Source organism: Oncorhynchus gorbuscha, linkage group LG05, assembly GCF_021184085.1.
Source record: "Oncorhynchus gorbuscha isolate QuinsamMale2020 ecotype Even-year linkage group LG05, OgorEven_v1.0, whole genome shotgun sequence".
NCBI lineage: Eukaryota > Metazoa > Chordata > Actinopteri > Salmoniformes > Salmonidae > Oncorhynchus > Oncorhynchus gorbuscha.
The window spans coordinates 50947515-51091693 of NC_060177.1; the positions used below are offsets into that span (position 1 = coordinate 50947515).

The following is a 144179-nucleotide window of genomic DNA, read 5'->3' on the forward strand; positions in this document are numbered from 1 at the left end:
TCCCTAGTGGATGGTAGGAAATTGCCACAGAAAATAAGTTACTCCTCAGGTCATAATTTCACCATTTCAAATATGCCTGAATACGCCGTGATGTACTAAAGTTTGACCTGTCATTTCTACAAACTTCCACACACACGCCATGTTCTGCAGTATGTCTTTTGACTTGTGCTCAGATCAGCTCCAAAATGGAATCCCATTCATTAGTACAGACACAGTCATTACTCTACACAGACAGTGACAACATACAGAGATTACCCTCATCTGGTATTGTATATCATAAGCCCACAATCTGCCTATATAAGGAGATTTCGTAATGTCTATACATCACAGGTTAACCTTCACTCTACATATTATTGGCTAACCTGTCTATGCATTACCGCATTGAAATCATTATGTGGTCTGTACAGTATATCATGTGAGTAGAGCTAGTAAGGCCATAAACTTCTCTGTGGCCCTGCAAATTGACAAAGGAGGATTCTAACAGTGAGGGAGGAGGACAATGACAGGGACCCTCTCCTTAGAGAGCTATTCACCCAGCCCAGTCTAGATTAGTCCCCAACACAGATATCTTGATGCATAACACGTCCATCAAGACCTGTGGGACTAGTTCACAATGTACACTGTAAAAACGTCGTCATCCTCAGCCCAATGTTTGTCTCCTGGGCCATACTGTTGGGATGGGGAGCAGAGGGAGGGTCAAACACACACGCGCACAAATACACACACGCCGTGGCCCCGGTCTGATTTCTCCCTGGGTTAGTTTAGAGGGAAGAACACATTGATCTATGAATCTCATTAGGTGTCTTACTGTTGGATCCTACAGGCAATCATTGATGGACTGCTCCTTCACAGCACCTCTGCCAAACATAATGTCAATAGAATGCTTGGAGGTGATCAATGTTAAAGATCCTAGTGATGGCTGGATGTGACACTACTTTCATTATATCAGTTGCAATCCAGTACAGGATCAATGGTCATAATAAGCGATAGGGGAGAATACAACAATATTCATGTGTTACTGTAGTATAGTTGCCCATGAGACAATGGCACCATATAGCCAAGCTGTTTGTTAGTTTATGACATGGCATTAATGTGGCTAATGTATGCGAGAGTATTTTTGTATATGTTTTTTTTTTCATTTCAGCTGCTTTGCATTTTCCAATGTTTGTGTTTATGTGTGTTATTTTATGTGTTATACACATGACAGAGATAAAGAATGTGACACCCATGACAGTCTGTGTCTGTGTGTGGTGAGTGAATGAGTGCATTCATGACTGTGTGCTCACAACACATCCTGTTAAGAAAAACATGTTTTCACCTCACATGTGAAAATCGAAATTCCACATGTACAAAACTTACATTCACAAAAGGAATTGCATTCTCACATGTAAAAAACGAATTACATGTAAAAATCACATTTTCAGTTTCATATGAAAGAAAACATATGGAATTGCAAGTTCCCAAGTGAAAAACAATCATGTGAAAATCAAATTTGCAGCTTCAAATGTGAGAAAAATTAACATGTGAAAATCTAACTTTCACATATACAGTATATACTGTAATTGCAAGTTCACATGTTGTGGTGAAATAGTGTTATTCCCCTCACATGTGAAAAGGTGGTGTTAACATGTTGCAATAACATTGTTTCAACATATGTAACTGCAAATTATGTAATGCCATTATGTAAAAAGGAAACTTAGCCTACCTGAGTAAACTAATTCAGGTGTTAAAAATAACTACATTATTTCTTATTTCTGAGCCATCCATTCGAGTGTTATTGTATCAGGCGCATGCCTCTTCTTCCTACGTTGGTCAGTGACCTTTGGAACTAGCCCAGAGAAAATACCAGTTAGCGCTCTGCATCTCCTTATTTATCCCTTTTAACATGTAAAAATTTGTACTGTCAGATGTAATCAGTACATTTAAAAAAATGTTTGTGCTTATTTTTTTTCAGTTCAGCATTCAAATTACACTGAAAACATCCAAAATACATAATCTATACAGCAACAAAAATGCGATGTTTATTATGAGGTAGTCACCTGGAATGCATTTCAATTAACAGGTGTGCCTTGTTAATAGTTCGTTCGTGGAATTTAATTCCTTCTTAATACTTTTGAGCCAATCAGTTGTGTTGTGGCTAGGTAGGGGTGGTATACAGAATATAGCCTTATTTGGTAAAAAACCAAGTACATGTTATGGTAACAGCTCAAATAAAGCTTTAAGACAACATTTCAAGGACTTTGACAGTTTCTTCAAGTGCCAATCGCAAAAACCATCAAGCGCTATGATGAAACTGTCTCTCATGAGGACTGCCACAGGAAAGGAAGACCCAGAGTTACCTCTGCTGCAGAGGATTAGTTCATTAGAGTTACCAGCCTCAGAAATTGCAGTCCAAATAAATGCTTCACAGAGTTCAAGTAACAGACACATCTCAACATCAACTGTTCAGAGGAGACTGTGTGAATCAGGTCTTCATGGTCAAATTGCTCCAAAGAAACCACTACTAAAGGACAACTATAATAAGAGATTTGCTTGGGCCAAGAAACACGAGCAATGGACATTACACCAGTGGAAGTCTGTTCTTTGGTCTGATGAGCCCAAATGTGAGATTTCTGGTTCAAACTGTCGTGTCTTTGTGAGATGCAGAGTAGGTGAACAGATGATCTCCGCGTGTGTGGTTCCTGTGTGAATCATGGAGGAGGAGGTGTGATGGTGTGGGGGTGCTATGAAATAAGACACTGTCTGTGATGTATTTAGAATTCAAGGCACACTTAACCAGCATGGCTACCACAGCATTCTTCAGCGATGCGCCATCCTATCATTTGTTTTTTAACAGGACAATGACCCAACACACCTCCATGCTGTGTAAGGACTATTTGACAAAGAAGGAGAGTGATTTAGTGTTGCATCAGATGACATGGCCTTCAATCACCCGATCTCAACCCAATTGAGATGGATTGGGATGAGTTGGACCGCAGAGTGATTGGAACTCCTTCAAGACAGTTGGAAAATAATTCCACATGAAGCTGGTTGAGAGAATACCAAGAGTATGCAAAGCTGTCATCAAAGCAAAGGGTGGCTACTTTGAAGAATATAAAATATATTTTGTTAATCACTTTTTTGGTTACAACATGATTCCATGTGTTATTTCATAGTTGATGTATTCACTATTATTCTTGAATATAGTAAAAATAAAGAAAAACTCTTGAATGAGTAGGTGTGTTCAAAATCTTGACTGGTACTGTATATATATATATATACATTGCTCAAAAAAATAAAGGGAACACTAAAATAACACCTCCTAGATCTGAATGAATGAAATATTCTTAGTAAATACATTTCTTTACATAGTTGAATGTGCTGACAACAAAATCACACAAAAACTATCAATGGAAATCAAATTTATCAACCCATGGAGGTCTGGATATGGAGTCACACAAAATTAAAGTGGAAAACCACACTACAGGCTGATCCAACTTTGATGTAATGTCCTTAAAACAAGTCAAAATGAGGCTCAGAAGTGTGTGTGACCTCCACGTGTCATGTTTTGTCATAGATTGTCATGTCTTGTCCCTGTGCTTTCTCTTCTATTCGTTTCCCCCTGCTGGTCTTATTAGGTTCTTTCCCTCTCTCTATCTCTCTCTCTCTCTCTCGATCGTTCCGTTCCTGCTCCCAGCTGTTCCTCATTCTCCTAACTACCTCGTTTACTCTTTCACACCTGTCCCCTATTTTGCCCTCTGATTAGAGTCCCTATTTCTCCCTCTGTTTCCGCTTCTGTCCTTGTCGGATCCTTGTTTGCTGTACTGTGTTCTTGTTCAGTCCTGTCGTGTTTTTGCCTTCATCAGATGCTGCGTGTGAGCAGGTGTCTCTATCAGCTACGGCCTGCGCCAACCCGAAGCGACCTGCAGTCTGTGGCCGCTTCTCCTGTCGTTCCCCTCTACAGACTAGAGGATTTCTGTTATTCCTGTTTGGACATTACCTGTGAAAGAATTCAGGATTAGTCGTTTTCTGTTAGGACTGGAATAAACTCTGTTTCTGTTAAGTCGCTTTTGGGTCCTCATTCACCTGCATAACAGAAGGATCCGACCAAGAATGGACCCAGCGACTACGGATCCTCGCAACTCAGCCGTCGAGATCCAGGGAGCGATGCTCGGCAGACATGAGCAGGAATTGTCTGCTGCTCGTCATGCCGTTGAGACCCTGGCCGCTCAGGTCTCCGACCTCTCAAGACAGTTTCACAATCTCCGTCTCGAGCCACCAGCTACTTCCTGGTCTTCCGAGTCTCCGGAACCAAGAGTTAATAACCCACCGTGTTACTCTGGGCAGCCCACTGAGTGCCGCTCCTTTCTCACCCAGTGTGATATTGTGTTCTCTCTCCAGCCCAACACATTCTCAAGAGATAGAGCTCGTATCGCCTACGTCATATCACTCCTTACTGGACGGGCTCGGGAGTGGGGCACAGCTATCTGGGAGGCAAGGGCTGAGTGTACTAACGAGTATCAGAACTTTAAAGAGGAGATGATACGGGTTTTTGATCGTTCAGTTTTTGGGAAGGAGGCTTCCAGGGCCCTGGCTTCCCTATGTCAAGGTGATCGATCCATAACAGATTACTCTATAGAGTTTCGCACTCTTGCTGCCTCCAGTGACTGGAACGAGCCGGCGTTGCTCGCTCGTTTTCTGGAGGGACTCCACGCTGAGGTTTAGGATGAGATTCTCTCCCGGGAGGTTCCTGGCTACTGGTGAGCGCTACTACTCAGATCTCTCCATCAAGATCCTGTACTACCTTGTCGGTCCATCTACGCTGGACTGGTTCGGCAGCTTCCTGCAGTGCCTTGATAGACTCTGGGGCTGAGGGCTGTTTTATGGACGAAGCATGGGCTCAGAAACATGACATTCCTCTCAGACAGTTAGGGGAGCCCACGCCCATGTTCGCCTTGGATGGTAGTCTCCTCCCCAGTATCATATGTGAGACACTACCTTTAACCCTCACAGTATCTGGTAACCACAGTGAGACCATTTCCTTTTTGATTTTTCGTTCACCTTTTACACCTGTTGTTTTGGGTCATCCCTGGCTAGTATGTCATAATCCTTCTATTAATTGGTCTAGTAATTCTATCCTATCCTAGAACGTTTCTTGTCATGTGAAATGTTTAATGTCTGCTATCCCTCCTGTTTCTTCTGTCCCCTCTTCTCAGGAGGAACCTGGTGATTTGACAGGGGTGCCGGAGGAATATCATGATCTGCGTCTTCAGTCGGTCCAGAGCCACCTCCCTTCCTCCTCACCGGTCGTATGATTGTTGTATTGATCTCCTTCCGGGGACCACTCCCCCCCGGGGTAGACTATACTCTCTGTCGGCTCCCGAACGTAAGGCTCTCGAAGATTATCTGTCTGTTTCTCTCGACGCCGGTACCGTTGTGCCTTCTTCCTCTCCCGCCGGAGCGGGGTTTTTTTGTTAAGAAGAAGGACGGTACCCTGCACCCCTGCGTGGATTATCGAGGGCTGAATGACATAACGGTTAAGAATCGTTATCCGCTTCCCCTTATGTCGTCAGCCTTCGAGATTCTGCAGGGAGCCAGGTTCTTTACTAAGTTGGACCTTCGTAACGCTTACCATCTCGTGGGCATCAGGGAGGGGGACGAGTGGAAAACGGCATTTAACACTCCGTTAGGGCATTTTGAATACCGGGTTCTGCCGTTCGGTCTCGCTAATGCTCCAGCTGTCTTTCAGGCATTAGTGAATGATGTACTGAGAGACATGCTGAACATCTTTGTTTTCGTTTACCTTGACGATATCCTGATTTTTTCACCGTCACTCCAGATTCATGTTCAGCACGTTCGACGTGTCCTCCAGTGCCTTTTAGAGAATTGTCTCTATGTGAAGGCTGAGAAGTACGCCTTTCATGTCTCCTCCGTCACATTTCTCGGTTCTGTTATTTCCGCTGAAGGCATTCAGATGGATCCCGCTAAGGTCCATGCTGTCAGCGATTGGCCCGTCCCTAAGTCACGTGTCGAGTTGCAGCGCTTTCTCGGTTTCGCGAATTTCTATCGGCGTTTCATTCGTAATTTCGGTCAAGTGGCAGCTCCTCTCACAGCCCTTACTTCTGTCAAGACGTGCTTTAAGTGGTCCGGTTCCGCCCAGGGAGCTTTTGATCTCCTCAAGAAGCGTTTTACATCCGCTCCTATCCTTGTTACTCCTGACGTCACTAAACAATTCATTGTCGAGGTTGACGCATCAGACGTGGGCGTGGGAGCCATTCTGTCCCAGCGCTCCCATTCTGACGATAAGGTCCATCCTTGCGCGTATTTTTCTCATCGCCTGTCGCCGTCGGAACGCAACTATGATGTGGGTAACCGCGAACTGCTCGCCATCCGCTTAGCCCTAGGCGAATGGCGACAGTGGTTGGAGGGGGCGACCGTTCCTTTTGTCGTTTGGACTGACCATAAGAACCTTGAGTACATCCGTTCTGCCAAACGACTCAATGCGCGTCAAGCTCGTTGGGCGTTGTTTTTCGCTCGTTTCGAGTTCGTGATTTCTTATCGCCCGGGTACTAAGAACACCAAGCCTGATGCTTTATCCCGTCTCTTCAGTTCTTCTGTAGCTTCTACCGACCCCGAGGGGATTCTCCCTGAAGGGCGTGTTGTCGGGTTGACTGTCTGGGGAATTGAGAGACAGGTAAAGCAAGCACTCACTCACACTCCGTCGCCGCGCGCTTGTCCTAGTAACCTTCTTTTCGTTCCTGTTTCTACTCGTCTGGCTGTTCTGCAGTGGGCTCACTCTGCCAAGTTAGCTGGCCACCCCGGCGTTCGGGGTACGCTTGCTTCTATTCGCCAGCGGTTTTGGTGGCCTACTCAGGAGCGTGACACGCGTCGTTTCGTGGCTGCTTGTTCGGACTGCGCGCAGACTAAGTCAGGTAACTTTCCTCCTGCCGGTCGTCTCAGACCGCTTCCCATTCCTTCTCGACCATGGTCTCACATCGCCTTAGACTTTATTACCGGTCTGCCTTCGTCAGCGGGGAAGACTGTGATTCTAACGGTTGTCGATAGGTTCTCTAAAGCGGCTCATTTTATTCCCCTCGCTAAGCTTCCTTCCGCTAAGGAGACGGCACAAATCATCATTGAGAATGTGTTCAGAATTCATGGCCTCCCGTTAGACGCCATTTCAGACAGAGGTCCGCAATTCACGTCTCAGTTTTGGAGGGAGTTCTGTCGTTTGATTGGTGTTTCCGTCAGTCTCTCTTCCGGTTTTCATCCCCAGTCTAACGGTCAAGCAGAACAGGCCAATCAGACGATTGGTCGCATATTACGCAGTCTTTCTTTTCGAAACCCTGCGTCTTGGGCAGAACAGCTCCCCTGGGCAGAATACGCTCACAACTCGCTTCCTTCGTCTGCTACCGGGCTATCTCCTTTTCAGAGTAGTCTTGGGTACCAGCCTCCTCTGTTCTCGTCCCAGCTCGCCGAGTCCAGCGTTCCCTCCGCTCAGGTTTTTGTCCAACGTTGTGAGCGCACCTGGAGGAGGCACTTTGCCGTTATAGGGCGCAGACTGTGAGAGCCGCCAATAAAAGTAGGATTAAGAGTCCTAGGTATTGTCGTGGTCAGAGAGTGTGGCTTTCCACTCGTAACCTTCCCCTTACGACAGCTTCTCGCAAGTTGACTCCGCGGTTCATTGGTCCGTTCCGTATTTCTCAGGTCGTTAATCCTGTCGCAGTGCGACTTCTTCTTCCGCGACATCTTCATCGCGTCCACCCAGTCTTCCATGTCTCCTGTGTCAAGCCTTTTCTTCGCGCCCCCGTTCGTCTCCCCCCCCGTCCTTGTCGAGGGCGCACCTATTTACAGGGTACGGAAGATCATGGACATGCGTTCTCGGGGACGTGGTCACCAGTACTTAGTGGATTGGGAGGGGTACGGTCCTGAGGAGAGGAGTTGGGTTCCATCTCGGGACGTGCTGGACCGTTCGTTGATCGATGATTTCCTCCGTTGCCGCCAGGGTTCCTCCTCGAGTGCGCCAGGAGGCGCTCGGTGAGTGGGGGGGTACTGTCATGTTTTGTCATAGATTGTCATGTCTTGTCCCTGTGCTTTCTCTTCTATTTGTTTCCCCCTGCTGGTCTTATTAGGTTCTTTCCCTCTCTCTATCTCTCTCTCTCTCTCTCTCTCTAGCGTTCCGTTCCTGCTCCCAGCTGTTCCTCATTCTCCTAACTACCTCGTTTACTCTTTCACACCTGTCCCCTATTTTGCCCTCTGATTAGAGTCCCTATTTCTCCCTCTGTTTCCGCTTCTGTCCTTGTCGGATCCTTGTTTGCTGTACTGTGTTCTTGTTCCGTCCTGTCGTGTTTTTGCCTTCATCAGATGCTGCGTGTGAGCAAGTGTCTCTATCAGCTACGGCCTTCTTGCCAAAGCTCGCATTGATGTGCCATCCTGGATGAGCTGCACTACCTGAGCCACTTGTGTGGGTTGTAGACTCCGTCTCATGCTACCACTAGAGCGAAAGCACCGCCAGCATTCAAAAGTGACCAAAACATCAGCCAGGAAGCATAGGAACTGAGAAGTGGTCTGTGGTCACCACCTGCAGAACCACTCCTTTATTGGGGGTGTCTTGCTAATTGCCTATAATTTCCACCTGTTGTCTATTCCATTTCCACAACAGCATGTGACATTTATTGTCAATCAGTGTTGCTTCCTAATTGGACAGTTTGATTTCACAGAAGTGTGATTGACTTGGAGTTACATTGTGTTGTTTAAGTGTTCCCTTTATTTTTTCTATTGAGATTTTCAGTGTTTTATTTAAAAACATCTGAAATATTAAACTATTTAAAAAAAATATTGTTTGACAAGATTTTAAAAAAAATATTTTAATTTAAAAACATCTGAGTTCTGAATCCATCAATAAACTAGATTTAAAAAAAATATTGTCTGTCCAAAAACCACATCTGACTCATGAACATTTTATGTGGTTTAGAAAAAAAATATATATATTTTTACATGAGAAATGTAATGTGTTTTTTTTGTAAGGGAGAGTGAGATTCACTCCTGTCCCCCTCCACAGGAGTGTGGCGCGGAGCTGGGATGGCCAGCATTGAACTTGTCTTTGGGGAATCTCAATTATTTACACTCTACCATCCTGTGGACATGATATGAGTTGACAGGAGCAATAGGAAGTTCATGAATAAAACACAGGGGCCTAAAAGCAGAAGGGGGTGCAGGAGGTAGCGGTGCACTGTAAAACATTTCCTGTAAAATTGACTAACTACTGTCAGGTCTTTTAAGAGTAGGCGGTTTGTAGTCAGGCGCAGAGGGTTAGGACAATCATATTTATTCCGGTACAAAACGGTTAAGCCAAAAACACTAGCTGCATAAAACTGACCGACCCAAACAGTCCAGTGAAACTAAAATGCACAAAAGCAGGCTGGCATAACCGGCTTAAATAGCCCTAACCAAAACCCAAACACGGAACAGGTGTAACCAATAAGACAAAACTAACAGAAAAGGAAAAGGGGATCAGTGGCAGCTAGTAGACAGGGGACGACGACCACCGAGCGCCTCCCGAACAGGTGGAGGAGGCACCTTTGGTGGGAGTCGTGACACTTACTGTCAGCAATAGGCCAGTAATTTACTGTAATTTATTTTACAGTACAGCTACTTTAATCCATTTTACAATAATCCATTTTACGGTTCTTAAATGCCCAAACCAACAATGCAGCAGGAAATAGAGTTAAGAAAATGTTTACTGAATAAAGTAAGGTAAAAAAATATATAAAAATTAACATAATATAATAAAATAAGAGGCTATTTACAGGGGGCACTGGTACAGAGTCAAGGGGTACAGGTTAGTTGAGGTCATTTGTACATGTAGGTAGGGGTAAAGTGACTTTGCACAGATAATAAACAGCGAGTAACAGCATTGTAAAAACAAAGGTGTGGGTGGGGGGTGGGTAAAGGTAAATAGTCTGGGTGGCCATTTGATTAACTGGTCAGCAGTCCTATGGCTTTGGGGTAGAAGCTGGTACCGCTTGCCGTGCGGTAGCAGAGAGAGCAGTCTATGACTTGGGTGACTGGAATCTTTGAAAAATGTTTGGGCCTTCCTCTGCAACCACCTAGTATATAGGCCCTGGATGGCAGAAAGCTTGCCCCAGTGATGTACTGGGCTGTACGCACTACCCTCTGTGGCGCCTTACGCTCAGATGCCGAGCAGTTGCCATACCAGGCGATGATGCAAGTGGTAAGGATTCTCTCAATTGTGCACCTGTATAACTTTTTGAGGATCAGGGTACCCATACAAGGTCTTTTGTGCCCTCTTCACAGCTGTCTTTGTGTTTTTTGGACCATGAAAGCTTGTTGGTGATGCGGACACCAAGGAACTTGAAACTCTTGACCCGCTCCACTATAGCCCCTTTGATGTTAATGGCAGCCCTTCTTTTCCTGTAGTCCACGATCAGCTCCTGTGTCTTGCTCACATTGAGGGAGAGGTTGTTGTCCTGGCGCCACAGAGGTCTCTGACCACCTCCCTACAGGCTGTTGTTGGGGATCAGGCCTACCACTGTTGTGTCTTCAGCAAACTTAATGATGGTGTTGGAGTCGTGCTTGGGTGAATAGGGAATACAGGAGGGGACTAAGCAAGCACCTCTGAGGGGCCCCAGTGTTGAGGATCAGCATGGCAGATGTGTTGTTGCTTAACCTTAAAACCTGGGGGCGCCCATCAGGAAGTCCAAGATCCAGTTATGGGTTAGTCCCAGGGTCCTTAGCTTAGTGATGTGTGGGTGGTGTTGAACGCTGAGCTGTAGTCAATGAACAGCATTCTCACATAGGTGTTCCTTTCATCCAGGTGAAAAGGGCAGTGTGGAGTGCAATTGAGATTGCGTCATCTGTGGATCTGTTGGGTCATTATGCGAATTGGAGTGGGTCTAGGGTTTCCGGGATGATGGTGTTGATGTGAGGCATTACTATCCTTTCAAAGCATTCATGGCTACCGGCATGAGTGATACGGGCCGGTATTCAGTTTGGCAGGTTGCCTTTGCCTTCTTGGACAAGGGGCTATGGTGGTCTGCTTGAAACATAGGTATTACAGACTCAGTCAGGGAGAGGTTGAAAATGTCAGTGAAGACACTTGCCAACTGGTCCGCACATGCTCTAGGTACACATCCTGGTAATCCGTCTGGCCCTGCGGCCTTGTGAATGTTGACTTGTTTAAAGGTTTTGTTCACATCGGCTACGGAGAGCTTGATCACACAGTCGTCCGGAACAGCTGATGCTCTCATGCATGCTTCATTGTTGCTTGCCTCGAAGCGAGCATAAAAGGCATTTAGCTCATCTGGTAAGCTTGTGTCACTGATCAGCTCGCGGCTGGTTTCCCTTTGATGTCCGTAATAGTTTGCAAGCCCTGCCACATCCGTTAAGCATCAGCGCCGGTGTACTAGGATTCAATCTTAGTCCCGTATTAACTCTTTGAATGTTTGATGGTTCGTCTGAGGGCATAGCAGGATTTCTTACAAGCGTCCTGATTAGTGTCCCTCTCTTTGAAAGTGGCAGCTCTAGCCTTTAGCTTGGTGCAGGTGTTGCCTGTAATACATGGCTTCTGGTTGGGATATGTATGCACAATCACTGTAGGGACGACATCATCAATGTTCTTTTTGATGAAGCTGGTGACTGAAGTAGAATACTCCGCAATGCCATTGGATGAATCCCAGAACAAATCCAGCTGTCTGGTGCCCACCGAAGCCTTCCTCCCAGACAAGCTTAACACATTCTATGCTCGCTTCGAGGCAGACAATACCTAGGCATCCAGGAAATCTCTCGCTGCTCCGGACAACCAGGTTTTTCTTCTCCCGAGGCTGACGTAAGGAAAACTATCAAAACGGAATAATTACAAAGCCGCTGGCCCAGATGTAGTTTCTGGCCGCGTCCTCTGGTTGTGTGCTGACCATTTAGCATGCATCTTCTCTGACATCATCAACCAGTCCCCGTCCCAGGCTGTAGTCATCGTCCCAGTGCCCAAGAAAACAAGATGACATGCCCAAATGACTATTACCCCGTCACACTCACCTTTGTCATCATGAAGTGCTTTGTGAGTCTAGTCATGGCTCAAATCAAGGCCAGCATGTCAGGCACTCTGGACCCACTCAATTTTCCTACCACTCCAACAGATCCACGGAAGATGCCATTTCCATCGCTATTCACATGTCCGTAACACATCTGGACAAGAGGAACACCTGTAAGGGTGTTTAACTGATGGCAGGGAAGTCAGATGCAGGAGAGAAATAACTGTTTCCAACGGCGCAGTTTATTTACAAAAACCCACCGGAAAACATAATAATAAAAATAAATGGGTAACATAACCCAACGCGCACCAGTACAGACGTACACATACACTTAACAATAAACTGTCATGTATTGTATTGTCATGTCTTGTCCCTGTGCTTTATCTTCTCTTCGTTTCCCCCTGCTGGTCTTATTAGGTTTCTTTCTCTCTCTCTATCCCTCTCTCTCTCTATCGTTCCGTTCCTGCTCCCAGCTGTTCCTCATTCTCCTAACGACCTTGTTTACTCTCTCACACCTGTCCCCTATTTTGCCCTCTGATTAGGTCTCTATTTCTCTCTCGGTTTCTGCCTCTGTCCTTGTCGGATTCTTGTTTGCTGTGCCCTTGTTCCGTCCTGTCGTGTTTTGCCTTTTCTTCAGATGCTGCGTGTGAGCAGGTGTCTCTGTCCGCTACGGCCCGCGCCTACCCGCGCCTGTTGCCGCTTGTCCTGCAATTCTCCTCAACAACTAGAGGATTTATGTTTTCCCTGTTTGGACATCTCCTGTAAAGATTGAGGATTATGTTTCCCTGTTTGGACTTTAATAAACTCAGTTTCTGTTAAGTCGCTTTTGGGTCCTCACTCACCTGCATAACATAAACAATCACTGACAATGACATGAGGGGAAACAGAGGGTTAACCGCTCTGCCATATGTGGGACGGTAGTGTCTCACCTCACCAACAGCCAGTAAAAGTGCAGGGCGCCAAATTCAAAACAACAAAATTCTCATAATCAAAATTCCTCGAGCATACAAGTATTTTACAAAATTTTAAAGATAAAATTATTTTTAATCCAGCCAGTGTCTGATTTCAAAAATGCTTTACAGCGAAAGCACCACAAACGATTATGTTAGGTCACCACTAACTCACAGAAAAACACAGCCATTTTTGTAGCCAAAGGGAGGAGTCACAAAAGGCACAAATAGAGATTAAATTAATCAATAACCCTTGATGATCTTCATCAGATGACACTCATAGGACTTCATGTTATACAATACACGTATGTTTTTTTCGATAAAGTGCATATTTATATCAAATAATCAAATTTTACATTGGCGCGTTACGTTCAGTAGTTCTAAAATATGGGGTGATTGTGCAGAGAGCCACATCAATTCACAGAAATACTCATCATGAATGTTGATGAAAATACAAGTGTTATACATGGAATTAGAGATATACTTCTCCTTAACTCAACCGCTGTGTCAGATTTTTTTTTTATGTACGGAAAAAGCAAACCATGCAATAATCTGAGTACGGCGTTCAGACAACAAAGCAGCCAAAAAGATATCCACCATATGTGTAGTCAACATTAGTCAGAAACAGCAGTATAAAAATTCACTTACCTTTCATGATCTTTATCAGAATGCACTCCCAGGAATCCCAGTCCCACAATAAATGTTTGATTTGTTCGATAAAGTTGATCATTTATATCCAAATAGCTTATTTTGTTTGCGTGTTTGGTAAACAAATCCAAACGTGCGTTCAGGTCCAGCCAAACGTCGGACAAAAGTTCAAAAAGTTATATTACAGCCCGAAGAAACTTATCAAACTAAGCATAAAATCAATAATGTTCCAACCGGAGAATTCCTATGTCTGTAGAGAAGCAATGGAACAAGAGCTAATATCCCTCATGATCGCGCCTCAGAGCCTGTGCACTCTGCCAGGCACCGGTGTCATGCAGGTGAGAGAGGACCCAAACGCGACTTAACAGAAACAGAGTTTATTAAAGTCCAAAACGGAATAACAGAAATCCTCTAGACTTATAGAGGGGAAACAACTGGAGAAGCGGCCACAGACTGCAGGTCGCTTCGGGTAGGCGCAGGCCGTAGTCGACTGAGACACCTGCTCACACGCAGCATCTGATGAAGGCACAGAACACGACAGGACAGGGTGATACACAATCACGGCAAAAACACGACAGGACAGGGCGAAACGCAATCACAGCATGGTGAATACAATACAAGGAACCGACGGGACAGGAACGGATCACAAAGGAATAAATAGGGACTCTAATCAGGGGAAAGGATCGGGAACAGGTGTGGGAAGACTAAATGATGATTAGGGGAATAGGAACAGCTGGGAGCAGGAACGGAACGACAGAGAGAAGAGAGAGCGAGAGAGTGAGAGAGGGAGGGGGAGAGAGAGGGATAGAAGGAGGGAAAGAACCAAACAAGACCAGCAGAGGGAAACGAATAGCATGGGGAGCACAGGGACAAGACATGACAATAAATGACAAACATGACAACCGGACTCATTCCCCTCTCATTCGCCCCCACTTCACAGTAGAAGCCTGAAACAACATTCTAAAGACTGTTGACGTCTAGTGGAAGCCTTGGGAATACGACCCCATTTACACTGTATATTGGAATGGCAAATAGTTGAAAAACTACAAACCTCAGATGTGTCCCACTTCCTGGTTGGATATTTCTCAGGTTTTCGCCTGCCATATGAGTTATGTTATACTCACAGACATCATTCAAACAGTTGTAGAAACCTCAGAGGGTTTTCTATCCAATACTAATAATAATATGCATATATTAGCATCTGGGACAGAGTAGTAGGCAGTTCACTCTGGGCACGCTATTCTTCCAAAGGTGAAAATGCTGCCCCCTTTCCCAAAAAGGTTCATCCTAGACACATGAAATGTAGGATGTATACAGAGGGTACGGGGGCAACAGAAGACAAACAGCAGAGAGGCTTGGAGATGGGGAAAGGGCCAAAAATGGGGGAAAGTTTGCTGGACTCCATCCAGAGGGGCATGCCTCAAGTGGACAGCCATACCCTCTGCCCGAGATGATACCGGGAGCCGGGGTTTGGTGACGGTCCGCTTGTCGTCGATACCTGCAGGTGGCCTTGAGAAGAGCTGACCGGGCTCTCTACCAGGTACAGCAACAGCGGGGTCGAGGGTATACCGACTTCATACTCTTTCTCCGGGAAGATCAGTGGCTGATAACCCAGGGAACACTCAAAAGGCGAGAGCCCAGCTGCAGAGCAGGGGAGGTTGTTGCGGGCGTATTCATCCCACACAAGTTGCTGGCTCCAGGTGGTGTGGTTGGCGGAGACAAAGCAGCGAAGAGTCATCTCCAGGATCTTGATTGGCTCGCTCTGACTGGCTGTTGGATTGAGGGTGGAACACAGAGGAAAGGCTGACCGATGACCCAATGAGCGTGCAGAATGCCTTCCAGAACCGGGACGAGACCGTGTCCACGGAGAGTCCGTGGATCCGGAAGACATGCTGCACCATGAGCTGGGCCATCTCTTTGGCAGAGGGTAGCTTGGGGAGGGGAATGAAGTGGGCAGCTTTGGAAAACCAGTCCACTACCGTATGGCGATGTTGACTTCAGATGGGGGAAGACCCGTGATGAAGTCCAGTGATATGTGAGACCAGGAACGGTGAGGGACAGGCAGTGGTTGAAGGAGACCATCTGGAGCATGCCGAGGAGTCTTGTTCTGCACACAGACCGTTCAGGCGGCAAGGAACGCGGAGACGTCCAGAACCATGGTTGGCCACCAAAGAATTGCCGCACAAAGGTCAGGGTTCGAAAGGAACCTGTGTGGCAGGCAAGCCTGGAGGACTGGGCCCACTCCGGGTTCCACTCCGGGGTTCGGCTGTGTACACTGCACCTCATGGACTTGCTTCCCTATTCCCCAACTGAGTGTGGTCGCCAGGCACAAGGTGGGAAGGATGGTCTCGGGGTCCTAGGGTTTTGCCACATGGCTATAGCTGCATGATAGCGCATCCGGCTTGATATACTTGGATCATGGCCGGTAGGAGAGGGAGAAGTTAAACCGGGTGAAAAGCAGGGCCCGCCTAGCATGCTCAGAATTGAGTTCTTGTGATCCGTCCACACACTGAACTGATGTTCCGCCCCCTCCAACCAGTGTCTCCACTCCTCCAATGCCATCTTCACAGCGAGAAGATCACACTTTCCCACATTGTAAATCCTCCCTGTGGCATTGAGGCGATGGGAGAAAAAGGTGCAGGGATGTAACTTGAGGTCCAGGGCAGAACGCTGGGACAGGACAGCCCCCACTCCAACATCTGAAGCATCGTCCTCCACCTCACCTGACGGGACGGGTCAGGATGAACCAATATGGGGGCTGTGGTGAAGCAGTGCTTGATGTCCCTGAACGTCTGGTCAGCAGCTGGGGACCATGTGAACGGAACCTTGGGAGAGGTGAGTGCAGACATGGTGGAAGCCAGATTGCTGTAGCCCCGGATAAGGCGGCGATAAAAGTTGACAAATCACAGGAAACGTTGCACTTGCACTCTGGACGTAGGCTGGGGATAATCCAACGCTGCTCTCACCTTCCTGGGATTGATCTGTACATTCACTGCAACAATGATGTAAGCAAGGAAGGGGATGGTGGAGCAATGGAATTCGTATTTCTCCGCTTTCACAAAACGCTGGAGGACCTGTCGGATGTGGAGCACCTAATCTTGGGCTGAGTGGGAGAAAATTAGGATGGATGTCATCAAGGTAGCCAAAGATGAACCAGTTCAACATGTCGCGGAGAACGTCATTGCCCAGGGCCTGGAACACTGCTGGGGCGTTGGTGAGGCCAAATGGTATGACCAGATATTCAGAGTGACCACTGACCGCACCAGGTGGTAGGGGTTCCGCAGGTCCAACTTGGAGAAAATGGTGGCCTGTTGGAGCGGCTCAAAGGGTAGCGGTTCTTCACCGTGATGTCATTGAGGCCCAGGTAGTCAATGCACGCCCGTGGGGGAGGCAGAAGGACAGATATACCCTGCAGCTAGGGAGTCATCGATGTAGGTCTCCATAGCCTTTGTCTCCTGACCCAAAAGATAATACAGTCATCCCTGGAGCGGTGTGGTGCCTGGGAGAAAGTCGATCCTACAGTCATATGGTCGGTGCGGATGAAGTGAAGTGACCCTTGCCTTACTGAAAACCTTCCAGAGGTCCTGCTACTCCGTGGGAGTAGCGGGGCAACTTCCGAGCCCACCGGAAGACTTCCCGGGGCAGGCTGCACTGACTTCAGGCAAGTGGTAGAACGGGCTACAGTCCATGATGGCACCAGCAGTCCAGTCAATAAAGGGATTGTGTCGCTGGAGCCAAGAGAATCCCAATACCACGGGAACCTGAGGAGACTTAGCCTCGTTGTGGTTCCCTGACACTCGTAGGGTGATGGGAGTGGTATTTGTGGGTGACCCGACCTATAGAGCGCCCATCCAATGCTCTAACGTCCATGGGAATGGAGAGGGGCTGAGTGGGGATGCCCAGCTCGGATGCCAGTGTAGTGTCCATAAAACTCTCATCAGCCCCAGAGTGTACCCAGAGTACCCGGAGAGATTTCAACTGGTTCCCCCACAGCAGGATGGCATGGAAATGGGTGCGAGTAAGGGGAGAGGAAAAGTTATCCATATGACGCACCAGAGTACTCTCCCCTACTGGTCTTTTAGTGTACAGGAGGACACGAAATGACCAGTAGTCTCACAATACAGGCAACTCTTCGTGTGAAGCCGGTGTAGACATTTGGCTGGGCACAGCCTAGCTCTGCCTAGTTGCATCGGTTGAGGAAGAGGTGATTTGGCAGACTTCGGAGACTCTTGAGGGAACTCAAGTAGCCTTGGGTCCTCTCGGCAATGGCGACGTCGGGGACTTCCAGGATACCTCAGAGGCAAGGTGGAACCGATGTAATAAAACTTCAAACTTACAATTGAAACTTGAAATTGACATAACGTATGTCTGAAAGACAAATGCTTTTTCTCTTTGTCTGTATGAATGAATCAAAACGTGTTTCTGATATTTGTGCATAGTAACTTATTTTTGCAGGAAGTGCTTTTCATAATGACCCCTCTCATTAGACCCCAGAATGTTGCTGTCCATCTCCCATAGTAACTCCAGACGGGAATAGGGACTGCCCTGACTGCCTATGACAGGGCGATATTGTCTGATAATGCCATCAACCTCAAATACGTGAACTGAGCCACATGAAGCATTTTCATAGAGAAATCTTTCCTGTTCTCACTCTGTGCGTTTGTGCATGCGTGTTTTTAGGATATTTTGATCCAGTGTGAGGAATCAAATTGGGTCATAATATAATACATAGATGGGAAGCCATGCACACTACTTAACTTGGGAGGTTTGCGGATCAAAATTATACTTGTCTACCTTGAAATAGTAAAATCAATGGCCAACTATCAATAGAACTTGTATCTCACTAGTTCAGTGGCTTATTGCTGTACTGCATTAGATGGCTATGGGTTGGTATCAGATGTCACTCTATTTGTGCTTGAGTGCTCTGACTTCCCACAAGTGTCCATCTGGACAAGAGTGTTTTCAAAAAGGTTTGGTTATAAGACATGCAGCTATGCTCAAGATCAGATTAAATACACACAGGCAGGCAGGCAGGCAGGCAGGCAGGCAGGCAGGCAGGCAGGCAGGCAGGCAGGCAGGCAGGCAGGCAGGCAGGCAGGCACAGAGGCAGGCACAGGCAGGCAGGCGGACGGACAGGCAGGCAGGCAGGCGGCAGGCAGGCAGGCAGGCAGGCAGGCAGGCAGGCAGGCAGGCGGACGGACAGGCAGGCAGGCAGGCAGGCAGGCAGGCAGGCAGGCAGGCAGGCAGGCAGGCAGGCAGGCAGGCAGGCAGGCAGGCAGGCAGACAGACAGACAGACAGACAGACAGACAGACAGACAGACAGACAGACAGACAGACAGACAGACAGACTGTCATTCACTTATAAACTCCCTCAAATCTATATACTTAGCACACCCTTCTCCACTTGTGCCATCATAACACTAACACAACCAATCCTATTACAGCATGAAAACAAAAGCAGGAAACATGAAAGCCTTAAATGTTAATTCATGCAAACAGATAACTGACTTTCCCCAAACCTTCCAAACCAGTGGCAAACCAGTCTGATTTAACGATCCTTCCCAATTAAAAGTTATTAACCACACTCACACATGTAATTTGCTGTGACAATGCTCTGTTTAGCATTACGACTCTCATAACGGAATGCAAATGAGTTGGTGTGATGCGTGCGTGCGTGGCTGGCTTGCAACACATTTTTTTTGTCCTTCCACTATGCAGCCCTCAAAAGGCATTCACATACTGTCTTAGCCTGTGTGAAACAGAAAGGGAAAAAGATGCTCTGAAAATAAGGATAAACAAGCATGAGATTCAGAAAACTGTATGTGTAAACTGTCTGTGTCACGCCCTGACCTTAGCAATCCTTTTAATCTCTATTTGGTTTTTCATTTCTAGGTTGTCCTAGTATGGTTCCCAATCAGAGGCAGCTGTTATTCGTTGTCTCTTATTGGGGATCATATTTAGGCAGCCTTTTTCCAGCTGTTGGGTGTGGAATCTTGTTTTTGTATTGTAGCCTTTTTGCACTACAAAGCTACACGTTCGTTGTGTTACTCTGTATTGTTTTAGTTGCTTGTTCACATTAATAAACATGATGAACACTTTCCACGCTGCACCTTGGTCCAATCCTTCCAGCAACGATCGTTACAGTCTGTCTCTTCTCATTGATGGTCTGAGGTGTTAATTGCAGTGTTTCTATTTGTATTGTATATAGTCTATGGTGCTTTGACAAAGAAAAAAAAGACTGTTGCCATAAACAGCCAGGCAGTCCAACAGTAGCAATTTTTACACTGATTATGACCTTAAGGATGCATAATAAATGCAGTGCTTTTTTTAAGGGAAACCAAATTCCTCAACACTATAATTGATTCTGCATCTACATGAAAATATTGTAGTATAACATTTTGTGTGATTGCAGCTATACAACAGGCCTTAATCTGCATAGTTTGGCTTTGTCTGACTGTAAAACAGCGGCAGCTCAAAATTCAGATACACCCACACACACCATATCCATCTGTTTCTATTGGTCTCTTCCTCTCTTCCTCTTTCTGTTTCTCTCAGTATTTGGAAAGTTTCCTTTGTCGACCCACACACTGAAGCAGATGCGTGATGTGGACCTCGGCCCAGTTCCTCCAATCATCCCTCTCATAGAGGTGACTGAGGGAGCCATGTGCCTCCCCCTCTACCCGGTCCCACCACCCTGCTGCCTATACGTGCCATCGAGTGGCAGCTGTAATCCTCCCCCCAACCCCCTTCCCAAAAAAAGACAAACAGCCACCCAGTCTGCCCAGTGAAAGTGGGTCTACTTTACAGGGAGATTCCTTCTGCTCAAACTCACTGTAACTTACAATGTCAATGTCAGTAGGAGACTAAATGGCTGAACAGGGGTTTGCTGTGGTCATCAGATAGATAGCTAAACCTCCTTACATCTGAAACTAGAAAGCACAGTTTGTTGAGAGGCACAGTATTAGTGTATATGCAGTGTTGTGTATTAATCAATCTTATTTATTTATAAAGCCTTTATTACATCAGCAGTTGTCACAAAGTGCTTAATACAGAAACCCAGCCTTAAACACCAAAGAGCAAGCAATGCAGATGTAGAAGCACAGAGGCTAGGAAAAACTACCTACAATGGAAGGAAGCTAGGAAGAAAGCAAAGAAGAGGCAGTGGTTATAGAGGGTGCAACAGGTCAGCACCTCAGGGGTAAACGTCAGTTGGCTTGTCATAGCCGAGCATTCAGATGTCGAGACAGCAGGTGCGGTAGAGAGGGGGAGCGAGACAGAGACAGGAGAATTATACCAGACCTGACAGTGACTCTAGCCCCCCGGCACATATTGCAGAATAGTAGATACTGGTGACTGAGTCAGGGGGGGTTGGGGGACACAAAGTTACCCCCGGACAGGGCCAACCAGGCAGAATATAAACCCAACCACTTTGCTAAAGCATAGCCCCCACACCAGCAAATGGATATCAACTGACCTCGAACTTACTACCCTGAGACCAGGATGAGTATAGCCCACGAAGATCTACCCCACCGCATGAGACGAAGGGGTGCAAAACCGGACAGGCATGACATAATGCACCCCTCCTAGTGACGGCATGGAGAGTGCAAGCAAGCCAGTGACTCAGGCCCCGTAAAGGCAGAGTGGTTCCTCACTCCAGTGCATTGCCATTCACCTTCACACCCCTGGGCCAGACTACATTCAGTCATAGGACCTACTGAAGAGATGAGTTGAGAACGAGCCTGTGTCTCCCACATGGATCGGAAGACCATTCCATAAAAATGTAGCTCAATAGGAGAAAGCCCTGCCTCCTGCTGTTTGCTTAGAAGTTCTAGGAACAATAAGGAGGCCTGTGTCTTATGACCGTAGTGTACGTATAGGTACACTATATCTGCAAAAGTATGTGGACACCTCTTCAGATTACTGGATTCAACTATTTCAGCCACACCTGTTGCTGACAGGTTTATAACATCGAGCACACAGGCATGCAATCTCCATAAACAAACATTGGCAGTAGAACGTCCTTAAGAGCTCAGTGACTGTCAATGTGGTACGGTCATAGGATGCCACCTTTCCAACAAATCAGTTCGTCAAATTTATGCCTGCTATAGCTGCCCCGACCAACGAATCTAGGTTTGGCGGATGCCAGGAGAATGCTGCCTCCCCAATGCATAGTGCCAACTGTAAAGTTTGGTGGAGGAATAATAATGGTCTGGGGCTGTTTTTCATGTTTCGGGCTAGACCCCTTAGTTCCAGTGAAGGGAAATCTTAATGCTACAGCATACAATGACATTCTAGACGATCTAACTTTGTGTCAACAGTTTGGGGAAGGACCTTTCCTGTTTCAGCATGACAATGTCCCAGTGCACAAAGCGAGGGCCATACAGAAATGGTTTGTTGATATAGGTGTGGAAGAACTTGACTGGCCTGCACAGAGCCTTAACCCCATTGGGATGAATTGGGATGACCTCTGGGATGAATTGGAACGCAGACTGCAAGCCAGGCTTAATTGCCCAACATTATTGTCCAACCTCACTAATGCTCTTATGACTGAATTGAGGCAAGTCCCTGCAGAAATGTTCCAACATCTAGTGGAAGCCTTCCCAGAAGAGTGGAGGCTATTATATCACCCATGATTTTGGAATGAGATGTTCGACAAGCAGGTGTCCACATAATTTTGGTAATGTAGTGTATGTACGGTAGTACCAAATCGGAGAGATAAGTAGGAGCAAGTCCATGTAATGCTTTGTGGGATAACAGTAAAACCTTGAAATCAGCCCTAGCCTTAACAGGAAGCCAGTAAGGCTGAGTCTAGCAGTGGAGTAATATGATAAATTGTGTTGGTTCTGGTCAATATTCTAGCAGCTGCATTTAGCACTATCTGAAGTATATTTAGTGACTTATCCGTGTAGCTGGAGAGTAGAGCATTGCAGTAATCTAATCTTGAAGTGAAAGTATAGATGAGCTTTCAGCATTATTTTTGGACAAAAAGTTTCAGATTTTTGCAATGTTACGACAGTGGAAAAAAGCTGTTCTTGAAATATTTTTTAGATCTTCATCAAAAGAGAGATCAGAGTCTAGAGTAATGACGAGGTCCTTCACAGTTTTATTTGAGACGATTGTACAACCATCGAGATTCATCCAACAGCAGACCTCTTTGTTTCTTGGGACCTAGAACAATCTTTTTTTTTGTCCGAGTTTAAAAGTATAATACTTGCAGCCATCGACTTCCTTATGTCTGAAACACAGGCTACGGGGGTTGGCAAATTGGGGGCTTCACCGTGTTTCATCGAAATGTACAGCTGTGTGTCGTCTGCATAGCAGTGAATGTTGACATTGTGTTTTTCCATATGACATCACCAAGAGGTAGCATATATAATGAGAATAATAGTGGTCCTAGAACAGAACATTGAAGAACACCAAAACGTAACATTGATTTGTCAGAGGACAAACCATCCACAAAGACAAACTAATCTTTCTGACAGATAAGATCTAAACCAGGCAAGAACTTGTTCGCAAAGACGAATTAAGGTTTCCAATCTCTCCAAAATAATGTGTTGATCAATGGTGTTGAAAACGGCACTATGGTCTAGGAGCATGAGAACAGATGTCAAGCCTTGGTCTAACTGTAACGCTCGTCTGTGGTGGAAGAAAAGGAGGACCAATGCGCAACGTGGTAAGTGTTCATAGATTTTAATGAAGTACTAGAACACTGAACAAAACAATAATAACAAACGAACAGTCCCGTAAGGTTAATGACAAAAACACTAAACAGGAAATAATCACCCACAACTCAAAGGTGAAACCAGGCTACCTAAATGTTGTTCTCAATCAGGAGAAACGGTTGACAGCTGCCTCTGAGAACCATACCGGGTCAAACACCGAAATCCCAAATCATAGAAAAGGGAACATAGACAACCCACCCAACTTACGCCCTGACCATACTAAAACAAAGACAAAAAAAAGGAACTACGGTCAGAACGTGACAGTACCCCCTCCCCCCCAAAGGTGCGGACTCCAGCCACAAAACCTGAACCTATAGGGTTCCACCATAGTTTTTGTCCGCTTCTTCACCTGCCTCCGTGGCCTCTTTAGAGCGGCGACCCTCGCCGCCGACCTCGGACTGGAGACCCTAGCCCCGGGTCCCGAATGGAAGGGAGATTCCGGCAGCACCGGACGAACGGGAGACTCCGGCACGGGAGACTCCGACAGGATTTAAAAAAAACTTGAGTATCTCCATTGAGCTGAGGTCCTGGCTTTTCTGTGCAGTCTCAGGACAACTGCGCAAATGCACGCACACACACAGCCTCCGGTGATCCACTTATAATGCACCACGGAAGAATCCCCATCTGCTTCCCCGTCCTCTCAGGGGATTGTGGGAGGTGTGGATCAGCAGCCTGTGCCATACGTTCTCCGGCCCATTTGTATCTGTACGATACAACTGGAGAGCAGGGCCTCTGTGAGAGAGCAGCAGGAGGCTTCCACAGACCCAATTAGGACAGTGGGAAACAGGCAAGGAAAGTTGGCACACTCACACACCAATACACACTCATAAATTCCTAAACTTATATTCAACCGTATACATTTACAGGCACATACAGAAAGTTTTCCTACCCCTTGACCTCATTCACATTCTGTTGTGTTGTAGCCTGAATTAAAAATGTATTCAATATATTTGTTTTCTCACCCATCGAGACACAACAAAAAGTTAAAACATGTTTTTAGACATTTTTGCAAATTCATTGAAAAGGAAATACAGAAATATCTCATTTACATAAGTATTCATACATGTCAGAATCACCTTTGGTGTCGATTAAAGCTGTTAGTCTTTCTGGATATATTTCTAAGAGCCTTGCACAGCTGGATTGTACAAATCAAATCAAATGTATTTATATCGCCCTTCTTACATCAGCTGATATCTCAAAGTGCTGTACAGAAACCCAGCATAAAACCCCAAACAGCAAGCAATGCAGGTGTAGAAGCACAGTGGCGTGGAAAAACTCCCTCTGCCAGAGGCAGAGAATTCCAGTGGAGAAAGGAGAGCCGACCAGGCAGAGACAGCAAGGGTGGTTTGTCACTCCAGTGCGTTGCCATTCACCTTCACACCCCTGGGCCAGACTACATTCAGTCATAGGATCTACTGAAGAGATGAGTTGAGAACGGGACTGTGTCTCCCACATGGATCGGAAGACCATTCCATAAAAATGTAGCTCTATAGAAAGCCCTGCCTCCTGCTGTTTGCTTAGAAATTCTAGGGACAATTAGGAGGCCTGCGTCTTGTGACCGTAACGTACGTGTAGATATGTACGGCAGGCCCAAATCAGAAAGAGAGGTAGGAGCAAGCCCATGTAATGCTTTGTAGGTTAGCAATAAAACCTTGAAATCAGCCCTTGCCTTAACAGGAAGCCAGTGTAGGGAGGTTAGCACTGGAGTAATATGATCAAAATGTTTGGTTCTACTCAGGATTCTAGCAGCCGTATTTAGCACTAACTGAGGTTTATTTAGTGCTTTATCCGGGTAGCCGGAAAGTAAGGCTTTGCAGTAGTCTAACCTCGAAGTAACAAAAGCATGGATTAATTTTTCTGCAACATTTTTGGACAGAAAGTTTCTGATTTTTTGCAATGTTACGTAGATGGAAAAAAAAGCTGTCCTTGAAACAGTCTTGATATGTTCTTCAAAAGAGAGATCAGGGTCCAGAGTAATGCCGAGGTCCTTCACAGAGACGACTGTACAACCATCAAGATTAATTGTCAGATTCAACAGATCTCTTTGTTTATTGTGACCTAAAACAAGCATCTCTGTTTTGTCTGAGCTTAAAAGTACAAAGATTGCAGCCATACACTTCCTTATGTCTGAAACACAGGCTTCTAGCGAGGGCAATTTTGGGCCTTCACCTTGTTTCATTAAAATGTACAGCAGTGAAAATTAACATTATGTTGTGGTCCTAAAACGGAACCTCGAGGAACACCGGAATTTACAGTTGATTTGTCAGAGGACAAACCATTCACAGAGACAAACTGATATCTTTCCGACAGATAAGATCTAAACCAGGCTAGAACTTGTCCATGTAGACCAATTTGGGTTTCCAATCTCTCTAAAAGAATGTGGTGATTGATGGTATCAAAAGCAGCACTAAGGTCTAGGAGCACGAGGACAGATGCAGATCCCCGGTCTGACGCCATTAAAAAGTAATTTACCACCTTCACAAGTGCAGTCTCAGTGCTATGATGGGGTCTAAAACCAGACTGAAGCATTTTGTATACATTGTTTGTCTTCAGGAAGGAGAGAGGAATGGAAGATTCGATATAGGCCGATAGTTTTTAAAATATTTTCTGGGTCAAGGTTTGGCTTTTTCAAGAGAGGCTTTATTACTGCCACTTTTAGTGAGTTTGGTACACATCCGATGGATAGAGAGCCATTTATTATGTTCAACATAGGAGGGCCAAGCACAGGAAGCAGCTCTTTCAGTAGTTTAGTTGGAATAGGGTCCAGTATGCAGCTTGAAGGTTTAGAGGCCATGATTATTTTCATCATTGTGTCAAGATATATAGTACTAAAACACTTGAGTGTCTCTCTTGATCCTAGGTCCTGGCAGAGTTGTCCAGACTCAGGACAACTGAGCTTTGAAATAATACGCAGATTTAAAGAGGAGTCCGTAATTTGCTTTCTAGTGATCATGATCTTTTCCTCAAAGAAGTTCATGAATTTATTACTGCTGAAGTGAAAGCCATCCTCACTTGGGGAATGTTGCTTTTTAGTTAGCTTTGCGACAGTATCAAAAATACATTTCGGATTGTTCTTATTTTCCTCAATTAAGTTGGAAAAATAAGATGATCGAGCAGCAGTAAGGGCTCTTCGATAAGCTAGTCGGAAAGACTTCCAGTTTGGTGTTGCGCCATTTCCGTTCCAATTTTCTGGAAGCTTGCTTCAGAGCTCGGGTATTTTCGGTATACAGGGAGCTAGTTTCTTATGACAAATGTTTTTAGTTATTAGGGGAGCAACTGCATCTAGGGTATTGTGCAAGGTTAAATTGAGTTCCTCAGTTAGGTGGTTAACTGATTTTTGTCCTCTGATATCCTTGGGTAGGCAGACAGAGTCTGGAAGGGCATCAAGGACTCTTTGTGTTGTCTGAGAATTTTTAGCACGACTTTTGGTGCTCCTTGGTTTGGGTCTGAGCAGATTATTTGTTGCGATTGCAAACGTAATAAAATGGTGGTCCGATAGTCCAGGATTATGAGGAAAAACATTAAGATCCACAACATTTATTCCATGGGACAAAACTAGGTTCAGAGTATGACTGTGACAGTGAGTAGGTCCAGAGACTCCGAAAGCCTTTTGGAGTGGGTCTGTGGACTTTTCCATGTGATTATTAAAATCACCAAAAATTATAATATTATCTGCTATGACTACAAGGTCCGATAGGAATTCAGGGAACTCAGTGAGGAACGTTGTATATGGCCCAGTAGGCCTGTAAACAGTAGCTATAAAAAGGGATTGAGTAGGCTGCATAGATTTCATGACTCGAAGCTCAAAACACAAAAACGTCTTTTTTTTTTGTAAATTTAAATTTCCTATCGTAAATGTTAGCAACACCTCCGCCTTTGCGGGATGCACGGGGGATATGGTCACTAGTGTAACACAGTAAATTCATCAGGTTTAAGCCATGTTTCAGTCAGGCCAATCACATCAAGATTATGATTATGATCAATAATTAGTTCATTGACTATAACTGCTTTGAAGTGAGGGATCTAACATTAAGTAGCCCTATTTTGATCATTATGATCATTTATCACGATCTCTTTCAATAATGGCAGGAATGGAGGAGGTCTTAATCCTAGTGAGATTACTAAAGCGAACACCGCCATGTTTAGTTATGCCCAACCTAGGCCGAGGCACAGACACGGTCTCAATGGGGATAGCTAAGCTGACTACACTGACTGTGCTAGTGGCAGACTCCACTAAGCTGGTAGGCTGGCTAACAGTACAATATTTGCACATTTTTCTTGGAAAGTTCTTAAAGTTCTGTCAAATTGGTTGTTGATCATTGCTGGACAGCAATTTTAAGTCTTGCAATAGATCTTCAAGCCAATTTACTGTCAGTCAAAACTGTAACTAGGCCACTCATGAGCATGACATTTTCTTCTTGATAACCAACTCCAGTGCATATATGGCCTTGTCTTTTAGGTTGTTGTCCTGCTGAAAAGTGAATTTGTCTCCCAGTGCCTGTTGTCAAACAGACTGAACCATGTTTCCATCTAGGATTTTTCCTGTGCTTAGCTCTGTTCCATTTATTTTTATCTTTAAAAAATCTCCCTAGGCCTTGCCGATTACAAGCATACACATTGCCTGATGCAGCAACCACCATTATTGAAAATATGTAGAGTGGTACTCAGTGATGTGTTGTGTTGGATTTGCCCCAAACAACACTTTGTATTTAGGAAATAGTTATTTCTTTTCCACATTCTTTGCAGTTTTACTTTAGTATCTTATTGCAAACAGGATGCATTTTTTTGGTACGCGGGGCAGCAGGTAGCCTAGTGGTTAGAGTGTTGGCCTAGTAAATGGAAGGTTGCAAGATCGAATCCCCGAGCTGACAAGGTAAAAATCTGTTGTTCTGCCCCTGAACAAGGCTGTTTAAACCACTATTCCTAGGCCATCATTGAAAAAAAGCATTTGTTCTTAACTACCTTGCCTAGTAAAATAAAGAACACAGATGAGGTAGTCATTCAAACATCATGTTAAACACTATTATTCCACACAGAGTGAGTATATGCAACTCATTATGTGACTTGTTAAGCACGTCTACTCCTTGCCTTTTTTAGGCCTGCCATTACAAGGGGTTGAATACGTATTAGACATTTCAGCTTTTCATAAAAAAAATAAAACAATTAGTAAAGAAAATTCTAAAAACATAGTTCCACATTATGGGGTATTGTGTGTAGGCCATTGACACAACATCTAAATGTAATCCATTTTAAATTCAGGCTGTAACACAACAAAAATCAAGGGGTGTGAATACTTTCTGAAGGCACTTGTCACATAGACTTTACTTTTCTTCATCACACACACACAGGCACGCACACACACACACACACACACACACACACACACACACACACACACACACACACACACACACACACACACACACACACACACACACACACACACACACACACACACACACACACACACACACACACACACACACACACACACACACACACACACACACATGCCCCAGGCAGGCACTCGGTGACTCGTCACCCTGTACACACACACACACACACTCACAGGTTTTTCTGCTGACATGTGTGAGGGACAGAAGGAACTGTTTACACTCCTGGGGAGCAAAGCAAGGCCCATCTCAGGTGAAGGTGTTCATGCTTCTACACCTGCATTGCTTGCTGTTTGGGGTTTTAGGCTGGGTTTCTGTACAGCACTTTGAGATATCAGCTGATGTACGAAGGGCTATATAAATACATTTGATTTGATTTGATGGACAGAGTACAGCAGCGGGAGTGTATGCTGAGATGGCATTTCTCTATGACCCAAAAGAAGATGTTTTCTTCTTGACGTAGATGTAGACCAGGGTCGACCTTTGGAAACATAAGCCGTTAGGGTGTGTGTGTACTTGTGTACTTTACCAATTAAAATGTTGGAATCACTTGTGTGTACTTGTGCGTATGCAAGTGTGTGTGCATTTGTGTGTAGTTGTGCGTCGGTGTGTACTTTTGGATGTGAGAGTGAGTTTGGGAACACACCTTTCTGTCCTTGCACAATCTTCTTCAGCACACTCTAAGAAACTAATTTATCGGAGTTTGTTACTGGAGGACTAGCCTACCTAATGTTTCATAGCACTACTTCATTCTAAAATTGAAAGTGCAGATAGCATACATTTTTAATAAGCAGGTGGTTAACATTGGACATGGCAAAAAAAAAATTGGTCCCAGGATAGTAATGTTGAAGAACCAAGATGTTACCTCCCAAACGACCCTCAGTCATGCCAACCCTCATGTGTCACTCAGTCTCAGTCTCTCTTCCCCCATTAATTTGGGGAAGTAAAAGCAATTTGGACAATTGCACTGAACCAGAGTCTTGGAGACAAAGTGTCAATGTGTGTACAGAAGATTCCCCTTCAGATGTTCCCCACTTACCGAGGGACTTAAAACAGACATGAGGGGGTCAGAGACATATCACATTGTGCCTGGTGAATAAGGAAGCTGAGGGGAGGAAGTTAGAATGTTGCTATTCTAGACTGAGTTCTGCCATGCACAATCTGGATGAACCAAGGGATGTTATGTCTGATAGTAGCTCCCATTAAGACCATTCATGGAAAACAACAAACAATGATGCTTCAAAGTGTGACTTTGACTGAGAGGTCTGCTGAATGAAGCCTTATGATAATTCAGTGTTGAATATGAATGAGAACATCTCTGCACTCAGTCAGGCTCCCGCTATTCTCAAATCAGTGCCTGGTATTCTCATCCGACAAACCGGTTACTATGAAACATAGCAGAATGGTGACTTTGCCCTCTTGCTCTCCTTCATACACCCTTTCTCCCTCTGGCTGTCTGTCAGAATAACCCCTGCTCTCCCAGTGGCTCCTCCTAACTCCTTCCAGGTTTTAACTACTGCTTTCCTCCACCAATAGGTGAGGCCGAGGGTGGAGTTCTCCACTTCTCAGCAGGAATTGGCAGTGCTTAATTTTAGCCGCATCCTGCCGGAACAGGATCCGGGCTTATGGTTTGCACAATATATTGGAATCTATGTATGAGACCAACGCGTGGCTGTCGCTGTGTGAGAAGCGCGCCAGTTTCTCTCACAGAACTAGAATAAGATTGACGTTCTATGATCTCTCTCTTCTCTGATAGACATGGGCCTGCAACTCTCATCTCTCCAGCGTTGCACTTCATCATTTATTTCCTTATAGAATCATAGCTGCGCAAAGGGTTTCAGAGGAGCTTCAGCACCACTGATAAAAAAAAAGATTGTTCCTAAGTTATAGAATGAAAAAAATAGTCTTCAGAAAAATACATCAAATGGCCTGTAATTTAGCCACAGAGGATCAATATCTTGTCAGTGTCAAAGTAGTCTGCCATTATGATCATTTGTGCGGTTTTAAAAAAGATTCTGCCGAAGTCTCCAGTTGTGTAAATTCACCTAGAATTGCATGAAATGCGTTTCTAAAAGGCCACATTTTTCCCAGACCCTAGGCTACTAAAAATGATCCCCATCTGTGCCTCTACTCTACTGCTCTATGCCACTATGCAAATGCAATGATATGCACGCAATGATGTTTTTACTCATGCGTTCAGGTACCCTCCACTCACTTTTTGTTCCGGCACCTCCCGATTTACAAATTAAGCACTGGGTATTGGTCCTCTTCCACCCAGTCTGCCTTCCAGGTAAAAGCGACTAGCCACATCCTGCCGGAAATCTAATTACTTTCAGTCTGGGAGGCCCCGGCGGGATACAGCTACATAGGCAGAGGGACAGGTGATGACCCTGCTCCCCCAGATTACACCACCAAACCAGGCCAAACTACACTGGTCACATCATGCTTGCTGGAGTGTTAGCCAAAGTGCTAGCCAAAGTGCTAGCCACAAGGGGCTCTGTCTTCCAATCAAGCAACATTCTTGATGTGTATGTGGATGTCTGTGCATTTATGTAACAGGATTGACTGTAACAGGGTTGACTATTTATTCTTAATTAAATCATACATAAATCCCCTTGAGACAGGGGGGAATGGAAGCTTGTTATGTGCAACAGGGAGTGGCAATTGAATGCAAGCTTCACAAAAAAACAAATGAAATTGTTTAAACATTTCTAGCTTATCTATGGGTAACAGGGTTGATGTGCTATGCTCGACCAGCTCAGTTTTCCACCACAAAATAACAGAAAATTGACACACAAAAAAAGAAGAACCAACTGAACTGCTTTTACGCAACGATTTGACTATTAGATGTTCAATGTTTGTTTTGAATTTTTTGTTCTCAAAATGAATAGTTTCACCATATTAAAAGGAGAGTAACAAGTTGACCTTTAAAAGGAGGGACAGATGTAAATACATCACTAATCACATTAAATACATACTAATCTTCAGAAATTACATTGTCAAAGCAACAAAATGACAAGGGTGAAACTGAGAAGTGTTGTGATTAAAGTAGCTTCAAATCTTCCTAGAAGTCAAAATGCTGAATTTTGACACTTTAGCAAGCCTTTATTCATGTAGTCCATATTAAAGGGCCCTTCATTTAATATAACAGGGTTTTAAATTTCTACTTAAAATATCCAAATGCGCTCTTTTCGTGGAACGGCCCAGCGGTCTTTCGGAGGAGTGGGGGTAGAAGAAAGGGGGGGTGAAGTGGATGGTAGTCACATTAGATCAACAAACGAGTGTGAGTCAGCAGGGAGCTAGCCCAGGCCACCACGTGGAAACATAGATAGGGAGAGACAGGAGATGTCACCCAGTACTTACTTACTTTCTCTCTCTCTCTCTATCTCTCCCTCTCTCCCTCTCTCCCTCTCTCCCTCGCTCTATGGCTCTCCTTAAATCCCAGTCTTGTGCCCTGAAAATATGTAAAATCACTCCAGTTGTGGAATGTACAGTGGTGCTGTCATCAAGAATGAGATGTTGATATCCCTCCATGCCCTGGGAAAGAGAGAATTGAGAGAGAGGGTAGAAGGACTGAAATATATAGAGAAAGGAAAGTCTAAAGGATGCAGAGAATAAGAGATAAGAGAGAGAGGGATACAGAGGGAGGGAGGAGAGAGAGAGAGTGAGAACCCATACTTTAATGATGACAGCTTCTCCATCCTAGAGGGGAAGATCAACCATTTCCAGGACCAGAGACATTTACTAGTCTGTGGCGACCTAAACGCCAGAACTGGACAAGAACCTGACACTCTCAGCATACAAGGGGACAAACACCGACCTGGAGGTGACAGCATCCCCTCCCAAATATGCCCCCCTAGACACAAATATGACAAAACAGCTCTGTCGCACGCTAGGTCTGTACAAAGTCAATGGTACGCTTCAAGGAGACTCCCATAGTAGGTACACCTATAGCTCATCTCTTGGCAGTAGTACTGTAGAATACTTTGTCACTAACCTCAACCCAGAGTCTCTCAGAACATTCACAGACAGCCCACTGACATCCCTATCAGATCACAGCAAAATCACAGTCTACTTGAACAATCAATCATGAGGTATCAAAGACAAAGGAACTGCATCATATTTAGAAACACTATAGATGGAAGCAAAGTAGAGTAGAAACCTACCCAAAAAACAATGAGGCAACAAAAAATTCAAACCCTTTTAGACAGCTTCCTGGACAAAATGTTTCTCTGTAGTAATGAAGGTGTAAACTTGGCAGTAGAAAACCTAATCAGTAACCTAACTTAAGCAGACAACATAAGAAAATGAACAACAATGACAAATGGTTTGAGGAAGAATGCAAAAACCTAAGAAAGAAATTGAGAAACCTATACAACCAAAAACATAGAGACCCAGAAAACCCGAGCCTACGCCTTCACTATGGTGAATCACTAAAACAATAAAGAAATACACCACAGAAAACAAAGGAACAGCACGTTAGAAATCAGATCAAAGTAATTGAAGAATCCATAGAATCTGACCATTTCTGGGAAAATTGGAACACACTAAACAAATAACAACATGAAGAGTTATCTATCTAAAATAGAGATGTATGAATAAACCACTTCTCCAATCCTTTTGGCTCAACAACAAAGAACAAATAGCAAAAACATACACGTTATCAAATACAAATCAGAGGTCGACCGATTATTTGGAATGGATGATTAATTAGGGCTGATTTCAAGTTTTCATAACAATCGGAAATCGGTCATTTTGGACGCCGATTTTGCCCCCCCAATTTTCTTTACAACTTTATTTAACGAGGCAAATCAGTTAAGAACACATTTTTATTTTCAATGAAGGCCTAGGAACGGTGGGTTAGCTGCCTTGTTCAGGGGCAGAACGACAGATATTTACCTTGTCAGCTCAGGGATTCAATCGTGCAACCTAACGGTTAACTAATCCAACGCTCTAACCACCTGCCTCAAGAGCAGCCTGCCTGTTACGTGGATGCAGTAAGAAGCCAAGGTAAGTTGCTAACTAGCATTAAACTTATCTTGTAGAAAACAATCAATCAATCATAATCACTAGTTATAACTACACATGTTTGATGATATTACTAGTTCATCTAGCGTGTCCTGCGTTGCATATAATCGATGCGTTGAGGACTGTCATTGCTCCAACATGTACCTAACCATAAACATCAATGCCATTCTTAAAATCAATACACAGAAGTATATATTTTTAAACCTGCATATTTAGCTAAAAGAATGGTTAGCAGGCAATATTAACCAGGTGAAATTGTGTCACTTCTCTTGCATTCATTGCACGCAGAGTCAGGGTACATGCAACAGTTTGGGCCGCCTGGCTCATTGCGAACTAATTTGCCAGAATATTACGTAATTATGACATAACATTGAAGGTTGTGCAATGTAACAGCAATATTTAGACTTAGGGATGCCATCCCTTAGATAAAATACGGAACGGTTCTGTATTTCACTGAAATAATAAACGTTTTGTTTTCAAAATGATAGTTTCCGGATTGGACCATATTAATGACCTAAGGCTTGTATTTCTGTGTGTTATTATGTTATAATTAAGTCTATGATTTGATAGAGCAGTCTGACTGAGTGATGGTAGGCACCTGCAGACTTGTAAGCATTCATTCAAACAGGGCTATGGTGGGTTTCGCCAGCAGCAGATTAGGCTGGTGTAACCAATGTGAAATGCCTACATTTACATTTACATTTAAGCTAGTTAGCGGGGTGCGCGCTAATAGCGTTTCAAACGTCACTCGCTCTGAGACTTGGAGTGGTTGTTCCCCTTGCTCTGCATGGGTAATGCTGCTTCGATGGTGGCTGTTGTCAATGTGTTCCTGGTTCGAGCCCAGGTAGCGGTGAGGAGAGAGATGGAAGCTATACTGTTACACTGGCAATACTGAAGTGCCTATAAGAACATCCAATAGTCAAAGGCTAATGAAATACAAATTGTATAGAGAGAAATAGTCCTATAATTCCTATAATAACTACAACCTAAAACTTCTTACCTGGGAATATTGTAGACTCATGTTAAAAGGAACCAGATTTCAGATGTTCTCATGTTCTGAGCAAAGAACTTAAACGTTAGCTTTCTAACATGGCACATATTGCACTTTTACTTTCTTCTCCAACAATTTGTTTTTGCATTATGTAAACCAAATTGAACATGTTTCATTATTTAATTGAGACTAAATTGATTTTATTGATGTATTATATTAAGTTAAAATAAGTGTTCATTCAGTTTTGTTGTAATTGTCATTATTTCTAATAAATTTAAAAAGTTGTCAGATTAATCGGTATCGGCTATTTTTGGTCCTCCAATAATCGGTATCGGTATCGGCGATCTTGATTATTGTCCAGTCGTGTGGTCCAGTGCTGCAAGGAAATACCTAGTTAAGCTGCAAACGTTTTGCTATTCATTGTAATCAGAGGGCTGATATAAATACTATGCATGCAAGTCTCTCTTTGCTAAGAGTTGAGGAGAGACTGACTGTGTCTCTTATTCTTTTGATAAGAAACATGTGTTGGAAATCCCAAATTGTTTTCAGAGTCAACTTACACACAGCTCTGACACACACACTTACCCCACCAGACATGCCACTAGGGGTCTTTTCACAGTCCCCAAATCCAGAACAAATTCAAGAAAGCATACAACATTATATAGAGCTCTTATTGCATGGAACATTCTTCCATCTCATGTTGCTCAAATAAACCGAAAACCTGATTTTAAAAAACAGATAAAGCAACACCTCACGGCACAACGTCTCTCCCCTATTTGACCAAGATAGTTTGTGTGTATGCATTGATATTTAGGCTACATATGCCTTTAAAAAATGTATATCTAGTTCTGTCCTTGAGCTGTTCTTGTCTATTGATGTTCTGTATTATGTCATGTTTCATGTTTTGTGTTGTCTCCAGGAAGAATAGCTGCTGATTTTCCAACAGCTAATGGGAACCTAATAAAATACCAAATACCTATGTCTCCCTGTCGTGGCTTTTGCGCCATCAGTACAGACACCAACACATCTTGACCACCAAAGTCCATTTGATGTCACAAAACCTGTCCAGTACTTTAAAAATATCCTCTCCTGTTGTCCTGGTTTCCAGAAGAGGATGTCTTCCTATACCACATCTAGCCCCTTCTTATTAATAGTATCTGTTGCTTTTATACATGTCTTACCACTCGAAAGTTCTCATAATTCTCGCTCTAAAAAGCTCTAAAAAACATTATTACTTAACATATTGTAAAGAATAAACAGAGAGTAATACTGACCCAAAATGAAGGAAAGCTTGGACTATATACAGACTCAGTGAGCATAGCCTTGCTGTTGAGAGAAGCCGCCGTAGAAGGACCTGGCTCTCGAGAGAAGACAAGTTAAGTGCACACTACCCACAAATGAGGTGGAAACTGAACTGAGAGAGAGAGAATTGTAAATACAACCTACATTTATGTATATTTATTTTCCCTTTATTACTTTAAGTATTTGCACATCATTACAACACTGTATATAGACATAGCATGACACTTGAAATGTCTATTCTTCTGGAACTTTTATGTATGTGTGTCATGTTTACTGTTAATTTGTTACTGTTAATTTCACTTTTGTTTATTATCTATTTCACTTGCTTTGGCAATGTAAACACGTTTCCTATGCCAATAAAGCCCTTAAATTGAAATGAGAGAGAGAGGATGAGAGAGAGCGAGAGCGCGAGAGAGCAAGCGAGAGAGCAAGCAAGAGAGCGAGAGAGAGCGAGAGAGAGCGAGAGAGAGAGAAAGTGAGAGATATATATATGCTTAATGCTGTATGTGTCCGAAGCTCTCAGACAAAGCAGCAGCATTGTGGTGGGGAGGTAATGGCAGACATACACCCGAGGGCACAGCAGGAGGAGGTGGGAGAAGCACCACAGGAGGCTGCCTCCCACCTCTGAAGCCTGTTGCTCCGGGGTAGAAGTTGCAGATCAAGGAACGGCTTACCTGCCCAAATCCTATTCTTAACCATTCAAGAGAAAAACTAAAAAATAGCCATAGATCAGTGTCTAGGTGCAACTTCACTCGACTCAGCAGCTGGCTGCCGCACAGTGTATGCCACTAGGCCAATCATATCCCACTGAGCGGCTGAGAAAGGTCTTTGACTCGTCTCGCACCTGGCCTGCTCTACCTGTCAAAACGTATCGCACTCTGCCTTTTATCTCCCCTAGTGCCTCTACAGCTCTCTGGCACTCTAAATGTAATATAACAAAACAGCCGAGTGTACAAAATATGGCAGGCTAGCCTAGATGATGCTGAGGTGTTATCTGAAGCAAAGCATGGTTCACAAATCATGGCAGTGAACACAATCATGCCATACACTGAGGACTGATAATGTGGTTTCTTAGCCAAGATAGCAGGGTTAGCAGGGTTTACAGTGTTTATATAGGTCATGTCTTTGGTTGGGTGTTTTCCGACCACCTACTGTACAGGCCAACGCAATTAATTGCATGACCTAAACCACATGGTACACAGACATTGAGCTAATGTGTATTGGCAAGATCATTAGGAGGATAACTAGAGGGTGGGTTACAGTGTTATCAGATCAAAGGCACCGGTGGAGAGGGATGACACACATATGTACTTGTAGCAGCTCTCCGGTTCCCATGACTACATTACGTTTATGGTTATTAGTCACATCGGGAAACATCCACTCAGGCATGGTCTTTTCAATATATTTGTCATGTATTGTCATGTTATGTCTTGTTCCTGTTCTTTCTCTTCACTTCGTTTCCGGCAATCTGGGAGGCGAGGGCTGAGTGTACTAACCAGTATCAGAACTTTAAGGAGGAGATGATACGGGTTTTTGATCGTTCTGTTTTTGGGGAAGAAGCTTCCAGGGCCCTGTCTTCCCTATGTCAAGGTAATCGATCCATAACAGATTACTCTATAGCGTTTCACACTCTTGCTGCCTCCAGTGACTGGAACGAGCCGGCTTTACTCGCTCATTTTCTGGAGGGTCTCCGCGCGGAGGTAAAGGATGAGATTCTCTCCCGGGAGGTTCCTTCCAGCGTGGATTCCTTGATTGAACTCGCTATTCGCATAGAACGACGGGTTGATCTTCGTCACCGAGCTCGTGGAAGGGAGCTCGCGTTATCCGTTGCCCCCCTCTCCGCATCACTACCATCTTCCTCCACTGGCTCTGGTGCTGAGCCTATGCAGCTGGGGGGTATTCGCATCTCGACTAAGGAGAGGGAACGGAGAATCACCAACCGCCTCTGTCTCTATTGCGGCTGGTCATTTTGTCACTTCATGTCCAGTAAAAGCCAGAGCTCATCAGTAAGCAGAGGGCTACTGGTGAGCGCTACTACTCAGGTCTCTCCTTCAAGATCCTGTACTACCTTGTCGGTCCATCTATGCTGGACCGGTTCGGCAGCTTCCTGCAGTGCCTTGATAGACTCTGGGGCGGAGGGCTGTTTTATGGACGAAGCCTGGGCTCTGGAACATGACATTCCTCTCAGACGGTTAGGGGAGCCCACGGCCTTGTTCGCCTTGGATGGTAGTCCTCTCCCCTGGATTCAGCGTGAAACGCTACCTTTAACCCTCACTGTCTCTGGTAATCATAGTGAAACCATTTATTTTTAAATTTTTCGTTCACCTTTTACACCTGTTGTTTTGGGCCATCCCTGGCTAGTGTGTCACAATCCTTCTATTAATTAGTCTAGTAATTCTATCCTCTCCTGGAACGTCTCTTGTCATGTGAAGTGTTTAATGTCTGCTATCCCTCCTGTTTCCTCTGTCTCTTCTTCACAGGAGGAGCCTGGTGATTTGACGGGGGTGCCGGAGGAATATCACGATCTGCGCACGGTGTTCAGTCGGTCCAGGGGGTCGTGTGATTGTAGTATTGATCTCCTTCCGGGAACCACTCCCCCCCGGGGTAGGCTATACTCTCTGTCGGCTCCCGAACGTAAGGCTCTCGAAGATTATTTGTCTGTAGCTCTCGACGCCGGTACCATAGTTCCCTCCTCCTGTCCCGCGGAGCGGGGTTTGTTTTTGTTAAGAAAAAGGACGGGACACTGCGCCCCTGCATAGATTATCGAGGGCTGAATGACATAACGGTTAAGAATCGTTATTCGCTTCCCCTTATGTCTTCAGCCTTCGAAATCCTGCAGGGAGCCAGGTTTTTCACTAAATAATAATAATAATAATAATATATGCCATTTAGCAGACGCTTTTATCCAAAGCGACTTACAGTCATGTGTGCATACATTCTACGTATGGGTGGTCCCGGGGATCGAACCCACTACCCTGGCGTTACAAGCGCCATGCTCTACCAACTGAGCTACAGAAGGACCACTAAGTTGGACCTTCGTAACGCTTACCATCTCGTGCGCATCAGGGAGGGGGACGAGTGGAAAACGGCATTTAACACTCCGTTAGGGCACTTTGAATACCGGGTTCTGCCGTTCGGCCTCGCTAACGCTCCAGCTGTCTTTCAGGCATTAGTGAAAGATGTACTGAGAGACATGCTGAACATCTTTGTTTTCGTTTACCTTGACGGTATCCTGATTTTTTCACCTTCACTCCAGATTCATGTTCAGCACGTTCGACGTGTCCTCCAGCGCCTTTTAGAGAATTGTCTTTATGTGAAGGCTGAGAAGTGCTCTTTTCATGCCTCCTCCGTCATATTTCTCGGTTCTGTTATTTCCGCTGAAGGCATTAAGATGGATCCCGCTAAGGTCCAAGCTGTCATCGATTGGCCCGCCCCTAAGTCACGCGTCGAGCTGCAGCGCTTTCTCGGCTTCGCAAATTTCTATCGTCGATTCATCCGTAATTTCGGTCAGGTGGCAGCTCCTCTCACAGCCCTTACTTCTGTCAAGACGTGCTTTAAGTGGTCCGTTTCTGCCCAGGGAGCTTTTGATCTACTCAAGAAGCGTTTAACATCCGCACCTATCCTTGTTACACCTGACGTCTCTAGACAGTTCATTGTCGAGGTTGACGCGTCAGAGGTGGGCGTGGGAGCCATTCTTTCCCAGCGCTCCCGTTCTGACGACAAGGTCCACCCTTGCGCGTATTTTTCTCATCGCCTGTCGCCGTCGGAACGTAACTGTGATGTGGGAAACCGCGAACTGCTCGCCATCCGCTTAGCCCTAGGCGAATGGCGACAGTGGTTGGAGGGGGCGACCGTTCCTTTTGTCGTTTGGACTGACCATAGGAACCTTGAGTACATCCGTTCTGCCAAACGACTTAATGCGCGTCAGGCTCTGTTTTTCGCCCGTTTCGAGTTCGTAATTTCTTATCGTCCGGGCTCTAAGAACACCAAGCCTGATGCTTTATCCCGTCTCTTCAGTTCTTCAGTAGCCTCCACCGACCCCGAGGGGATTCTCCCTGAGGGGCGTGTTGTCGGGTTGACTGTCTGGGGAATTGAGAGGCAGGTAAAGCAAGCACTCACTCACACTCCGTCGCCGCGCGCTTGTCCTAGGAACCTTCTTTTCGTTCCCGTTCCTACTCGTCTGGCCGTTCTTCAGTGGGCTCACTCTGCCAAGTTAGCCGGCCACCCTGGCGTTCGGGGTACGCTTGCTTCCATTCGCCAGCGTTTTTGGTGGCCCACTCAGGAGCGTGACACGCGTCGTTTTGTGGCTGCTTGTTCGGACTGCGCGCAGACTAAGTCCGGTAACTCCCCTCCTGCCGGCCGTCTCAGACCGCTTTCCATTCCCTCTCGACCGTGGTCTCACATCGCCTTAGACTTTATTACCGGACTGCCTTCGTCAGCGGGGAAGACTGTTATTCTAACGGTTGTCGATAGGTTCTCTAAGGCGGCTCATTTTATTCCCCTCGCTAAGCTTCCTTCTGCTAACATACTGCTTGACGAGTTGGGCCCAAGCTTGCTGTACAACATTAAAACCTATTCAGTCTGTCTACAAACAGGCTCTCAAAGTGCTTGATAGGAAGCCCAATAGCCATCATCATTGTCACATCCTTAGAAAACATGAGCTCTTGAATTGGGAAAATCTTGTGAAATACACCGACGCATGTCTTGTATTCAAGATCCTTAATGGCCTGGCTCCCCCTCCACTCAATATTTTTGTTAAACAGAAAACCCAGACATATGGCAGCAGATCCACAAGGTCTGCCATGAGAGGTGACTGTATAGTTCCCCTAAGGAAAAGCACCTTTAGTAAATCTGCATTCTCTGTGAGAGCTTCCCATGTCTGGAATACACTGCCATCAGACACACATAACTGCACCACATATCACACTTTCACAAAATACTTGAAGACATGGCTAAAGGTCAATCAGATTTGTGAACATGGTCCCTAGCTGTGTGTTGCCGCTTTCCATGTTGTCTGTTGTCTGTAGCTTGTGAGGTGTGGAAACACTTTGTTGCTTTTATGAATTTTGTCTTGCTGCTTTTTGTTCTATGTTGCTCTGTCTGTATGCTATGTCTTGCTTGTCCTATGTTGCTATGTTGCTATGTCTATGGTGCTATTGTCTATATTGTAATTGTTTTTAATAACCTGCCCAGGGACTGCGGTTGAAAATTAGCTGGCTGGCTAAAACCGGCACTTTTACTGAAACATTGATTAATGTGCACTGTCCCTGTAAAAATAAACTAAACTAAACTTAAACTAAACTATAGTCAGTAACCAGTTTAGCAGTTACATCGGTGGGCCCTGGTGGCAATATATTAGTGAAACCAAAAGCTTACACTACCTTGGCTTGGAAGATTTCAAAGTGTTGTGTTGAATAGTCATAGCCAGCTAGATAACATAGCATCCCTCTGTTTGAGCAGGGTGTTTGAGTAGGCTAAACTAGCTAGCGGCATTTGCTAGCTAAGTAAGTAAAACTGAAACTGAAAAAAATCGATCGCTCTCTTGCTTCTCCTTCATTTTGATCAAAACTGTTAAACTATTGTTTTTCTCTCTCTTTGAGTCAACTACTCGCCACATTTTATGCACTGCAGTGCTATCTAGCTGTAGCTTATGCTTTCTCTGATTCTTTGATTGGGTGGACAAGTTCATGCTGCAAGAGTTCTGATGAGTTGAAGGACGTCCTCCAAAAGTTATCATAATTACTGTGTAAGTCTATAGAAGGGGGCGAGAACCATGAGCCTCCTAAGTTTTGTATTGAAGTCAATGTACCCAGAGGAGGACGGAAGCTAGCTGTCCTCTGGCTACACCATGGTGCTACCCTACATAGTGCTGTTGAGGCTACTGTAGACCTTGATTGCAAAACAGTGTGTTTTAATCAATTCTTCGGTGACGTGAATATATTTCGTTTTTATGAACTTCACTGAGGAGGATGGTCCTCCACTTATTCCACTGATGTGCTTCAGTAAGGTGGGCCTTTTAGCATTTATAGACATGTTTGTCAATTGTACTGCAGAAATGGATCAGAATTTACTGAAAATAGAGGTTGTGGTGGCAGCGGTAGAGAAGTACTTGGGATGGCGAGGATTTAGCCTACGGCAGAAAAGTTGCAGGGGGTGTTGAGTGGTATTGTTCTGTCCTCTCAGACTGTTGGTCTGGAGTAGGATTAGATAGGGATGAATAGTGGAATGGGTGGTGATTTTTTTTTTTATAGAAGGCCAATATTTGGCAAGGTAATTTTCCTTTTTCCCAATTTGTATTACTGTATAAAGAATTTCATGTAGATAGGCCATGAATTTCCTCACACACCAGTATATTAGGTGTTAATTGAAATGCATTCCAGGTGACTACCTCATGAAGGTTGAGATAATGCCAAGAGTGTGCAAAGCTGTCATTTGTTTAACACTTTTTTGCTTACTACATGATACCATATGTCTTATTTCATAGTTTTGATGTCTTCACTATTATTCTAAAATGTAGAAAATAGTTAAAAAAAATAAGAAAAACCCTTGAATGAGTAGGAGTGTCCAAACTTTTGACTGGTACTGTATATCTATATGGGGGGGGGTACTGTATATGTACCCTGTATATGTACCCCCCCCCCCCCTGTAAAATCCATCTGCCCCATGTGTGGGATCGAGACAGAGATAATATGGCAGTCCACTGACTGTGGGGCTGAGACAATATTTTGCTCTCTCTCTTACTGGTTGGTGGCCACCCATAAAGACATACATACTTATTTTCACCAGGTCATGCTTTTTAGCCATTGCTAAATCATTGAAACCAAGCTCAAACTCTTAACCTCCTCTTAAGGAAGGTCAATTTAAAAGGACCCTTCCGTTTGCTTTCGAATGGCACTGGAGGTGAAGAGAAGGCCATAAGTGCTCACTCTACCACAGTAGACTTCTGAGGGTATTTGATATAAGTAATATCAAATCAAAATTAAATCAAATGAAATCGTATTTGTCACATGCGCCGAATACAACAGGTGTAGAAATTCCAATGAAATGCTTACTTACAAGCCCTTAAACAACAATGCAGTAAACAAAAATCGTTCAACTTAATCTCTACATAAGCTTTTAAGTGTTTTTCAAGGCAATTACACTGAGTGTTTTTAAGTGTTTTTTTTAAAGTGTTTTTCAAATGATATACACTGAGTATGCAAAACATTCCATTTCTTTCCATGACATAGACTGACCAGGTGAATCCAGGTGAAATATATGATACCTAACTGATGTCAATAAATTGCAATGTCCGTACTGTGAGACGCCTAAGACAGCACTACAGGGAGACAGGACAGACAGCTGATCGTCCTCGCAGTGGCAGACCACGTGTAACAACACCTGCACAGGATCGGTACATCCGAACATCACACCTGCGGGACAGGTACAGGATGGCAACAACAACTGCCCGAGTTACACCAGGAATGCACAACTCCTCTATCAGTGCTCAGACTGTCCGCAATAGGCTGAAAGAGGTTGGACTGAGGGCTTGTAGGCCTGTTGTAAGGCAGGTCCTCACCAGACATCAATCGGCAACAACGTCAGCTATGGGCAGTACTTAATGCAGCTGGTGGCCACACCAGATACTGACTGTTACTTTTGATTTTCACCCCCCCCCCCTTTGTTCAGGGACACATTATTAAATGTATGTTAGTCACATGTCTGTGGAACTTGTTCAGATTATGTCTCAGTTGTTGAATCTTGTCATGTTCATATAAATATTTACTACACATGTTAAGTTTGCTGAAAATAAACGCAGTTGACAGTGAGAGGACATTTCTTTTTTTGCTGAGTTGAATTATGTGGTTGGCCACACCTTTACAACTCGGAATAAAGGGTTTTGCAGATATTAAAAGTGAACAAGACAGTTTTGGTAAGCGATTGCCCTCAAATCATTAAAGGAGAAAACATAAAACATCCGTTTTGAGTTACAGCAGCAGATGTTTTTTATTTAATGCTGAATGCACCCATCAACTCAGTGGCCTTGTCGTTAGTGTCAGCCCTGAGATTGGAAGGTTGGGTTCGATCCCCAGTTTTGTCATACCAAATACTCTAAAAAGCGGGACCTAATGTATCTCTGCTTGGCACTCCACATTAAGCAAATGGATTCGGGGTAAGGCATTGCGGTAGACGAGCGTCCTGTCCAAGGGGTATACTGTACTTGTATATCAAGTTGCCTCACATTACTGAACAGGAGATAGGCTTCTGCCCTATGGGCTGTTATGACTGGGACAATGCTAATGATAGTGCACTCAGAGGTAACGTTATTTCTCCATGTATTTTTCACCACCTAAACTTCTTAAGCTTGTTGGGTATGTTTACTTTGTGAAATGCAAAGTGTTCTATGTTGTTGACCACGAATGATGGTGAAACTGAATTCCTGACCGCGGATTGTGCCGTTAGGCATCACAAATATGTCAAAGAAAACAATTTATATTTACATTGGAAAAAGTGTATTATTTGCTCCATTCTTTTTATTAGAACTTTTCATGACTAACTATTTTTGTTCTTTCAGGCCGAGTGCATGATCAGCAGTGGTCTGCTCACTACTCAAGTGGATAACCAGCCTGCAGCTTGAGAGTGATGTTTAACAGAGGGCTATATGCCTGTCATAAAATGTTCCTCATAGGACAATAAGTAATCACTTTTATAATCTGATTCTATACTATGTCTACTTTGCCTGCAAAAGTTCATAACCAAATTCCTGTTTTGATGTACAGATCTGTCACAGAAACCATGTGCTACTTGTATGTGAAGATGAATTTGCTGTATGTATTGATGTCCTACTCTATGTCCTACTCGACTTGTATGCTGCCCTGACAAATGAGGCCTTTGAGGAGTTCCGACATGCTATGTCGGAACTTGATATGTTGCGCAGTCTGGCCCCAGAAACTGCAGATGGAACCCAGTACCCGCTCTGTCCCAAGGTTTGTTGTATGTTTTGGGCCTATTTCATTTGTTTAACCACCCCAAAAAACACATTTAAGGCCTAATATATCAATTGTGATGTCTCTCCCTCTTTAATAAACAGAAATGATCTATTAGAAACATCTCTGTTCCATTTTTGTCAAACAATTATACAGACTAACAGACCTCCAGTCTTTCATTTTATTTGTTTACTGGGATCCCCGTGGTCTGTTACAAAGCAGCAGCTACTCTTCCTGCGGTCCAAAAACTATAAAGCAAGTATATTTGACATCTCTTTACAGGACAATGGAACAGTGGTGGTAGCAGCGAAAGGGCTTTTAGGTTTGCCTAGGAAAAAATAGTCTGGATCAAGTTATCAGCAACCAAAACATAAGGAAAAGTACTTTGCAAACCAAGCTGATGTGGATCGATTCATTTGTAAGCCCATATCACCAACAGGGGTACTGCCCGAACGTAATATGCACTACATTTTAAGGATAACTTCCATTGTTACCTTATGCACGACTGGAAGAGAATGTGACAAAATCTAGAATTATTTGAACTCATGATATAAAAGATCGCCACTAATTCATATTTAAATGGTGCAGTTATCCCTCCACTTCATCTGTTTGACTTAGTTGTCTTAAGGTTGGAGACAGTATTTTGGTATTGTGTATGTTGAATGCAATATAATCGGTTGTCTCATGCAACATCCATTTAGGCACTGAACCTGGCACCACTGTGTGTGATCTGCTTCAGGCAACAGCCCAGTGCGTTATACCTGTACTATATTTGATGATTTTTATTTTATTTTTAGGGTTGCCATGGATTTCAAGCAGACAGCGCCATCAGGTGCAAACCCAAATTGGACGAGACAGGAGTGTTGGGCGTTTCCTGCGAGCATGAGCACCCGGTTCACTTCTTGAACATGAAAAGGGGGGAAAGGTGGGATGCAGTAATGAGTTTTTTTCATTTTCTTTTTCATAATTTTTTTCCAGTGTTTGATTAATTTTGTTTGCAAATAAAGGACATATCTCTTCTGTAATTTGTCAAATGCAGTCTACCTGCTGCGAGCGATGAAGGAGCGGATGAGAGTCAAGAACATCAATCTCATCTTAATGTATGACATTGCATGCAAAATAAAAGTATATTTCTGTTGTTGAAGGTGCTGGCCTGGCAGATGGGGAGCAGATGGAGAGGCTGTGGTTGTATCTGAGGCGCTTTGGGAAGGTCACCAAAGAAATGACGCCGTCCCATCGTATTGGCCTCCTGACTGATGCACATCTTCACCGTGGGAAAAAGATACGCCAGAGGCAACGTCAGTACACCTGAAACTGTTATTAATTTACTTGATGCTGGTTGACTCTAGCAATGTTCCTAACATTTCCTGTTTTCTTTGTTTTAGTGGACACTGCCGCAGATGCTTTCCCGAGCAACAGAAGTTGCAAAAGAGGCAGAATGGTAAACTATTGTATTGATAATCTAAGCATAGAATTTCATTATCGATTAGAAATGTTGTCACATCTGTCACTGTTGTTATGTTTTAGGAACAACACTGGACACCATTAGGAATTGGGGCAGGAATGTCAGTGTCAAACTTGAGGCAAAAACCTGCTCTGTGCTGTGAGGAGCAATATGTTGCAATGCTACAGCAACATACAATTGCAATGTATGTCATTCATTTCAAATGACTAAACAAAGTTATTTTTAGGCATGCATTATTTCAGGGTGAGCAGGAAAGTGGAGATGGAACAGCTGTTTTTCAGCTTGTGCAGATCGAGAGGTACTTCCTCAGTTAACAGTGCAATTGTTAGATCAATGAATATAATTGATCTCCCTGGTCAAATTATTTAGAACCTTTCTGATTACAGAAAACTAAAAAACGATGGAGAGGAAGAACAGCATCCTCCATCGATGGTCCCTCACCAGCAGTCGCTTCCACGGACTGCAGAGTATCAAGGCGAGACCCAAATGCAGACACAGGAGGCAGATAGTTGAAGTCTTACAATGTTTATTAATCCAAAGAGGTAGGCAAGAGAATGGTCGTGGACAGGCAAAAAAGGTCAAAACCAGATCAGAGTCCAGGAGGTACAGAGTGGCAGACAGGCTCGTGGTCAAGACAAGGCAGACACAAAGTCCAGAAACATGCAAGGGTCAAATCCGGAAGGACTCTAAAAAGGAGAATAGAAAAAGCAGGCAAACGGGAAATCCGCTGGTTGACTTGGAAACATACAAGACGAACTGGCACAGAGATACAGGAAACACAGGAATAAATATACTGGGGAGAATAAGTAACACATGGGGGGGCTTTTGTATAGCAGCTTTTGTCATTTTCAAATGTTTTATTGTTTAGATTGAATTACCTTCAACATATTTCGCCACGGGCGATAGTAGCATAAAACAAATTGTTAAGGACTACAACCTGAGGAGACAAGGTTCGTCCTCAGAGCTCCCACGGGCCCTGGTGTATGAGCATGCAGTGCAGGTGGACAGCACTGTTTGTTAATGGAGAGCAGGAGGAGCAGAGTATGATGGGGAGTTTCACCTCAAGCAAAGGCTCTTTGCGCTCCATTCCCTCAGAAAGCGGGCGTATGAAGAGAAGCGGTACACTGAGGAGTGGAGAACTTTTTATAAATAGGTCATTAGGCTTTTAGCTAGGGTTGAATATACTCAGTAAACTTTGGAAACAGCTTGATTGTACCACTAGAGACTTTTAAGAATAAGCTTATATTTGATTGATCAGAGACTTTATGTCCACATGCCAAGCCAACAGGCTTTGGGCGAGAGCTTAAAACGCATCAGTTGTTCACTATCTGAACGCCTGAATCACTACTTTGGCTAGGGTTAACCATACTCATCATATAGGCCAGGCTACACATATTCCTATACAGCATACATAGGCCTACAAGTTGTTGACATTTAAATGAAATGTTCCCGATTTCGCGGAGACTACATTCACGGTGAATGCTGCATACATCGGCTCAATCTGAAATTCCCTTTATAATAATAATATATAATATATGCCATTTAGCGGACGCTTTTATCCAAAGCGACTTACAGTCATGTGTGCATACATTCTACGTATTACATTTCTATAGCCTGTCTCAGCTGTGATTCTTTCACAATTTTCTGTTTAATCAATTCTTGTTCCTCTATTGTTCTTTCATTTAAAGCGCAACTACGTTTTCGTATATAACGTTGGATTGTTTTAAATAATGTATGTAACAAATAGGCTAACAACTGACATTGTTACAGAAACCAGAGGAGTTGTGAACTACAAATATGGTGCCATATTTTGTAGTTTTTTCTCCTAACCCTTGCTCGGTTGATCTTCTTTATCAATATCTTCACCAATATCATTCCAATCGACGTGTAATATGACATGTACCTCCATTAATACCTAAATAAAGCTGTATTACATCAGCACATGCCATTTCAATGTGCACTTTTTAAAATGTGTTTTTCTGTTATTAAGATTCAAGCTTGAAATGTGGGGCTGACATTATTTAATAGGTGTCCCTTAGTGAACCTTCATGTTCAGCTACGTTATGATATGTCAATCTATTCATGATTTACAAATCATTAAAGTGTGGTTAACATTGACCTTTAGGGGGCACCACTGAGCCCCCCCCCCCATGTGCACCAGGGTTATGGGGTAGGAGGAAAAAAAATCAGAATCATCCCAAATACGTATTCGTGCCAAACACCAAGTATAAGCTACAAAAGACAAGAAATTCTATCTTTGCATACATGACCAGATCTGGCATGATAAACACATGGGTTTTAGGACGTCAAAAGCTGAATAATAGGTCAAACAAGTATGTAAATGTATATATTAAACTGAAATTATATCGACATTAGAGCCTCAAAAAATACAAAAAAATATATAATGTGTTGCCATTAAACCCCCTATAGCCTATGCCGGGACATTATCAAATGAAATCGTATTTGTCACATGCGCTAAATACAAAAGCTGTAGACCTTACAGTGAAATGTGTACATACAAGCCCTTAACCAAAAATACAGTTAGAAGGAAACTACCAAAAATAAATAATTCAAGAGTAGCAGTAAAATAACAATAGCGGCCCTATGTCTATTTAGGATATTGCTTGACAATGATGCACTGAATTCATTATCATGCAGATGGCAGTGCCATGATGTGTTTTAACTTTTGATGAAGTTTGCCAAGGACAAGTAGGGCTCAAGCAGATGGACACATGTTATCCATCCACATATATTTCCTCTATGCTGCAGCACCACATGATGCAAGCAGCCTACCACCACACGTGTTAGAACATAGCCTATATTAAAACCATGCAAATAAGTGTATGTTGACATATAGACGTAGGTCAATGTCAAGTAGTAGCCTATAGAGCCTAAGCAGATAGATGCACCTGTCGCATCCTTAAGCCTATAATAAACTCCATCATAAAGATGTGCTTAATACCGCATAGGCCGATTAGGCTATTAAGTAGGCGATTTGAAGGAATGTCGGCCATGTAACAACATCGACTGTGGTTCTCTGTTACGAATCGATCAAACATATTGGCCTTAAGTAGACTACAATTTCTACAAGTAGGATAATATAGTGGAAAGTGGACTACTAGTGGTTTATTCGGTTGAGCAGCTGTATGTTTTGGATGTTAGGCATATGATTTTTCTTTATCATCCTTTTTTGACGTTACTTACTTACTGTATATTTCTCTGACATCTTGTCTGTCTGTCATACAAATTCATCAGGAGAAAGTAGACCCACAGGAGGCTCCCGGCTGTCACCTAGGCGTAAATGATGCAACATTCAGCCCCTCCAAAACTCCCTAATTAATCTGACACACCCCTCACGCAGGTCCACTGATGTTGGGATCACTATTTCAATTTGCCTACAGATTCAATAGAATTTGTATTTCAAAATGCAATATTCTCATACATTTTGATAATTTTTTTCTCATTTTTCTCAAGAGATATTCACTAAGAGACTATAAGTTGTTCAGACCAATGTTTTTCTCTAACATGTTAACATAGTGCCATGTGACTATAGCCTTTAGCCTACCACTATAGCCTACTGTAAAATCATATCCTTCTTTAGGCTAAATACTAGTTTTCTGTGTATTCAATAGGACAAATGGAAAGAGTACCTACTGTATGTCCTACCATTCAAAATTGTGGTGTTGTGTACCTACAATGCACTGCTTAAATGTACGGTGGGGCAAAAACGCATTTAGTCAGCCACCAATTGTGTAAGTTCTTAAAGAAGGTCTGTGAGAGCCAGAAATCTTGCTTGTTTGTAGGTGACCAAATACTTATTTTCCACCATAATTTGCAAATAAATTCATTAAAAATCCTACAATGTGATTTTCTGGATTTTTCCTCTCATTTTGTCTGTCATAGTTGAAGTGTACCTATGATTAAAATTACAGGCCTCTCATCTTTTTAAGTGGGAGAACTTGCACAATTGGTGGCTGACTAAATACGTTTTTGCCCCACTGTATGTCATGTATACATTTAATTGGAAATTGAACAAAAAGAAGACAGAATGAGAAAAAATAATTTCGAATTTGAAGTCCCCTGCCTTTGCCAGTAAGTCCTCCAGCTGTTTCTTTCCATAAGATGACGGTCGCTTGATGGATAACTCATGCCCCAGATATCGAATTACGGTCCTCTCCTCAAAAGAGCAATAAGGGAACCAACCTTTTCCACCACATTCATCTAACAGGGAAGACACAGAGAGCTTGGCGTGGATAACATACACTACCATTCAAAAGTTTGGGGCAGGGTAGCCTAGTGGTTAGAGAGTTGGACTAGTTACCGAAAGGTTGCAAGTTCAAATCCCCGAGCTGACAAGGAACAAATCTGTCGTTCTGCCCCTGAACAGGCAGTTAACCCACTGTTCCTAGGCCGTCATTGAAAATAAGAATTTGTTCTTAACTGACTTGCCTAGTTAAATAAAGGTAAATAATAAAATATTAGAAATGTCCTTGTTTTTGAAAAAGCACATTTTTTGTAGATTAAATTAACATCAAATTGATCAGAAATACATTGTTAATGTTGTAAATGACTATTGTAGCTGGAAACGACGGATTTTTAATGGAGTATCTACACACAGGCGTACAGAGGCCGATTATCAGAAACCATCACTCCTGTGTTCCAATGGCATGTTGTGTTAGCAAATGCAAGTTCATCATTTTAAAAGGCTAATTGATTCATTACAAAATCCTTTTGCAATTATGTTAGCACAGCTGAAAACTGTTGTTCTAATTAAAGAAGCAATAAAACTGTCTTTCTTTAGACTAGTTGAGTATCTGGAGCTTCTGTGGGTTCGATTACAGGCTCAAAATGGCCAGAAACAAATAACTTTCTTCTGAAACTCGTCAGTCTATTGTTGTTCTGAGAAATGAAAGCTATTCTATGTGAGAAATTGCCAAGAAACTGAAGACGCTGTGTACTACTCCCTTCACGGTACAGTGCAAACTGTCTCTAACCAGAATAGAATGAGGAGTGGGAGGCCATGGTGCACAACTGAGCAAGAGGACAAGTGCATTAAAGTGTCTAGTTTGAGAAACAGACGCCTCACAAGTTCTCAACTGGCAGCTTCTTTAAATAGTACCTACAAAACACCAGTCTCAACATCAACAGTGAAGAGGCAACTCTGGGATGCTGGCCTTCTAGGCAGAGTTCCTATGTCCAGTGTCTGTGTTCTTTTGCCCATCTTAATCTTTTATTTTTATTGGCCAGTCTGAGATATGGCTTTTTCTTTGCAACTCTGCCTAGAAGGCCAGTTGAGGACTTGTGAGGCGTCTAGTTTGAGAAACAGACACTCCAATGTACTTGTCCTCTTGCTCAGTTGTGCACCGTGGTCATCAACTTTTCTTGCCCTAACGTCTTCAGTCATCTGTCCTTTATCCCTTGACTCCCTGAGCTCCTCAGCAATCTTCTGGAATTTCCTCCTCTTCCATCTCAACTAAACTCCCCCACCTGCCACTGAGGGTTGTAGGGTCACCTGAGATGACAATATTGTATACTGATGTCAACTATAACAGAGGATATTGTTGTGGTGAAAGTGTTGTGCGCTATTGGCTTACTTGACCAATACAGGATCACCTTCAAACTGCTAATGCTCACCTACAAAGCACCCAATGAACTGGCGCCATCATACGTTACTGACCTTCTGCACCCCTACATTCCGACCTGCTCACTGCACTCCTCTAACAATGGCCTCATAATTCCTTGCACCAGGCTCCGCACCATAGGAGACGTTGCATTTAGCAGTGTAGTCCCTCAAAATAGCACACAAAATGTACAAAAACTGTCACAAATCTCCGGTTTATTGTACCGATGCGGTAGTACAAGACAATGGGCGCTCTTGCTCCAGCGCCACGGGATACAGTTCTACCGTGACAGAGCTAAGGCGAGCATACCATGTTCTTTCACTATTTAAATCAGATATTCAACTGATTAACAGGCCAGATACAGTAGGTTATAAACACACAATAACACACGTGACCCATGATATATCAATATTATAAAGTTATTATACGTGTGTCCACACATTATATTATCGAATAATATACGCCATTATTAAGCAGACACTTTTAAGCGACTTAGTCATGCAACTTAGGCATGTGTAGCTTAACCTCTTTCTAAATATGTTGAAAACAAATTGCTTGATGTAATGAAGAGCACAAGTGTAATAAAACAATTCACTTTTAAATGGTTCTCTAATGAAACATCACGGAATACCCAAGTCGAATGTTTGATTGGTGTGACATGCGTCACCTAATTGTGATTGTGCCTACATGAGTCTCGTTATTGGTGGGTGGGGTTCTCCCTATACATTTCTAGTGTTTCCCAGTGGCCAGAGGATCCCCCTTAAATTGTAAAGGTTGGAGTGCCTTCAGAGGACAAGAGAAGTGAAGCTTTGTGATTCGTTGGCCAGGCAATTCAGGTGTGAGTGCCGGGCTGGATAAAAAAGCTTTCTTACTGTTCACTTGGAAACTAATTAAGAAACATGGCATCACTTTGTACTTACTGCTATGTAACTGCTATGTAATTACAGTCAAGCAGTACTGGTTGTTAGATAACAAAACAACTCTAGTCAACATGTTTCAGAACAATGTTGATACTGCATTTATTATTGTGTACTAGTTATATAGGTTTGAGGGCAGCTTGATGTTGCGTGACTAGATACACTGTCATTACCACTTACTGTAGGCATCCCATCTCACAACTGCTGAATTATTATGGATTGACAAGTGATTTGTAGTGAGCCACATAGTTTTAAGTAATAGATTTCTGAATACATTTCACTTGTGATTCAAACCATGGACCTCATGCCTGTAAATCACTAATTAATGTGCAAAAATCTTCCTCAACCATGCATGCTTATTGTCAGAAGAATCCATATTCCTCGTACCCCTGGGCAAGATCATGCAACATCAAAGTTCACTTACACTGCTATGCTGATGACACCCAGCTCTACCTCTCCACCAAACCCACCATTCCCCTGCCTTCACAACATCCAGAGCTGGATGAGCATGAACCTTTTCAAACTCAACAGCAACAAACAGAGGTCGTGCTCATCAGCGCCAAATCCACTCTTTCAAAGCATCACCAAAGATGGTTTCCTGGTCCCTCTCTAAACAAGTCAAAAGCCTTGGTGTCTTCCTGAATAGTTCCCTCTGTCCACATAAAACCCAGCAACGAAACCATCATCCATGCCTTCGTTACTTCCTGACTGTAACGGATTTCCTCCTCTTCGTCTGAGGAGGAGTAAGGATCGGACCAAAACGCAGCGTGGTAAGTGTCCATATTGATTTATTCAAAAACACAACTGAACACTGGAACAAAATAATAAACATTAATCAACGAAACCAAAACAGTTATGTAAGGTGACAACACACACCAGACAGAAGATAAACACCCACAAAACCCAGGTGGAAAAAAGGCAACCTAAGTATGATTCTCAATCAGAGACAACTAACGACACCTGCCTCTGATTGAGAACCATACTAGGCCGAACACAAAAACCAACATAGAAAAACAAACAGACTGCCCACCCCAACACACGCCCTGACCATACAAAAACAAAGACAAAACAAAGGAACTAAGGTCAGAACGTGACACCGACTAGACTACTGTAACACTCTCCTCACCAGATCCCCACCAAACTCATCAATAGACTCCAACTGGTTCTGAACTGCTGACAGAATTCACACCAGCACCAGATCAACTGAACACATCAAACCAATCCTGGCTCCCTGTGGTATTCTGTATTAACTTTAAAATCCTCCTTCTCACCTACAAAGCTCTCCACAACCTACTTCTCTGATCTTCTCCGAGTCTATGCCCCCTCCCGCTCCATCCACTCCTCCTCTGCTGGTCTCCTTGTCTCCCCCCATTCCACCATGGGTGCCCGGGCCTTTAGCTCCTATTCCAAACTCTACCACCTTAAACCAAACCCTTACCCTAAACTGGGTAGCCTATCACCTTAAACCAAACCCTTGCCCTAAACCAGGTAACCCACCACTTTAAACCAAATCCTTACCCTAAACTGGGTAACCTACCACCTTAAATCAAACCCTTGCCCTAAATCGGGTTTGTATCCTCTTGCAAACCCCTCCCTCCTCTTTTTATCTGTCCTATTTTGTCTGGTCCTTTGATTTTAGATTGTTTCTATTTTATATTGCACTGTTGATTGACACACTTCATTTTATGACTTTATGTACCACATTTTATTTGATGTAGGCCTACTTTTAATGTAAGATGTCTTTGAGTGTCCTGAAAGGCGTCCGCCAAATTAAAATGAATTAATACCATTGTTTAAATAAAACTCTTACTTAAAACCCCCTTTAAAAACATCCAGCAGGAAACAGTCTTATTTGAAATGAGGAATATATCATATTTTTCTGACTAAAATAGGACAACTGTGGAAAGACACATTATGGAATTGAGAAGTGAAAGTGATAGAGCAATTCTCAACATTTCACATCAGAATGTAGGACAAGATTTTTATGTTGGAATAAACATTAATCCGAGAATACATACCTTTCCCCTTCAGCTGCTCTGCGCAAAACAAGTTATAAGCAGACACTGCACTTATAACCAGCAGCTTTGCGGCGCCAGGTTTTGCAGGAGGTATTAAGTGAACACCCATAGTTACAAATCCAGTTCTGTAATGTCAAAGGAAAGCATTGTCATTAGATGTAAGTCAACTAAAAACATTCAAGCCTAACACTGTATAACTTCTATGTTGATAAAATTCTGTTTACAGTACAGTAATTAAACATGATTTTACACTGTTGCCTGATCTTCCCTAATCAGCAGTGTTTTAGGTAGTGGATTGCCCCCCCCCCCCCCCAATATTCTAATAATACAGGGGGTTAGGAAAGAAAAAAACTTGGCCTGGGGTCAGTCAGTAATTTTGTGTGCTATGGTGGAATGTGCATGCACCAAACCAATGCTTTTAAATGCAGTGGGTGAAATGAAAGTGTGAACACTTCTGGATGCAGGGTATTTCTTTCCCCACTCTCCCCAAAATCAATTTATCCCCCCAATCCCCTCTTGCCACTAACCCCTCAAAATCCACCAACCTTATAGTCACGTCTCTAATTCCACCTCCCTTCGTCTCACGCCCCACCTCTTCCCTCCATTTCATACCTTAACTAAAGACACAGGTAGTCCTGAAGCTGCAGCAGCCTCCATCACCAGGGCTAAGGACCTCCTTTTAATACCCTGTTCATGATAATACACAAGGATGCCCCTGATGTGTCTTCCTACAACAACAAAGATATGAACTATTAAATTGTACCATGGGTATAAGTGTTTCCTAGTCTTTGAATAAGAGCCTTCAGGCCATTTGGTCTAACTGACAGGGGATTAGCATTTGCCAGCAAGACCAACAGCCCTTGGTCAGGGTAGTTGGAACCAGTCTTTTCATTGTACTTCACTCACATAGATAGCCTACTGCAGGTTACAATATGAAGTTAATGAAAAGCACTAAAGCTGCAATTAAGTTTCTTCCATGTCTCTGTGTTGGTTAAAAATAATATATATATATACTGTATTTGACAGGGCTGGAGAAATGTTACCACTCTCAAATTCTTAGACAGAGCAATGGAAGCTAGGACTGACCATCCATGATATTGCTTGATGCTATACAGTGTTTTCATTTATTTTGTTTACAAACATTGGAGTAAAATAATCTTAGAATGGGGGTATGACAGTTGAACTAAGCTCATAAGGCATTAGTTATATTCTTCAAGAATCAATGGGTACATAGAATTCATTTATAAGTCCAAAGATGTATGTAGAAACTGCTGATTTCCCAATTAAAAGGCTAATGACAAGTAGCTAGCTAATCTGATTATATATTTCACCCGTCAGTGTTTTACTTATTATTTTGAGACAAACATTGAAAGGAATTATTGAACACACCCGAGTGATGGGAGAAGTCATCAGAGTGGGCACAGACTAGAGTGGAACAGAGAAATTACATCTAACGTTAGCTAGTTAATCTTTAAAAAAACATTTGTTTTATAGCTAGCTGCCGTAACTAACATTATTTTGTCAATACTTGCTAATTTAGCTAGCTCAGAGACTACACAACTATTATAATCAGGGTCTAAACAGCTCACCAATTCATAATTCAAGCATGATTTTATAAGAATCATGCTAAATCTAAATATGAAAACCCAGGAAGTTGACACAAAATAAATCCCGGGAAATGTTTTGGCTTCTATGGTGAACATGCGCACGCGGTCTCAGTTAAAATCACCATTGAAAGGGTCCCGTACAATGTGTGGTTGGTTCTGAATTACTATTCAAAAGGTAACGCGTATCATACATGTGGCGTGCCACATTCATCACGTGAATGGTATGATATTTCCCTCCTTTTAATGGAGGGATTGTAGTCTAATCCTGTGTCGAGACTGCTTTTCACTTCCTCACCACCGATAGCAGATATAATGGATGCAGCTCGCGTCGTGCAATTACTCGGTACTCTCTTGGCTGGGCCTGCGCGAGCAGAGTGGGGAGAGGGAGGGAGCGAATAGCGGCGGCAGCAAGCCTCCAGCCCCGTAATCGAGAAAGAAACGCGAATTGACGCAAGAACGAAGTGCTGTAATTTGCTTAGTTGGTGGGCTACATCGGCTAAACTAAGTCCACCAGAGGTTCAGGCGACAGAAGGGGCCGTTTGTGGTGGCAACCTAAGACATTTGGGAACTCCGTAGGAGCAAAACAACAACAGCACAATACAGGATTGCACACACAGGCAGTGACAATAAAACAATACTTACCGACAAGTAGACTGGTGGCTGCCAAGGGAGCAGGCAGGACTAGGGGGGAAAAAGGAATTAAATACGTCATCTGCCTCTCCCTTCAGGTATTTAAACGTTATTTTCAAAACCGCAATTCTAGTAGAACTTTAAACTCATGAAAACTCGTGTCTTCATAGCTAGCTACTGTAGCTAACTAGCTTTGGCTAGAGTTTAGCTTACGAGTTTGCGTTATTAGCTAACCACTAGCTAGCGCTAGCTGGCTACCGTTAATGTGTTGTTTTCCAATAAACTTTTGGTGCTGTTTTTACCAACCCAAGCAGTGAGGGGGTGCTGCAAGACTAGAGGGGAAGGGCAGGTTCCCTTCTCTACTTATTCCCCTCTACGTATTTTCCGAAAATGATGGCTGCGGAGGTCAGTAGCGACGATACGGGCTCTGTCTCGGCAGGGAAAGGGGTGGCGGGCGGTGGAGGCCCAGAGACGGCCCATTTTCCGTTTTATCCCAACCCGACCAGAGTGCGGGTCACTGATTTGGGCCAGGGAGCTGCAACAAACCTCCGCCACCCGTTGAACACCTCCCCAGACTCCCCCCCTGATATAAGTATGATTTACCCCGTGTCTGGAGGAGATACTGCCGGACCTGCCTTGTCAGCTACAGGGAGTGGCGGACATGCAATTATTATAGGAACAAGTTCAGGGACCATTGGCAGTGTGTGCTACTCCCCCACCTCGGAGGGACCCGGCATCCGGATGTCACCCACCTCGGTGGGTCCCGACGGGTCAAGTGTCTTCCCCCCTCTGCCTCCACCTCCCCCACCGCCCCCAGGCTACGGGGGACTCGGAACTGTGGATGAAAGCGACATGCAGGATGGACCTGAATACGAGGAAGAGGAGGTGGTCTTCCCCCTCTCAGCGCCGCCCACGAACCAGTAAGTATTTGTTTTATATACACTCAAATTGTTCTGTGTATTGTTCATTGACACTTAGTTTGAAAACCAAAATAGTATGTTTAAACGACCCGGGTATATTTCCTTCCTGCTGCGGCCATCACCAGTGCTCAAGTTTCTATTATACTTGTTGCAGCTGATGTCGCTAATGGCAGCAAGTCAAATTAAGGAGGCAGATGTCAGGGTGTTCCATTAACCTAGGTTGTTGTTAATCACAAATCTAGCTTAGTAATGAATAATGTATATACCTGAGAATAATTACCAATAATCTCTCAATGTAGAGAAATATTTGCATACTTATTTTCCCAACTAAACCAGTTCGTTCACTTGCTTACAATTATGAATGCAATATGATTCCCGGAATAATTGTAATGCATTTCTTTCAAGGCCACACTAAAGTTAATTGGCCAGCCTGTGGCAGGTGTAGCAGATGTGAAACCTATCTAGCACCTGTCAAAAATATTTTTGCTTCATCATTCTGAGCACCGATTAGGATCTTCTTTTAATCCACAGAATCATGTGGTCATCTTTTAAAAACATGTTTTTTATTGACTATGGTTTTCTAATTGGTGTTCTCATGAAATAATTAATCTCACATGTCCCCCTCCTGAATAAGGCTAGCCCATGCCTAGCCAAAAACTCCACAATGATTTCATCCAGAGTTGGGCTCAGACTACACACAAAATTATATTTGGATCGACAATAACATTTTAGGACAATAGTTTACACCTAAAGAAAACAGATCATTTAATGTAAAAAGTATTAATACAGATCTACTTTTTAAAATTATGTTATTGAAACACAAACAATTGAGAAATAATAATTTTAAATGATTGTCCGATTGATAAAATGTATTCATGTTTCAACTCAATTAGAACCAGTACCTCCCAAATGAATGTTGTCAGTTTAGCACTTTGAGTTGTTTGTCCTAACTACTAAATGAAAAATTCCCTTTACATTCAAAAGTTTTATTTCCAAATAACTGGTATAGTGAAGGGAGCTTTGTACACCCATCTGCTTATTTCTCTTCTCTGAGCTTCTCTGCCAACTCCTAAACCAGCAGTAAACAGTGTAGTGCAGGGAACAAACCAACAGGCCAGTTTAACTACAGTGACAGTTACATAAACTTTCAACTTTTTACATGTGTTTGTTTATTTAACTTAGTTAAAAAAGATATACATTTTTGACAGAAGGAAATTTGATTAGTTAATTTCTACATGAATTAATCTGCTGCACATCAAGTTCCACTGAGTTAAAGGGATAATCCACAGCCAGACATAAGTCATTAATTTTTTTTTTTTACGCCTAGGTTCAATCCCTATGATTTCACTTTTAAGTGGTCCATTTGTGAAATCAGGAAATTGTGTAGGAACGCGTCATAGCTACATGGTTCTCGTCACTGGAGATAGGGGGATAACACACTATCACATTTCATAACGCTTTTAAAACAATTACCTGCACTACAGATCGCCAAATCATCCAATAGAGGGTATGGGCATACTTGTCTAAAAACCTCCATCGGTCTATATCATCTTGACAAAGTATATATTTCGCTTAGATGTGCTCAATCTAAACGGCTTCTCCTTCAAGTACCATATCGCACAGCACCCTGTGGGTAACCTGGGGAAGGGCCATTGTTGCATTAGCTGTGTATTCTGCACTGGGCAGAGGCGAACTGCAGTTAAACTCTTGTGAAATAGACGCCTAAATGGATAGTCCAGTTTGTTATGCGATTTTACAGCTCGCTAGCTAGCTACTTCACATGCTGATATTGACTTTGGTATTATTGTGTGTAACTACGTTTTGTAGCTAGCTAGCCACCCAGCCCAGAGAGAGCATTGCATTTTGTAGTTGAGCTGCAACATATTTCTGCAATGATTTTCACATGTTGCTACCAACTTTATATAAAGACAAAATGAACAATTTCTTCATAAATAATTATTTTCACATATTAGTGTTATTTAAGACTCTTTACCACTGTTAATCATAGGAATTAGTGGTTTCTGGTGGATTATCCCCTTAAGTAAATTCTACCACAGACAGTATAATTCCGCCATGAAACATACATTGATCGTGTAAAGGTACAAAATATGATGGCGTAGGAGTCCTTTTTTTAAAATGTAGAGTTTAAAATAAAATAAAAAGACTCTTTGTGTCAATATGCAGTCGATACTTCAAATGTAAATTATTTAAACTGTACATATGTTTGTTCTCTGTTGCGTGTCTGTTTGCTGAAATCCACATTTCTTAGATAAAACATTAATCAATTAAAACCACTGACTATTTCCTTCTTGCAGTTGAATTGGCATATTCACACTGAGTTTCTATCTTAGAGCAACAGCAATAAGAACAGTCGGTGGTTGTAATTTCATTAAGATTTTATTACATTTCAGCAAACAAAAAAGCACGCTACAACAGAGGACAAACATAGGTAGGCCTACATGGTAAATGTTTAAGAAATGTATGTTTAAGTCCAAGGTAATTTCAAAAACGCTAGTCTGCACTTCAACTCCATGGAGAAATCATCATGGAGTTGAGGTATTTGGCTGCCTATGCCCTCCGACTGTAGGTTTCTGTGTCAGTGTGCTGCAGTAGGACTATCCATTGTGGGAGATGGAACTTATTGGGTTTCCCTACACAATCATATAGGCCTATGTATATTTTCTTTGTAGTGTGTGTGTGCTTGTGGCACTCGCGTTTGTCACAGTCTCATTAGAGAAGTGCTGAGCTTTATCATTTCTGGCCTCACGCTGTGAGATATGGAAGTGACTGGGGCTGAAGTGTGGAATCAGCTCTTATTTTAGGAGCTACATATCTCCCTGTCAGATTGCAGAGGAAGGGGGAAGGCCCGCTTTTTAGCTCCCATTCGTCTCTACATTTGTGATGAACAACGCTTTGGAAGCAGCCCAACTGGAAATCCACTGCTTACAAGCAGTGAAAATAAATGTTTAGCCCAACGCCAGTCGTTTCACCACAATTTCCTTTATATCCCTTTCTGTAGGGGCGCCAATGACACAATGTCACGTGTAATGAATGGGACATTTTTTTTTAACCCTTGTTTTTTTTCTCACAATGAGAGAAGTCAGAATTGTTTTTTAAATGTATTTTTTAATCAACTATAGGGACATTTCACACAACTGGAATCTGCTGCAACACAAGTCTTCTTTATCTGGTCTGTGGGTTGAGTTGTGGTGACCTGGCCACTGTAAACTAGCATGTTCAGGGTTAGTGCCTGGTGTGACATGCTGTGCCAAAGGTTACAAATTACCCTACCGTACGTACACAGTCTTGTCAGACAAAACAAAGTGCGTTGCAATTCAACATCAAGACTCCGAGAAACTATTTTGCATTAAGCATTATGGCTTCTTTGGCTGATTTCATATTTATTGTTGTCAATGTAGCATAGCACTACAGATCTGCTACAGTCAGCAATTTTCCATCATCACTTATCGTTGACACATAGTTGAGGCCCTAACACATTTTAGCTCATGCCTTAAAAGTCTCAAACAGTTATTCTGATAAAATATTAAATGCTACTTGACCAAATGTATGTATAAACCTGCTCGTCGGACATCTCATTCCAAAATCATGGGCATTAATACGGAGTTGGTCTCCCCCTTTGCTGCTATAACAGCCTCCTGGAAAGCTTTCCACTAGATGTTGGAACATTGCTGCGGGGACTTGCTTCCATTCAGCCACGAGCATAAGTGAGGTCTGGTACTGATGTTGGGCGATGAGGCCTGGCTCTGTCAGCGTTCCAATTCATCCCAAAGGTGTTCAATGGGGTTGAGGTCAGAGCTCTGTGCAGGCCAGTGAAGTTCTTCCATACCAATATCAACAAACCATTTCTCTATGGAACTCGCTTTATGTAGAGGGGCATTGTCATGCTCAAACAGGAAAGGGTGTTCCCCAAACCGTTGCCACAAAATTGGAAGCACAGAATTGTCTAGAAAGTCATTGTTTGCTGTAGCGTTAAGATTTCCCTTTACTGGAACTAAGGGGCCTAGCCCAAATCAAGAAACAGCCCAGACCATTATTCCTCCTCCACCAAACTTTACAGTTGGTACTATGCTTTCGGGCAGGTAGCGTTCTCCTGGCATCCATATTTGTCCATCGGACTAACACATGGTGAAGAGTGATCAATCACTCCACGGAATACATTTCCACTGCTCTAGAGTCTAGTTACGGTGAGGTTTACACCACTCCAGCCGACGCTTGAGATTTTGCATGGTGATCTTAGGCTTGTGTGCGTCTGCTCGGCCATGGAAACCCTTTCATTAAGCTCCCGACTAAGTCCTTGTGCTGATGTTGCTTCCAGAGGTAGTTTGGGACTCGGTAGTGAGTGTTGCAACCGAGGACAGACAATTTTTACGAGCAACCTTCAACAGCATTGTCCCGTTCTGTGAGCTTACCGCTATTTGTCATTATAGGGTGTTATGAGGGGGACTATTTAATCAATTTTAGAATACGGCTGTAACGTAACAAAATATGGAAAAAGTCACTGTATAGTATACCCCCCCCCCCCCAAATGTAAGAGTGTTTTTTTTCTCATGTTAAACTACCAGGAAGTCCGAAAAGACAGACTTTAGTGGGTGGTGAAGCTAGTAGGCTGAGTGGATGGGGAGCTCGCCTTGACTGGTGGTTCTTTGAAGCAACATGGATGCAGTGTTGCAGTGACATTTTCTCAAACAATTTTGCCAATATACAAAGCAACTCGAACAACATTGAAATTGCATGCAACATCCAATCCTGTCATACATCACGGTTTCACCAAATATTTGTTTCCAACTGTTTTGTTGTTGTAACAGCATTAATAATGACAAAATGATGTCTGTAGGCTAATTTAGCTATCTAGCCCAAGTGGAATTATCAGCACTGTTTATCAGTTGATTGAAGTGCACACCTTCTCTGATTGAAGTGCACACACTGTCGACCAAGGCCTTAGAGTGGTGACACACCATCCGTCCACACACCAGGTCCATAGGTGACTCCTTACACTGTCACTCTCAGGGCTGGACATCCTAACATCCCTGGCAGTGTAATCGACGCCTCTTGAGGACAGTGTAGTTGAGAGGATTCCGCCCTTGCCACGAAATGATGACCCAGTTAAGACGCGGGTCTTATCCGCATGCGCCAGTAATCCACTGTGGAGAGGTGACTGTCTGAAGCAGTGGTGCCGTCCCATGGATGATGCATCATCTGATAAACAGGCAGACAAGTGCACAGTTAAGATCCTATAAAATCTTTTATTCCATTTTCTCTGTTTTAGTTTTTCTAGGTTAACGTTCTTCCCAGTTTTTTTTTTTAACCAGTTTTCACACTCAAACTATGTATTTTTTAGAAAAACAACTAAATTGTTCTATTAAGTCCACAACTATGCTTAAACCACATCAGCAGACCAATTTTGAGCCCTGGGAAAATAAATGTTTGTGTATAGTTACCCTTTTAATGCAAGTGTGCACCAGCAAGAAACCGTTGTTTCTGTAGTGTCATGTGATTGCAGAGTTTGAAAAACAAATGGCCACTGGATTGATGAGAAAAATTCATGATATAATTCTGCCAAGCAGGCATAGACTACTTTGTAGTTACCATTTTAATTAAGGTTTTTGGTAGAGCCTGACAAATATGGGATTTTTGGGTCCGATTGCCGATTATATCTGAAGCTATATTGTAGAATGAAAAACACACTTTTAACACATTATGCTCCAAGGGGTTAACAAATACTCATGCAGGGAAATGCTTTCTGCTCTCGTTTTAGTTACACACATTGTTTTTAGCTAGCTAAATTAGAATCTTATCTCATCATGAACACAATCACATGGTCCAAATGATAGATCTGCACCAACTGTCTTGCAGATTGCATATCTCGGAAAACAAATGAAATAAGCCCACTAACATAATAGGCCCAGACAGTAATGGTGTCTTTGTATCAAGCGCGTGTGTTCATTTTGGCACCAGTCCAGTGTTTGCACATAGCACTGGCTAGATGGAGACTAACTACATTCCTATACCGCCTTATGCGGTGGGCTCTGATTGTACAAGTATACAATGTACAGATTCACTATGTGAAGGGTTCGGCGAATGTGGTTGCCAATGCTCTATCACGGGTTTAGTAACTGAGGATTGTAACTGTTGGGTTTTGTTATTGCAAACTGTAAGTTTGCAGGTTTTGGGGTGGGCGTGTTAGGTTCCCCAGTTTCTGTGTTGTGGGTTTGTTTGTATGTATTTCAGGAAATGGCTTCCTGGATTCCTCAAGCAGCTGATTGGTCGGCCCCATTGCAGAGTGGAGCTGACCCTGTCCTCTCGTCAGGGGATACAGCTGTCTGCAATTACATAGTCTTTCGCCATCTGTATAAAAGCCAGTGTTGCGTTGCTCAGAGAGGGAGCTTATTAGTATGTCCTGTGTTGGTTGTTGCGCACAGTTTTTCTTGTAAAGTATTTTGTAGCCGGTCCTGCTGAGTTATGTTTTTATCATAAGGACTGTGTTTTGATTATTGAAATTGTTAACATTAAGTTAGTATTATTCTCTTTTTGTTCCCAGGGGGGAAGGGGAAGGCACCTTGGGAGTGTTTAGGCAAGAGGCCTGCTGGCATACATATACCTTTAGTATATACTCGTCTATGCACCCTAGGTAAGACCTGGGCGGACCATCCCCTGTATTTTGGTTAGTGCGCCAGGTGGTGCTAGTTAGGTATGTTGTAGGTAGGAGAGTTTAGAGTTAAGAGTCCTAACTTCTACTTTCTTTGCTTTGGTTCTGTCCATACCTCTTTTCCCCAAATTTCTGTGTGAAGGAATAAATTCCCTGTTAACGGTAAAATTCTCTGTCATCCTTACCCGTAACTACAGTCACATACCTCTTTCACTCCACGGGGAGTTGAGTGTAGCAGGGCATTGCGTTCCCTAACACTGATATTCACTTTGGTATTATTGTGTGTAGCTACGTTTTGGTTGCTAACTAGCCATCCAGCCCAGAGAAAGCATTGCATTTTGTAGTTGACTTGTGCTGCAACAGATTTCCACAATGATTTTCACATGTTGCTACCAACCTTGTATAATGACAAAATGAACAATTTCATCACAAATATTGTTTACTAAGTAAGAACGTGATGAGGACAGGGCTGCTTGCTTGGTGATGTGTCGATTATTTACTTATTCAAATGCATGGTTGTTGTCTGTCATGCCTACTCTCTTCAATGTTGTGACTTAGGGCTGAATGATGTGCTCGTAGAGCACCCTCTTAAGGCAACCTTTGGAAAAATACAAATAAATGACCGCAACTGAGCAGATGTATTTGTTCACTCTACGTATATAGATGGGCATTCCTGTGCCGTTTCAGAAAGTTGCAGGAAAATACAAAACATTTAAATCGACACATTGTGTGATATCTTAAGCCTCAAGCACTGAGATGCAGTGCCTTAGACCGCTGCGCCAGTCGGGAGCCCCCAGTGCTTTCTCTTTATATGCAGTAGGCTTGGGCGATAAACTGTATACTGGAGTATTTCGGAATAACCACTGCATGATTTTCAAATAAATTATATCCATCCCAGAGCTCCAGCTATGCATTTGTCAGTGGCGCAAAGTACTTAAGTAAAAATACTTTAAAGTACTACTTAAGTAGGGTTTTTGGGGGATATCTTGACTATTTATATTTTTGACAACTTATATGCTTCTAAAGAAAATGATGTACTTTTTACTCCACACATTTTCCTTAACACCCAAAATGCTTTGCAGGACAGGAAAATGTGTCATTCACACACGTTTCAAAATAAAATCCACTGTTATCCCTACTGCCACTGATCTGGGGGACCCACTAAACACAAATGCTTAGTTTGTAAAGATGCCTGAGTGTAGGTGTGGCCCTTGCTATCTGTAAATTTAGAAAATAAATGGTGCCATCTGGTGTGCTTAATATAAGGAAATTGAAATGATTTATCTTTTACTTTTGATATTTTAGCAATTACATATACTTTTGATACTTATGTATATTTAAAACAATACTTTTACTCAAGTAGTATTTTACTGAGTGACTCACTTTTTTGTGAGCTTAATAGAAAATTACTATCTTTACTTTTACTCAAGCATGAAAATTGGGTACTATTTCCACCACTGGCATTTGGTTCGCTAACTAAGTTGCTAGATATCAAGCTTCTAGGTTACAACGGAGACATCCAATCCCCCCCTGGATCAAGAGCCCTGTTGCCCTAAAATAGTTTTGTGCATAATTTTTTTTAAATTATTATTTAAATTATTTTATATGATTTTGAAAATCATACTGTTGGCATTTTGAAATACGCTGGGAAACAGTATATCACCCAAGCCTAGTCTGGCCATGACCAGATTCAAACCCTTTGAGCCCCCCCTTCCGTCCACCATATGGCGGAACCAATCAACGTCCTCAGATAATCAACGAGTGGCACCTGTACTGGGCGCTGAAGTCAAATTATAACAATGGCTGCTCTTGAGGGGGTTGGTGTTGATGCTGCTATAGGAGCAGTTAATGCAAACAAGTTTCTATTGGACAAATTCAAATAAGCCCCCCCCCCCTGTTTTGTTCCATTTGGTTCTTAAATGGTTTACCTAATGAATACGCCCCGGGTCTAGTGAGGGGGACCACAAAAACAAGACCCCTTCTTCATGTCCAACATACAGGATGCAGTAAAGGAGGGAGAGGTTGAGGTTATACACTGTAGCTCTGTTCTACAAGGCCTATGGTCAAAGCCATTATGCCTACAGTACCTGTCTACTGACCTTGCAAGTCTTTTTGCCCTTGGTTGGCACAGTCTTACCTGGTTCTGGAATGGGAAGGGAAAGAATATCACTCTTGACTTGGAACACCTCAACTTCTTTTAAGTCAATTTTGAAGAGCCTGGGTCCAAACATGACTGAGCAAGCAGCAGACAGGATTAGCAAGTCCATTGGTGTACTCAATGACTTGATGGAAACCAGATGTTGAGTTGGAGGCATTCATTTTTCACCTCGTCTGCTCAGGGATTTGAACCAGAGACCTTTTGGTTAAAGGGTCAACACTCTTAACCGTTAGGCTACCTGCTGTCCATCATGCTGCTTGACCGACCAGGGACATTTTAGCTTTTGTGGAGGTTGTCAGGGAGGCAGAGCTGTTCAAAACCAAACCTGGCAGAGTTCACAGCATTTCCTGGTTTTAAAAGAAACATTCTCTCAAAAGTGAAGTACAGTGAGTTGTGGGGGTGGATGAGGTCCAACTTGGAGTGGAGAAATGCTCCCGTTGTGATTTGAAACAGCTTTAGGCGCCAGGCTAGCTTGGGATGTGGTTGGCTTAGTCTGACAGTCAAACCCTGTCAGGGTTAGGCTCAATCAACTGTTGTCACTAAACATTTATTGTTCTATTTGTATTTATCAGTACAACTTTTTATCTGCTTTTATCTGTAGAACTTCCCATGTATCATTGTTCTACTGTAAAAATATAACTTTTATTTTAGCTTCTTGATGAATTAATAATTGGAAAAAAATCCATAATGTTAACAATTGAAATTAAACACCACTGACTTACTTTTCTTATTCAGTTGCATTTGGACATGTAACAAATATACAGATAGTAATAGTGTAATTTCTGAGCAGTCATTCTTTCATGTCCCTCACAGACCTAGAGGTGATTAACCCAGCAAGACATAGAGATATTGTCCTGTTACATGATGGCAAATCAGCTGGCTAGGTTTCTTCTTGAATTTGCTTGCTTCAGGATAGGGTTAAGAATGAAGTGAAAATGACCACAAACCATATTTAAGAAGTTACAAACGGGGGGGGGGGGTTCTGACTCTTGATCAGCACTCCTACTTTAAGACGCTTTAGGAATATGGATCTAGAAGATGAACTGGTAATGGTTTTATTCAGTGACAATGTTTATTTATCCTCTTTGGAAAGCTATATTTGGAGACTGGCTCTCCCCTGGTTGAAATAAAATAAGATCCAACATAAGTCTATAAAAGAAAGTACAACAATATCCATATTTATGGACTTGCAAACCAAAGTAATCATACTGTCTGTAACATTGTAACGTTAGAATAAGGCATATAGCTAGCTAAGGTTAGTTGAGAAGGTCTGTTTACTTGGCTAGCAACGTGGCCCTTAGTTCTGCACTGCCTGTCGTCAAGCTTTCCAATTCTGAGGTGACCTGCTATTTGCAGCTTATCTACTGTTCCGTGGTCTGTCACATTCTATGATTCTTAGCCCCCCCCCTCTGTGAGTCCTGTGATCAGGCTCCATGACTGGACGTGTAGGCTATTCCTCTGTGTCATGTTAGCTGGCACCAACATGCAGGCCGGGAGTGAGGTGGTAATCATTCACAGAGTTGGACATGGTTCCGTACTCTTTCTTCCAGAGTGTGAGTCTGCTAAACATAGCACTTTGTAGCACACCACGGAGAGGGCGACTCGATCACACCTCCTGTACAACAGAGGCTTATTCATCAACAATGGTGGGATCAGTGTTTCACGCTAACAACTGCTTAGCGAAGAAGGCAAGGGAGGCGTCAGGAGCCCTAATGCCACACTCCCCACCTCCGAGAACACCGTCCAAGTGCCTGAACTAAAACAAATAGGGCACTAGGAAACATGCTGTTGATTTTGAGTTTCCATGAAGATTAAAGAGGATTTTGAGTCGTAAACTGTTTCCCAGTAGGGGGGGGGGAGTTGTACAGTGCCTTCAGAAGGTATTGGTACGACTTGACTTATTCCACGTTTTGTGTTACAGCCTGAATTCAAAATGGAATTCCATTTTTTTTCTCTAAACCATCAACACGCAATACACCATAATGATGACGTGAAAACCATGTTTTTGAAAATGTTTGCAAATGAAATGCAGAAATATATCTTACCTAAGTATTCACAGCCCTGAGTTAATACTTTGTAGAAGCACCTTTGGCAGCGATTATAGCCGTGAGTCTTTCTGGGTAAGTCTCTAAGCGCTTTCCACACCTTGATTGTGCAACATTTGCCCATTTTATATTATTTTCAAAATTCTTCAAGCTCTGTCAAATATGTTGTTGATCATTCAACTTATTATGTGACTTGTTGAGCACATTTTTACTCCGGATCTTATTTAGGCTTGCAATAACAGTGGTTGACAGTGGTTGAATACTTATTCACACGCTTTTCATTTTTAATTATGTTGTAAAAATGTCAAACATTTCCTCTTTGACATTGAGCTATTGTGTGTAAACCAGTGAAATTTAAAAATGTATCTATTTTAAATCCAGGCTGCAACGCAAAATCAAGGGTGTGAATACTTTCTGAAGGCATTGTAGATCAGCGGGTGTGTGATTGAGTTTGCCAGATAAGCAGTTGTTCATGAAAACGTTGCTTGCTGAAGGGCTAATTGAGCACCTACACTCTCTAATTGCCTTTTTGACATGTGGTGCCAGTGGAATTCCTAAAGGCGCGAGGATCCAGTCACATACCTATCCCCTTGTTGAGACAGTCCTTTATAACAATTCACTTTTTTGTCTGTCGTTGCAAAGATTTGGTGATTGGTAATCCCAACAATTAGAATTAGTGTAGGCTTCGGAGAGCCTTATTAAGAATGTAGCCTAATTTCCTGGGCCTTAGCGTTTGAAATTTCTGCAATGCCACAACTGAAAAACCACAAGCCGCGCCACTAAAACTAAATGCAGCTTGTATTGCAGTGTTCAGCTTTGTCTGGTTTTGCCTGGATGCTGGTTGAAAGTTCTTTAGTTGTTGCTAAATGAAGTTTGTCGTCTGAATAAACAGCATGATCATTACACAGATGCACCTTGTGCAGGGGACAATAAAACGCCACTAAAATGTGCAGTTCTGTCACAACACAATTCCACAGATGTCTCAAGTTCTGAGGGAGCGTGCAATTGGCATGCTGACTGCAGGAATGTCCACCAGAGATGTTGCTAGAGAATGTAATTCTCTTTTATCTACCACTTCCAGTGTTCTGTTAGGGAGTTTGGCAGTACGTCCAACCGGCCCCACAACCTCAGACAACGTATAACCACGCCAGCCCAAGATCTCCAAATCCTGCATCTTCACCTGCGGGATCGTCTGAGATCAGACAGCTAATGAACAGTCAACAGCCTGATAAACTCTATGAGAAGGGGAGAGAGTGCATTTGGAAAGTATTCAGACCCTTTGACATTTTTCACATTTGGTAAACTTGCAGCCTTATTCCTAAAATGGAATAAAAATATGCGTCTTCCCTAATCAACACAATACCCCATAATGACAAAGCGAAAACAGGTTTTTAGAATATATGTACAGTACCAATCAAAAGTTTGAACACTTCATGCCAGGGTTTAAATGTATTTTTACTATTTTCTGCATTGTAGAATGATGGTGAAGACCAACTATGGAATCATGTGGTAACGAAAAAAAGTTTTAAAAACAAATATATTTGAGATTCTTCAAAGTAGCCACCTTTTGCCTTGACAGCTTTGCACACTCTTGGCATTCTCTCAATCAGCTTCAAGAGGTAGTCAACTGGAATGCATTTCAATTAACTTGTAACAAGGCACACTAATTTGTGGATTGGTAAAAGACCAAGTCCATATTATGGCAAGAACAGCTCAAATAAGCAAAGAGAAATGATAGTTCATCATTATTTTAAGACATGAAGGTCAGTCAATCTGGAAAATGTCAAGAACTTTGCAAAAACCATCAAGCGCTATGAGAACTAGCTCTCAGGACCTCCACAGGAAAGGAAACTCAGAGTTACCTCTGCTGCAGAGGATATTTTCATTAGTTACCAGCCCGAGAAATTGCATCCCAAGTAAATGCTTCAGAGTTCAAGTAACAGACACATCAACTGTTCAGAGGAGACTGCGTGTTGAATTAGAGACTTGCTTGGGCTAAGAAACACAAGTATATGGACATTAGACCGGTGGAAATCTGTCTTTTGTCCTGATGTAACCAAAAATCTCAAATTTGGACTCAAACTGCTATATTGACATATGTTTTCAGACCCTTTGCTATGAGACTGGAAATTGAGCTCAGATGCATCCTGTTTCCATTGATCATCCTTGATGTTTCTACAATATGATTGGAGTCAACCTTTTTGTAAATGTAAATGAATTGGTCATGATTTGGATAGGCAGACCTGTCTATGTAAGGTCCCACAATTGACAGTGCATGTCAGAGCAAAAACCAAGCCAGGAGATCGAAGGAATTGTCCGTAGCACTCGGGAGGGATTGCATCAAGGCACAGAAGGGTACCAAATCATTTCTGCAGCATTGAAGGTCCCGAAGAACACATGGGCCTCCTCCATTCTTAAATGTAAGAAGTTTGGAACCACCAAGACTCTTCATGGAGCTGGTCGCTCGGCCAAACTCAACAATCAGGGGAGAAGGGCCTTGATCAGGGAGGCAACATGGCTCCAGTTCCTCTGTGGAGCTGGTTGTCCTTCTGGAAGTTTCTCCCATCTCTGCAGCACTCCACCGATCCGGCCTTTATGGTAGTGGCCAGACGGAAGCCACTCCTTCAGTAAAAGGCACATGACAGCCGCTCAGAGTTTTTCAAAGGGCACCTAAAGGACTCTCAGACCATGAAACAAGATTCTCTGGTCTGATGAAGCCAAGATTGCATTATTTGGCCGGAATGCCAAGCGTCACGTCTGTAGGAAACCCGGCAGTATCCCTACGGTGAAGCGTGGTGGCAGCATCATGCTGTGGGGATGTTTTTCACCGGCAGGGACTGGGAGACTAGTCAGGCTCGAGAGAAAGATGAACGGAGCAAAGTACAGAGCGATCCTTGATGAAAACCTGCTCGGGACCTCCAACTGGAGCGAAGGTTTACCTTCCAACAGGACAACGACTCTAAGCACACAGCCATGACAACTCAGTAGTGGCTTCGGGACAAGTCTATAAATGTCCTTGAGTGGCCCAGCTAGAGCCTGAACTTGAACTTGATCAAAAAAACTCAAAAGAAACTCTCCAAATACAGGTGTACCAGGTTTGTAGCGTCATACCCAAGAAGACTCTAGGCTGTTTTCGCTGCCAAAGGTGTTTCAACAAAATGCTGAGTAAAGGGTCTGAGTACTTGTGTAAATGTGCTATTTTGATTTTGTGTGTGTATGCCACACACACAGTTGAAGTTTACATACACCTTAGCCAAATACATTTAAACTGCTGACATTTTAATCCTAGTAAAAATTCCCTGTTTTAGGTCAGTTAGGATCACATCTTTATTTTAAGAATGTGAAATGTCAGAATAATAGAGATTTATTTCAGCTTTTATTTCATCACATTCCAATTGGGTCAGAAGTTTACATGCACTCAATTAGTATTTGGTAGCATTGCCTATAAATTTGTTTAACCTGGTTCAAATATTTTGGGTAGCCTTCCACAAGCTTCCCACAATAAATTGGGTGAATTTCGGCCCATTCCTCCTAACAGAGCTGGTGTAACTGAGTCAGGTTTGTAGGCCTCCTTGCACGCACATGCTTTTTCAAATCTGCCCACAAATGTTCTATGTGATTTAGGTGAGGGCTTTGTGATGGCCACTCCAATACCTTGACTTTGTTGCCCTTAAGCCAATTTGCCACAACTTTGGAAGTATGCTTGGGGTCATTGTCCATCTCGAAGACCCATTTGCAACCAAGCTTTACACTGGTGTTTAACACTTGTATGATTTGTGAATTATAATGAGTATTTCTGTTCATGAATTTGGCACGCTGCTATTTCACTGGGTCTTGTCAAATCAATCCCGTTAACGGGATTGGCGCGTGAAGGGATCACTAAGGTTTTAACTTCCTGACTGCTATCTTGAGATTTTGCTGAAATATATCCACATAATATTCCTTCCACCTCGCCAACATCCAGTGAAATTGCAGGACGCCAAATTCAAACAAATCTCATAATTAAAATTCAAACATACAAGTATTGTACATCATTTTAAAGATCAACTTCATGTTAATCCAGCCACAGTCTGATTTCAAAAGGCTTTATGGCAAAAGCACACCGTGCGATTATATTAGGTCATGCCTAGCCACAGAGAACCATACAGCCATTTTCCAAGGAAGGAGAGATGTCACAAAAGACAGAAATAGCGTTAAAATGAATCACTAACCTTTGATCTTCACTGGATGGCACTCCCAAGATTCCATGTTAGACAAAAGTGTGTTTTGTTCGATGAAGTTAATCTTTATGTCCAAAAATCTCATTTGAAATTGGTGCGTTATGTTCAGAAATGCATTGTCTCAAACAAACATCCGGTGAAAGTGCGGAGAGCCACATCAAATTACAGAAATACTCATCATAAACATATGATTAAAGATCAACTTCTCCTTAACTTCTCTAGGATAGGGGGCAGCATTTGGAATTTTGGATGAAAAGCACGCCCAAATTCAACTGCCTGCTACTCATCCCCAGAAGATTAGATATGCATATTATTAGTAGATTTGGATAGAAAACACTCTGAAGTTTCTAAAACTGTTTGAATCATGTCTGAGTATAACAGAACTTATGTAGAAGGCGAAACCCAGAGGACAAACCATTCAGCTTTTTCTTTTTGAGGTCACTCTTTTCAATGGGTTTTCATTGGGAATCCAGATTTCTAAGGGACTTGCTTGCAGTTCCTACCTCTTCCACTGGATGTCACCAGTCGTTAGAAATTGGTTGAGGTTTTTCCTTTGTGTAATGAAGTAGCCCTTTTCAAAACAAGGGTCACTTCATGTGTACTGTTTGATAGAGGCGCATGTCCAGAGAGGTAGCGTCAGTTTGTTTTCTTCCTGTATTGAACACGGATCAGCCCATCTTCAATTTTATTGATTATTTACTTTAAAAAATACTTAAAGTTGTATAACAAAAGTAGTTCTGAAATGTTTTGGCAAAGTTTACAGGTAACGTTTGAGATATTTTGTAGTCACGTTGCGCACGTTGGAACCGGTGTTTTTCTGGATCAAACGCACCAAATAAATGGACGGAATTAATCGAACAGAAGGACCATTTGTGATGTTTATGGGACATATTGGGGTGCCAACAGAAGAAGCTCGTCAAAGGTAAGGCATGATTTATATTTTTATTTCTGCATTTTGTGTCGCACCTGCAGGGTTGAAATGTGTTTTCTCTATTTTGTTTACGGAGGTGCTATCCTCATAATAGCATCGTTTGCTTTTGCCGAAAATCCTTTTTGAAATCTGACATGTTGGCTGGATTCACAACACATGTAGCTTTAATTTGGTATCTTACATGTGTGATTTCATGAAAGTTAGATTTTTATGGGAATTTATTTGAATTTGGTGCACTGCATTTTCTCTGGCTTTTGGCCAAGTGGGATGCTACCTTCCCATATATATATTTTTTTTTATGACGTGACTCTCCGCCAATAATTTAAAATTAATTTAAAATCCACCAATCCTCTAAATCGAATTATTGGCAGAGAATCACGTCATTGAATTTGTGTATATATACACACACACACACAGTGGGGCAAAAACATATTTAGTCAGCCACCAATTGTGCAAGTTCTCCCACTTAAAAAGATGAGGCCTGTAATTTTCATCATAGTTATACTTCAACTATGACAGACAAAATTAGAAAAAAATCTAGAAAATCACATTGTAGGATTTTTAATGAATTATTTGCAAATTATGGTGGAAAATAAGTATTTGGTCACCTACAAACAAGCAAGATTTCTGGCTCTCACAGACCTGTAACTTCTTCTTTAAGAGGCTCCTCTGTCCTCCACTCGTTACCTGTATTAATGGCACCTATTTGAACTTGTTATCAGTATAAAAGACACCTGTCCACAACCTCAAACAGTCACACTCCAAACTCCACTATGGCCAAAACCAAAGAGCTGTCAAAGGACACCAGAAACCAAATTGTAGACCTGCACCAGGCTGGGAAGACTGAATCTGCAATAGGTAAGCAGCTTGGTTTGAAGAAATCAACTGTGGGAGCAATTATTAGGAAATGGAAGACATACAAGACCACTGATAATCTCCCTCGATCTGGGGCTCCATGCAAGATCTCACCCCGTGGGGTCAAAATGATCACAAGAACGGTGAGCAAAAGTCCTAGAACCACACGGGGGGACCTAGTGAATGACCTGCAGAGAGTTGGGACCAAAGTAACAAAGCCTACCATCAGCAAGGGCATTGAAGATGAAACAATGATCCCAAACACACCGCCCGGGCAACGAAGGAGTGGCTTCATAAGAAGCATTTCAAGGTCCTGGAGTGGCCTAGCCAGTCTCCAGATCTCAACCACATAGAAAATCTTTGGAGGGAGTTGAAAGTCTGTGTTGCCCAGCAACAGCCCCAAAACATCACTGCTCTAGAGATCTGCATGGAGGAATGGGCCAAAATACCAGCAACAGTGTGTGAAAACCTTGTGAAGACTTACAGAAAACGTTTGACCACTGTCATTGCCAACAAAGGGTATATAACAAAGTATTGAGAAACTTTTTGTTATTGACCAAATACTTATTTTCCACCATAATTTGCAAATTAATTCATTAAAAATGTGATTTTCTGGGGTTTTTTTTCCTCATTATGTGAGTCATAGTTGAAGTGTACCTATGATGAAAATTACAGGCCTCTCTCATTTTTTAAGTGGGAGCACTTGCACAATTGGTGGCTGACTAAATAATTAGTTGCCTCATTGTGTGTGTGTGTTACTATAGGCCTACCGTATGCGACATGAGTCTCACTAGTATTGAATAACTTGGTGTAGGTCTTTATTTAAAAAAAAACATGTTTAAGTTAGGAATATGATTTGAAGCAATAGCCTACCAGTGTGTGATCAACTATTTCAGTACCGTTTGGTGCTGCTCTGAGACAAGCATGGGGACTGGTCTTGATAAAGTCAATGATATTTTTATTTTCCCTCAGTCTCTGATTGGTTGGTTGGACTTAAATTAGGGTCTGGAAATGTTAAGATTATTTTGCTCTTACTTTAGTACTGTAGCCTACTCCTGACCGGTCACGTTGTACAGTGCCATTATGGGCTATTAGCAGGACAAGGCAGTTAATCAGCAGTAACTTAGTGGATGGGGCCTTCTTAGTGGTTCAGTGGTCTAAGACACTGCATTGCAAACTGCGTTGCTACAGATGCCGGTTTGATACCCGTGCCGGCCGCAACCGGGAGACCCATGAGGCGACGGTGGGTTTTTGGTTTCTCTCCCTCTAAAATCAGAAATAAATAATTCTAAATGACAAACTGGCTTTATTTACAAATTTAGGAATTGTCCCACCCCATTTTCAAGAATTATCTTTTCTCCCCTACTTTAGGTTATTTGAAAACGAAATCTCAAAATATAATTATTTTTAAGCAAAGTGATTATTATTTAATTAATTTAGAATTATATAAAAGCCCCTTAGATATTCTCACAGATCAGATTTGCCCTAATGAAAAATGCCCCTTGGATTTAGAGGATTGGAGGATTCTAAATTAATATCTAAGGGGCATTTTCTGTTAGGGCAAATCTGATCTGTGAGAAAATCTTAGGGGCTTTTATATAATAACGAATGAATGAATGAATTAAATAATAATCACTTTGTTAAAAAAGATATATACACTGCTCAAAAAAATAAAGGGAACACAAAAATAACACATCCTAGATCTGAATGAATGAAATATTCTTATTATTATTTCTTTACATAGTTGAATGTGCTGACAACAAAATCACACACAAATTATCAATGGAAATCAAATTTATCAACCCATGGAGGTCTGGATTTGTGGAAAACCACACTACAGGCTGATCCAACATTGATGTAATGTCCTTAAAACAAGTCAAAATGAGGCTCAGTAGTGTGTGTGGGCCTCCACGTGCCTGTATGACCTCTACAATGCCTGGGCATGCTCCTGATGGGGTGGCGGATGGTCTCCTGGGGGATCTCCTCCCAGACCTGGACTAAAGCATCCACCAACTCCTGGACAGTCTGTGGTGCAACGTGGCGTGGTGGATGGAGCGAGACATGATGTGCTCAATTGGATTCAGGTCTGGGGAACGGGCGGGCCACTCCATAGCATCAATGCCTTCCTCTTGCAGGAACTGCTGACACACTCCAGCCACATGATGTCTAGCATTGTCTTGCATTAGGAGGAACCCAGGGCCAACCAACATATGGTCTCACAAGGGGTCTGAGGATTTCATCTCGGTACCTAATGGCAGTCAGGCTACCTCTGGCGAGCACATGGAGGGCTGTGCGCCCCTCCAAAGAAATGCCACCCCACACCATGACTAACCCACTGCCAAACCGGTCATGCTGGAGGATGTTGCAGGCAGCAGAACGTTCTCCACGGCATCTCCAGACTCTGTCACGTCTTTCACGTGCTCAGTGTGAAACTGCTTTCATCTGTGAAGAGCACAGGGTGCCAGTTGCGAATTTGCCATTCTTGGTGTTCTCTGGCAAATGAAAAACGTCCTGCACGGTGTTGGGCTTGTAAGCACAACCCCTACCTGTGGACGTCGGGCTCTCATACCACCCTCATGGAGTCTGTTTCTGACCGTTTGAACAGACACATGCACATTTGTGGCCTGCTGGAGGTCATTTTGTAGGGCTCTGGCAGTGTTCCTCCTGCTCCTCCTTGCACAAAGGTGGAGGTAGCGGTCCTGCTGCTGGGTTGTTGCCCTCCTACGGCCTCCTCCACGTCTCCTGATGTACTGGCCTGTCTCCTGGTAGCGCCTCCATGCTCTGGACACTACGCTGACAGACACAGCAAACCTTCTTGCCACAGCTCGCATTGATGTGCTATCCTGGATGAGCTGCACTACCTGAGCCACTTGTGTGGGTTGTAGACTCCGTCTCATGCTACCACTAGAGTGAAAGCACTGCCAGCATTCAACAGTTACCAAAACATCATCCAGGAAGCATAGGAACTGAGAAGTGGTCTGTGGTTATCACCTCCAGAACCACTCCTTTATTGGGGGTGTCTTGCTAATTGCCTATAATTTCCACCTGTTGTCTATTCCATTTGCACAACAGCATGTGAAATGTATTGTCAATCAGTGTTGCTTCCTAAGTGGACAGTGTGATTGACTTGGAGTTACATTGTGTTGTTTAAGTGTTCCCTTTATTTTTTTGAGCAGTGTGTTTTGGAGATTTCGTTTTCAAATAACCTAAAGTGAGTGGGGAAAAAGGCCGTTCTTGAACATGGGGTGAGGCATTCTTACTCATTTGTAAATAAAGTCAGTTTGTTATTTAGTTGTTTTGTTTCTGTTTTTAGAGGGAGAGAAACCAAAAGCCCACTATTTGCCTCATGGGTCTCCTGGTCGCGGCAGGCACAGGTATCGTACCAGTATCTGTAGCAACTCAGTTTGCACCGCAGTATCTTAGACCGCTGCGTCACTCGGGAGGCCCCATCCACAACGTTTTTAATGCTGATCAATTGCCTTCCACAAAGTATCAAAATACAGGGAGGTGTTGGCAAGAGTCTATTGTCCTGCTGATAGCCCATAATGGGCTATTATTATACATGGTGTCCAGGTCTATTTTGATCCAAATCCACGAATGAGTCACTCAACTTTATGTAGGTGCCGAGGCTATATCCCTGCGCCGTCAACTTGATGTATTTAGCCGACATATATATCTTAAGAATATAATTGAACATTTTAGTTTCTCTTAGAATAAAAACCTTAGTGTAACAGTTTTTTTTAGTAAGTAATACTGACAAGTAGAAATACCATTTATTTTTTATTTTTCAGGGTGTGCGCATGCGGGACAGAGGAATTGCAATTCCTACACTTGTTCTAAATACAATTACCTTCATCCTCATCATTCAGTTAATTGAAATTCAATTTTGAAGTCATGCACAATTATCAGTTTCTTTTTGGTTTATGTCATCCATTCAATCATTGTCAGTTAGACACTTGCCCCTTCGGACCCAAAAGCATAATCAGTGCTCTAACTCCACCTTGCGCTGGTCTGGAGCAATGAAGCAGTGACGCAAGGTACCGTACTAAACCACAAATGACCTAAGTCGCGCAGCATAATCTCAATCTTTAGTTGAGCAACCACTGTAGTAGGTGCCAGGTGCACCGGTTTGAGCCATTAACTGCTATGCTTCTGGGGGTTGCCTCTGTAGTAGTAACAACTTTATCATAATCCCACAGTTCTTAAAGTACTAACAGTACTAAGCAGGTTTTGGTAGGACTTGTAGTTTTGAAACCATAATGTACCTGGAGGGTAGTATACAATATTCTGCGTTGTTTAGAAAATGCCATCAAAGTGGGTCAGAGTTTAACGGGTTAAATCCGATGGAACATGATTGCTAGTCATTTTTTAGGAGCAAAGCAGTCAGAATTCCCATAATGGCCCTCTGATTAAATGAGTAGCTTTTGTAGGGAACCTGATTGGCAACCATAAGGTTGGAGATTTGTTCTCTGTGTGGGCACTGTGATGGAGATGAGGCAACATTCTGACTGGGCTTTAAAGTCTTGGAGGATGCCCTTAGCCCTCCATCTGTGTGCGTCAGCTAGTCCCTGTGTGCTGTCACTCCATCTGTGAAGAAAAATAGAGCCGTAGTCAAGCGCTTTGCTTTTTCCAAATGTTTTGTATGTGAAGTGGTTGAAAAATGTACAGTGCCTTGCGAAAGTATTCGGCCCCCTTGAACTTTTGCCACATTTCAGGCTTCAAACATAAAGATATAAAACTGTATTTTTTTTTGAAGAATCAACAAGTGGGACACAATCATGAAGTGGAACGACATTTATTGGATATTTCAAACTTTTTTAACAAATCAAAAACTGAAAAATTGGGCGTGCAAAATTATTCAGCCCCCTTAAATTAATACTTTGTAGCGCCACCTTTTGCTGCGATTACAGCTGTAAGTTGCTTGGGGTATGTCTCTATCAGTTTTGCACATCGAGAGACTGAATTTTTTCCCATTCCTCCTTGCAAAACAGCTCGAGCTCAGTGAGGTTGGATGGAGAGCATTTGTGAATAGCAGTTTTCAGTTCTTTCCACAGATTCTCAATTGGATTCAGGTCTGGACTTTGACTTGGCCATTCTAACACCTGGATATGTTTATTTTTGAACCATTCCATTGTAGATTTTGCTTTATGTTTTGGATCATTGTCTTGTTGGAAGACAAATCTCCATCCCAGTCTCAGGTCTTTTGCAGACTCCAGGTTTTCTTCCAGAATGGTCCTGTATTTGGCTCCATCCATCTTCCCATCAATTTTAACCATCTTCCCTGTCCCTGCTGAACAAAAGCAGGCCCAAACCATGATGCTGCCACCACCATGTTTGACAGTGGGGATGGTGTGTTCAGGGTGTTGCTTTTACGCCAAACATAACGTTTTGCATTGTTGCCAAAAAGTTCAGAAGACCAGAGCACCTTCTTCCACATGTTTGGTGTGTCTCCCAGGTGGCTTGTGGCAAACTTTAAATGACACTTTTTATGGATATCTTTAAGAAATGGCTTTCTTCTTGCCACTCTTCCATAAAGGCCAGATTTGTGCAATATATGACTGATTGTTGTCCTATGGACAGAGTCTCCCACTTCAGCTGTAGATCTCTGCAGTTCATCCAGAGTGATCATGGGCCTCTTGGCTGCATCTCTGATCAGTCTTCTCCTTGTATGAGCTGAAAGTTTAGAGGGATGGCCAGTTCTTGGTAGATTTGCAGTGGTCTGATACTCCTTCCATTTCAATATAATCGCTTGCACAGTGCTCCTTGGGATGTTTAAAGCTTGGGAAATCTTTTTGTATCCAAATCCGGCTTTAAACTTCTTCACAACAGTATCTCGGACCTGCCTGGTGTGTTCCTTGTTCTTCATGATGCTCTCTGCGCTTTTAACGGACCTCTGAGACTATCACAGTGCAGGTGCATTTATACAGAGACTTGATTACACACAGGTGGATTGTATTTATCATCATTAGTCATTTAGGTCAACATTGGGTCATTCAGAGATTCTCACTGAACTTCTGGCGAGAGTTTGCTGCACTGAAAGTAAAGGTGGCTGATTAATTTTGCACGCCCAATTTTTCAGTTTTTGATTTATTAAAAAAATTTGAAATATCCAATAAATGTCATTCCGCTTCATGATTGTGTCCCACTTGTTGTTGATTCTTCACAAAAAAATACAGTTTTATATCTTTGTTTGAATCCTGAAATGTGGCAAAAGGTCGCAAAGTTCAAGGGGGCCGATACTTTCGCAAGGCACTGTATATGCCTTAATTTATAAAAAAGTATAGACTCTTAGCTTTCATTTGACACAATGTGACATGCTCCTATAAACTTCATGTTGGTGCACATGGGTCATTTTTAGATCACATTTTGCATAATGATCCGGTTGGTACATAAACCCATGTAGTGTTTACATTTGAAGATGTTGTGTTTTTGTACATTTACCAAAATAATCCTGGAGTTTGTAATCAATATGGATTTTCAGGGTGAGTGTGTCTTGAATCACGTGCACAGCTAGTTACAGGTGACACGTGGTTGTATGTAAGACCCCCACAGAAGCCCCACAGAGGTTATGGCAGCATGCTCACGGCTCGACATTCAGGGCTGCTCACCGTGCCAGTGGAGGTTTGGGAATCCCTCTGGGCCAGTCAATCATCCACATCAGTGGTCTGCTTGGGCCAGTGGGGGAAAACATATTATCACAATGCTATTTTTAATCTGGACTATATAATTAAAAAAATATTTTTAAAAATTCCCAAAGCTGTTCGTTTTATATAGATTATTTATCACATGCACACCCTACTTTGAGCGGAATAATCTGTCAGGCAGCAAGAGCGCGCAGCTCTCAACTGGTTGTTGCATGACAGAGCTCACAGAATGAAGAATGACAGCGGTAGGTAGGAAATACATTTAAACGTATCTACCAGTAAATGCTTAGACAACAATCGGTATTCTAAAAGTTTAGTCTGAAGTCATCATGCGCCGTTTGAATTAGAGGTCGACCGTTTATGATTTTTTTTCTACATCGATACTGATTTATTGGAGGACCAAAAAATCCAATACTGATTTTAATCTGCCAAATTTTTAAAATGTATTTGTAATAATGACTATTACTACAATACTGAATGAACACTTATTTTAACTTAATATAATAAATCAATTTAGCCTCTAATAAATAATGAAACATGTTCAATTTGGTTTAAATAATGCAAAGAGAAGAAAGTAAAAATGGAATATGTACCATGTAAGAAAGCTAATGTTTAGGTTCCTTGCTCAGAACATGAGAACATATGAAATCTGGTGGTTCCTTTTAACATGAGTCTTCAATATTCCCAGGTAAGAAGTTTTAGGTTGTAGTTATTATAGGACTATTTTTCTCTCTACCATTTGTATTTCATTAACCTTTGACTATTGGATGTTCTTATAGGCACTTTAGCATTGCCAGTGTAACAGTATAGCTTCCGTCCCTCTCCTCGCCCCTACCTGGGCTCGAACCAGGAACACATTGACAACAGCCAGCCTCAAAGCAGACAACAGCCAGCCTCAAAGCAGCGTTACCCATCTCTCCACAAAAGCCGCGGCCCTTGCAGAGCAGGGGGAACAACTACTCAGAGCGAGTGACGTTTGAAACGCTATTAGCGCTCAGCCCGCTAACTAGCTAGCCATTTCACATTGGTTACACCAGCCTAATCTCGGGAGTCGATAGCGAAGAGCTGCTGGCAAAACGCACGAAAGTGCTGTTTGAATGAATGCTTACGAGCCTGCTGCTGCCTACCACCGCTCAGTTAGACTGCTCTATCAAATCATAGACTTAGTTTATAACATAATAACACACAGAAATACGAGCCTTAGGTCATTAATATGGTCGAATCCGGAAACTATCATCTCGAAAACAAGACGTTTATTCTTTCAGTGAAATACGGAACTGTTACGTATTTTATCTAACGGGTGGTATCTAAGTCTCTAAATATCCCGGTTACATTGCACAACCTTCAACGTTATTTCATAATTACGTAAAAGTCTGAGCCAGGCAGCCCAAACTGTTGCATTTACACTGACTCTGCGTGCAGCGAACGCAAGAGAAGTGACACAATTTCACCTGGTTAACATTGCCTGCTTACCTGTGTTTCTTTTAGCTAAATTATGCAGGTTTAAAAATATTTACTTCTGTGTATTTAATTTTAAGAAAGACATGAATGTTTATGGTTAGGTACACATTGGAGCAACGATATGCACCACATCGATTATATGCAACGCTGGACACGCTAGATAACTACACATGGTAGATGATATTACTAGTTTAACTAGTAATTATGATTGATTGTTTTTTAGAAGAGAAGTTTAATGCTAGCTAGCAACTTACCTTGGCTTACTGCTAGGCAGGCTCCTCGTGGAGTGCAATGTAATCATGTGGTTAGAACGTTGGACTAGTTAACTGTAAGGTTGCAAGATGGAATCCCCCTAGCTGACAAGGTAAAATTACGTCGTTCTGCCCCTGAACGAGGCAGTTAACACATCATTCCTTTCCCGTCATTGAAAATAAGAATGTGTTCTTAACTGACTTGCCTAGTTTAATAAAGGTGTAAAAAAGAAATCGGCCAAATCGGTGTCCAGAAATACCGATTTCCGATTGTTATGAAATCGGCCATTCCAATTTAATCGGTCGACCTCTAGTTTGAATTAAACTTTTTATAGGCTTTCCCTGTAAACCTTAACAATTTTAAATGTTAACTGCAAAGTAGGCCTACCTGGTGGAGTGATACCATGTGGATTTGTATCAATTTGTTTTGCAACCTGTCGTCACACTTAGCCTACGCTGTACATTGTACAGAAAACGCTGCTCGCCAAACAAAATTTTCTCTTGGTAAGTGCACAAATTAATTAGAGGGCAACTTTTTTCAGACCTCATAAGTGGTCCAATGTGGTGTAAGTATTGTTGTGGACTTAGAACATCAAATGTGTATTTTTTAAATATTTTGTATGTATGGATGTAAACAAAAGTGTGAGTGAACTTGAAAAAAACAAACTCTGGAACCTGGAAAATCAAATCCGGAAAAATTGAATTTAGCAAAAATAAAACTGACTTTATAGGGCCCTAACAATAACACCCTTTTTTAAATCGTTTGAGGGGGGAAAATAAAACATTTGCACCATCAATGTAAAAAAAGATGCATTGAAATGATGCGTGTGTCACCAGCTTTCTTGGGCCAGTATTTTCATTCTGACCAGTAGCATTGTTGGCACAGGCCCAGTGTGCCACTGGCAAATTTACCTGGATGTCAAGCCCTGATGTGTTGTTGCTTTCCAACCATACTCGTGTGACGTCACTCCCTATCTACACTGCCCCACTTTTCCTAAAGCCAATTGGCTGCATGATCATGATGCGTGGCTTTATTTTAGACTCCAGAGAAAGGGAGAGAAAGAGACGTTCTTTCTGCTTGCCTTTAAGATGCAGACTGACTCAACATCCTCATCCTGTAAGAAAAAAACTTTCCCTCAAACCTTCTGGACGATAATAAAACTGGACAACTTATCAGAATATTTTCAAATCGCTTAGCAAGGCTTCCAGCATATGTGAGGTCTGGTCCAGTCCAGCAGCCCCCTTCGGTTGCTGCTCACAGACCCTAGAGTGCGGACTGACTTTATCGGGACAGCAGGTTTATAGCATCATGGCACAGACTGATTTAGAGTTGTTTGAGTTGCTTTCCGTGCTGGAGCATTCAGACCCTAGTCACTCCGACTCAACATTCTCCTCAGCAGCAGAATAAGTAGCGTCAGTGGAGCGGGCACACCTTGTGAGAGAGCGGAACAAACGACAAAATGCAGCAGAGAGCCAACTCTGCGTAAGTGGGGCACCTAGCCAGCCAGCTCTCCTTTTACTCTCCTAACAGGCTGGTAGGACAGGATATATAGGATTTGCATATTCTCTTTGTCTCTCTCTGTTTATTAATCTCTCCCAGACAGTTGGGTTTTTGGAATTACCCATACCTTAACATATATTTTTGTAATGCTTTGCTTTTGTTTGGAGCTGTGTTTGGGTGAGTTATTGCTTTGATTCTAGTTTACATTCATATATTTGTTGATTGAGTCCACATTAATTGGATTCATTGATATAGATTAAAAAGCTGGTGTGTGTGTGCATATAATGGTGTAGAAATGTGTCCCCAATGTTTTCCTCCTGTAGTTACAACTAGATGCTCCTCTAGAATTTTTGTAGGCCAGTGTCAATAAATATTAGGACAAGCTTCATTATATCCAATTTAGGGCTATGTGGAATATACATTTTAAATATGGACTGTTTGGCTAAACATTGTTAGTGACAGAGGACAGTCCTATCCGTGCAGAGAAGACACGATGAGCTCCATTTCCCCTCTGACAGCTGGCAGCTCTGCCGAGGCATATTGCTAATGTAAAGTGGTGGTGCAGTTTCATTATTTGTTGACGTTGATGAGCAGTGACTGGACGACTTCGGAGATGTTTTTGCATGGCGGAGGGAGGGGAAAAACAGCAGAGGCAAATGCACAAGGGAGAACTAGTGAGCGAGAGAATAAGACTCAGTCCTCATTCAAGCAACAACAAGCCAAGTGCCCTCTAAGCCTTAGAGACGTAGCCCTTGCAAATCGAGAGGTCTCAGTCCCGCGCTCTCCCTCCATCCCTGCTCGCCAGCCGTCCAGGTCTAACCAGAGGTCACGTCCTGAATACTCAAACAACACCGAAGCATTTTTGCTTCATCTCAGGAGGAGCCTGGGGGGGGGGGCAGTACATGGTATATAGGCTTTTGCCTTGTGTTCAAACCATTTCTGAGTCAAAGTTGTCGCTGTGGTGAAAAGCTCATTTCTAAACCTGTTGCTTCTAATTGGCAATTTTTACATACTGAAAATACCATTCAGTGTGTAGAGAAATCTGTAGAGAAATCACACACAAAATCAGGTAGCCTAAATGCTACAATGTTTCTAGGGCTGACCACATTTAGTCGTTTGGTCGATAGGCTGTTGGTGGACCAAGATTTCTTTATTTGGGCACTTGCAATTTTAGTGTTTTTATGGTGCACAAGACACCTGTGGACTAATCCATTGCGAAACTGCACAGTTATCGCTCTTAAGATGTGAGACTTAATATTGTGTATCTTATCTACAAATAATGGTGAAACTCTAATAAATCCTCCCCCAAGAAAATGTATAACAAATGCGCTTTTTCCAGTGTTGGTTACGGTCACAGTCCGCGGTTCTGAAACGTAATCTTCAGTGTGCCGTAGAATTGGTGCCTTTCCCCATGTTGCTGTGTGCATAATAGCAAAGTTAACCAGCATATTGGGATTGAGAACAATGCGGCGGAGGCAGCAGCAGCAAAGGTGAGGAACCAGCCCTTAATATATGCCATTTAGCAGACGCTTTTATCCAAAGCGACTTACAGTCATGTGTGCATACATTCTACGTATGGGTGGTCCCGGGGATCGAACCCACTACCCTGGCGTTACAAATGCCATGCTCTACCAACTGAGCTACAGAAGGACCACATCCTAATTGTCTAAGAAAATTGAGGAGACATGAAACATCAACTTAAGCTATTGATTGTAGACCTAATTAACTATTACATTTGCCTGGCTTTAAATTATCCATATACAGTATCAGTCAAAAGTTTGGACACCTACTCATTGAATTATTTTATTTTTTTCTACATATAGACTATTATTCTATAGAATAATAGTGTAGACATCAAAACTATAAAATGTAGTAACCAAAACAGTATTAAATAAATATATTTGAGATTCTTCAAAGTAGCCACCCTTTGCCTTGATGACAGCTTTGCACACACTTGGCATTCTCTCAACCAGCTTCATGGGGAATGCTTTTCCAACAGTCTTGAAGGATTTCCCACATATGCTGAACACTTGTTGGCTGGTTTTCCTTCTTTCTGCTGTCCAACTCTTCCCAAACCATCTCAAATGGGTTGTGGTCAGGTGATTTGTGGAGGACCGGTCATCTGATGCAGCACTCCATCACTCTCTCCTTGGTCAAATAGCCCTTAAACAGCCTAGAGGTGTGTTTTGGGTCATTGTCGTGTTGAAAAACAAATAGTCCCAGTAAGCACAAACCAGATTGGATGGCAATTAGCTGCAGAATGCTGTGGTAGCCATGCTGGTTAAGTGTGCCTGGAATTCTAAACATCACTGACCGTGTCACCAGTAAAGCACCATCACACCACCTCTTCCATGCTTCACGGTGGGAACCACACATGTGGAGATCATCCGTTCACATACTCTGCGTCTCACAAAGACACGGTGGTTGTACATTTGGACTCATCAGACCAAAGGACAGATTTCCACTGGTCTAGTGTCCATTGCTTGTGTTTACTGGCCCAAGCAAGTATCTTCTTCTTATTGGTGTCCTTTAGTGATTTCTTTGCAGCAATTTGACCATGAAGCCCTGATTTGTACTCCTCTGAACAGTTGATGTTGATGTCTGTTACTTGAACTCTGAAGCATTTATTTGGACTGCAATCTGAGGTGCAGTTAACTCTGAATAACTCCTGTGGTGGTCCTCATGAGAAACAATTTCATCATAGCGCTTGGTTTTGTGACTGCACTTGAAGAAACTTTCTTGAAATTTCCAGATTGACTGACCTTCATGTCTTAAAGTAATGATGGACTGTCATTTTCTTTGCTTATTTGAGCTGTCCTTGCCATTGTTTATTATTAAAAGCATTAAGAAGGAAATGCATGTTATAAATTGACTTAACTTTGCACATCTGTAAATTAAAATGACAGGTGATTACCTCAAGAAGCTGGTTGAGAGAATGACAAGAGTATGCAAAGCTGTCATCAAGGCAAAGGGTGGCTACTTTGAAGAATCTCAAATGTAAAATGTTGTGATTTGCTTAATTTTTTTTGGTTACTACATGATTCCATTTGTGTTTTTACGTGGTTTTAAAGTCTTCAATTTTATTCTTCAATATAGAAAATAGTACAAATAAAGAAAAACCCTTGCATGAGTAGGTGTCAACTTTTTGTGTGTGTACAGAACATTAAGAACACCTTCCTAATATAGATTTGCACCCCACTATTTGCCCTCAGAACTGCCTTTATTTGTCGTGGCAAGGACTACAAGGTGTCGAAAGCGTTCACAGGGATGCTGGCCGATGTTGACACCAATGCTTCCCACAGTTGTCAAGTAGGCTTGATGTCCTTTGCATCAAGAATAGTCTACTACCCAAATGGGAAACTGCTGAACGCGAAACTCAGCATTGCAGTTTTTGACACACACAAGCCGGTATGCCTGGCGGCACCTATCATACCCCGTTAAAAGGCACTTAAATCCTGTCTTGCCCATTAACCCTGATTCATCTCCTGATTGAAAAATGGAGGCCCTCTTCTCTCATGTTGTTGTAGTGATTGTGTCTTGGTTGCCTTCTGTCATGGGGTGAATTTTGGTCCATTCTTCCTGACAGAGCTGGTGTAACTGAGTCAGGTTTGTAGGCCTCCTTTCTCACAAACGCTTTTTCACTTCTGCCCACAAATTTTCTATAGGATTGAGGTCAGGGCTTTGTGATGGCCACTCCAATACCTTGGCTTTGTTGTCCATTAGCCATTTTGCCACAACTTTGGAAGCATGCTTGGGGTCATTGTCCATTTGGAAGACCCATTTGCAACCAAGCTTTAACTTCCTGACTGATGTCTTGAGATGTTGCTTCAATATTTCCACTTAATTTTCCATTCCTTGTGATGCCATCTATTTTTTGAAGTGCACCAGTCCCCCCCTCCAGCAAAGCACCCCCACAACATGATGCTGCCACCCCCGTGCTTCACTGTTGAGATGGTGTTCTTCGGCTTGCAAGCATCCCCTTTTCCTCCAAACATAACGATGGTCATTATGGCCAAACAGTTCTATTTTTGTTTCATCAGACCAGAGGACATTTCTCCAAAAAGTACAATCATTGTCCCCATGTGCAGTTGCAAACCGTAGTCTGGCTTTTTTTGGCAGTTTTTGAGCAGTGGCTTCTTCCTTGCTGAGCGGCCTGTCAGGTTATGTTGATATAGGACACGTTTTACTGTGGATATAGATACTTTATCTGTTTCCTCCAGTATCTTCATAAGGTCCTTTGCTGTTGTTCTGGGATTGATTTGCACTTTTTGCACCAAAGTACATTCATCTCTTGGAGACAGAACACGTCTCCTTCCTGAGTGGTATGACTGCTGCGTAGTCCCATGGTGTTTATACTTGCGTACTATTGTTTGTGCAGATGAACGTGGTACCTTCAGGCGGTTGTAAATTGCTCCCAAGGATGAACCAGGCATGTGGAGGTCTACAGTTTTATTTTTTTATATATATATTTTTTTATAAATCTGAGGTCTTGCCGGATTTCTTTTGATTTTCCCATGAAGTCGAGCAAAGAGGCACTGAGTTTGAAGTTAGGCCTTGAAATACATCCACATGTACACCTCCAATTGACTCAAATTATGTAAATTGGGTCAATTAGCCTATCAGAAGCTTCTAAAGCCACAACATATTTTTTTTTGAATTTTCCAAGATGTTTTAAAGGCGCAGTCAACTTAGTGTATATAAACTTCTGACCCACTGGAATTGTGTTACAGTGAAATAATCATTGTCATGCACAAGTGGATGTCCTAACTGACTTGCCAAAACCATAGTTTGTTTACAAGAAATTCGTGGAGTGGTTGAAAAACAAGTTTTAATGACTTGACTTCAACTTTGTGTGTATATCTATCTCTATCGTTTTTCAACCACTCCACAAATTTCTTAACAAACTATGGTTTTAGCAAGTTGTTTAGGACATCAATTTACAACATAATATAGATATAGTGCGATTGCTGTAGCCTATGTTTACCAATTTAGTTCCATGTTGAAGCAATGCAATTAGAACAATGTTAACTGCAAACACAAAATATTTAGCTAATATGGTGCAGGCTATTTAACAAACTAGTCCATAAACAGACTAAAATTTAATTTTTAGTTGATGACAGCACACTACATTAAAGACCGTAAATACACAACTTGAAGCAACCACGTATTTAGCCATGGAGCACATTCTGATTGGCCAGTGAGGGGCTTCAGACACACCCACAGCTTGTTTATTCAACAAAACCCAGCTCTTTCACGCTACTCCACCCATAATTCCGGTTGTGAAAATGGCACATATTTTGGACACCCCCGATCCTGTAACGCTACTACCAGGGCTAAGATTTAACATTGTGTTAGGTTTGTTAAAATAGAGCCATATGTCAGATCAGGTCTGCATTGTATGTTTGTGCAGAAGTTTTCTTTGTTTTTTAACTAGCCTATTAATGCAATTCTTTTTGCAGCATGACCAATCAATTTTATTGTTGACAAGTTTCGGTTGTTGCTCTTTTGAAGTGCATAGTATGCAGGATACAGAAGGAGCAGCCTTATTTCAGAGTAGTGCTTGAGTGTTATTAAACTAGTAGCAGAGCAGAATAGAGTGTCACTGCTGCTCTCGGTTCATGCACCGACACGACAAGGCATTCCTCAGACTGATAAAACCAGCGTGTCCTATCGCTGTCATGGGTTATGGTCATACTGCACATATCACAACACCCTGGCTAACCCCTCCACCCATCCTCCAAAATGTTCTACCGTACACACAGGCCTATTGAAAATAAGCTCGTACATTGGTGAGGACTGCGTTGCTCGTAGCCTTCAACTTATTTTAATGTTGATAAGACATCTCGTTTGGCTGTCATGTTTTTGTTGCTTTTAAAGTTATTGTGTGCAGTAGCTTGTTGAGTAACTTTTAGCTGGTTAGGGATATTGCACATAGGTTGGTGGAATATTTATCTCACTGCAGTTCATTAACTTGCACACACAAGCGTTTTCAGACATGGTGGGGTTGGAACACTTATGACAGGTGGCACAATTAAATATGACAAACATCTCATATGATTCAGTAAAATCACATCTGCAGGAGTTGCAGTTTTTGAATATATGCAAGAATACAGTATGAGCCAAGAAACGTTCACAGCTAGACTCATCCTCTATCAGACATCATAGTGACCAACAGCTATTGACAGTTCTGATCTAGGCGAAATGAATTCACTCAGATGCAGTTGCAATATGATTTAGCCCATCAGTTGATACAGTAGCCTATACCTGGACATCTGTCTAACCCATAGCAGGCAGTACACCTGAGCTCCAGAAGACAAACACAGCCTGGAGGAGTTTCTCTGCATGGAACTCATCTTCTGCTGCCTTAGTGTTTCCACTTGACTCAGTGTAAATCTGCACACTGTTTACTGTGGACCTTCTATAGAACAGGGCTTTGACCACCAACCTTACTGGAAGGTTTAATAAGGAAGCCCATAAGTGCACAGCGCTCTCTCTGCTGCCTCAGGATGGACCCCCACTGTCTTAAGTCACCTAGGCCTACTATGCACACATCTCATGGCGCAGGTAATATGTGAGCTCCCTATACAGGCTGGTGTCGTTTATTTGCTGCAAGCAAACGTTGGGTGAATGTAGCCTAATATGGTTCTCTATACTGGACAGATATATTTCATGCAATTTCTTCAGTACTTTCAGAGTTCGAAATTGCAGTAGGCCTAGGCTACTTAGACACTTGACAAACCCGACTTTTCAATCAGGCACATAATGTATGTTCCAAAACAACAAAAATACCCCTTTACATGAGGCAGAAGTGTTGGGAAGACGCTATGTCAGCAAAACTCTAACTGACAGTCTGTCCTCTCTCCCAGGAAAACCTGAACATCCAATTCAGCAGCAACACTGTTGGTTCTGGCCAACCTGGTTTGTATGCGAGGCACTCCACTCAGCTGTACTACAGTCAGTCTCATGTTTTGTCCATGCTGACAGATATGACTGAGGTGGGAGGAGAAGGCCCCCTTCTGCCTGTGCCTTCCCCCAACCCCTTGCCCATTGAGGCCTATGCCACAGGGATGTCTGCTTTTCTGTAACTGGGAGCCGGCCCTGCCATCAGTAGTTGAGGGCAAAATGTTCAATGTTTTAAACGTCAACTTCCTCTATGACATGGAATTTAACCCCATCTTGACCAGCATATCTATTTCACTACCTCTGACAGCCACTGATTGACCTCTCTTATAGGTACTACACTCTGGACCTTAAATCCTCACATAAGCCTACTGCTGAAAACTGCTTTGAAATGGCCCTGGCTTGGGTGTCACGTGTACACCATTAGCATATTCTCACTTCACACACCTAGTTTATTCTCATGCACTCCACCCGTAAGCTACATATTAAGCGTAGTCCACACACAGATACACTTGTACTCACTGCTCTCAATCATTCTTTAAGTCATAAGGCCCCGCTCCTTAGCGCTTCTCTCAATCACACACTCACTTCTCACATCTGTCCTCCTCAATACTCTCTCAATCACACAAATCCTTTAGCCAGTCCCCTAACCCCCTCCCAGGAGCTCCACTGGCCCATTTCCTCCTTCACAGCACGCCTGCCTCCACACCACAGACTTCACATTCTCATTATTATTTTACAAGTGCAGACCCTTGCTCTTCAAAGCCAGATGGGAGCCCTTAACGTCCTGTGTGAAAAGAGCTACTGCAGCACCTCATGCATCCCGCCTCCCCAGGCCCCCTGTCCTGAGGTCGCTAGCCCAAATCTGGGCCAGCGAGTACACCCCCCATCTGTCAGGAGTGTCAAGTCAGTAACCTGCTAAAATTTTAACCAGTGTTGTTCGAAAAGCTACTGTTTAATTAAAAAATCTGCCTGGTTTTAATGGTGAGGTGGAAGCTTAAAAAGCTTTTAGCATTTGCGCTCCGTTCCACTCTCCTCTCGCCTGTTTTAGAGTGAATGCTCTCTAGGTACACTAAAGGGCAAAATCTTAAAATGCGGTTTCTTACTGGCTTAATATTTCAGAAGATATCAATGTAATGTTTTGCTCACACCCACAGCTTTTATTTTATTCAAGTCAAGCCCACAGCACTCCCAGTCAAGACCCAGCCTACTAGGACGACAACGTAATTTTTTAGCAGTAGGCTATTTGAATCCGTCCCCAAAAAATCGGTGTATTATTATGAATGAGTGTTAAATATGCACTATGTAGAAATCGCTCTGCCATTTCCTGGTTGCTAAAATTGGAATAGTTTGCCTAATTTCAGTATAGTGTAGAGAATCGTTGTACCATCTAAACCGCTGTGAATTTGTTGTTTTTACATATCCAAAAATATTGTATTTTCAGCTGTTTGAAGCTGGTGTACAAAACCCAAAAGTAAGACTAAAACAAAACTTAAGACCGGGAAGCATAGAAATATTGCACATACAACAGATCTACTGCTTCTTAGACTCGCTTTCAATGAGCATGACAGATCTATAACTCGTATTTCTATGCGAATTTAGCCAGGTTACCCAGAAAGTTAAATATTTCAGCTTGAATGAACGAATGAACAAACGAGTGTAATGTCCATTGAGTCTATGCATGTGAGGGAACAAGTGTGACAAACAGAGTGGTTGATTTGAGAACTAGTGAATAGTCGAGTAGTGATAGTTAATTTGACTGAAATGGAGTAGCCTAAAATAATGGGCGAACAAGGGAGTGGGTTTTTGGGTGAATGCGGTAAGTAGGCTATTTTATTTATGACCCCAACACATTTATTCATCAATTCAGTGATTTTAATTATTCATAGTGTTTACGGTGTGAACCAAATTTGAACTTGCGGCTATTAGGCTGAAGTATGTTTGAATAATGTCATGCCGTGTAACAAGCCTACATGAAGATCTTGTTTGTGTGTAACTGTGCACATGTCACTCCCTCCTGAAATCCTCTTGGATGGTACGCTAAATAGAGCACATAGTCTTCGTGTTGACAACGTTTTCCCGAGAGGGAAAAAAGTCCAACATTAATGTAAATGCAGGTCTAGTCACCCAAGGCTTGACTGTAGCTTTCCCTCCTTGTCTGCGTGTCAGGTGGTACCATGGGAAGCTGGACCGGACCATTGCTGAGGAGCGGTTGCGGCAGGCCAGGACCCCCGGCAGCTACCTCATCAGGGAGAGTGACCGCCGGCCCGGCTCCTTTGTCCTGTCCTTTCTCAGCATGACAAGTGTGGTCAACCACTTCAGGTCAGTACCCAAACAGACCGAGAGAGACACTGAGCATATAAACACTTGATCGTGACTAGGGCTGTTTCGGTGACCATATTACCTCCACACCGGCGGTCATGAGTCATAAAGGCAGTCAAATTCCACATGACCGTTTAGTCACGACAATTCTCCAAGCTCTGATGCTGCTGATTTGCCATTAGTAGCCTACCGAACTTGCTAACTACCTGGTACTCAGCACGCTATTGTCCCTCTAATCAATCTGACATCAATGCAAATGTAATCAAACAGTTCACGAGAGCCCATGAGCTAATGTTGTGCAACATTTCTATAGGCTATGCAATTGCGGAAGAAAACATGGTGATGTCTGCTAATAAAAAGACAAGGCCTATGTTTATTTCTCAACTTTCCTAATATTAAGCGAAATGCTTATTTAAAACAGGAGTATAGCCTACCTGGCATGACAAACTGGGGAAAAGTTTCCGCCATTCGCTACTTAAGTGCCCCTGTTTCGATACAGGTGCATGATAATGGTCCATTCTAAATTGAAACAAATATGTCACATATTATTTAGTATATGTAAACATCAGATTTAAATCAAGAATAGTCAAATGGGTGACAATATTAGCCTTTCACTTGTGAATGATATATTATCTCTTGTGAATGATGCCCAGCACATGAAACAATGCCTTTTTTTGTGACTTTTTCAAATCATAGTTGCATAACTTGTAAAAAAAAATATATTGTCTGCAAAATGAACTAGTGCAGCCCACAGCTATTTGGCATAGCCACATAAGGACAACTCGGAGTATGCTATTTTCTTCTGAAATAGACTACATTGTCTTTGTCTTCTTTAGACCTGTCTATAATAAATAATGGATTTATTGGGAGGGTGTAGGCTATATTACATGGATGTATTGGGCTTTTTAAAATGGATTTATTAGGCTTTTTAAAATTGATTTATTAGCCAAAAAGTCATTTTAAAAAGCCTATGTGTGGAAGCTAGGAGATGCTAAATATGTTTGTTAATTAACGGTCAATTACCTTGAGACTGACCAGTTATTTGATTAACAATCACGGTCTGACAATTCCGTGACCGCAACAGCCTTAATCATGACTCAGTTCCATTACATTACACATTAAGTCATTGGACAAAGGTGTCTTCTGTAAGGGGCAGTTTTAAGATCCCCTGACACTCTGTCTGAACATTAACATGCATCGCTTGCATGTACGGTTTTGGATCTTATCTTTCATTTCAGTAAGAAATTAAATTGATACACACCTTAAAACGGTTAGGGTTAGTGTTCCCACACGGCCATATCTCCATGTTACAGCACTTGTTTATGGAAAACAGACGGAAGACGAGCCGACCACCTGTGCTAATTAGTTAATTTGAGAACAAGGCTACCTAAATTCTACCAGCATGTTGACTGTGGTACCTGCTCAAGCAAAACACTGGACCACTGCTACTATTCTGCAATGCATACAATGCCCTCCCCATCCTCCCTTCGGCAAATCCGACCACGACTCAGTCTGGCTCGTACAGTCCTATAGGCAGAAACTCAAACAGGATGTACCTGTGACGAGAAACATTCAACGTTGGTCTGACCAATCGGAATCCATGCTTCAAGATTCTTTTGATCACTTAGACTGGAACATGTTCCGGGAAGCCTCAGACAATGACGCGGCTAGGGATACTGTCTGGACCAGCAGCCTTGCAAATGTTAACACGTTTAAATATCTTACTCACGTCGGGCACAGAGGAGAAGAGGTAGGGGCCGACGTAAGTAAGACATTTAAACGTGTTAACCTTTGCAAGGCTGCTGGCCCAGACGGCATCGTTAGCCGCGTCATCCGAGAATGCGCAGACTAGCTGGCTGGTGTGTTTTACAGACATATTCAATCAGTCACTATCCAAGTCTGGTGTCGCTAAATTCAAGATGGACACCATTGTTCCATGACTATCTATCGCTCCGTAGCACACACTTCTGTCATCATGAAGTGCTTTGAGCGACTAGTCAAGGATCATATCACCTCCACCTTACCTGCCACCCTAGACCCACTTCATTTTACACACCGCTCCAACAGGTCCACAGACTATGCAATCGCCATCACATTGCCCGATCCAATGTGGACAAGAGGAATACCTATGTAACAATGCTGTTCATGGACTACAGCTCAGCATTCAACACCATAGTACCCTCCAAGCTCATCATTAACTCAAGGCCCTGGGTCTCAACCCTGCCATGTGCAATTGGGTCCTGGACTTTCTGACGGGCAGCCCCCAGGTGGTGAAGGTAGGAAACATCTCCACTTCGCTGATCCTCAACACTGGGGCCCCACAAGGGTGCGTGCTCAGCCCCTCTCCTCTGAACTACCTGTTCACCCATGACTGCGTGGCCATGCACGCCTTCAACGCAATCATCAAGTTTCCAGACACAACAGTAGTGGGCTTGATTACCAACAGTGCCAGGAAACAACCTCACTAAACATCAACAAAAAAAAGGAGATGATTGTGGACTTCAGGAAACAGCAGAGGGATCCCCATATCCACATCAACGGGACAGCAGTGGAGATGGTGGAAAGTTTCAAGTTCCTTGGCGTACACATCACGGACAAACTGAAATGGTCCACCCACATAGACAGCATGGTGAAGGCGTAATGGCGCCTCTTCAACCTCAGGAGGCTGAAGAAATTTGGCTTGTCACCTAAAACCCTCAAAAGAAATTAGATGCACAGTCGAGGGCATCTTGTCGAACTGTACGGCAACTGCTCCGCCCACAACCATAAGGCTCTCTAGAGGGTAGTGAGATCTGGACAACGCATCACCGGGGGTGATCACCCGATGTAACAGGAAGGCCAAAAAGATTATCAAGGACAACCACCCAAGCCACTGCCTGTTCACCCCGCTATCATCCAGAAGGCGAGGTCGGTGCAGGTGCAACAAAGTGGGGACAGAGTGAAAAAAACGCTTCTCTCTATCTCAAGGCCATCAGACTGTTAAACAACCGTCACTAATGTAGAGAGGCTGCAGCCAACATACAGACCTAAATCACTGGAGACTTTTTAATAAATTTACTTAATAAAGGTATCACTAGTCACTTTACATATAATGCCACTTTAATGTTTACATATCCTACATTACTCATCTCATGTGTATATACTGTATTTCATACCATCAATCGCATCTTGCCTATGCCGCACGGCCATCGTTCATCCATATATTTATATGTACATATTCTTATTCCGTCCCCTTACATTTTGTGTATAATGTAGTTATTGTGAATTTGTTAGTGCAGTAATATCCAACAAGTAATCTGTCAGAACTAGAAGCACAAGCATTTTGCTACACCCACATGTCACATGTGTATGTGACAAATAATAAAATGTAGAGTTGATATAGCGTGCTCCGAACACCTTTGTATAAACGTAACCCGGGAAATGGAGCGGATCATCCGTTTTGTCGGATGGAGGCATCCATAGCTGCGTGGATTGGTGCAAAACTGCTACAGTAAGTCAATATAATTGACAGAGTGTAAAGAAGGAAGTCTGGACAGAATAAAAATATTCCTAAACATGCATCCTGTTTGCAATAAGACGCTAAAGTAATACTACAAAGAATGTGGCATAGCAATTCACTTTTTAGTCCAGAATACAAAGTGTTATGCTTGGGGCAAATCCAATATAACACATTACTGAGTACCACTCGCCATATTTTCAGCATAGTGGTGGCTGCATCATGTTATGGGTATTGCTATAAACGTTAAGGACTGGGGAGGTTTTCAGGATAAAAAAAGAAACCGAATGGAGCTAAGCGCAGGCAAAATCTTAGAGTAAAATCTGGTTCAGACACTGGGAGATTGATTCGCCTTTCAGCACAATAACCTAAAACACATGGCCAAATCTATACTGGAGTTGCTTACCAAGGAGACCCTGAGTGGCAATTTGACTTAAATCTACTTGAAAGTCTTTGACAACACCTGAAAATGCTTGTCTAGCAATGATCAACAACCAATTTGACAGAGCTTGAAGAATTTTGAAAATTATAATGGAAAAATGTTGCACAATCCAGGTGTGGAAAGCACTTAGACTTACCCAGAAAGACTCACAGCTGTATCGTGATAATCACAGGACATATTGTATCGGCACCTAAGTATCGTGATAATATTGTATCGTGAGGTCCCTGGCAATTCCCAGCCCTAGTGCATACTGTTTTAAACTTTAAAATTTTTTATTCAACTGTATTTGTTCCAATGCGTTTGCTAGACCTGTCAATGAGGTCCGACGTTCATTGTTGACCAATACCTCCTAGACCTGATCAACACCAGGCACTTCAGTAGACGATTGATAACATACAAGGAAATGATGACATCTCATTCACAACATTGCTTTATAGGAACCTGTGTGGATTGGTATTAGGAAGGCAAGGTTAAACATGTAGCCTAACCATAAAAAGATGTATTTGAATGGTGTCTAGTCTACATTACCGCATAGTCAGACTGAGATGTGCTCCCCTCTGTTCGCTGCCTCACCAAGACTTCAATCATGTAATTTTCATCATTACTCGAGCAATTTCACACAAGACTATTATCTGATGAGTCATGGTGGTTTAATGCATGTCTTTTCCTTTTGTTTCATAGATGCCAGGGCAACTGGGCCTAATTTTAGCACTGTGCTGCTCTACTCTTGTACTCTTTGATGTTTTGGGTCATTGTGGCAAATGTAGACCTGTTGTCTGCTGATAAATTGTTCAAACTGTCAATTTGGCTTTGGCCTATTTGTATTTTCATACATTCTGCAGTCTGTGCATGCATTGTGCTGATCAGTTAATCATTCGTAGTGTTGTGTGTGTTTACAGGATAATCGCCATGTGTGGAGATTATTACATAGGCGGGCGGCGGTTCTCGTCCCTGTCGGACCTGATTGGTTATTACAGCTTCGTGTCTTGCCTGCTGAAAGGTGAAAAGCTGCTATCGCCCGTGGCACCCCCAGAAGTAAGATTTCATTGCACTCGAGTAGAAATGGAAGTTAGAATTTCTTAGACACATACTCAATATATCTGGGAAATATCTACTTCCCCCTACACCCCAGGTCATATATCATAACCACTCTCAGGAGAGAAGCCAGGCAAAATGCTAATGAGTGGTGTGAGGCTGTGAAATCATCCTGGAGGGTGTCTGGTGGAATACTTTTAATTTGGAATTCCGAGGGGGGTTGAAGATATGGAGATTTTTGTGGAGGCATGGGTTAATGTGCAGTTCTGTGTTTTTATTGTCTGTGCTCGTGTGTGTAGCCTGTGGAGGACAGGAGGAGAGTGAGAGCCATTCTTCCATACACCAAAGTGCCAGAGACCGATGAGATCAGGTAAGCCCTACAAGAAGCGTAAGACATTTGTGGAAGGTGAAAGTGTGTGTTTGCCCTGTTGGAGATCACATTATCTGAATAGGACAACAACAGACCTCTCTCTTTCATTTAGCAAATCCCAGCATGTGAACAGATGAGCCTGGCTATTCTTCATATTGTCAGATCTGAGAAAATGTCTGAACAGACACACTGCTAGCACAGACTTAGCTGGCTGGAAAGAACCATGCTATCGTTCTTCACAAAGGTGTTTGGTAGCTTACATGAGACACCTTGTGGAGAATGGCTGGTACGACACCCAAAGACTACCATATGTAAAAAAACATATATATAATAGTTCAGTCGGGAATAAGCTGTAAAGCCTCAAGCGTCCGCACTGCCTTTAGATCTCATAACTAAATAGTTAATTGTAATTGAAAAGAACAAAGACTGTTTCTAGTGGGTTTTGTGACACAGAAGATGCAGGTGTGAGTTCATGTGTAGCAGCACATTAAGATGGTAACACATTTTTTGCCGCCAGTTTTTATTTTTCTTCTCTCCATGTCTGTTAGCTTCCTGAAAGGGGACATGTTTATCGTTCACAATGAACTGGATGATGGCTGGATGTGGGTGACCAACGTGAGGACGGAGGAGCAGGGCCTCATTGTGGAGGACCTGGTGGAGGAGGTGGTGAGTTGAGTACAGCACAATGTCTGCTCTGCACAGGTCTGGGATCAGCCCTAACCCGTAACCAAATTGCACTATTCCCTATGTAGGGCACTACTATATACAGGAAATAAGGTGCATTTTGGGACAGTCATGGTTTGCCATTTAAACATTTATTTTCTCAACCTTTTCTACTCAGCTGGCAATTGGAGTCTTTATGGGTCTATTCAGGTGTTTTCTTTTTCATTTGTTGTTTCGTCTCCACTGATTTGTTCGTGCTTATTTTCAGGGACGGGAGGAGGACCCACACGAGGGCAAAGTGTAAGTTCTGATTTGGCTTTTTCCTCTTAGGTTGCCATAATGTTATGTTATTTCAGATGTAAACCTTTGTCAATACAGATCATTTCATCAACACTTTTCTCAATACCCAAAAGCTTGATTGAGAGCATACTGTATACAGTATGTGCCGTTACTGACTTTGACATAATCCATGTTTGCATCTACACGGCTCAATGAATCTCTAACAATAATGGTGTGACTCTGACCCAACACACAGTAAGGCTGTAAATGTGTGCTCATTTTGTTTGCCGGCTTCCCAAAGACAGACATACAGTTGAAGTTGGAAGTTTACATACACCTTAGCCAAATACATTTAAACTCTGTTTTTCACAATTCCTGACATTTAATCCCAGTAAGAATTCCCTGTTTTAGGTCAGTTAGGATCACCACTTTATTTTAAGAACTTGAAATGTCAGAATAATACTAGAGTGATTTATTTCAGCTTTTATTTCTTTCATCACATTCCCAGTGGGTCAGAAGTTTACATACACTCAATTAGTATTTGGTAGCATTGCCTTTAAATTGTTCAACTTGGGTCAAACATGTTGGGTAGTCTTCCACAAGCTTCCCACAATAAGTTGGGTGAATTTTGGCCCATTCCTCCTGACAGCTGGTGTAACTGAGTCAGGTTGGTAGGCCTCCTTACTTGCACACGCTTTTTCAGTTCTGCCCACACATTTTCTATAGGATTGAGGTCAGGACTTTGTGATGGCCACTCCAATACCTTGACTTTGTTGTCCTTAAGCAATTTTGCCACAACTTGGAGTCATTGTCCATTTGGAAGACTCATTTGTGACCAAGCTTTAACTTCATGACTGATGTCTTGAGATGTTGCTTCAATATATCCATATAATTTTCCTTCCTCATGATGCCATCTATTTTGTGAAGTGCACCAGTCCCTCCTGCAGCAAAGAACCCCCACAACATGATGCTGCCTCCCCCGTGCTTCACTGTTGGGATGGTGTTCTTCGGCTTGCAAGCCTCCCGCTTTTCCCTCCGAACATAACGATGGTCATTATGGCCAAACAGTTCTATTTTTGTTTCATCAGAGCAGAGGACATTTCTCCAAAAAGTACAATCTTTATCCCCATGTGCAGTTGCAAACCGTAGTCTGGCCTTTTTATGGCGGTTTTGGAGCAGTGGCTTCTTCCTTGCTGAGCGGCCTTTCAGATTATGTTGATATAGGACTCGTTTTACTGTGGATATAGATACTTTTGTACCGGTTTCCTCCAGCATCTTCACAAGGTCTTTTGCAGTTGTTCTGGGATTGATTTGCACTTTTCGCACCAAAGTACGTTCATCTCTAGGAGACAGAACTTGTTTCCTTTCTGAGCGGTATGACTGCTCTGTGGTACCATGGTGTTTATACTTGCATACTATTGTTTGTACAGATAAACGTGGTACCTTCAGGCATTTGGAAATTGCGCCCAGGATGAACCAGACTTGTGGATGTTACATTTTTTTTATCTGAGGTCTTGCCAGATTTCTTTTGATTTTCCCATGATGTCAAGCAAAGAGTCATTGAGTTTGAAGATAGGCCTTGAAATACATCGACAGGTACACCTCCGATTGACTCAAATTATGTCAATTAGCCTATGAGAAGCTTCTAAAGCCAATTTTCCAAGCTGTTTAAAGGCACAGTCAACTTAGTGTATATAAACTTCTGACCCACTGGAATTGTGTTACAGGGAATTATAAGTGAAATAACCTGTCTGTAAACAATTGTTGGAAAAATGACTTGTCATGCGCAAAGTAGATGTCCTAACCGACTTGCCAAAACTATAGCTTGTTAATTAACAATACATTTGTGGAGTGGTTGAAGGACCCGTTTTAATGACTCCAACCTAAGTGTATGTAAACTTCTGACTTCAACTATGTACAATGTAAAAAATGAATTTTACACATCCAACATTAAAGAAATTGTATTGTATTCGTTAATTAACTAAAGTTGCTTTGTTTTGTACGAGTAGTTGAGTATTTGGAGTGAGATGACGTTAGAAGGACTGACATGGGCCTCCCGGGATGCGCGTTGTGTTAAGATGCAGTGCGGCTTGGTTGGGTTGTTTCGGGGGACGCATGGCTTTTGACCTTCGTCTCTCCCTAGCCCATACAGGAGTTGTAGTGATGAGACAAGATGGTAATTACAAGAAAAAATGGGAACTGCATCGCAGCGCCAGCTGTTCCACCGAGACTCTGGGTTCGCGCCCAGGCTCTGTTACAGCCGGCCGCGACCGGGAGGTCCGTGGGGCGACGCACAATTGGCTTAGCGTCGTCCGGGTTAGGAAGGGTTTGGCCGGTAGGGGTATCCTTGTCTCATCGCGCACCAGTGACTCCTGTGGCGCAGTGCAAGGTCGCCAGGTGCACAGTGTTTCCTCCGACACATTGGTGCGGCTGGCTTCCAGGTTGGATGCGCGCTGTATTAAGAAGCAGTGCGGCTTGGTTGGGTTGTATTTCGGAAGACTCATGACTTTCGACCTTCGTCTCTCCCGAGCCCGTATGGGAGTTGTAGTGATGAGACAAGATAGTAATTACTAAAAAAAATTGGATACCACGGAATTGGGGAGAAAAGGTGGTTAAAATAAAATTTCAATAAAAAAGAATGAATGACTTGCTGTTTGGTGTTTACCAATCGGATCTATCAGGTTGTGATTCATCATCGTAGACTCTGATCTGACCCTTCTAAAACCCCTCAACCCACCTTTAAACCCAGCACATTATTGATCTGTCGGTTTTCTTTTCCCTCTCTCCCTTTTTTATATAATGGTCCATCCTCATCCTCTCTGTAGTTGGTATCACGGCAAGATCAGCAAACAAGAGGCCTACAACTTGCTGATGACAGGTAGCAAGCACTATATTCTGTCTTTAGATTTTACATTCTCCTCACGATTAATGTAGTACAATGGGATTATGCTCCCATATCTGTGATCTGTTATCAACAAACCTTTTCTGTTGCTAAAATATACACTACTAGTCAAAAGTTTGGACATGCCTACTCATTCAAGGGTTTTCTTTATTTCTACAATTTTATACATTTGTAGAATAATAGTGAAGACCTCAACTATGAAATAACACATGGAATCATGTAGTAACCAAAAAAGTGTTTCTTCAAACTAGCCACCCTTTGCCTTGACAGCTTTGAACACTCTTGACATTCGCTCAACCAGCTTCATGAGGTAGTCACCTGGAATGCTTTTCCAACAGTCTTGAAGGAGATCCCACATATGCTAAGCACTTGTTGGCTGCTTTTCCGTCACTGCAGTCCAACTCATCCCACACCATCTCAATTGGATTGAGGTTGGATTGAGGTCAGGTGATTGTGGAGGCCAGGCCATCTGATGCAGCACTCATCACTCTCCTTGGCCAAATATTCCTTACACTGCCTGAATGTGGGTTTTGGGTCATTGTCCTGTTGAATAACAAATGATAGTCCCACTAAGCGCAAACCAATGGTAGCCATGCTTCTTGTTAAGTGTGCCTTGAATTCTAAATAAATCACTGACTAGTGTCACCAGAAAAGCACCATCACACCACCACCTCCCCATTCACCTACTTTGCGTCTCCCAAAAACACGGCGATTGGAACCGAAGAGCTCAATTCTGGACTCATCAGACCAGAGGAAATATTTCCACAGGTCTACTGTCCTTTTGTGCTTGTTTCTTGGCCTATGCAAGTCTCTTCTTATTGGTGTTATTATTTATTTAACTAGGCAAGACAGTTGAGAACAAATTCCTATTTTCAATGATGGCCTAGGAACAGTGGGTTAACTGCCTTGTTCAGATTTCGACAGATTTCGATCTTGCAACCTTTCAGTTACTTGTCCAACGCTCTACCCATTAGGCTACCTGCCGCCCCTGAACATGTGTCCTTTAGAAGTGGTTTCTTTGCAGCAATTTGACCATGAAGGCCTGATTTCAGTCGCCTCTGAACAGTTGAGGTTGAGATGTGTCTGTTACTTGAACTCTGAAGCATTTATTTGGACTGCAATCTGAGGTGCAGTTAATTGCTGATAACTAACTTTTTATCTGCTGCAGAGGTAACTTTGGATCTTCCTTTCCTGTGGCGGTCCTCATGAGAGCCAGTTTCATAGCTCTTGATGGGTTTTGCGACTGCACTTGAAGAAACTTTCAAAACTCTTGAACTGTTCCGTATTGACTGACCTTCATGTCTTAAAGTAATGATGGACTGTTGTTTATCTTTGCTTATTTGAGCTGTTCTTGCCATAATGTGGACTGGGTCTTTTGACCAAATATGGCCATCTTCTGTATACCAACACAACTGATGGGCTCAAATGCATTAAGAAGGAAAGAAATTCCAACAATGCACAACTGTTAATTGAAGTGCAGTCCAAGTGACTAGCTCATGAATCTGGTTGTGCAAAGCTGTCATCAAGGCACAGGTGGCTACTTTGAAGAATCTGAAATGTAAAATATATTTAGATTCGTTTTTGTTTTGGTTACTACATGATTCCATGTGTTATTTCATAGTTTTGATGTCTTCACTATTATTCTACAATGTAGAAAATGGTCAAATAAAAACCCTGGAATGTGTAGATGTTTGTAGATGTCCAAACTTTTGACTGGTACTGTATGTTCCAATACTGTCAATGTCAACAATCAATGTGATTTCTCTCTCCCTTATTTAGTTGGCCAAGTGTCCAGCTTCCTGGTCCGGCCGTCAGACAACACACCCGGGGACTACTCCCTGTTTTTTCGCACCAATGAGAACATCCAAAGGTTTAAGATATGCCCCACGCCCAACAATCAGTACATGATGGGGGGGAGATACTACAACAGGTATGTGTAGCAGGGGCACGTACTGTCTCCCAGTGCAGTAGTGATGAATCGAAACTTTTAATAGAATCAGAAAATAACCTGGCCTGTAAATAGTGCCGAGAGGTTTTCCTGGTTGTGGGATGTGGTCAGGAAATCCTTTTTGGCATTACCTGTAATCATACAGTATAAAGCTGTGGTGATATCCAGGTATACAGTTCCACATAGAAGTGGAGGTTATATAGAAATGACTATATAAAAGTCTGATGCGTTAGGAACGAGTATGGTGGTTTGTGCTGGTCATTGGAAATAACTGCTGTGCTCTGTCTGTTCTCTCTCTGGCAGTGTTGATGACATTATTGAGCATTATAAGAAAGAGCAGATCGTGGAGGGCTACAACCTGAAAGATGCTGTTTCAGTGCAGGTAAGCCTGAGTCCATTAACCTCCGTTGTGGTGCTACTACTGTCCATAACAGTTTGAGACGGCTATAGATGTACAGGTATTTAATGGTGTTGATGTGGGGTTTTATTGACATTCGTGTATTTCAGCAACAGGAACAAGTGCTTTCAGACTTGGTGGACGGCAAGGAGATCTATAACACTATCAGACGGAAAACGAAAGACGCCTTCTACAAAAACATTGTCAAGAAAGGCTACCTCCTATTCAACAAAGGTACCCATATGTTTTTATGCTCAAATGCCTGTAAATGTAATCTTCCAGACCTTAGCCCATTTCTCTCTCTCCCACTTCTCCCTGAAGTGGTCACTGGTATACCAACCCTCATGGATTTAAAAGGCACGGATTGGTGTAATAATAAATATGATGCAAACTCCCCCCTGAACTTGAGAGGGCGTGAACAAGTGCAGGCAGATGGGAGGGAATTGGCCTCATGTCTTCTCCCCTCTCCTCTTCCTACCCCCAGGCAAAGGCAAGCGCTGGAAGAACCTCTACTTCATCTTGGAGGGGAACGACGCCCAGCTCATCTACTTTGAGAGTGAGAAGAGGGCCACTAAACCCAAAGGCCTGATTGACCTGAGCGTGTGCTCGGTGTACGGCGTGCACGACAGTCTGTTTGGCAGGTGAGACATTTCACCCATTTACCATTGATCCTAGATCTGAGAGAACATTGAATGGGACAATAACGAATCATTGTGACAGAACATAAGCCTATGGTTGTTTATTAGTCTTTTCTTTAAGTTCTTCTGTCTGAGTTTGCTAGGAGTGCATACATTCGATTGGGCACGTGCTTGTTGAGTCACAACTATGCTCCTGTTTTTGTTTGCAGGCCAAACTGTTTCCAAGTTGTGATCCAGCACTTTAGTGAGGAACAGTACATATTCTACTTTGCTGGCGAGACCCCTGAACAGGCACAGGTTTGTACTGATCTGTCTCGCACACTTTCTCTCTTTGGGATATTCTTCAATCACACCTTTCTTTAATCTAACAGTGTTTTTTTTCCCTCTTTGTAGGACTGGATGAAATGTCTGCAGACGTTCTGCAGTAACCTTAGGAAACCCACCCAGCCCACCCCCAACAAGAGGCTCCGACAGGTACAAACGCACTGTCAAGTGCTATTTTTATAGTGCTTTTATCATTTTTTTTTACTTAAATATTTTTACTTAAATATATGATTTTTATTTTTAACTGCGCCAAATGAAATTCCTTTGTTTGATATGGCAAAAAAGTATTGAATCTTGAAATCCAAGTTGGGCCTTCACTCCCCAAAGAAAAAAGCTGAATTACAGATTTGGACATTTTAGCAGATGCCATTATCCAAAGCGTCTTACAGCGAACACTTGTAGGTGGCCCATGCGGGATTCAAACCTACTAATTTGTAGTTCCAAGCAGCTGAGTCATCAGAATCCCTGGTTGTGACTGACTGGCTGACTGTTGACCTGGTATGTGTCCCATCAGGTGAGCAGTCTGGTCCTGTATGTGGAGGAGGCCCACAAGCTGCCAGTGAAGCACTTCACCAACCCCTACTGCAACATCTACCTGAACAGTGTGCAGGTGGCCAAGACCCACCCTCGAGAGGGCCAGAACCCAGTCTTCACTGAGGAGTTCATCTTTGAGTGAGTTCTAATTCCATCTTCATTCAAAGTGTTATTGGCAATTTAGGGGGAATTGGGACATTTTTATTTGGCTTTCATACTGCACTTACAAATGTAATCATTGCCATCAGCTGTCAAATCATGTTTGGGTTCACTAAATTGACGGACAATATTGTTCTATTTTTTTCCCCCCTTCAGTGACTTGTCGAGTGAAATCAACAGGTTTGAAATCAGCCTGAGTAACAAGACAAAGAAGAGCAAAGAAAGTGACATCTGTGAGTCTCTGTTCTACTTAGACTAGAGCTATGTCACAAAATCTAACAATCTCTTTATAATCCCATTCCATATTGAGATGAGAAAAACAGTGTTTTATTGTCTGTGTTCCACTAAATGTCTCTCTCCCTCTGCTTCAGTATTCATGCGTTGCCAGCTGAGCCGACTGCAGAAGGGCCAGATGATAGACGAGTGGTTCCCTCTAAGCTCCCACGTGCCTCTGAAAGGCATCGAGCCGGGCTCCCTGAGGGTGCGAGCCCGCTACTCCATGGAGAAGATAATGCCTGAGGAGGAGTACAGCGAATTCAAAGAGGTCACACACACACTTATTAATGAAGATGATGATGGAGTCATTCATTAACTTCTCTAGGGTAGGGGGCAGTATTCGGGATTTTGGTTTAAAAGCATGCCCAAATTAAACTGCCTGCTACTCGGGACCAGAAGATATGATATGCATATAACTGGTAGATTTGGATAGAAAACACTCTAAAGTTTCCAAAACTGTTAAAATAGTGTCTGCGTACAACAGAACTGATTTGGCAGGCGACAACCTGAGAAAAACCCATTCAGGAAGCATGGTTTTTGTTTTGTAGTTTTCTATCCAATGCCATTACCGTATCCATTGACTTAGGACTCAAATTGCAGTTCCTATGCCTTCCACTAGATGTCAACAGTCTTTAGAAATTGTTTCAGGCATGCATTCTGAAAGGAGTAAGAGGGAGTAAGAGGGAGTAGGGAGTAAGAGCAGTCTGAATGAGTGGACCCTGCTGTGTCACCGAGCTTTTTCATGCGCGCAACCAGAGAGTGCCTTTCTTGTTTACCTTTTTATATTGACGACGTTATTGTCCGGTTGAAATATTATAGATCATTTAGGCTAAAAACAACCTGAGTATTAAATATAAACATCGTTTGACATGTTTCTATTTACTTTACGGATACAATTTGGATTTTTGGTCTGCCTGTTTTGACTGCGTTTGAGCCTGTGGATTACTGAAGAAAACGCGCAAACAAAATGGATGTTTTCGGGTATATAAAGAGACTTTATCGAACAAAAGGAACATTTATTGTGTAAATGAATGTCTTCTGAGTGCAACCATATGAAGGTCATCAAAGGTAAGGGATTCATTTTATCTCTATTTCTGACTTGTGTAACTCTTCTACTTGGCTGGTTACTGTTTGTAATGATTTGTCTGCTATGTTCTCAAATAATCGTACGGTATGCTTTCCGTGGGTAAAGCATTTTTAAAATCTGACAGTGGTTGGATTCACAAGAAGTTAATCTTTAAACATATGTAAAATATGTTTTGTTTTCTGAATTTTTATAACGAGCATTTCTGTATTTGAATTTGGCGCTCTGCAATCTCACTGGATGTTGGCCAGTTGGGACGCTAGCGCTCCACATACCCCAGAGAGGTTAATTAAGGATTACCATTCGTCAAGGTACAAAGACCAGCACTTGGTTACAATAAGTGAGACACCAAAACATGGATCAGCAGTTAGTAACAAATACTGTATTACGTGTGAGGTACATAGTATGTGTCCTGGAAAAATACATGTCAAAATGATGGCCGCTTGTTTGACCATAGGTCACCGACATTGACTGTCTGGTTGTCTGTGTATCCCCACAGCTGATCCTGCTGAAAGAGTTCCATGTGATCTATGCTCTGGCCCATGTGTGTGGGCAGGACCGCACCCTGCTGGCCAGCATCCTGCTGCGCATCTTCAGACACGAGAAGACAGAGGCCCCCTTACTCAGGACACTCAATGACCGAGAGATCAACATGGAGGGTAAGACAAAGACACACCTCTGCATGTTGTAGCGACATTGTGAAAACCTACTTCACAATGATAAAGAGCCAATCTCCACTTTTAGATGCTTTGTGTTTATGATTCCAACATGAAAGCTATGACACACACACACACACACACTTGGCTGATGAGAAGTCTCCTCTCTCTGGTGGTTCCCAGACGAGGCGACGACCCTGTTCCGAGCGACCACGCTGGCCAGCACGCTGATGGAGCAGTACATGAAGGCCACGGCCACACCCTTCGTCCACCACGCCCTCAAAGACACCATCCTTAAGATCATGGAGAGCAAGCAGTCCTGTGAGGTAAACACACAACACATACACATTTTCTGACATGCAGAAAGGCTTTAGCCTTATTTCATTTAGCCCAAGCTCTACCTACTGTATCAGTTTGGCAACATCTTACGTCTGTAAAGTTACTTTAGTCAACTCTTTCAGCAGAGAAGTGTGTGGGCAACAACTCAGCTATTCTTCACTTTATCTCCCGAGTGGAGTGGAACACTTGGCATTTATAACATCATATCAGTACTTTGGCTACACAGAAGACAAAACAGTAACTCATGTTACAATGACACAGATTCACAGTGCTGTTGTGATTTCACAGGACTCTTCAGACTGACTGTCTCCTCCAGTGGAACAGAGGGCATTACACATTATCTTCCACAGTTGCTTTCAACAGTAAATCCTACTCTAGTGAAATAATCTTATGTGGCCCATCTTGTTTTTCACGAGCACACTTCTATCTGTATAATGAAACATCTCTCTTTCCTTTCCTGTTTTTCTGTCCCCCTCACTAGCTGAATCCCTCAAAACTGGAGAAGAACGAGGATGTGAATCTAAACCTAGCCCACCTCCTCAACATCCTGTCTGAGCTGGTGGAGAAGATCTTCATGGCTGCTGAGATCCTGCCCCCGTAAGCACACACCAATCCACGTTGCACATACCAACAAACTAACACGGGAACCATCCACATAGGGTTGGGGCGATGTATGAACTTTTGGCATATCGTCGATCGGGACTCATTGATTTGGACTAACAAAAGGGCGAATCAATCCGTGAATTTGACTAGAATTCTGAAATGTCACTGTCTGTACTGTTCTGCTTTGTCAAGTGTAAATAGGCTATCATCTGTCATCGACGATGACGTCCCCATCGACGATGGCTGTCAATCATTATCGTCACCCGATGACATCATTCATCGGCCCAACCCTAATAAGTAAGGAAGTGTATATCCGACCGGCAGAACGAAAACTTAAGTTTAGGCATAGGGGTCGAAATTGAGGTTAAGGTTAGGAATAGTTTCAGTGAGGCATAAAAGTAACATTGGGGTTAGCGTAACGCCGCCATTCATTTTCTGCCGGTTAAATATACACTGCCATTTTAAATAACCATCTCCATAGTTTGAACCCTGTATATCATGACATGCTCCTGCAGTACAGTCAATCTATTATGTCATCAGACAAACCAACAAATGAACTGAACACATTAAATACATCCATAGGCTAGCTTGAAGTTCATAAATTTCTATTTAAGTCATGTTCCAGTAAATTCAGTCTCACTCTCTCTTCCATGACCCTTCCAGGACTCTAAGGTATATCTATGGGTGTCTGCAGAAATCAGTGCAGCAGAAATGGCCGACCAACACCACCATGAGAACCAGAGTCGTAAGGTAACTAACTGTACACACCATGGATCTACTTTGCCATCTGCAACCCTCATGGATAGGCAGCTCACAGCATTAGATCATTAGAAACCATTCTAATGTTATGGTGCCTTTGGTCAAGAGGGGCCTATATCAGGAATGTTTGAGAAGCATTGATCTAACGGATACTTGTTTCGCTCTTCCAGTGGCTTTGTGTTCCTGAGACTGATCTGTCCTGCCATCCTCAACCCAAGAATGTTCAACATCATTGCTGGTGAGCCTTTAACCTTTGTATTTGTTATTGCATAAATTGATTATTTCTTAGCATGGAATGAAGAGTGTGTCCATACATTACTTAATTTACTTGTTCATCTTTTTTTTGTAGACCCTCCCTCTGCAACAGCAGGCCGTACCCTCACATTGATTGCCAAGTCTGTCCAGAACCTGGCTAACCTGGTGGAGTTTGGTGCTAAGGTACGACCACCTTAAAGCTCCTACACTGTTCCGTGTAGGGACGTTTGCATCCCTGTTGTCTAAGCGCAATCCTCCATAGCTGTGCGTTGTACCTTGTTTCCATCCTTCAGGGAACAGTATATCTTTACTTTCTGACATAATGTTAATTGAGTGTGTTCCTCTTTTCAATCCAGGAGCCCTACATGGAAGGTGTGAACCCCTTCATCAAAAACAACAAACATAGGATGATCATGTTTCTGGATGAGTTGGGGGTAGGTTACTTGTTTCCATTTCTGTTAAGACACCGTTGGAAGTCTTTAGGAACCTGCAGACATGTGGCAGTTCTGTTCCAATGTCTAGGTCAGATGTTAACATGTGTGTCCTTCACAGAATGTCCCTGACCTCCCTGAAGTTACAGAGCACTTTAGGACAGACCTGTCCCGTGACCTTGCAGCCCTGCATGAGATCTGTGTCTCTCACTCAGACGATCTCCGCACCCTGAGCAACGAGAGGGGAGCACAGCAGGTGTGTGTGTGTGTGGCAAGTGCATTCAACCAGTGATTGAAAGGCAAAAAAGTATTTTTGAATCTGTTAATGACATGGTACCAAACATGCCATGATTGTAAACCATGGCTGTCTCATGTTTCTCTTTGTAGCACGTGCTGAAAAAGCTGCTGGCCATCACTGAGCTCCTTCAGCAGAAACAGGTTCACTATGCCATGTCCAACAGCAACAGGTAGTACAGCACTCCTCCCCTCTCCATCCATCCTGCCTTTTCCTCGCACGGAGTTGCACACGGGAACCGACCAAGCATGCTCCACTCATCACCATGGCAACCCACCCCTCATCTCCGAAAGCCCCGCCCACCATCCCGCCAAAAATTCCCATGCCATGAGAACAGCAGCAAACAGAACCAGTGACAAACTGTTCATGATTCTGTATGTATCGTACCCCTTTTATTACAAGGGTCAAAGATTTTATTTCAAAGCAAAGCATCACATACCCAAGACATGTTTGCCATCTCCATTATGAGGAAAGTCAAACCTGTTTCTTATAACTGGATTATGAGCGATAATGCTTTTTATACTGTAATTTGACTGATTCCTTTTATGGTTGTGACAATAGTGCTGAAACTAGCGTTTCTTGTATGTCGTTTTATTTTTATTTTTCGGTTTTAGTTTGGAAATGTTAATACAGAAAGTATGTCAAATTCTCTTGCTGGAATCATGAGTATAATTGAGACAAACTGAATTGTTTTGTTTTCCAACTGTATCATGTTTAGTTCAGTCTCAATGCCAGACAAGATACATAATCAAAGAAACAGCAGTACAGATTGTATCAGACATGCATGCACTTATTAAACTTTTTTTGTAAAGTAGATAGTGGAATCTTTTCTTCCCCAGGTAACTTCTGTATTTCTCCTGAGAACACGTCTGAGATTTGGAAGTGCAGCTCTGTATCATAGCGCACTGTTAAATAGTGTATTGAAGCTCTGCTCAGACACAGGATGCCCACCTAAACTTTTTCCATGGAATATTCAAGCATACAGATATACCACAAGAGAAACACATTTGGTATTTAAAGGTTGACACCATAAAACAAGTACAAAAATAGGTTTATTATATTACAAGACCATAATGTATGGCCTGATAAGAACAAGGAAAAACACTAATGGCAGATTTTTTTTCCCCCCACACTAGGTAGACCACCTGTGAGGCCATGAGACAATATTGCTTATCCTTCAGTGGCAAAATGGTTGGGTGATCTATTCAATCCATATGGCAGAAGTTCAGCGTTAGTGATTTAAAGGCAATGTTAGCAGAGCGTAAACACTGCATATGTCGGCTGAATCGGAAATTCAGGGATACCAATTGTTTTCACAAGTCATCCAAATCTTCATCCGTCCACTCCTCCTAGAAAACACAGCAAGCTATTAATGACATGAAATGTAGAGGCACTGGTAGCCAAAATGTGGTTCCACTCACTTCTTCTGTCATGCGGGGCTCTTTCGCTACATGATCGTCATCCTCATATCCTCGTTTTCTTTTCCTGTAGAACGGATTAAGATTTAACTGTCAGATGAAAGAGCGCACAATCTTTTGTTTGGGTGGTATATGAAGTATTGGTAACCGGTAGGCTAAAACTGACTAGATTTATGGAAGGTAAAGAATCATGGAGATCGGTCTGCTGGAAGCTGTTTCAGCAGGCCACATTTGTTAAACATGTTATCCCTTCAAGTCATGCACATCTCCATTCCCATGTCATCTGTCATGACACCACGGTGAACACCCTGCAAAGTGACTCTCCGGAGTTCATATCCGATTGTATGGATATAGAAGGGGTAGGGTGGCAGTCTCAAATAAATGGCATTAAGATGTAACTGATCAATGTGAGGCCTTTTCAACAGCGTACACTTTGTCTTGCAGGACCGAGTGCACCATCATGGCATTGGCTGCCACCATCCAGGTAATGTGAATTCTACAAAGACTGGATGGGTTGGTCAGTCAACCAAACCACCATCAAGCCCTGGACCAGAGACTAGGTGAATTTGTATTGAGCATGTAGCTTTCTGGATGTGTCGGTCCACTATAGCTGACTGGATCTGGGAATCTCTTGCCAGTCCCAAAGCCCTGGAACAGACACTGGTGAAATAAGGAAGAACTCCTTACCCAATGCTAGGTTGAACTATATTCAAGCTGAGAGGGCCAGACTGACATGAACAGGACACTGTTAGCCTATTTTGCCAGTTATATTATAGCTTACAGACCGCTAAAGAAAACTGAACTGGATCACCTATATGTTGATTGGCTTGGCCATTGTCCTGAAATTGGGAGGGGGCCTGACTTGAACCCTAGAGACACTGCCTTTTCAACAGTGGAACCTTCCCAGAGGGCCTCGGGGCAGCGGTGAGCCAAACCATCGTAGCGATAACAACAATCTTCAGGGAAATCCTCCAAGACAAGCCTTAACTCACTTTACACACCACTTGATTTCACAACCCTAACTCCAAAATGGCAGTTTCCAATTCACACTAGCTTCTTATACAGGTAACTGCCAAAATAGTGGAACCCCCTGGGTAAATGAGGGTTCTGGAGGCTCTTATGGTGTGGGGTGCATTTTCCTGGCATGGTTTAGGTCCACATCCACAGAGTATGAGTGGTCAATGGTTTGATGAGCTTGTAACCGATGTAAGCCATGGTCGTCTCAGTCACCAGATATCTGTGAGATTCTGGAGTGGCGCTTGATACAGCGTTCTACCACCAACAAAACACCAAATGATGGAATTTCTCATGGAAGAATGGTGTTGCCACCCTCCAATAGAGTTCCAGATACTTGTAGAATCTATGCCAAGGTCGCATTGAAGCTGGTGGCTTGTGGTGGCCCAACATCCTATTAAGACACTTGGGGTTATCTTTATTTTTTCAGTTACCTGTATATAGCACTGAAACTACTAGCTATATATTTTGTATGCTGCTTTGCCTGTTATGACAAAACCAGTGTTTATGTATGATAGCTTATCATACAAATGTTAACCTAACAGTTTGTAAGAACTATTTGTAACATGTGCATGTATAACCCTATGGAAACTGCCGATGACTGGGCCTACATACAGTATGTGCTGCTCTGAGAAACTAAAGGAACTGAGAAATCCTCCCTTTAAGCCTGGGCATATCAACTGAAGCTTTCATATATTTGCAACTTCAAAATGTAACCCTCACTAACCCACTTTCCTTGGTGATAACAAGCCAACACCACACTGACCAAGATAATTGATACATTTTGTGCAGGCCATATACAGATTCACCTCTGTCGTTTGAATGAGAACTGGCTGACTTAGTACTGCTCATACAAACCCCTCTAAAAGTCAGACTCAATTTAGATGCACTGAAGAGTATACAGACTTTACAAACCTCACCCAAGTGTTCATAGACTTGAGATATGGGTGAGATTAAACCCCGCTCTTCAAATATATAAATGTCAGCTGTGCTTCATGGAGCGTGAAACTGTTCTGCTTCCTCTTTATTTCATATAGCTGATGTGTTTATTTTTCTATCTGATAGACAGAACCGTGAATCTTTTGCATCTTATATACACTTGATCGACCTGGCTAAATAAAAACTTAGTATGTATGGAGAAAGGTATTGCTGCTAGACTATTTATTATGAAGGGAGTTTGGATGAGTCCTGATTGTTATAGTAGTCTCAGAAGCCGGAATATCCTCTCGTTACCGGTCAGCCATTCCTATCACACAATATTAACCTGTTACTCAAGTCAGCTGATCATTTCTACCTTGAAATTCACTCCCTAGTTGTGCGGTAGTGCACCATGTAACCATACACTCTGCACAAATACAATCTAACAATTGTGTGCGTTTGTAACTGACAGATGCATGCACTAAAGAAGGCTATACGTACATGTTGGAGTTTGTGCCAAAGTCAGCATGGACCCTCTCCAGTTTCACTTTGTAAGCGTTCACCTCGTCTGGTTTTGGAAGTTCATACTTTTTCATGAGACTTTTTATCCCTGTATGAAAAGGAAAAACACATTCTGATGTTTGTCACTGAAACAACATGTTAATGTTGCTTTGTAGAATGTTGATGTGCTGTCAAACAGATCAAACTTGCCACCAAGTGGTTGTAATTGGTAAATGCAACAATGCAGGCAAAACCTACTCACGTCTCATCGCGTCGTACATCTTTAAGAGAGTTTCTTTGTCCTCCTTCAGTCCCATACATTCGGTCAGATAGCTATAACAAAAGGGACAACAAAACTAGTTCAAGACTAAATTGATCATAATTCATGAAAACAGATTGTGAGAATACTACCCTGTCTACAATAGACTATGGAAGAATGTTTTCACTTGCTGCTCTCTAGGCCATGTTCAGTCCATATCCCCTGGAACATGGCCTTGCTCTAGTCTTGAACACAGACCTGTTAGTGGCCTACCTCTCCATGCTGAGGCCGGCCCGCGACGCACTGTTCAGGATGGCTGTCATGGCTATCTGAGATGGGGGAAACAGCAGCCCACTGTCTGTGAGGGTGACCCGCGTCAGGAAGTCATCAACACTCTTCCTCAGAGACTCTGGGTTCTCCAGAAGAGGGTACCTTGTCTGCGGAAAAGGTCACCAATAGACAGAGCTGTTGACTGAAGCCTTAGTTGGCACATAACTTGCTGGGTTTTCTATTACAGAATCAACTAAGTCCACAACATGTCTCTTTCAATCTCAGCAGCATATAATTGCACAACACTCCACCAGGTTTATGTTCATCTGCTGTATCTCTACTGCGCATCATTGACCAAGTAAGTATCTCCATTTCCATCTACCCACCTTGATGTCTATGAGCAGGCCCTCCATAGGTCTGTAGGGGGTGTGCACCACCAGGTGGAAGTTGAGCTGCTGAATGAGAAGGAGCTCATACTCCAAAATCTGTTCAAGAGCCCTCTCCTGCCCGGCCGCACTCTCCTGCACAAGATTCCCCACAAACTGGGTGCTGGACACATTAAACTCATCCACCTTACAGGACAGGTAGGCACAGATCAGCCTGAAAGAAAATAAAAGAAAGCAAGAAGACAGGGAAGAGGTGGGCCAAAAAGAGATAAGGGTGGCAAGGAGATTGGGTGAGAAAAAAAGAGCAGAGTAAAGGAAGGTTGGGAGAAGGGAAAAACGTGACGAGAGAATGAGGGCGAGAGAGGTTATGTACTGTGAGTTCAGAAATCAAATGTGTATCTGTATCTAAGTAGGAGTGTCTCAACATAAGGCTCTGGGACTACTGGTCAAAGACAAGCCCTTTACTACTCACATGATTGTTCTGGGGTGGTATTCCATCAGTGAGTTGTTCAGGTAAAATCTCCGGAAATACATGATAGCTGTACCCTGTTGAGATGATTGCACTCTTAAGCCCCTTATATAAATCCAGGTGGTCTAGATCTGATTTACAGTGTACCCTTACAAAATACATACCACAACAGACTTGGGCATCACAGGCTTGAAAACATTACAGAAGTCAAGGAGTCTCTTCTCATAGTGTCTGAAAAGGACATTCTCCTCGTGAGCCTCCAGGAACACGGCGTCACTAACCCCAGGCTTTATCAAGGCAGGGTCAAAGGAAAGGATGAGAGGGAGAACAACAAGGGCATTAACAAACTCAATGTTGGAAGCAAGTGGCAACTATAATAAAAGTTAAAAGATCCATTGAGGCCATTTTTTAAAAATGTCTAAATCAAATCATTTCTGTGTAGCAAGTACCAAGCAATAATTTTGCTGGGAGTGGTCTGAGTGGGGAGTGGAAAACTTAAAATGAGCTGTTATTGGCAGAGAAGTTTGGAACTCATTCTTATTGGTCTGTTAACTAGAACTAATTCACCAGGCAGTCCAAAGCCAAATATTTATTATAACTTACCCAAGACAGAACACAGCCTGTTGTTTTACAATAGGAGCAAATTAATCAGTGTGCAGAACAAGCGAGGAGGTGGGAAGAGCCAAGCACGAGATCCTATTGTCGCGTTCTAGCATCTATTTGCATAATTCCGTTAGGGAACGCATACTCTGAAGTGTGCAATAACTCAATTCGCCATTGCACTCCTAAACATATTTATTTTTCTTTTTGTTTTACTTTGGCAAGGGGTAAAGTCTACTAAACTTAGTCCATTCTGTTCGTAAAATATTTTAGTTTGGGGAACAGAAAATTGCATTGAGATCAATAAGAAAAATGTGTAGAATTTTGGAAAGAATCCATCTTTTCCCACTGGCTTTCTCACATCTGAGTGTGCAAACGTCAACCGGATGCATACACCATTATTCTCACAGTATTATTCCAACCTCCAAGTTGGAAGTTTACATACACTTAGGTTGGAGTCATTAAAACTTGTTTTTCAACCACTCCTTGGCAAGTCGGTTAGGACATCTACTTTGTTCATGACAATACATTTTTCCAACAATTGTTTACAGAAATTATTTATCTTATAATACACTGTATCACAATTCCAGTAGGTCAGAAGTTTACGTACACTTAGTTGACTGCATTTAAACAGCTTGGAAAATTCCAGAAAATTATGTCATGCTTTAGAAGGTTCTGATAGGCTAATTGACATCATTTGAGTCAATTGGAGGTGTACATGTGGATGTATGTCAAGGCTTACCTTCAAACTCAGTGCCTCTTTGCTTGACATAATGGTAAAATCAAAAGAAATCAGCAAAGACCTCAGAAAAAAAAATTGTAAACCTCCACAGGTTTGATTCATCCTTGGGAGCAATTTCCAAACGCCTGAAGGTACCACGTTCATCTGTACAAACAATCGTACACAACTATAAACACCATGGGACCACGCAGCCGTCATACCGCTCAGGAAGGAGACGCATTCTGTCTCCTAGAGATGAACGTACTTGTGTGAAAAGTGCAAATCAATCCCAGAACAACAGCAAAGGATCTATATCCACAGTAAAACGAGTCCTATATCAACATAACCTGAAAGGCCGCTCAACAAGGAAGAAGCTACTGCTCAAAAACTGCCATAAAAAAAAGCCAGACTACAGTTTAGAAATGCACATGGGGACAAAGACCATACTTTTTGGAGAAATGTCCTCTGGTCAGATGAAACAAAAATAGAACCATTTGGCCATGATGACCATTGTTATGGAGGAAAAAGGCTTGCAAGCCAAAGAACACAATCCTAACCGTGAAGCACAGGGGTGGCAGCATCATGTTGTGGGGGTACTTTGCTGCAGTTCACAAAATAGATGGCATATATCCAAAATTATGTGGATATATTGAAGCAACATCTCAAGACATCAGTCAGGAAGTCAAAGCTTGGTCGCAAATGGGTCTCCCAAATGGACAATGACCCCAAGCATAATTGGCTTAAGGACAACAGTCAGGGTATTGAAGTGGCCATCACAAAGCCCTGACCTCAATCCCATAGAAAATTTGTGGGCAGAAATGAAAAAGCATGTGTGAGCAAGGAGGCCTACAAACCTGTCTCAGTTACACCAGCTCCATCAGGAGGAATTGGCCAAAATTCACCCAACTTATTGTGGGAAGCTTGTGGAAGGCTACACGAAACATTTGACCCAAGTTAAACAATTTAAAGGCAATGCTACCAAATACGAATTGAGTGTATGGTAACTTCTGACCCACTGGGAATGTGAGGAAGTAAAAGCTGAAATAAATAATTCTTTACTATTACCCTGACATTTCACATTCTTAAAATAGTGGTGATCCTAACTGACCTATGACAGGGCCTTTTTACTAGGATTAAATGTCAGGAACTGTGAAATGTATTTGGCTAAGGTGCATGTAAACTTCCAACTTCAACTGTATGTCTGTCTTTGGGAGGCCGGCAAACAAAATGAACACACATTTACAGCCTTACTGTGTGTTGGGTCAGAGTCACACCATTGGGTGTATGTAAACTTCGGACTTCAACTGTATATATAAAACACAGGAAATCACGTTGTCTGCACCTGGCCTTTTAACACTAGCCTAATGTCAAATGTTTTAAATCATTTTACCTTCCCACTGGCAAGCATTTTGTTGCGATATTTCTGGTTGGCTTCATATCTCAGTTGTTCCAGACTTTCTTCATTGTCGAATGTCCAGTACTTTTTCTGTGAGCTAATGTGAAACATGGTGAAGCTCTGACTGCACATAACAGAAAATTGGTTGTCAAATACTGTTACTTGAATAACAGTTACACAACATCACATGTGCATGCTACGTTTGCAAGCCAACAAACGGATTAGCCTATGCTATAGCATTTGATAGTTAGTTGCCTGTCCAATAGAAAATATTATAGCTAGTTCAAAGAAGCAAGTGACGTTACGCGGTAGCGAGTATTAAGCAAGCGGGTTGGCAACATTGAAGAAGAGGCCCCATTCTTTCCTTACCTTTTAGCTAGCCGATGGTAGCTAAGGCGTTAGTGCTAGCCAGCTGTTGCTATCTAGTCGGTCGTTGCTGTTCGACTTGTTAGCGAAGCTTCTACTAGCTGTCTAATCAAACTCCAGATGATCCGTACAAACGTTATGATATAACTAACTTGCTAGCTCGATAAACTATTAATATCTTTATGATTTTGAAAGTAACTAACTATCTTAGCAAGTAGCTTGCACATTCATACCAACAGCATGTCCATTGCGTAGTTATACCGTAATATATGGTAAAGTGCGCAAATTGATATGCGCATGTAGGTGGGCAGGTAGCATTTATTGTCATGAAACTTGACCCAGAGGCAGCTGGTAGTGAGTAGCTAGAACAGCCACAAAGTTAAAACAAACAATGTAAAACTGAACCTTAACCACACTGCTAACCCTAATGACTAAACCGAACCATAAATTAAGACCAAAAATCACATTTTTGTTTTCATGAATTTTATCATATATACAATTTTGACTCAGCAGCTGGCACATCAAATGGAAATTGCTCAGTGCGGCCTCCAGGGCAAGATTCATGACAATACACGTCAACATGCTGTACTGTACAGTGGGGTGCATGTATGGGTTCAAGTCAAGATCACCAAGGATGAACAATTAGACTACACCTTTATATGATTTTTTATCATCACAGCTGGGGCTCTTTTGTTCAGGGCATAAAGCTGTGGTAGTGTGATTTTGATAACTGATTATATCAAAGGCAAACAGCTCTTCAACATAACTCTCCATATCTATCTATCTAACACACACACACACACACACACACACACACACACACACACACACACACACACACACACACACACACACACACACACACACACACACACACACACACACACACACACACACACACACACACACACACACAGAGAGAAAGAGAGAGAGAGGGAGAGGGAGAGGGAAAGAGAGCGAGCGGAAGGAGAGAGAGAGAGAGAGAGAGAGCAGCAATTAAATTCATTAAAAATCCTACAATGTGATTTTCTGGATTTTTTTTCCTCATTTTGTCTGTCATAGTTGAAGTGTACCTATGCTGAAAATTACAGGCCTCTCTCGTATTTTTAAGTGGGAGAACTTGCACAATTGGTGGCTGACTAAATACTTTTTTTGCCCCACTGTAAGTACAATTATGGGTAGGGATTTATGCTGAGAAGAACGTCAGAAACTGAAAGACCAAGGTTGGTGTGGATACACAAGCTGGCCTTTTGGCCATAGGAGAACATAACCTATAATCAGTGGTAGCCTATTCCATTTAGCAAAATTTGGGCATCAACATGTCAGCACATAGTGATGAGTTTTTATTAAATATCAAATAAATGTCCATTTAATCAACCCGTTGAGTTCCATTTTCTCTTGAAATTTGAAATAACAAGTATGCAGAGGCTTGCTACAAGCTAAAGACAAGACATTTCTTTGGAATCACTGAAACCCCCACATCTATTCACCAAACTAAAAGCCATGTCATCTCCTGCCAATTTTATTTGTCTATTTGTCAGATCCGTCCCACCGAAATCATAGGCTATGGCCAAGACATAGAAGGGGATATTAATTAGCCTTTAGACTGTCAATGGGGTGGCAGGGTAGCCTAGTGGTTAGAGCGTTGTGGACTAGTAACCGTAAAGGTTGCAAGTTTATATCCCTGAGCTGAAAAGGTACAAATCTGTCGTTCTGCCCCTGAACAGGCAGTTAACCCACTGTTTCTAGGCCGTCATTGAAAATAAGAATTTGTTCTTAACTGACTTGCCTAGTTAGATTTTAAAAAATCAAGGGCAAATTGACTGTTTCTGAGAAAGGTTACTAATTGAAATATGAAAACCAGCAACTGAATCAAATGTTTACTATAACAGACAAAAAAGGTTTACTCAACCCCCACTCTACCTAGTGGTTCCGTATTGCCTTATTTGCATAAACATTAGTAATTTATGAATAATAAATGTCCTTGTGTTCAGTCGGAGCCATTCATTTAAATATCATCATAGCACTACAGTTGTATGTCCTGTGTGCGGTGTTATCACGAAGCCCTTAAAGCCTGCATATTGAAACAAAAGCAAAGGAAATGCTATAGCAGGTATGTAAGACTTTTCAATATTTTTATTTCTTGCACACGCTGTCAATCGGCGGTACATTTTCAGTCTGAGCGTTTTAACAGATATGGTTTTATTATGGCATGCTATGTACAGGGAGCTTGTATCTAGCCTACAATACCGACCGCTCGTTCTTTGCCCTGTGAATTGCATAAACATGAAGCGTCAATGCATTATTGATGAGACCATAGCAACGTATATAAGCTATGGTGTGTGTATGTGCGCGCTCCATGTGTGCATATGTGCGTGTATGTGGGTGTGTTTGTGTTCACTTCTAGGTGGTTTTACCCTGCAATTGATAACATGCAGCTAGGCGTGTATATAGCATAAATCTACACTTTCCTGTTGTTGTCAACAAGATGTAGCCTAGTTTCCCTATTTGCATTATTTTCCCCCTGTGTATGGGGTGTGTGTGTGTGTGTGTGTGTGTGTGTGTGTGTGTGTGTGTGTGTGTGTGTGTGTGTGTGTGTGTGTGTGTGTGTGTGTGTGTGTGTGTGTGTGTGTGTGTGTGTGTGTGTGTGTGTGTGTGTGTGTGTGTGTGTGTGTGTGTGTGTGTGTGTGTGTGTGTGTGTGAGAGAGAGAGAGAGAGAGAGAGAGAGAGAGAGAGAGAGAGAGAGAGAGAGAGAGAGAGAGAGAGAGAGAGAGAGAGAGAGAAGAGAGAAGAAAGAAAGAAAGAAAGAAAGAAAGAAAGAGAAATACAGACAGACAGAGAAGAAAGAGAGAGAGAGAAATACAGAGAGAGAGAGAGAGAGAGAGAGAGAGAGAGAGAGAGAGAGAGGGAGAATCTTGATACATATTGCTATCTGTGTGACTAAGGGCTGTGTTTATGTGTTCTGACAGAATGTGAGTGGTGGGAAATCACGCAGGGTTGCTTTGGCATCAGCAGATCAACCAAATGATCTGAGCAACACCCTGATCGAGTTACTCTTATTTAGTCTAAAATGAACTGCATTCGCACTAGCCTGTGCAGCACGATGCAAAAATATTGCTTCCTCTAAAAAGCTTCAGGCATTGACACATTACTGCTACTTCCAGAGATTCACATAGAGATTGTCTTTGAGCAGCAATTTGAATATGAAATAGGAATGATAGTGTGGAATGGGGATTGCCTTGTTGGCTGTAATTTACTGTGATGATGCTTTTTGTGATGTCGTCGTCATGATCTGATTGTAGTGCATATTGCTATCTGAGTGATTGATTGACACTTTTCTTTTTACAAGCATTACACTGTACCACATACGGAATACCAGGCACTAAAGGATTTCCATTCAAATTGAATATATGTTTTGTGCAATTAAAAAATTAGCGGGTCCAATACTAGCCTACTGTTTATTATTCCTTGTGAATCTAGAAGCTCTCAATGTTCTCTAAACACACTACACACCTGTCCTCTGTAAAGTGGTTACCATGATGAGGGACAAGACAGGCCAAAGGGAAGGCTACTTGCTCTACCAATCAACCTTATATGTTGTGGACCCAGTCAGTATGATTAGGATTATGATGAAGAAAACTGATTAGAGCCATGATGACCATGAAACAATGATGATGATGATGATGATGGTTATGATGATGATTATGAGGGGGTTGACCAGGTTGATGATGATAATGATGGGTTCCTACCTTTGGGTTTGTTTTTTAATTTTCATGGTTGTCATGAACTTTTCTCAGAATCATGTAATGGCATTCAGGTATTGGCAGTGGTCATGGACAGAAAATGACATAACATTTGGGTTGAGATTGGAGTTAAAATGCTGTTTATTTGTACAGATGTGTGTATCAATTCTTAATGATGCATGTTATTTTTATGACCCGTTAGTCTATATTACATGTGACAATCAGTGTCACTTTTTGACACACTCAGGTAATTCCTTATTTAAATCCCCATCATGCCAATATTAATTATTGCTCTCCACAATACCCACCCCTTTTAATTTCCCTACCCACCATTGATGCAGTGGTTGCCATGGTGACCAGGAGTTGCTGTGGTAATGTCAGTAGCTCCCCCAAGGACATTCATTGGGTCAGGTGAGTACTGACATAGAGCTCCCTCAAGAGCACACCTCACCACCACTAGAGTGTTTGAATGGAATTACACTGGTACAGAATCGACTCCTTTGCTTGATCAGTAATGAAACCAAATTTGTTTTTTTGAGTTATTAATTTAGTCTTTTTTTATATATATATATTTCCCACATACATCATGTCACCAAGCTTGTTGATCTGACAATGTAAGTGCTCTCTGTTGAATCAGATTAACTTGTGAGAGTGCCCGTGTGTATATGTGTGTGTATATGTGTGTGTCTTTTGTCTGAGTGTGTATGGGTTTCTCCAGCCAGCCAGGTTGGCACTAAACCTCCTCCCTCCCCTCCCCCTCTCTCTCAGACAGCTAGCGCTCCCTGTCCACCCCTCTCCCTAATTGAGCTTTGTGTCTACCTTCTCTCCATTCAAATCCAGACACATTTGCATACGCTGTGCGCCAACTCCACAGCTGTACAGTAGCGCACTAAATGAGGAACAAGGACCTGCTTTACGTGATGTGCATTCTTAACAGGCAGGGAACCAGCTCTACTCCTCTTCCCTGGAAACACATCAATTCATCCATCTATCCATCCACACTGGGAGGAGCAAAGAAAGAGGAGGAAAAGGGCAGAAATAAATTGCTGGCTGTTTAGTTCCATAAATGTATGGTGATATAACACACACACACACACACACACACACACACACACACACACACACACACACACACACACACACACACACACACACACACACACACACACACACACACACACACACACACACACACACACACACACACACACACACACACACACACACACACACACACACACACACACACACCTCACAAAGCAGTTCATCCCCAGCCTTTGGGGGAGGGCCTTATTCTCTTTTGGGGGATTCTGGCGCAGGATTTGTGTTGGTTTTAGTTTTGCACCCTCAATCAATACCTAACAGGAAGTGTTTTAATCATGTTTTTAATGTGGTGGTACAAGAGGTGGGCAGGGTATTGTCCACATGTGAAAGGCACACACTCACACACACACACACAGAGCGAAGTAAGGAATTCTGACAGAAGTAAGTGTTTCTATTAGTACAATATTACTTATCTGGTCTGAATTACAACCCCAATGTACCTTCCAAGCTACATTAAAGATTTATGCACATCCTTAAGGGGAATGTTAAGACCCCAAGGCCAATCTTTTATTCACCTATTGGCTGGATCTTGCTCACATTTCAACTCATTTCTGGATTCATTCAAAAGACTGACTTGAAGGTTCGCTGAAATCAGATGCTCCACAGTCTAATAGAAGTCGCACTCAAGAATCCCTCCTCGGATATACAAATGGAAAAATTGGATCAAATTTATCAACGCATTCACCAGGAATACTAATCTGCAATGGCAATGTTTCTGCTTTTGTTGTTTTATGGATCCATTAGTGTGTGAATGTTAGCTGCAAGTGTAGACCTACTACAAAAGTTTGGGTAAGAGGCTGTGTTTCAAGGTTGGTACTGTATGTCTTTGTAAATATTGATACATATGTGGACACAGTCTGAAGACCCATATAGTGCTCTGTCACTCAGACTGTCTCCATCCCGAGGTGAAAAGGGAAGAGAGATGTGAAAGTGCAGGCATTCATGTGAAAATCCAATCCTTCACAGTACACAGCCCCTGCAAAGTCTTCCAAATGACCCTTTATATCAATGTGCCATGTCCGCACCTTTCCAAATAGCCAGCCCATTTCACTGACATGGATACATGTAGGCTGCTGCTTGAGTAATGTATGACCTGTCTGTGCAATGTGTTCTCTGCCTGCCCCTCTGGTGTGTGTGTGTGTGTGTGTGTGTGTGTGTGTGTGTGTGTGTGTGTGTGTGTGTGTGTGTGTGTGTGTGTGTGTGTGTGTGTGTGTGTGTGTGTGTGTGTGTGTGTGTGTGTGTGTGTGTGTGTGTGTGTGTGTGTGTGTGTGTGTGTGTGTGTGAGTGAGTGAGTGAGTGAGTGAGTGAGTGAGTGAGTGAGTGAGTGAGTGAGTGAGTGAGTGAGTGAGTGAGTGAGTGAGATCGAATAGAGAGAGGAGAGAGAGAGCATGTGAGAATGAACATTTCCATGGACAGCAGTGTAAAGTATGGAGAAATACATGAGAGGCTCCAATGGAAAGACGCACAAGGTTGACTGAATGAAGATAGGTTGTATAACCTACCTTTACAGTGTGTCCTACTACTACTACTAGTAGCTACTGGAATTGAGATGGGAACTGGATATTAGCTATACATAGCTTGCGCCATTGAAAATATATTCAAGTCATGATGGGTATATCCCAAATCAAATCAATGAGTAGCTTAAATATCTGAAAATCTCACTGTATGCTAGTGGTGGATGTGGAGCTGTTTCCGTGTTGGGAGATTGTTTGTTTGTTTGAAAAAATTAACACATTATTAATAACGCACAGCGAAAATATTTTGTTCCATTTTGTTAACCTTGTTTGTATTGTCATATAATATAGCCTATTGCTTAATGAAATATCAATGCTTCAGTGCTTCAAATAGGCCTACCGGTGATAAACAAGCCATATTTGTTCCATGTTTCCATTGGCCTTCTGTCTGATATTGTAATAGTTGTGCATTCCATCAATTAGCCTACATTGTGTTGAAGCTTAGATTTATTTGAGCTAAATAAATAGATTTAAAAAAAAAATACTAGTAGGCCGATCAGGGATGTCCTGTCATTTTCAAATAGGCTAATCTAAGACTTGAGATAGGCTGTACGGGAAAGAATACAGCAATATTTGAGTTTCTGGAGGCTGTTTTAGTTTTTATTACTGATTGGAAATTCGAGGGTTAGAAGCTGGGTGTTGATTGGCTGAAGTGCTGCACTATAATCACGAGGTGCCCCTATGATCTATGCCATCTTTAATTGCCTTCCCTCACAATAAAAGCATTAAATGGCCAGTGATGATTCACCGCTGAACGTGTCAAGCCTTCCAGGACTTCAACAAAATGCATGGCAGGTGGATCAGGCATTGCAGTCACAAGTTCCCTGTTTTCCCAGACAAATGTGCAGTTTAAATCACACTCAAATCATTTTAAAACTCTCTAGTAGTTTAGCAATTACAAGCATTTTATTCTATAAATATTGCAAATGGAAGTCCTAACCTTTTAGTGAACACCTAAAAAGATTGGGGTTTGACATGAGACTGAGACAAGTTAAACAATAGCATCCCTCTGGGCACAGACGTTAACTCAATGTCTTTTCCACGTCGGTTCAATGTAATTTCCTTGAAATGATGTGGAAACAACATCGATTCAACCAGTGTGTATCCAGAGGGGTATGGTATACTGGGAACAAGTTAACAACTGGCATATAATACAACATATATTTGCATTAGACCTGTTTTTAATTGAACGCTTTCTAACTGAGGCATTTTGATCATGCTGCTCATGCAGGGATTTTAGAATTTAGAAATAAGCTATATTAATTTCCAAAAGTGCACAGCATATTGCTCATCATTTTTGTTCGTCTTATTTTTGGAACAAATTAATTTCTTAAATCATTATTTAGAGAATAGACAATAACATTTGGTATGTGCATGTTGCATTTTTATTGTAGGCTATATAAAGCATCCATTTTGCTATCTATAAAGACAATTTGATTAAGCCCATAATGCCTATGGGTCCATGAATTCGCTTGAATTTTCTCTCACATTTCAATTCAACAGCACTCTAATTATTGATTTGATTCAATCAATTTCCAAGGAATGTGCACGGTCAATAGCAAAGGCTTTTGGTTTCTGTGTAGGAAGTGCTTTCGTCTTAAATGTGTGTGTGTGTGTGTGTGTGTGTGTGTGTGTGTGTGTGTGTGTGTGTGTGTGTGTGTGTGTGTGTGTGTGTGTGTGTGTGTGTGTGTGTGTGTGTGTGTGTGTGTGTGTGTGTGTGTGTGTGTGTGTGTGTGTGTGTGTGTGTGTGTGTGTGTGTGTGTGTGTGTGTGTGTATGATGCACCTACAAAAATACCAATATTACCCAGCTTGAGTGATAACAATAGTATCGTTAACTATAGTCTAGTTATAGTAAATATAATATCCACTAGATGGTGCCAAGGTACTATCACGTGGGTCTCTGATGCTTTGGACAATACTCTTGGTAAAGGAATGCAAGGATGCATTTGTTAACTTTCATGGGAAATGTCTTCAGTGTGGTGTATATTTAAATCATATGGTTATTGTTCACATAGAAGTTAATAAGGACCGCCCAGAAAAGTAATGTTCTTACTGTTTAATTTATAGTTTAGATCATCACTATGTGTTATTAACAGGCTAATGGGTTCATTTTTCAACCTAACAATCTCCCAACACAGAAACTGCGCTACATCAGCCACTAGCATACCGTGGGTTTTTTATAATATTTACGATATTAATTGATTTGTGCTGGGATATGCCATCACGATTTGGCAATATTCTTAATGGCGCAAGCTATGTATAACCTATCTCCCATTCCCTCTTTCTCGCTCACACCTTTTCGCTCTCTTTTCCACACAAACAAATTAGAGCAGCATATTATTAGCTCATAAATGTGTTATGGGCCACCCTGTTTGTCTTGTCTCAGGTTCTCTGTGGGTCTGAATAGCCATGGTAAAGAGAGTGGGGGGAAGCACTGTAGACGTACAAACCGCCAGCACTGTGAGACACTATGGAGATTACAGGTAGCCCTTCATTAAACCATAGTCCAGTCTAACGGACCCCTTTGCCTGTTTTCTCTATTCATTTCCCCAGTCCCTTTCTCTCTGAAAGAGACCCAATAGGGCCCAGCAGGTGAATGTAAAGAAACACCAAAGGACTCCCCTCCGACCAGCCTTTCACATGTGGACAATACCCTGCCCACCTCTTGTACCACCACATTAAAAACATGATTAAAGCACTTCCTGTTAGGTATTGATTGAGGGTGCAAAACTAAAACCAACACAAATCCTGCGCCAGAATCCCCCAAAAGAGAATAAGGCCCTCCCCTAAAGGCTGGGGATGAAATGCTTTGTGAGGTGTGTGTGTGTGTGTGTGTGTGTGTGTGTGTGTGTGTGTGTGTGTGTGTGTGTGTGTGTGTGTGTGTGTGTGTGTGTGTGTGTGTGTGTGTGTGTGTGTGTGTGTGTGTGTGTGTGTGTGTGTGTGTGTGTGTGTGTGTGTGTGTGTGTGTGTGTGTGCTTGTGTCTATGCCAGAGGTGTATAGAGGAGAAGGCTATAATTAATTTGGAGGTTAGGTTGCTCAGGAAACAAGGAAAGAAAGATCTCACTGTACATTCTTTCTCACAAGTACAATGTCAGACACAACGACTCTAACGACAACCGTGTGTGTATAGCTTGATGTGTTTCCCATGCCCTGTTCAATTTGCTATTTTTGATTGCATTAAAAGTAATAATATCTCATTCACAATTAAGTTCTTAATTTTTCTGTGTTTCATCTCAGTTAGTATTTTTGTAAACCCATCTTTCAATGCTATATGAGCAAATGCACAGTTTCTTTGTATACTGTATACCAAAATAAACTTTCTCTGTTGTCTTGAAGGGATTTGCATTGAAGGTAATTGAGATGAATAAGTGAAGTCAAGTTTTAAACCACTAAGCAAAAACTGGTTGAATCAACGTTGTTTCCACGTCATTTTTACCAAAACATTCCATGTGATGATGTTGAATCAACATGGAAAACTGATTGGATTTGATATAATTTATCATTATAACTAATACTTTTAACCAAAATCCAATGACTGTGAAATGTTTTGTTGATTTCAAATCACATCAAGTTTTTTGGTAGAATTTCACGTTGATATCACGTTAGTTGACAACTCAACCACATGTAAATCAAAACTACAGTGCCTTGCAAAAGTATTCACCCCCTGTCACGCTCTGACCTTAGAGAGCCTGTTTATTTCTCTATTTGGTTAGGTCAGGGTGTGATTTGGGTGGGCATTCTAGTTTTCTATTTCTTTTTTTGGCCAGGTATGGTTCCCAATGAGAGGCAACTGTCTATCGTGGTCTCTGATTGGAAATCATACTTAGGCAGCCTGTTATCCACCTGAGTTTGTGGGATCTTGTGTTTGTGTGTAGTTGCTTTCTGCACTGCATATAGCGTTACGTTCATTTTGCATTTTGGTGTTTTTTGGTGTCATTTAAAATAAAAGTATAACGTACGCCTAGCACGCTGCACCTTGGTCTCGTTCCGATGACGGACGTAACAGAAGATCCCACCACCAAGTGACCAAGCAGCGTGCCCAGGAGTGGAGGACATCATGGACCTGGGAGGAGGTAATGGCAGGGGACAAGACCCTGCAATGGAAGAAGGCGGAGGCAGCGAGAGAGGAACGGCGACGAGATCAGGAATCTTGCACGAGAGGCAGCTCCCCCCAACATTTTTGGGGGAGGCACACAGAGTGGTCGGCGGAGCCGAGGGTTGAACCAGAGCCAGTCAGGGAGTCGATTGAGGAGCTCGGCGCAAGATTCCGGAGAGAAGTGCTGGTTGAGAGCGCTGCAGAGCGGGCATGCTGTGGAGCGTGACACCAGTCCGGTGTCATGTGCACCGCATCTGGCCTCCGGTGTGCCTCACCAGTCCGGTGCGTCCTGTGTCAACTCCGCGCACTCACCCTGGGGTGTGTGTTGCCGTTCAGGCACCATGTTATGCGGTTCTACGCACCGTGTCTCCAGTGCACTTTCATAGCCCAGTACGTCCTGTGCCAGCGCCCCGCACTTGCCGGGCTAAAGTAAGCATCCAGCCAGGACGGTTGTGCCAGCTCTATGCTACAGACCTCCAGTGTGCCTCCACAGTCCAGTACGATCTATGCCTCCTCTCTGCATTCGCCCTGAGGTGCGTGTCATCAGCCCGGGGCCACGTGTAAGGGTCCCACGCATCAGGCCTCCAGTGCGCCTCCACAGTCCAGAGCTTCCGGCGACAGTTCCCAGTCCAGAGCTTTCGGCGACGGTTCCCCATCCAGAGCTTCCGGCAACGGTTCCTAGTCCAGAGCTTCCGGCGACGGTCCACAGTCCGGAACCTCCTGAGACGGTCCACAGTCCGGAACCTCCTGAGACGGTCCACAGTCCGGAACCTCCTGAGGCGGTCCACAGTCCGGAACCTCCTGAGGCGGTCCACAGTCCGAAACCTCCTGAGACGGTCCACAGTCCGGAACCTCCTGAGACGGTCCACAGTCCGGAACATCCTGAGGCGGTCCACAGTCCAGAACCTCCTGAGACGGTCCACAGTCCGGAACCTCCTGAGGCGGTCCACAGGCCGAAGCCTCCAGTGACGATCCAGGATCCATGCGCCGAAGCCTCCAGTGATGATTCTTGGCACAAAGCCTGCAGTGATGATCCATGGCCCGAAGCCTGCAGTCAAGATCCAAGGTCCGGAGTCTCCAGCTATGGTCTGCAGTCCAGAGCCTCCAGCGACGGTCGGCAGTCCAGAGCCTCCAGCGACGGTCGGCAGTCCAGAGCCTCCAACGACGGTCGGCAGTCCAGAGCCTCCAGCGACGGTTGGCAGTCCGGAGCCTCCAGTGACGAGCTACGGTATGGAGAGCGACGAGACGGTCCGGAGTCCCCGGCGACGATCTACGGTCCGGAGTCCCCTGTGACGATCTACGGTCCGGACCTTCTAGCGACGATCCACAGTCCGGTTCCACGGAAGTGTAGGGATCAGCAAGCGGGTCTACGCCCCGAACCAGAGCTGTCACCGAGGCTTTTTTTTTGGGGGGGGGGTACTGTCACGCCCTGACCTTAGAGAGCCTGTTTATTTCTCTATTTGGTTAGGTCAGGGTGTGATTTGGGTGGGCTGGGCTATATGCACTGCATATAGCTTTATGTTCATTTTGCATTTTGTTGTTTTTTGGTGTCATTTAAAATAAAATTATAATGTACACCTACCACGCTGCACCTTAGTCTCCTTCTAACAACGGACGTAACATCCCCCTTGGCATTTTTCCTATTTTGTTGCATTACAACCTGTATTTTAAATAGATTTTTATTTGGATTTCTGTAATGGATATTCACAAAATAGTACAAATTGGTGAAGTAAAATGAAAAAAATAACCTGTTTAAAAAAATGCACAAAAAAAACAAAAAATAGAAAAGTGGTGTGTGCATATGTATTCAACCCCTTTGCTTTGAAACCCCTAAATAAGATCTGCTGCAACCAATTACCTTCAGAAGTCACATAATTAGTTAAATAAATACATATGCACACACCATATGCACAATTAGTTAAATAAATACATATGCACACACCATATGCACAATTAGTTAAATAAAGTCCACCTGGGTGCAATCTAAGTGTCACATAATCTGTCACGTGATCTCAGTATATATACACCTGTTCTGAATGGTCCCAGAGTCTGCAACACCAAGCAAGATGCACCACCAAGCAAGCCTCACCCCGAAGGCCAAGGAGCTCTCCAAACTGTTCAGGGACAAAGTTGTGGAGAAGTACAGATCAGGGTTGGGTTGTAAAAAAATATCAGAGACTGATAAAGCAACACTCGAGTGTTTTATTAAGCAAAACATTTAAATGTCTTGGAATGGCCTAGTCACAGCCCAGACCTCATTCCAATTCAGAATCTGTGGTATGACTTAAAGATTTCTGTACACTAGCGGAACCCATCCAACTTGAAGGAGCTGGAGCAGTTTGCACGCTCAAGTTTTCCGTTTTTTTTGTCACGTTTCTAATTTGATTTACAATGTTGTGTGTTGTGTTACTCAAATGATACAACCCCCCCCCCAAAAAAATTATTATTATTTTTTTAAATTCCATGTTATAAGGCAGCAAAATAGGAAAAATGCCAAGGGTGTGAATACTTTCACAAGCCACTGTAGACGTTGAACTGACATCTGTGCACGGGGGGGAAAGGATGCTGAGCTATAATTTGAGGTTGATACTGTATCTATAAAGTGATTTTCAATTTAATTGATACCATTCAATCAGCTTCTGTAAAATGCATCATTAATGCATATTAAATTGTCATCCATCTAATTCAACTGAAGACTGTTTCTGGTGTGTCTTTCTCTCTTTGCTTCTAAAAAGAAGTAGAGAAGGTGTCATGCAGGTGAAAGAGGACCCAAAAGCGACTTAACAGAAACAGAGTTTATTTAAATCCAAACAGGGAATAACAAAAATCCTCTAGTCTGTAGAGGGGAATAACTAGAGAAGCGGCCACAGACTGCAGGTCGCTTCGGGTAGGCGCAGGCCGTAGTTGATAGAGCCACCTGCTCACACGCAGCATCTGATGAAGGCAAAAAACACGACAGGACAGGGCGAAACACAATCACAGCATGGTGAATACAAAACAAGGAACCGACGGGACAGGAACGGATCACAAAGGAATAAATAGGGACTCTAATCAGGGGAAAGGATCGGGAACAGGTGTGGGAAGACTAAATGATGATTAGGGGAATAGGAACAGCTGGGAGCAGGAACGGAACGATAGAGAGAAGAGAGAGCGAGAGAGTGAGAGAGGGAGGGGGAGAGAGAGGGATAGAAGGAGGGAAAGAACCAAATAAGACCAGCAGAGGGAAACGAATAGCATGGGGAGCACAGGGACAAGACATGATAATAAATGACAAACATGACAGTACCCCCCACTCACCGAGCGCCTCCTGGCGCACTCGAGGAGGAATCCTGGCGGCAACGGAGGAAATCATCGATGAGTGAACGGTCCAGCACGTCCCGAGACGGAACCCAACTCCTCTCCTCAGGACCGTAACCCTCCCAATCCACTAGGTATTGGTGACCCCGTCCCGAGAACGCATGTCCATGATCTTATGTACCTTGTAAATAGGTGCGCTCTCGACAAGGACGGGGAGGGGGGAGGGAAGACGAACGGGGTGCGAAGAAAGGGCTTAACACAGGAGACATGGAAGACAGGATGGACGCGACGAAGATGTCGCGGAAGAAGCAGTCGCACAGCGACAGGATTGACGACCTGGGAGACACGGAACGGACCAATGAACCGCGGAGTCAACTTACGAGAAGCTGTCGTAAGAGGAAGGTTGCGAGTGGAAAGCCACACTCTCTGGCCGCAACAATACCTTGGACTCTTAATCCTGCGTTTATTGGCGGCTCTCACCGTCTGTGCCCTGTAACGGCAAAGTGCAGACCTCACCCTCCTCCAGGTGCGCTCACAACGTTGGACAAACGCTTGAGCGGAGGGAACGCTGGACTCGGCAAGCTGGGATGAGAACAGAGGAGGCTGGTAACCCAGACTACTCTGAAACGGAGATAACCCGGTAGCAGACGAAGGAAGCGAATTGTGAGCGTATTCTGCCCAGGGGAGCTGTTCTGCCCAAGACGCAGGGTTTCTGAAAGAAAGGCTGCGTAGTATGCGACCAATCGTCTGATTGGCCCTCTCTGCTTGACCGTTAGACTGGGGATGAAACCCGGAAGAGAGACTGACGGACGCACCAATCAAACGACAGAACTCCCTCCAAAACTGTGACGTGAATTGCGGGCCTCTGTCTGAAACGGCGTCTAACGGGAGGCCATGAATTCTGAATACATTCTCAATAATGATTTGTGCCGTCTCCTTAGCGGAAGGAAGTTTAGCGAGGGGAATGAAATGTGCCGCCTTAGAGAACCTATCGACAACCGTCAGAATCACAGTCTTCCCCGCAGACAAAGGCAGACCGGTAATGAAGTCTAAGGCAATGTGAGACCATGGTCGAGAAGGAATGGGGAGCGGTCTGAGACGACCGGCAGGAGGAGAGTTACCCGACTTAGTCTGCGCGCAGTCCGAACAAGCAGCCACGAAACGGCGCGTGTCACGCTCCTGAGTCGGCCACCAAAAGCGCTGGCGAATAGACGCAAGAGTGCCTCGAACACCGGGATGACCAGCTAACTTGGCAGAGTGAGCCCACTGAAGAACAGCCAGACGAGTGGAAACAGGAACGAAAAGGAGGTTACTAGGACAAGCGCGCGGCGGCGCAGTGTGCGTGAGTGCTTGCTTAACCTGTCTTTCAATTCCCCAGACTGTTAACCCGACAACACGCCCATAAGGAAGAATCCCTCGGGATCAGTAGAAGCCACAGAAGAACTAAACAGACGGGATAAGGCATCAGGCTTGGTGTTCTTGCTACCCGGACGGTAAGAAATCACAAACTCGAAACGAGCGAAAAACAACGCCCAACGAGCTTGACGGGCATTAAGTCGTTTGGCAGAACGGATGTACTCAAGGTTCTTATGGTCTGTCCAAACGACAAAAGGAACGGTCGCCCCCTCCAACCACTGTCGCCATTCGCCTAGGGCTAAGCGGATGGCGAGCAGTTCACGGTTACCCACATCATAGTTGCGCTCAGATGGCGACAGGCGATGAGAAAAATAAGCGCAAGGATGAACCTTATCGTCAGACTGGAAGCGCTGGGATAGAATGGCTCCCACGCCTACCTCTGAAGCGTCAACCTCGACAATGAATTGTCTAGTGACGTCAGGAGTAACGAGGATAGGAGCGGACGTAAAACGTTCTTTTAGAAGATCAAAAGCTCCCTGGGCGGAACCGGACCACTTAAAACACGTCTTGACAGAAGTAAGAGCTGTGAGAGGGGCAGCAACTTGACCGAAATTACGAATGAAACGCCGATAGAAATTAGCGAAACCTAAAAAGCGCTGCAACTCGACACGTGACCTTGGAACGGGCCAATCACTGACAGCTTGGACCTTAGCGGAATCCATCTGAATGCCTTCAGCGGAAATAACGGAACCGAGAAAAGTAACGGAGGAGACATGAAAAGAGCACTTCTCAGCCTTTACGTAGAGACAATTCTCTAAAAGGCGCTGTAGAACACGTCGAACGTGCTGAACATGAATCTCGAGTGACGGAGAAAAATCAGGATATCGTCAAGATAGACAAAAACAAAAATGTTCAGCATGTCTCTCAGAACATCATTAACTAATGCCTGAAAAACAGCTGGCGCATTGGCGAGACCGAACGGCAGAACCCGGTACTCAAAATGCCCTAACGGAGTGTTAAACGCCGTTTTCCACTCGTCCCCCTCTCTGATGCGCACGAGATGGTAAGCGTTACGAAGGTCCAACTTAGTAAAGCACCTGGCTCCCTGCAGAATCTCGAAGGCTGATGACATAAGGGGAAGCGGATAACGATTCTTAACCGTTATGTCATTCAGCCCTCGATAATCCACGCAGGGGCGCAGAGTACCGTCCTTCTTCTTAACAAAAAGAACCCCGCCCCGGCCGGAGAAGAAGAAGGCACTATGGTACCGGCGTCAAGAGACACAGACAAATAATCCTCGAGAGCCTTACGTTCGGGAGCCGACAGAGAGTATAGTCTACCTCGAGGAGGAGTGGTCCCCGGAAGGAGATCAATACTACAATCATACGACCGGTGAGGAGGAAGGGAGTTGGCTCGGGACCGACTGAAGACCGTGCGCAGATCATGATATTCCTCCGGCACTCCTGTCAAATCGCCAGGTTCCTCCTGAGAAGTAGGGACAGAAGAAACGGGAGGGATGGCAGACATTAAACACTTCACATGACAAGAAACGTTCCAGGATAGGATAGAATTACTAGACCAATTAATAGAAGGATTATGACATACTAGCCAGGGATGACCCAAAACAACAGGTGTAAACGGTGAACGGAAAATCAAAAAAGAAATAGTCTCACTGTGGTTACCAGATACTGTGAGGGTTAAAGGTAGTGTCTCAAATCTGATACTGGGAAGATGACTACCATCTAAGGCGAACATGGGCGTAGGCTTATCTAACTCTCTGAAAGGAATGTCATGTTTCCGAACCCATGCTTCGTCCATGAAACAACCCTCAGCCCCAGAGTCTATCAAGGCACTACATGTAGCACCCGAACCGGTCCAGCGTAGGTGGACCGACAAAGTAGTACAGGACCTTGATGGAGAGACTTGAGTAGTTGCGCTCACCTGTAGCCCTCCGCTTACAGATGAGCTCTGGCTTTTACTGGACATGAATTAACAAAATGTCCAGCAACTCCGCAATAGAGGCACAGGCGGTTGGTGATCCTCCGTTCCCTCTCCTTATTCGAGATGCGAATCCCTCCCAGCTGCATGGGCTCAGTCTCAAAGCCAGAGGAGGGAGATGGTTGCGATGCGGAGCAGGGAAACACCGTTGATGCGAGCTCTCTTCCACGAGCCCGGTGACGAAGATCTACCCGTCGTTCTATGCGGATGGCGAGAGCAATCAAAGAGTCCACATCTGAAGGAACCTCCCGGGAGAGAATCTCATCCTTAACCACTGCGTGGAGTCCCTCCAGAAAACGAGCGAGCAGCGCCGGCTCGTTCCACTCACTAGAGGCAGCAAGAGTGCGAAACTCAATGGAATAATCCGTTATGGACCGTTCACCTTGGCATAAGGAAGCCAGGGCCCTAGAAGCCTCCCCACCAAAAACTGAACGGTCAAAAACCCGAATCATCTCCTCTTTAAAGTTCTGGAATTTGTTAGAGCAATCAGCCCTTGCCTCCCAGATAGCTGTGCCCCATTCTCGAGCCCGGCCAGTAAGGAGTGAAATGACGTAAGCAACCCGAGCTCTCTCTCTAGAGTATGTGTTGGGTTGGAGAGAGAACACAATCTCACACTGCGTGAGAAAGGAGCGGCACTCAGTGGGCTGCCCGGAGTAGCAAGGTGGGTTATTAACCCTAGGTTCTGGAGGCTCGGCAGGCCAGGAAGTAACAGGTGGCACGAGACGTAGACTCTGGAACTGTCCAGAGAGGTCGGAAACCTGAGCGGCCAGGTTCTCCACGGCATGGCGAGCAGCAGACAATTCCTGCTCGTGTCTGCCGAGCATGGCTCCTTGGATCTCGACGGCAGTGTAACGAGCGTCTGAAGTCGCTGGGTCCATTCCTTGGTCGGTTCCTTCTGTCATGCAGGTGAAAGAGGACCCAAAAGCGACTTAACAGAAACAGAGTTTATTTAAATCCAAACAGGGAATAACAAAAATCCTCTAGTCTGTAGAGGGGAATAACTAGAGAAGCGGCCACAGACTGCAGGTCGCTTCGGGTAGGCGCAGGCCGTAGTTGATAGAGCCACCTGCTCACACGCAGCATCTGATGAAGGCAAAAAACACGACAGGACAGGGCGAAACACAATCACAGCATGGTGAATACAAAACAAGGAACCGACGGGACAGGAACGGATCACAAAGGAATAAATAGGGACTCTAATCAGGGGAAAGGATCGGGAACAGGTGTGGGAAGACTAAATGATGATTAGGGGAATAGGAACAGCTGGGAGCAGGAACGGAACGATAGAGAGAAGAGAGAGCGAGAGAGTGAGAGAGGGAGGGGGGAGAGAGAGGGATAGAAGGAGGGAAAGAACCAAATAAGACCAGCAGAGGGAAACGAATAGCATGGGGAGCACAGGGACAAGACATGATAATAAATGACAAACATGACAGAAGGACTTAACTTAACATACTTTTGGTTTTATTCAGTCTGTGCATCTTTTCAGTATACTTTCGGTGACAGTTTTGCTATTTTACATTTGCCTCCATTAATAACATAATTAGGATGATTTCCCACACTGTATGGTGTTGCCTTATTGAAGGGACTCTTGTCATTGTTATGTAAACGAGCTCTTTTTTTTTGCCTGTATGACGATATAGGAAAGGCTTTGGAATAGAAAGGAAAAAGCGGGGGTAATGAGCTTTTTGCATATCTGGGAATATGTTTGTGTATGTGTCTAGAGAGAGAGAGTCCCAAAAACAGCATAAATATTGTATTTCTTTGTTTGACGGAAGTTTGACACATATTCATGTTTCCCCAACAAATACCCGTGTCATATTGTTCCTTTGTAAGTCACCTTCCAAACAATGTATCCTGACAATTATCCAGGGGAAATTCCTGATCAAAAACTGATCATCCTTTTCTCTGTCTTACATCTCACTTCCATCACGTTCTGTGCTATAGCAGACCTCTCCCTATATCTTAATTTGTTTTTTGAATTTTGTGTTGCATCGCTCATAATTTGAAATGCTAAAATCACTTCTACGAAACGATTTTAAGTCATATGATATATTTAATGCGTTACAATATTGTGTATTTTTATTGATAATATACAGAGTTAAAAATATATTATGAAAACTTGTGCTGTAGCCTACTACTGAACATTTTCAATAATTTAACAGCTTGTTCCCTATTCCAACAACAGAGGGCGATGTGCATTGGACTAAATAATATAATGTGAATTGTAACAAACATGTAAAGGGACTATGGTTTGTCTGTGTATGCTTTTGTAATAGTTTGATGATCACATTATTGCTAATTCTAAATCAACATCTTAATCATGCTGGTAGGAATCTAAGTTGGCCTCATTCCATTAGAAATCATTTGGATAGGCAATAACTAGTTATACCTTTGGCATAAGAAAATAAAATAAAAAGACAACCCCGAAATCAAAATGTGTCTTGATTTAGAGAATTAATGTATTCTTCAGAATGACACTAGGTTGCAATGGAGTGCAATACATTGCAACCAAAAAAGCGAGGAAAAGAAAGAGCTTACATGTACCATTGAAAGAGGTTAGAAATCCTCATTCAGAGGAAATTGACATGTTTGAAAATGAGGTGAAGGACGAAGAGAGGGAGGGGAGGGGGGGACCAGAGAAAGAGGCCCCTCAGGCTATCTCCTATGGTAAAGTGGCTCTAGGCTGTGGCTGAAGTGTATTTAACACAGCCTACGCAGTATTCAGAGAAGGGTTAGGGTACCACGCCTACACCAAGACCCTGCAGCCCCCTTGATTCAGTGAACTCTCTCTCACACACACACACACACACACACACACACACACACACACACACACACACACACACACACACACACACACACACACACACACACACACACACACACACACACACACACACACACACACACACACACACACACACACACTCACATCCCTCCTGTCAGTCAATGTGTCTGAATGAATGACTTTATGTTGACAACAACAGGAGATTTATAGTATATACATAGCTTTAAGCAAAACAAAGCATACTATTTTTGTTGTTAATAGAATGTTTTAAGAATATAATCAGTGGTGCAAAGAACTTAAATAAATAAAAAATTTAAGTACTACTTAAGGATTTTGGTGGGGAATAAGAACTTTACTTTACTATTTGTAGTTTTGACAACGTTTACTTTTGCTTCATTATATTCCTCAAGAAAAGAGTGTACTTTTTCTCCATGCATTGTCCCTGACACCCAAAAGTACTCGTTACATTTTGAATGCTTGGAAGGACAGGAAAATGGTCAAATGCACACACTTATCAAGAGAACATCCTTGGTCATCCCTACTGCCTCTGATCTGGCGCACTCACTAAACACACATGCTTTGTTTGTAAGTGATGTCTGAGTTTTGGAGTGTGCCCCTGGCTTTCCATAAGTTTAAAAAAATACAAAAAAATCAATGGTGCCTTCTGTTTTGTTTAATAAAAGGAATTTGAAATTATTTATACTTTTACTTTTGATACGTAAATATATTTAATAAATCCAAATACTTGACTTTTACTCAAGTAGTATTTTACTGGGTGACTCACTTTTGCTTGAATAATTTTCTATTAAGGTATCTTTACTTTTACTCAAGTATGACAATTGGGTTATTTTTGCACCAATGGAAATCACAATTTGAAAATGTGCAATAGACGTGGAATAGATGTTGAATTGACATCTGTGCCAAGTGGCAGGCCACCTGCCGCTGCCTCTCTGCATGCATGACTCACACCTGCAGCCTCAGTAGCCTCAAGTTATTTTACACGAGCTTGTACACATACTGTAGGTATTAGACAAATCTCCACCCACATAGTATTTATAAAGAAGATCAGAGCGATACGTAGATTCAGAGACGTACACTGAGTATACCAAACATTAGGAACACCTTCCTAATATTGAGTTGCACTCTCCCCCCCTTTTAGCCCTAAGAACAGCCTCAATTCATTGGCCTATGTACTCTTCAAGGTGTCGAAAGTGTACCACATTGCAGGCAATCTCAACGCAGGGAAGACATCCTCCCTTATGTGGTACCTTTCCTGCAGGCTCATCCTGACATGACCCTCCAGCAAGACAATGCCACCAGCCATACTGCTCGTTCTGTGCTTGATTTCCTGCAAGACAGGAATGTCAGTGTTCTGCCATGGCCAGCAAAGAGCAGCGATCTACATCCCATTGAGCACATCTGGGACCTGTTGGATCGGAGGGTGAGGGCTAGGGCCATTCCCCCCAAAAATGTCTGGGAACTTGCTGGTGCCTTAGTGGAAGAGTGGGGTAACATCTCACAGCGAGAACTAGCAAATCTGGTGCAGTCCATGAGGAGGAGATGCACTGCAGTACTTAATGCAGCTGGTGGCCACACCAGATACTGACTGTTACTTTTGATTTTAACCCCCATTTGTTCAGGGACACATTATTCAATTTCTATTAGTCACATGTCTGTGGAACTTGTTTAGTTTATGTCACAGTTGTTGAATCTTGTTATGTTCGTACAAACATTTACACGTTAAGTTTGCTGAAAATAAATGTAGTTGACAGTGAGAGGACATTTCTTTTCTTGCTGAGTTTTACAATCCAAGGCTTAATTGTCTCAAGGCTTAAAAATCCTTCTTCATCCCTGGCTCATCCCCTTCATCCACACTGATTGAGGTGGATGTTGCAAGTGACATCATAGCATAATGGATACTGGTCAGTCTACGTCATGGAAAGAGCAGATGTCCTTAATGTTTTGTATATTCCGTGTATATTGCCGTGTCTGTGTCTTTATTGCTGTTATTTGCAAAATATGAAGCAGGAAAATCCAGACAAATGAGAAATACATGCATTTCCGCTCCCTGATAGAGTCTAAATAAAGCTCATATCTTATATCCATGCGCTTTAACAATTATCAGTCAAATCAACTCAGGTTTAATATAGTGACCTTTGCATCAGTCATGCCTGAAAATGATCTGTCATGCCTGAAAATGATTTACATAACGCAGAGGCAAGATATTTTTCTTAAAACTAAAACCATTGTGGTTGATGTAGAGTTTATTTTGTATACTGAAAATGATCTGTCATGCCTGAAAATTATTTACATAACGCAGAGGCAAGATATTTTTCTTAAATCTAAAACCATTGTGGTTGATGTAGAGTTTATTTTGTATACTTTTGTATACATGCTTAATGCATGTTTAAGTCCCATTACGTCTTTGATTTTGCAAAGACGGTCAGACTCTTGCTATTAGTCCCTGCTGAGGTTAAGGTGCCCTAAGGCAACAGTAGAGCGAGTATCAACATCAGAATAAAGGACTATCTCTCCCCGATGTGCTCCCTGTATCTCACTCTATGGCAGTTTTCTCCAATGGAAATGGACTGGTGCATTAGCCGGCAGGTTTTTGGTGGAATAATAGGGTGTATGTGTTTTGATGGGATAACAGTTGGTGTGTGTGTGTGTGTGTGTGTGTGTGTGTGTGTGTGTGTGTGTGTGTGTGTGTGTGTGTGTGTGTGTGTGTGTGTGTGTGTGTGTGTGTGTGTGTGTGTGTGTGTGTGTGTGTGTGTGTGTGTGTGTGTGTGTGTGTGTGTGTGTGTGTGTGTGTGTGTGTGTGTGTGTGTGTTAGATAGATAGATAGATAGATAGATAGATAGATAGATAGATAGATAGATAGATAGATAGATGCGTACGTGTGTGTGTGCGAGTGTGTGAGCGTGTGTGTACATGTGTCGCTCCGTTTTTGTTTGTGTCTTTGGGCACATGTCTGGGAATGCACAATTTTGGTCACCAACTGAGGTGGACTTTGAGTAAAGGGAGAACCAGAGAGTAGGCATATCTATGAGTGACTGAGGGCAGGAGTGAAGGTGGTGAAGAGTGGATGATATGGTGGAGGTGGGGACTGTGTGTGTTTCCACCAGGCCCAACCCTGTGTGGAGTGACTGGCAGCCAGGACATGGCCCCTGCCACCCCCTCCAACCCCACTCCATGGGAGCACAAACAGCGACACACTGTCACACACTCAACCCCCAGTGACAGCCGACAGGGCACAGAGGGGGACGACAAGGTGTGTGGAGACCTCTGAACACACGTCGCAGTGAAGGAGAGTCAGAAGTGTCAGTAACTCCTCTCCTCCTCACACAACCGCATCCTATGGCCCAAAAACTGGGCCTGATCTGGGATGACCCTGCCGGACACGGATCAGCGCCACGGCGAGTTCTCAGGTCAGGAACGTTGGTGTGGGCATGGTGCTGATGAAGTGATGCACAAAATTAAAAAGGTGTAGTTCGATGCTAAAGAGGGTCTAACCTGATTTGACTTGCTAACTCGATTTGACTGGGCTCTGATAGTGAGCGAGAGAGCGCTATGACAAGAGAGATGGACTCCTGCCAGGTTTGCATAATGGCAGCAAATGAGCCAAATGAGCTAAAGGGTTAGCATTAGGTTAATCTGAAATGCTAATGTCTGCGAATGTATTCAAGGGGCAGGGGCAGTGGCATAGGAAGAAATCCATTGATGGCAGAGCTAGCAAAAATGTATGTGGGCCAAAATTTGGGCAATAAAAACATGAACCTTTTCATGTGTGTGTTCCAAATATCTCTAACTGTCCCCCCAGACTGAGTTTTTACATGTGTGTAATATCAGAATGCGCTCACTGTTCCAAAATGTGATTGTTACTCAACAGAACAGTTAACCCTTCACTGCCCTTAAA

General features: G+C 43.0%; 2 protein-coding genes and 1 long non-coding RNA gene across 8 annotated transcripts; 1 reads left to right on the plus strand and 2 right to left on the minus strand.

The window, feature by feature from the left end:
* Nucleotides 1-29091: 29091 nt before the first annotated feature.
* LOC124036012 lies at nucleotides 29092-58385 on the minus strand. Of its 3 annotated transcripts, XR_006838837.1 has the most exons (6): nucleotides 57594-58385; nucleotides 57300-57338; nucleotides 56440-56475; nucleotides 55663-55778; nucleotides 55051-55175; nucleotides 29092-32340 (listed from the first exon to the last, which is right to left on the minus strand). It is a non-coding gene; the product is annotated as an uncharacterized LOC124036012 (long non-coding RNA). The 3 variants fall into 3 exon arrangements; XR_006838835.1 differs by lacking the exon at nucleotides 56440-56475; XR_006838836.1 differs by having other exon boundaries at nucleotides 57300-58385.
* rasa1a (RAS p21 protein activator (GTPase activating protein) 1a) lies at nucleotides 56761-112861 on the plus strand. 3 transcript variants are annotated; one of them, XM_046350041.1, is made up of 26 exons: nucleotides 56761-58207; nucleotides 94010-94162; nucleotides 99000-99135; nucleotides 99435-99505; nucleotides 100054-100171; nucleotides 100437-100468; nucleotides 103273-103325; nucleotides 105129-105279; nucleotides 105601-105679; nucleotides 105805-105928; nucleotides 106179-106335; nucleotides 106542-106629; nucleotides 106726-106806; nucleotides 107171-107328; nucleotides 107506-107582; nucleotides 107721-107893; nucleotides 109209-109368; nucleotides 109549-109691; nucleotides 110186-110301; nucleotides 110500-110604; nucleotides 110971-111057; nucleotides 111237-111304; nucleotides 111416-111504; nucleotides 111678-111755; nucleotides 111874-112008; nucleotides 112140-112861. In XM_046350041.1, the coding sequence occupies exons 1-26, from the start codon at nucleotides 57678-57680 to the stop codon at nucleotides 112221-112223; spliced, it is 3246 nt and encodes a 1081-aa protein (XP_046205997.1). In that variant the 5' UTR covers nucleotides 56761-57677; the 3' UTR covers nucleotides 112224-112861. The 3 variants fall into 3 exon arrangements, with proteins under 3 accessions (XP_046205997.1, XP_046205998.1, XP_046205999.1); XM_046350043.1 differs by lacking the exon at nucleotides 56761-58207 and adding an exon at nucleotides 84646-84922; XM_046350042.1 differs by lacking the exon at nucleotides 110500-110604.
* A 220-nt stretch (nucleotides 112862-113081) lies between these two features.
* On the minus strand, nucleotides 113082-120643 carry ccnh (cyclin H). 2 transcript variants are annotated; one of them, XM_046350044.1, is made up of 10 exons: nucleotides 120369-120643; nucleotides 119994-120123; nucleotides 117447-117569; nucleotides 117286-117359; nucleotides 116814-117027; nucleotides 116431-116594; nucleotides 116161-116231; nucleotides 115899-116007; nucleotides 113469-113532; nucleotides 113082-113396 (listed from the first exon to the last, which is right to left on the minus strand). In XM_046350044.1, the coding sequence occupies exons 2-10, from the start codon at nucleotides 120108-120110 to the stop codon at nucleotides 113361-113363; spliced, it is 972 nt and encodes a 323-aa protein (XP_046206000.1). In that variant the 5' UTR covers nucleotides 120111-120123; nucleotides 120369-120643; the 3' UTR covers nucleotides 113082-113360. The 2 variants fall into 2 exon arrangements, with proteins under 2 accessions (XP_046206000.1, XP_046206001.1); XM_046350045.1 differs by having other exon boundaries at nucleotides 113082-113393; nucleotides 120369-120637.
* Between the last annotated feature and the right edge of the window lie 23536 nt (nucleotides 120644-144179).

What these genes read in the sequence shown, in the direction of transcription:
- rasa1a (XM_046350041.1), top strand. Translation starts at nt 57,678, where the DNA reads ATGATGGCTGCGGAGGTCAGTAGCGACGATACGGGCTCTGTCTCGGCA. An exon ending in CACGACAGTCTGTTTGGCAG is followed by an intron (nt 106,336 to 106,541) that starts GTGAGACATTTC and finishes TTTTGTTTGCAG; the next exon opens with GCCAAACTGTTTCCAAGTTG. An exon ending in AGAGCAAGCAGTCCTGTGAG is followed by an intron (nt 109,692 to 110,185) that starts GTAAACACACAA and finishes CCCCCTCACTAG; the next exon opens with CTGAATCCCTCAAAACTGGA.
- ccnh (XM_046350044.1), bottom strand. Translation starts at nt 120,110, where the DNA reads ATGTTTCACATTAGCTCACAGAAAAAGTACTGGACATTCGACAATGAA. An exon ending in TGATGCCCAAGTCTGTTGTG is followed by an intron (nt 117,360 to 117,446) that starts GTATGTATTTTG and finishes TCATCTCAACAG; the next exon opens with GGTACAGCTATCATGTATTT. An exon ending in GATGTACGACGCGATGAGAC is followed by an intron (nt 116,008 to 116,160) that starts GTGAGTAGGTTT and finishes CTTTTCATACAG; the next exon opens with GGATAAAAAGTCTCATGAAA.